The following is a 131,149-nucleotide window of genomic DNA, read 5'->3' on the forward strand; positions in this document are numbered from 1 at the left end:
GCTCCGCCCAGACTTGTGTCCACCAGGAACCTCAGAATGTTGCTCTGTTTGGAAGTAGGGTTTTGCAGATGTAGTCCAGTTAAGATGAGGTCATACCAGATTAGGTTAAATCCGATGGCTGGTGTCACAGAAGAGGGCAACCTGGACAGTCACCAGGCAGCACAGCCGTGGAGAAGGCCACGTGACGTCAGCCCGAGGCTGCAGGGCTGTATCTGCCAGAACTGCCAAGGATTCCAGGCTGGCAGCCCCCGAACGAGAGGCGAGAGCAGACCCTCCCTCAGACCCTTTGGGAGGAACCAAACCGCTGACCCCTGGATTTCAGACTTTCCGGCCTCTGGGACCAGGACAGGAGGACTACCTGTTGGTCTGGGCCCTCCGAGTCTGTGGTGGGTTGTCAGCCATGGGAAGCTAATATGTGCTTTGCCTCTGTTGTGGTCAGGGTCACGGACACAGATCATTTCCCAACCACTGGGTCTTGGCAAACTGGTGCCCCCCACACACAACCTATCCCATCCTGTCCAAGCGGAGGAGCCCTTGGGGTGGTGGCCTGGGTTCCTCCCAGGTGCTCAATTCCATCCACCCAGGAGAGGGCCGTCTCCAGCAGAGTCAGCCCTGGGACGTGCCTCAAGGAGGCTGACTCTCAGAGACACCCCAGCCTGTCTCCCTACCGCCCTCTCCTCCGCCCCTTCATCCCAACTCTCCTTGCCTGTCTCCTCCTCACTGAGGCCTTGCCTGCTCCCCACGCAACCCAGCCCTTGGTTTNGTCACGGACACAGATCATTTCCCAACCACTGGGTCTTGGCAAACCGGTGCCCCCCCACACACAACCTATCCCATCCTGTCCAAGCGGAGGAGCCCTTGGGGTGGTGGCCTGGGTTCCTCCCAGGTGCTCAATTCCATCCACCCAGGAGAGGGGCGTCTCCAGCAGAGTCAGCCCTGGGACGTGCCTCAAGGAGGCTGACTCTCAGAGACACCCCAGCCTGTCTCCCTACCGCCCTCTCCTCCGCCCCTTCATCCCAACTCTCCTTGCCTGTCTCCTCCTCACTGAGGCCTTGCCTGCTCCCCACGCAACCCAGCCCTTGGTTTTCTCAGTAGCTCACTTCACTATCAAGTCTGCTGCTCACGCTCATTCCTTGGTTTGTCGTCTGCTTCCTCCGTGAGGGCTGGGTATTTGTCGGCTCTCCTCACTGCCGTTCCCGGCAGGTGCGGGGCATCCACTCGGTGCCTAATGAATACTCCCAGTTGAATGAAACCCACCCAAACGTTTCACAGTGTAGTAAGCAAAGTACACCCCCTCCCGAGGGTATGTGTCCTGGTCCCAGAACCTGTGGATTAGGTGATGTGGCCAAGGGAGTTAAGGCTGCAGATGGAATTAGGGTTGCTCATCAGCTGACCTTAGGGAGCTGAGTCTGGATGACCTGCATGGCCCCAGAAAATCGCCAGAGCTTTCTCTGTGTGGGGGAGGGAGGCAGGGAGGGAGCCCAGAGAGGTGGTGCAGGGAATCTGCCCAAGGTCACTGGCTTTGAAGACAGGAAGGGGTCACAAGTTCAGGAACACAGGCGCCTCTTGGAGCTGGAAAATGCCAGGAATAGGAACAGATTCAACCCTGGGGCTTCCAGAAGGAACGCAGCCCTGCTGACCCCGGATCTGAGCCCAGTGAGCCACATTTCAGAGTCTGCCTCCAGATTTGCTTGGAAGGGCAATTGGAAAGAGTCCAGAAGGCTTTGGAAATGGCTGGCCCTTAATAGGCAGTTTCGTCTCCAGGGTCCCCTCCCCTTCCAGGATTCCAGACACACACAGTAATTTCCACCGAAATGCTTTCCATTCCAGCCTCCCAGTGAGGAAGCTCATGCAGCTCTGGGATCTCTGGCATCTGAGGGGAAATCCATCAGGAGAGCAGGGTGGGGGTGCGGGGGAGGGGCTCTTCAACCTCGTTCCTGCAGCTAGAGATGAGAGGTCAGCTCCAAGTCCTGGGAGCGAGGTTTACGGAGCACCAGCTGGGGCGCTGCCCATGTAGGACCTCACCCCTCAGCGGTTCTAGGAGGTAATTCTGCCACTATGGCCCCATTCTGCAGATGGGAAAACTAAGGCTCCAGAAGGGGGAGGGATGTGCCCAGAGCCTGGCATGAGCAAGGCCCTCAAATGCAGGCCGGTGGACCCCCAGCGTGCTGCATGCCTGGGGGTGAAGACAGTGGGCTCCACCAGAGCTGGAAGAGTGCCATGATCTGCTTCTGGGGACCTTCACCGAGGGCCACCTGGTCCCTGGCCTCTCTCCCAGGCCGGGAGGCCACAGAGAACCATGGGACAGGCCTGTACTTAATCAGTCCTGGCACCTTGGCAGCGGGGTATCAGGCAAATCTCATGCCTCACTGAGCCTCAGTTGCCTCACAAGTAAGATGGGCACAGTCCCTTCTCACAGCTCAAAGGGGAGGAACTCATCCGGGTTCACACAGGGTGAATGTTAAACTGAGATTCAAATCAGCTTGGCCAACTGTGAGGCTGTGCTCCTGGCCTCGGCTGCTGGCTGGTCCCTCCTGATCTTGCTGGTTTGATGGGGTGGGAATATAGGGGAAAGGAGAGACCAGAGCAGCCGTGAGCGGGGCCCAGCCCCCGGGGTGTGGACCTTGGTCCCTAGTCTCCAGGGCGGGCAGGGAAACTGGAGCAGACCAGCGCAGTCCTGTCCCAGTGGCTGGAGAGGCCCGCCAGAGCGGATGGGAAGGGCTGGCAGGAGGAGAGAGCAGAGGGTAAACCAAGAATGAGAGAACTGAGGCCAGGCAGAACCAGGGGCTTGTCCCAGCCCTCCCCACCCCCCCGCCGCCCCCCCCCCCACCTCGCCGAGGGAGCGAGAGAAACCCAAGCCCCCTGCTCTTGGCTTCCCGGGCTGGGCCACGAAGGAGTGTTCTCTTTTGGCCATTTGCTGTCCTCACTGGCCCAGCCCCGGTGGCCCAGGAGGAACGTTTATCTCCCCACAGCAGCTGTGGAGGCTGGAGCCAGAGCGTTGGCCCCGCCCACACTGGCCGGAGCCTAAGCCCTACCCCCTTATTTTACAGAGGGGGACAAAGCTGTACGGTCTCTTCCCTGGCTGCACTGGCGGATACCATTTGCATTAGTATCCTAAGTCTGCTGTTAAAAAGTGTGTCTTAAAACTGCACAAATGTATTCTCTCACAGTTCTAGAGGCCAGAAGTCCAAAATTAATTTCACCAGGCAGAAACTGAACGTCCTCGGGCTGGTTCTTTCTGGAGGCCACCTGCAGGCCTCTGCTTGTGACCGCGTCCTCACAATTCTAGCCTGTGCTTCTGGGGTCGAGTCTCCCTCTTCGAAAGATGCTTGCGGTGACATTTAGAGCCCACCTGGGTAGATTAGAAAACTCTCCGGCTCAAAACCATGAATCTAATCCTATCTACAAAGTCCCTTTACCACATCAGGTAATTTTCGCACTTCCCAGGGGTTAGGACCTGGATATATTCGGGGGCCTTTATTCAGCACATTACACCTCCTGTTCCCTGTTCGGCCACTTCTGCCCACAACGTCCTTCCCACTTGACTGGTTCAATACGCTAGGGGTCAGTCACCGAGGGAACACTGTGCGCCACGTGGAGTGCTACCCAACCGTCAGTAAGGAGAGGGAGGCCAGTGTCCCACCTGGGACTGAGCGGCCCCTGTGTCGCCTACCTTTTTATTTAAAATAAAGAAAACCTCATTTAGAGACAGAGGAGCCATGCCACCCTGTAGTGAAGGTCACAGACTAGAGCCAGGAGGTCCGGCTCACACCCTGCCTCTGCCGCTTACTAGTGGTGTGGCACCAGGGAGTTCACCTAACCTTTCTGGTGCCTCAGTCTTCTCATCTGCAAAGTGTTTGTCCCTACTTCATAGGGACGTCGTAAGACTTGCCACCAAATAGGCCCCATTTAACTGTTAGAAATATATAAAGATATCTTTAATATTTATAAATATATAAAGGTATTTGTATATTTATAAATATCTTTATATATTTACATATGAAATATAAACATATATGTGTACTACATATAAACTATGTAAAAAATAAAGTAGAAGGCTGTACCCCCCCCCAAATTTAAGTGGGTATCTCTGGGTGGTAGGACGGTATCATCTTTTTGCTTATCTGCTGGTTCTATTTATATACAATAAATGTTATTTGAATGATCAAGGTGAAAGTTAACACTAACAAACAAAAGTGAACCCAAATCGTTGAGCCCTAGGCTGTGGTTCCCCCGACTCCCAGGGAGGAGGGACCCGCTGTGCTCACCACTCTCGTCCTTCTCACTCCCCGGGTCTCTGGACTGTGAGCTCTGGGAACCTGGGCGGGAATGGAGCAGCGAGTGTGTTCTGAGAACAGACAGCAGACCCAGTGGCTGAGTAAACGTACCCCTCACATGTTGCCTGCTGGGTGCATTGTTGACTCTGATGGCACCAACCCCACGGAAGTTCACTGGCCTCCAAGGGCTTGTCCAAGGTCACCGTGAGCGGTGGCAGTGTTCCTATCTTGGGCCTTCTGCTACCATCAAGGCACAGGGAACCTAAGCATGACCAAGATGGGGCAGGGATTCCCAGCTTGAGGCCTTTTCCCCTGGAAAGTGTGGCTTTTCCTACCTGCCTTCCGTCATACCCATGCATGCTACACCCATTTTACAGATAGGCACATAGAGTCCCTGTAATATCTGTCCAGAGAAGACACAATCCTTCAGTTGGCCCAAAGGTGGCAGCACCAGACTGTGTTTTCATCTCCGACAGGGCTTTGCATCTTCTAGTGACCTCTGGTGGTCACAGGAACACAGCTCCACCAACGCCCCACCCAAAACCACTCCCCCACCCCCCACCCTGCCCAGCACCCACAAACCTCACAGCAGCACCACCATGAGGGGGCAGCAATTTTTTTCATTTCGAACAAGACAGAGTCCAGGGATGCTTGGGAACAACAGCAACCACAAGGAGGAGCCAAGGATGGGGTTCTCCCCTAACCCAGGGCGTCCATGCTTGCCTTGTCCAGAGTGGGGTTCCACCCCAATTCCGAATCACAGGGTTAGACAGGGCAGCCCCAAGAGTTCCAGCAGGGAAGTGGGGGGAGGTAGCCTCATTGCGTCCCTCAGGGGGCCGTTCCCCGGAAGATGTCCAGTATTAGAAACAGAGAATGCTGCGGGGATGGGGGTGGACAAGAGGTAGAATGATCCTGTCACCCCTGCCCAGCATCGCCGAGTGCTGGTCCCGTGGACCCAGTCCCAGGCAGCCAGAGTCTTCTACCCTGCCCAGCATCGCCGAGTGCTGGTCCCGTGGACCCAGTCCCAGGCAGCCAGAGTCTTCTACAGTCTTCCGGTTCCTTCTAGTGGGCTGCTCCGGTCACTGGGAGGCCTCCTCAATGGCCTTCTCCACCCGCAGGTACCAGGGCTGGATGCGGGTGTGACGCATCAGGTCGTCAAAGGCCTCCAGGCCCTCGGTCACACGCAGCACACCATACACTGCCTGGAGGGTGGGGGGACAGAGGGGGCAGGACAGAGGTGCATCCAGACCTGCCCCATCATGTGCCAGCTGTGTGCCCTGGGGCCTGTCACCTCCCCTGTCCCAGAGCTTCATGACCCACTGAAGGACTAACTTTAGATGTGGGGCTTTGAATGAAGCATGAGGGATACCCAAGTTTTACCTGCTGCATACCCACATCCCCTTTGGGGGCAACCTCCCCCTCCCCCTGCCCAGAGTTTCCTTTGGGAAAATGCCCTCCCTTGTTCCCATGCCCTGAGACCTCTCCCACCACCCAGAGACCTGGGCCTGCCAATCAGCCTGGCTGCAGGAACCCTTCCCCACGGACAGGGAAGCAGAACTTTTGCTGGGGGGAGGCTGGGGCACTGGACAAAGGCTGGCCTTGGGCCAAGGAACTGAGATGCAACAGGGCATGGTAAGACCACCTGGGCCCCTCGATCCAGCCAGGCCTGAAGCCAACCCATCCATTAAACTTGCCAGTTATGGGAACCATGACAGTTCCTCGCAGTTCGTTTCCCTTAAGCCCCACACCACAGATGGAACCAGCTGCCTCTGAGGGGGGGGAGCTAGGAGATGTAGGTATTGCCAACACCTGGGCTCTCCTTGCCTGGGCTTCCCCGACCCAGAGCCACATCCCTCAACCTGGGCACACCCCTGCTACCACCCCACTCACCAGATCAGCCAGGTTTGGCTTCTGGCCCCCCATGAAGGGCCGGTCTTTGCCCACGGCTGCCACCCACTTGTTGGCGGCCTCGTACAGATCCTTGCGCACGTCATCCTGGAGGTGATGTCTGGGCAGGGATAGGAAAGTCCGTCAGGAGCTCCTACCCAGGCCCAGGCGAGGTCAGCAGGGAGGTCAGCAGGAAGGCCAGCAGGAAGGCCAGCACACACGTGCACATGCATGCACACCATCACCTGCTCTTGAGCCGCTTGCTGATGAGGTACATGGCAGCTGCGCCCAGGTACTTGGCCACGGCGCCCTCCACAGCCCCGAACTTGCCCTCCCGGACAATGTAGTCAAAGGAGGCCAAGGCCTCGGCAGGCGTGCGGTACACGTTGGGGGAGATCAGGTGCACCAGCCAGTCATCCGCCCACTGCCGCCACTTCATCTCCTCCCTGCGGGCAAGCAGGGGACAGGGCGGGCCAGGTGGGCCTTGGAGGTGGGGAGCAGAGCAGACCCACTATCTAGACCCCCCAGGGTATGGATGGGAAGCAGAGGTCTAAGCAGCAGGTCCTTAGGAAGACTCAACCCCAGCCCTCGTGGTCTCCCACGCTGCTCCCCCACCTCGCAGCGTCTCACCCAGCCTGGTCCCCTCTGGGGAAGACCCCCCCAACCCTCTCCCGGGCAGCCGCAGCCCCACTCACGTCCTGGCCTCCTTCCCACCATACATTTGCTGGGCCTCCTTCTCGTCTAGCATTAGCCAGTACTTGTTGCAGAACTCAGTCACCTCCTTGCCCTGGTCATTCAAGGACTTCATGGGTGGATAGTAGGTGATGATGACTTCCAGGGGCTGCCTTTGGGACACATCCAGAGTCTTACCCCAGCTCCTTTCTCCTCCAGGAGACTGAGCCCTCGCCTCCTCAGGTGACTGACTACCCACCCCAGCCTGACCCAGCCCCGAGGAAGAGCCAGGACTGACCCACATATGTTTCCCACCCTCTTGGGGGTGAAACAGGAGGTCCCACAGCAGGAGGGATTTGGGGCAGACACCAGGAAACCTTCCCTGACAGAGGAGACATGCGGGAGAGCGGAGGGGTAGGCTGAGGGTAGGACAGCCACGGCCCATTCTGGAAATGTAAGCAGCAGCCCTGCCCTGCTCCCATGCAGGACACAGGTGAGGCCTCCCTGGAGACAGAAGGGATAAAAGGCGGCCTGCTGGGCCTCCGAGGGTCCCCTTACCCGGACACCAGGTAGGTCTTGAGGGCACTGATGATGACGGAGGAGTCGTTCAGTTGTTGCTGGAGGAGAACAGGTCGTTTGGATCGTGGGTGGGGATGGGAGGCTCTAAACAACACGGGGCCCAGGCATTCCGGGGAAACCGGCCTGGTGGAACCAGGGCACTGTCGGTCCCCACTGGGGGCTCACCCCTAAAACTCATGCCCACCGAGCTCTCCCACTTTCCAGGACACAGCCCCCACTCTCAGGGAAGCCCATCCTAAGCCCTCAGGGAGATCCAAGCATGGCTAATGGGGAGGTAGGTGTGGGGAGGACCCAGGGTCTGGGCCCTGCCTGTCCCCCCGCCTGGCCTCCGGGCCACTGAGGGGCAGGGTGGACTCCAGAAGCTGCATACCAGCAACCAAGCACTGGGCAGGCATTCCCCGCAACCTGGAGGGTATGGTCCTCTGCTGGCGGATGAAGACGCAAGCCCAGAGAGGCTAAGTCACAAAGCCAGTGAGAGGCAGAGCCATGCCTGGAACCTAAACCAACCTGACTTCAGAACCTACACTGTTGAGCTCAGCGGTGCTCTGTCTGCATCCCTCAGACCCAGCTGGTGTTTGGTGTTGGAGGGGATGGACAGCAGCCCACACTTACTGGGCAGCTACTGTACACCAGCTACTTTCCCCTCTAATTCTCAGCTGTGACCAAGAGCCCAAGTTCCTTCCAGGGCTGCAAAGCAGGGCCTGACTCAGGGTATTCCAGGACAGCCCCAGACATGGTAGGGGGCTCCCAGGGCTCACCAAGCTCTCTCCTTCCTGGGCCAGCAGGATGGGCACCTTCCTGTAGGAGGAGAACTTGATCTCGGCCCTACGCACAGGGTTCACCTCCACCACCTGGTAGGGCAGGGCGTGGAAGTCGAGGAAGGCGCGGACCTTGCTGCAGAAGGGACACGTTTTGTACTGGTACAGAGTCAGCTGCAGGCGGTCGGACAGGGAAAGCTGGGTGGGGAGCAGAGGGGGGCGCGGCTTCTGAGGCCTGGTCCCCAGGCCTGCCCCCAAGCAAAGTTGTTTCTTAGAGGAGTCTTCTAAGATGCCCCTGAAAACATCAGGAGGAATGGGGGGGGGATAACAGATGACAGGGAGAAAGGGGACACGGGGAGGTTGGGGGCAGGCTCGTGCAATGGACAGCCCGGCTCAGCCCCGATCCAGGGTGCTTTCTGGGCAGGACGTGTGGTCTGTGCAGAAGGAAGCTTCTGGTCTCTGTCCTACACTGGAAAGACACTTGTCCTCTTCTTCTCGTCCCAAGGAGACAGCAGACACCCACAGAAGTGCCCTCCCAAGATGCAGAATGATGTCTCAAATCAGAGCACACATCCCCACTCCCCCAACCCCAGGGACCTCTAGAAGAGGGGGCAGAGCGAGGCCACAGCCCACCAGCCCGTAGCCCAGCATTAGCCAGAGTGGGTTCTGCCCCAAACCTCCAAGTGAGAAGGGCTGTACTAGGGCCTTGGGCCTGGATCCTGGATCCTACACGTCCAGCAGGAAACGCCGGGGTGAGCTCCTGTCCCCTGCCCTCGATGTTCAGATGGGAAACTGAGGCTGGACCATGGAGGTAAGCAGGGAGATACGGAGACCTCTGCTCCCCTCCCACCCAGCCCTGTTACCCTGGGTCCAGGAAAAAGCACGTGAGGGTGGATGGTGGGGCCCAGCAGGGGGGACACTTCATGCCCCTCCCTTTCTCAGGACCTGGAGTCTAAGGGTCATCTGTCCCACAAAAATGCTAATAACAATACCAATAAATAAATACATAACCTTAGGATTTGGAATGGGGTAAAGTGAAAGAAGCTTTCTTTCCCTCTTTTGTGACCTCAAAAATCTTCCCCTTAAAAAGTCTTTAAGTAAGTTAGAAAAACGACCTGAACACAAAGACAATTCTAGTTAGTAGGCATCAGTAGCGGCCCATTTCACAGATGAAGACGCTAAGGACTCGGAGTCAAAACCAAGTCACTCGCCCAAGGTCATGAGAGGACAGCGGGAGAGATTCATGACCCAGCCACTTCCCAGAAGTCCGGAAGTTCGACGCTGGCCCCAGCGTTACCTACCCCTGCAAGGCTCAGTCCAGCCCCAGCTTACCTGCGCGGCCGGGTGCTCAGCTCGAAGATCCTGAGAGCGCAAGTGACAACGTGCGGTGTAGTACAGCCCCATGGCGCCCCCCAGGGCCAGAGCCGCTGCCCCCAGCAGCCGGCGGCTCCCATTGGGGGCGATAGCGGCAGGGCTCCGGCCTCCTGCCGCCCCCGCAGCTCCAGCCCGGCTCTGCAGCGGTAGTCCGGGAGCTGGGAGCCGGCACAACCTCCAGGTCAGAGCGCGCCCGCCGGGCCACAGAACCCGTGCAGCCTGGGCCATGTCCACACGGCCGGCGTCGCGGGCGGGAGCGCGAAACCAAGATCCGCTGGGTTTAGGCTTCCCTTAAAGGGCCGAGCCTCGGGCACTCAGCAGGTTGCCGGGGTGACAGTGACGCGGAGTGGGGAGGGATGGCTCTCCCGGGTTGGGGCGTGTTTGCCAGGCGTCTAGCTGTCATACATTCCGCAGAGGCGCAGAAACACATCCGGGGATGTCTGGGAGTCGCTAAATTCCTCAGCTCCTGTAGATGTAGATGTAACAGAACTTGGTGGTGACCCGGGCCAAAGGCCGGGAATACCCGGGCGCTAGCCTCGACTCAGCCACGTAGCTCCCGGTGTGGCCTCTGAGCCCCAATGTCGTCTGTAATAGTTAGTAACTTCTATTTCATTTACCCAACCCAAGGAGACTAAACCCTTCGGAGTGTCAAGGAGTCACGGCTACGGGTCCTTATGGGCTGTGGAAGCAGCCACATCTCATACCTGACCGACAGTGAGCGCCAGACACTCAGGCTTTTCTACCCTCCCGCACCACTGCACCATTTCTCCTATGACCTGAACCATAAAAACTTCCCTACGCGTTGGGGACCTAAAGAAATCATGTGTCTAAGATTTCGCCCATGCGCAGACGCCGCCTCTACCACCCGCGAGTTCCCAGAGGTAGGATGAAGCAGAATGGGGGTTCCAGTCTTCCCCGACCTTCTGCTGTACTGGTTAGCCCTGGCGGAGCGCCGGAGTCTCCACCACCTAGGCTTCTCCGTGGGCAGCCTCAGGGTGGCCCCGGCCCGCGGCCGGGAGGGGCGGAGCTCCTGGAGGAGGCGGAGATCTGAAGGGGCAGGAGGGGTGGAGTCTGATGGTGGGGCGGGCGCAGAGTTCTGCTCGCTGGCTGGCTGCCGCTGGTACCGGGTTTAGGACCGGGGTGGGGCTCGGGCTGCGGGGGTGGAGTCTTGATGCCAGGCGGCTCTCCGTCCTGAAGGTTCTGGACTTTGGGGCAGGGGTCCGGCCTGCCAGACGCCTTACGCCGCGTGGCTCCATTCTTTTGGTTTCGCCTTGCAGCCGCGGCCTACAGCTTTCCCGTGCGGCACTCTGTCCCCGCGGCGGTCGCCGCGTTCCCTCCTCGCGCGGTCCTTTCGGAGCCCAAACCCGCAATATCGGGCCTCTAAGGGGGCCTGGGCGTGCGGATAGATGCCGATGCAAAAGGCTAGGACGACAGCTTCGGGGAAGCAGGTGTAGGGACCTTTGCTTTCTCCTGGGAAAGGGAATCGGGGCCAGGTTAGGGGTTTGGAAGGGACCGCGGAGCCCTCCCATCCCCATTCCCCGCCCCTGGGTGGGTTGCAGCTGCAGGCGCCGACTCAGAGTTCAGGACTAGCTCCTGCGAGTTGGGTCCCTGGAAACGGCAGCACTTGAGAACTGTGGACAGCCGGCCCCGTTTTTTTCAGGTGGGGACCCTGGGGCTGCTTCATGGACACTCGTGCTTTTGGATTTGATCCAGTCGCTTTGCTCAGCCCCTTTTGGGGACGGAGGCTCCTGAGGGGGCGGGTCTGGAGGACCTTCCGCAGAAGGGGCAGCCTGGGTGGGCGCACCTGCCCGGCTAAGTCAGCATCCTCAGCCACTTCTTGTGGTGTGTTCTGGAGCTCTGGCGAATGTGACTTGCTGACAAAGCAGCCTTGTGGCGTGCACAGCGCCGTGGGGTTGAGGGTAAGCTAAGTGTCGAGGCGTGGAGTATGAAGAGAGAATCATCAGCGTCCTTTTCACCTTCTCCAGCCTGTTTCCCTCTCTGTAAAATAAAAATAATTATTGGTGTCTCCTGCACTGAGGCGGGTCAGGAGTATGTGAGAAAATTAATGGGGAGAACCTGGAGGTTAGTGAGGTCCTTGCCTTAGGGGCCCCTATTTTTTTGCCTACCTGGCAGCAGCTCCAGCTTTGCCAAATGATAGGAAGGAAACTCAGTGACTAGCCCCTCCACCACAATGCTTGGCAAAGTTCTCCTATTGACCCCCTGGCCAAGATTGGACAAGACGCTGGGGCAGGCAGGCCCATGACTCTTGGCTTGCCTGCTAGGGCTTACTGCCCTGCACTGTCCCTTCCTTGATAAGCATTCTAGCCTGGCCACCTGCCTGGGGCCAGCATTGAGCAAAGCCCTGCTTAATGCCCAGGGCACCTCAGGGCCGAGGGACCAGCAGTGGCTGAGCAGATCCGGGGATGGCTGTGCTCTTCCCCCTTGCTATGGGACATCAGGGGACAGGTGGCTCAGGCTCAGGGTTCTCACACCGAGGGGAGAAGGAGCCTCTGTCCAGGCATAGCCCAGATCCAGCCAGCCCATGAGCTCTGTCCCAGGCTATGACTTCTGTCACCTGCCCTCAGTATCTGGTGGCCAGTCTCCTCCTGGGTATACATGGCTTTCTATGGCTCAATGCCAACCCCCCCTCCCCGATCTCTCCTTGTTCTTCTTGTATCTTTTAAAAAACAAAGCTGAGTAAATTTAAAGGTCAAGTTGGTTTTGATCAGTGATTCATGAATTAGGTAGCATCCCATCTAGCAAGTACAAAATGGGAGACTTTTCCAGGCAGAAGGGTGCAGGGACACAAAAGAGTGTTACCTCATTACTGCCGACTGGGAAATTCCAGACTGACCCAGTTAAGGTTACATTCCTGGGGAAGGTTACAATCGAAATTAGGTTAGGTACTAGATCTCAATTGGGTGTGCTTAGCCCAAGTGACTCCATTTTGGACCTGTTGCCATTTTTAACTGACCGCTCTGAACATACTTCTGTTTTCCATCCTCTCTTCTGCAGCCTCTTAAGGCTCAGGTTCATCAGGATTTAGTCTTGACCCTTCTAGGCCACATGCACACGATATTGTCTATTGTACCTAGACAATAAAGCTTACATACTGTTTGGTTCTGTTTATATAAAACTAAAACATGCAAACATGGTGACAGAAAGCAGATTGGTGGTTTCCTGGGGTGGGGGAGGGGTATATGGTGGAGAGGAGGGAAGGGGCATGAGGAATCTTAGGGGTGATGAATATGTTCGATGTCTTGGCTGTGGTCGTGGTTTTGTGGGCATTTATGTATGTCAACACTTACCAAATTGCTCCAAAACCACAACAAAAGGGGTATGTCAAAAGGACCCAGGATTATAACCCAAAGTATAAAATAAATACCCTTGAGCCCATTCTAATACAAATAAGTGATTGAAATAACAAATTAGGAGAAGAGAAATCTCCCATGCAGAGGAATTCCCAATAATTTATGCAGATACTCTGCCCTCTAGGAGTGGGAGCTTTGCTCCACCTCCACTTTGAGCTGTGCAGAGTGACTTCCTCCCCAAGAGAACGGTGTGCAAAGGGGGGGAAAGGGTCACCTTGCAGTGGAGACACCTGACAACACACCTCAGCCTGGGGGTCAAAGTCAACATCAGCAGTGATCAGCCCCGTGGATAGCATGTGCCCCTGATAAGATGTGATGCAAATGGCTCTTTACCTCTGCGGTTTTCCTCCTAAAGCACGTGAGCCCAGGCTAATGGTGAGAAAAACACCCGACAAGTCCCAATAGCTGGACATTCTCTACAAAATGCGTGACCGGCGCTCCTCAAAACTGTCAAACCTATGCACAGGTTTGATTCCAGCAAAACTAAGTTAAGTCTGAGCAACTGTCTCAACCAAAAAGAGCCTACGGAAAGGTGATGACCAAGTGTAACACGAGGTCCTGGATAGGACCCTGACACAGGAAAAGGACACTGTGTACAAACCAAGGAAATCTGAATAAAGTATGGACTTTAGTTAGAATAATGTATCAGTAGTTGTTCATTAACTGTAATGTGTATCGTTACTCATAAAAGATGTTAATGATAAGGAAAATGAGGCAGGGTATATGGGAGCTCTGCAAATTGTTTTCACAATTTTTCTACAAATCTGAAACTTAAAAATCTATTTTTAAAACTCATCTAATTATGCACTTTGAATATGTGCATGTAAGGAACCGTTTCCTGTAGCTCAGCCTCCACGTGGAAAACCAGTGGGTAGTGAGGGGCACGCAGGACCACACCCACGGAGAGGTTTTCCTGTGAGGAATCAGGTCTGCATTGAGACTAGACTGCTATGAGACTTGCTTTTGCTAAAACTCCCTCACCCTGAATTGAGGCAGAAAATGCTTACTGCAACTTCATAAAATCTGAGCGAAATCTCCCAAGTATGGAGTGTGACCGGTTCAACCACTTTTTTCCTTGGTCTGCAACATCCTTCTCTTTGAAGAAATTAGCAGCATTCTTTCCTTTGTTGTCTGTAAAAGGTAGTCCCCTGCATCAAACCTGTGCATAGTAAATGAGGACTACCCTCCATGTAATGTACCTAGAGAAGCAATAAAAGCCTGCCCAGGCAGGGACCTCTGGCCTTCTCACCCTCTCTCACTTAGGGAGTGGCCATGCTGTCCCTTTTTCTCCGCAGGAGTTCTGTTGTTCATCTGTATTTGTTCACTAGCAGTCACAACATACACAGATCCTGCCGGCCAGGATCCACCTCATGTGCAGTCTGTGGTGTGTGGCTGGTGTTCCCTGTGGGAAGATTTGTTAATAACGTGTCCGTTTCTGTGGTGGTTCTAGGGCCGTTCTGACTTTCTCTGACTTCTTGAATCCATAAATTATAGTATGCTGGGAAATTTCCCACTTCATTACCTATAGCATTCTCTTATCCTTTAATGTCTATAGAATCTATCTAGTTACAGCCTTTTTAAAATGTCTACTTCTATTTACTCGTGTCTTATGTCTTTCTGTGTTGAGAAATGTTCCCAAATTTCTACCTGTGACTTTTCCAAAAGTCAGCTTTTGGCTTTGATATTCCTATTGTATCTTTCTCTTTTTTATTAATTTCTACTCTTTATTTACTCCTATTTTCTTTGGATTTATTCTGCGGGGTTTTTTTTCAAAAGTTTTACTTTGGACACTTTGCTCGTGACTTGGCAGCATTTCTCATTATAAAGCACACACCGTGCCGGGGTCCAGCCTTGGCAGGTCTCAGGGTCCCTGAAGGATGGACGGCGCAGGCGATGAATGAAGAGTCAGGCACCCAATTAGATGCTGGAGAACAGCCAGCCTCTGTGGGTCTGACCGAACTCTCAGAGTTTGACTTAGGCTTTATTTTTATAGAGATTGTTATGTAACATTAAAGGAACAGGTGCATGGCGTGATCAGTTAAGCAGGAAAAAACTAATACAGGTAACCAGGAAAAGTACAAGAATTTCCATAGTTTCAGTTATGTTAAACAAAGGTTGTTTTGACCAGGAGAGCCATTAATTAGATGATTAGAAATAGCTGTATGTACAGAGTTTAAATGTCTTATTGCTTATTAAAGCTCTTAGAATTTGGCATAGGGCAAAAGGATACCCTAGACCGAGCAGAGGTTCTAGGAAATTTATTATAAGGCCTTTGTGATGTCTAACTTAGCTATCTATCTTCCTGTCTAAAATGTTTCTTTATGCAATATGGACTCTGACTCATTGGTAATTGTTTCTACGTGCTTAGTTTGTAATAGCTAACCAGCTTCTCCTGTTTCTTTGCCTGTCTACTTCTAATTAATACATATTCCTGTCCAAGGTAGAGGAGAGGCTGTTACTCATCAACTTTTAGACATTCAGGGGCTACCCCATCAGGGGGGACTTGGTTCTATGGCCAAGAAATCATTTTGTACAACTTCATTGGCATTCTGTGGATCACTGGACCTGAAATACAGATGTCTAAAAATCCCACCATCTATTAATCGCAAAGACAGACATGCAGGGAGAGACAGGCAGGAAATCCAGCCACAGTTGCCTCTGCTGTGCAGATGCATCTCATCTGTCCCGACCGTGTCAAGGGATGGCTGCTGGGCGGCTCCCAACCACACTGGAGGCTGTGCATGTCCCTCGTTTATTGTGAGTCCACAGTAGTGAGTCGGCAGGGCATAGAGTCCGTTTCCTGCTAGATCTGGTGCTCTGGTGGAGGGGAGCCCCCCAGAATGTCCAGACTTCCGGTTAGCCAGGACTGCTTTTCAGATGGGTCCTCGCCAAGGTCCCCTCAGGCCACTGGAAGACAGGTCACCCAACCCTGCCTGCCCTTGCAGAATAGCAGCCCCTTCCAAGCAGCCTCCCTCTCTGTTCTCCAGCCAGGGCTGATCTAGCCCATCCCTCGCCCCTCTCTGCACTGACTCAGGTTGGCCTCTTCTCCTTTGAAGGTGGACATGCTCTCCCTTCGAAGCCTGACCTTGTCCTACTTACTGCCTGTCAAACCTTGCTCGTGATGCCCCTCCCCGAGAGGTATAGGCTCAACCACGACCCCACCGCATCTGAAAAAATCACTTGGTACCCAAGAGGAGCCCAGCTGGGACCCCTCACCTTCCTCAACCACTGAGAATAGTGAGGAGGGGTGAAAAGGCCACTGCCCAGTCAGTCTCCAGCACCTGGGGAGGACCCAGGCAGGAGCCTGAGTTCCTCTCAGACATTGTTCTCCTTTAACCCCACCCCCTGGGCTGAGCACTCTCCCAGTGTGTCCTGGGCTCTCAGGGTACACAGAAACAGCCTGTCTCAAGAGTCAGACCCCTGCCCCTCACACAAGCCACCTTGATGATGTACAATAGACACTTGGCCCTGGGTCCAGGGAGCACGGTGCATGGGAGTGACCTAGGAGCATCCACCCACCACCAGCTGGATACCTGGAGCCCACTGCAGACCCTGCTCAGCACAGTGGCCTGCAGTCCCGGTCCTGTGGTCCTCATGGGTCCTCTTACCCAGAGGGACAGGCAGGAGCACCCATCTAAGGGCTATGCTTGGGCCAGGCACCCGAGCACCAGAACCAGGAGACCTCATGTGACAGGGCTTATGGCCCGCTGCCCGGTGGGCCCCACCAGAGCGGGGGGATCCAGTGGGTGTATAACTGGCTGTGTGGGAGTGGCCACCTTCAAGAGTTTTTCCATAAGCGGGCCCCCTCCAGAGGGAAGGGGCAGGAGCCAAGAAATGCTCAAGTGAGCCCTGGTGAGCCTAGGCATGAGAGATGGGGCATGGGGGCTGGAAAGCTGCTTCTGGAAATGAGAGAATCAAGCCTAGGCCCTAGGGGCACAGGCCTTCCCCCTCCCAGGTGTTTGGTCCTACAGTGGCCAAGGAGGGCCCATCTGTAGACACCAAAAGTTCCTGCTACTGTGACTGGCCTCCTGGAGCATTTGCTTGAAAGCTTTTTGGCTCTGCCCCAGGCTCCAAGAAGCCTAATGCCCCCAACCTGGGGACCTCTTGCCCAGCCCTTCAAGCAAGTCAGGAGGTATTGCTGGTCCACCGACCATCAGCCGTTCATGGCTGGGCTGACCCCTGCCCACAAGCTTCTGGAAACCACATGCAGTGTCGACCATTCTGAGAGCCCTGGGGTCCAGGCCCAGTGGGAGGGGGATGGGTGAAGAACGGGGCAGACAGGGTCCTGTCAGGCCTGGATCCAGCACCAAGATGCGTGGGCCCTGCGTGGGTTTGGCCAGAAACTCAGAGATCACCTTGAGTGGAGATGGCTGTGTGTGCACCGGCCATGTGTACACGGCTCAGGGTGTGCACAGCCTCCACGGAGCAGGCACCGGCGGGGCGTAGGGGTGGGCAGCAGTTAGCAGGCCCCTGGAGGAGCGGGGTTCTAGCAGGTGCCCCTGAGCTGGGCCCCGCCCCTCCTGTACCTGGCCTGGCTTTGTCATGCTGCACGCCCCGTGCTCCCCGCCTCCCCAGCTCATACCAGGCAGCACTGGCCACTCTGCTCCCTGACTTTAAGAGTCTAGAATATTCCACCCAGCGACTCCTTGTTGATCCAAGGCACTGCCCCTCCCCTGGTTAAAGTTCTCTGGGACTCCACTGTTGTCAGTCTCTCCCACATCCAACAGTTACCCAAGGCTCCACGATACCTTTTAAGGTCAAAAAGAGAAGCAGGGGTGGAGCCCCTGGGCCTGCTTCTGTGGATGAGATGGGTAGGGGGCAGCCACAGGGTCCTGGAGGGCAGTGAACTTGGGTGGCAGCAACATCCCCAAAGCGTTGCTCATCTCCACTTCCTGCCCTTTCATCACCGGGACAGGCAGGCAGGGCAGGGCCTGAGAGGGCCTCTCTGCCTCGGGATGGCCAAGCTGCATCCTGCCTCCAGCTCAGAGCCCCGTCCAAAGCCCCTTGCCCCTTCCCTCAGCACTGCTGCCCGAGAACCCAGGATGGGGGTCCTGGCTTCTGAGCAGCAGGTGGGTAGAGCCAATGAGGTCCCTGTCAGTTTCCTGAAGCCAGCAAACCCTCAGTTCAGCCTCAGGTCAGGTGTCCAGACAGCCTCCACCCTCATGGTGACATCTGGGAGACACTGTCCAGTGCCTGGGACCCATCACTACCTCCCAGGGACAGCCAACCGCCAGGGAGGAAACTGCTCTCCAGGGCACAGCTGGGGTCAGCCACGGCAGGAACACGTATGGGGACGCAGGCCTGCCCGGGCCACTGGACTCCACAGACCCAGCCTGCGGCCGGAGATGGTGGATGGTTTCAGAGACCTCTCAAGAGCAAGGCCATGTCTTTGTGCTCCCTGTGACCCAAAGCACCTGGCGTCCAGAGCAATGGGGTGGAGAGCGGGCTTTCAGGCCGTAGCCCCATCACCCAGCACAGGTGCGCACCCTTCATTGCCCCCGCATCAGGATGCAGCTGGGACTGCAACCTCCACACTTCTCTGCTGAGCTCGGGGTCTCTGCCCACTGGGCCCACAGGAGGGGCCAAGTCCGCAGGGGTCAGCTTCGGTCCAGGTGCACTGCTGCCAACGAGGCATGGAGGGTGGGAGGGGCTGCTCTAGGCAGGAGCCCTTGCAGATCGGACTCTGAGGAGGGTTCTCCCCCTGGGTCAGGGTTGGCCTGGGGCCCCTGGGAGGGCCAGGAGCTGGCCTTTGAGACCTCAGGAAATACACTATGTTCCTTCTACTTTTAACCTGCCCCACCCATCTCTGTCCCTTCTGAGAACCAGGAAAGAGGACATGATCTGTTGCAGTGAAGCATTCTCGGCATTCATCGGGTGCCAGGGAAGGGAATCTCACCACAGTACCCCACCGTGGCCTTGGGCCAAGCAGGGGCTCCTGGAGGTCAGAGATGACGGACGGATCAGGACTACTGAACACAAAGAGGGACGCTCAGAGCGGAGGGAGGGGACATGGAGAGTGCTCGGGGAGCCCTTGTCCCTGCAGAGGTGTGGAGCCCTTTGCAGAAAGTCCCCCCTTGTCTCCCCCCCGCCTTCCCGCCTGTCCCTCTTGCACAACCCCGCCATGGAGAAAAGGGGCAGAAATCTTACCAAATGTTTCAGCAGGACTTGCTGGAAGTTACCTCACCCTTCCTGAATTTGCCAAAGGGCAAATTACTCCACCCTGGGGTGAGTTGGTGAGCGGGTGGACCATAAATAGGGCCCCCACCAGCCTCCTCACTCGCCTTCCCCTCCTCCACCACCTGCCAGGCTCAGCAGCTGCCCAGCTGCCTAGCTGCCTAAGCCCTGAAACCATGCCTCTAGGTCTCCTGTGGCTGGGCCTCACCCTGCTGGGTGCCCTGCAAACCCAGGCCCAGGGCCCCACTGAAAACCTGATCCCAGCCCCACCTCTGTCCAGAGTCCCGCTGCAGCCAAATTTCCAAGATGACCAGGTAAGGGGCCTGGTGGGACAGTTGAGGGGAGGCCCCCAGGAACAGTGGGAGCAGAGGGAGGAGGGGCAGAGTCTTCAGGAGCGTGGTAGGACAGGATGGGCCCGGGGTTCCGCTCAGTCTGTCCTTGGGTCCCCTGATAGAAGCCACACCCCATGCCCCCATCCCCACCCCAGCCTCACTGATCTGCCCAGCTTCACACTCCCTCCCATAATCTCCACAGTCCACACAAAGTGGGAACATGTTCAGTCCCTCTGCATGGTGAGGAAACTGAGGCACAGGGGGACCAGGTGGCCACTGCCAAGGGTCACTCCATCCTTGCCAGACTCCAGGCTCCCTCCTGGCCTGCGGGCCTCCAGCAGCTGCGGGCTTCATCAGTGCAGGCCCAGCCCAGGCCTGAGCGCCCAGTCAGGGGGCCTTCGGCCCTGGTAGAGGGACTCCTGGTTCTGGGCCGGGCTGCCCGGGGGTGCATGCGGGGACAGAGCAGCAGGGGACCTCTGGGGCCCACACTACCTATCACCAGCCCCCTGCAGTTCCAGGGGAAGTGGTATGTCGTGGGCCTGGCGGGGAACGCAGTTTCAAAAGAAGAACAAGGCCAGTTTAAGATGTACACCACCACCTATGAGCTGAAAGAAGACCACAGCTACAATGTCACCTCCACCTTGCTCAAGTGAGAGCCACCACCTCCTGAGGGAGCATGGGGGGCACGGGGGCTGACCCGGGGGCAGGTTCTGATGTCACGGCCAGGGGATGGCCGAAGCTGACAGTCATTCGTCCTACTCCTACTACTCAGTACTAGAGTCACAGATTCGCTCCTTCCCTTCTTCATTCATTACATCAGAAAGTCACTTCTGATGGACAGTCTCACTTCCATGTAAACAGTCGCAAGGATGGGCAGAGAGCCCTCAGGAAACAAGACAGAAGGAGCAGGGCTGACCTGCAGTGGGAGGAGGGTCACTGGGCCCAGCCTGGAACCCCACCCAGGACTTCACTGGGGGTTTTCGGGGAGATGCCTCTGGGTCAGGCCTTGAAGAAGCCAACCTGCCTTGGAAGGAGGTGCGGGGGGCTCAGGCAGCCACAAGCCACGGAGGCGGGGGTGGGGGGTAGGGGGGCGGTCACACTGCCAGGGCCTCAGACCCTGGCACCTAAAAAATCTGATGAGGAGCACAGGACCCCTCTGGCTGCAGTGGGGAGAGGAATGGTGGGTGCCAGGGCTCACCCAGCTCCTGTGGGTTTCTGGTTCTGGCACCTGACAGGGAGGGGCTGGAGCATTTGTGCAGCAGGGGCAGAACAGGGGAGGGTTTGGGAGCCAAGGACACAGTGAGAGGTCAGGGCTGGCCCAAGGGCCAGGGCAGTCCTTGGGAAACGGGGCAGACCAGAACCTTGGCAGGTCAATTCCCCAGAAGAGGGTGTAGAAAGGGAAACAGTGGGACACGAGCAGGGGACCAGTGCCCAGGGTGGGGAGGACAGTGTACAGGGAAGGCCACCAAGGGAAGACAGTCCGGAAGAGGGAAGGACGGTGGGTGCTGGAGAGTCAGGAGGCCCCGGGCGGCCCACACAGGAACAGCCAGGGCTAGGCTCAGACGAACTGGGGGGGCGGGCAGGGAGAGCCCCAGGCCTGCTGCGGAGGTGGAGGTGGGCTGAGCTGGACCCAGGGCACCAGAGTTCTGGCCCCTCCAGTGGCAGCCCTGGCCCTCAGGTCATCCAGCCCAGGGGGTCCAAGCCTACGTGTCTCCCCCACTCATTCACACATCTCTCCCCTCCAGGGGCCAGCGCTGTGACTACTTTATCAGACCTTTTGTCCCAAGTTCCCAGCCTGGCCAGTTCACCCTGGGAAACATTAAGAGTGAGTTCTGAGTGATGTGGGCCCTGGGGGTGGGGTCCCTGGCACAGGGTCCTCCCAGAGGGGAAACACACCTCCCTGTGCCCCACCCCAATGTTGTCCTGTGTGGGGCTGGGGGGAAATGAGCTGCTGTGTCCAACCAGCCAGCGCTGACCCCTCGCTCTCCACCCCATAGCCTACCCTGGACTGCAGAGCTACACCGTGAGAGTGGCCGCCACCAACTACAACCAGTTCGCCATGGTGTTCTTCAAGAAGGTCTCCTCAAACCGGGAGTACTTCAAGACCACCCTCTACGGTGGGTCTTCACCCACCCCCTCCCCCAGCGGGACCCAGCTCCTGGTCACTTTCAAGGGAGGGGAGCAGCCTACCCCCACGCAGCCCCCAAGACCTCCCCGAGTGCCACCACAGCCCTGAGCCCCGAGGCCAGGAAAGAGCCCTCTGAAGACCCTCCACGCACGCGGGCTCGGTCTGAGCACATTCTTCCACTCAGCAACATTAATGGTGTGTTCCCCGGCCACTCACTGGCCATCTCAACCACAGGGAGGACCAAGGAACTACCCGCTGAACTGAAGGAGAACTTCATCCGCTTCGCCAACTCCCTGGGCCTCACCAGTGACCACATCATCTTCCCTGTCCCGATTGGTAATGGCCAGCTGGGTAGAGGAGAAAGGGACATGGGGACTGTCCAGGTCTGATGTCATTCCACCAGGGAAAGGGGAGAGGAGGGACTCAGTCCCCAGCTCTAGTCACTAGGGCCCCTTGGGAGCCCCTTTGGGTTCAGGAGGACCACACCACACCCCAGGGGTCTGTGGAGCCCTAAGGGATCAGGGCCCCAAGCGCTCTTCCCCGATAGAGAGTTTGGGCCTAATCCAGATGAGCATTTCAGGCCCAAGGCCAAGTTTCCTCAGTCTCATTGCCTGGGGCCCCCTCCCCCTACACCCCAGATCCTGCTATACTAGGCCATTTCCTCCTCACACTCCCAGGCCCCCTTTGTCCTGGGCTGCCTCTCCCTACAGCCCAGGTTCTGCTGTTCTGGGCTTCTTCCTCTCTCACCCTGGGACTTGCTCACCATTGACTTGGGAGGTGCCTTTGTCTGCAGGCAATCTGGCAGGCTACTCAAAGAGCCGTCAGCCTCTCCAAAGCTGAGGGGTTGCCAGGGCTCATAAGGTTAATGGGCAGGAGACCTAAGTGCCCAATCATGTGGCTAGGCCTCATCTGCCTCCTCTGCAGAATAGGTGACAAGCCCCCCAACCCCACTGGGTCTTCTCAGGCTTTTCTCCAGATTCCCTTCCCCCCTCATCTGCCCCTCTGCTGCCCCAGCCCTGAAGGGAACCCCTAAATCTTCTGCTGCTTAGCTGGGCTGGGGCCTGGGGCAGCCCAAGGGCAGTGCAGGGGTCACACACACCCTGCCCATTTGTGACGGACTGTCTCTTCCGCAGACAAGTGCATCGATGACTAGTGAGCAAGTGGTGAGTATGGCTGGGGACGGAGCTGATGGGAGCCAAAGCGCAGTGGCCCGAGGCACCCCTACCCGATACTGCTGCTAACGTGACTACGCTGCGTCCCTCTCAGGTGCCTCCTGTCTCTCTCCTTCCCCATTGCCCTCGCATCAGCCTCTGCCCAAGATGCCACCCAGCTGCCCCCACCAGCCTGGACACCAGTGGGAGGGCCAGGAGACCCTTCTCACAGTTCAGCCCACCCAGCTGTCCCCTAAGCCACCCTGCTGATGGAATCACTCCCAGACTGCCAAATAAACCCATGCTCCCAGTCCCCCAGTCTGTGCTCCTTGACCCCTTGGCCATCTGGGAGGGGAAGGGGCAAAGGTGGGCTCTCAGTATCACTCCCAGACCTCCCTTGTGGTCCTCAGTGAGGACAGAGGCCACAGAACTTGAGTCTGTCCTTGACTGAACACTTCCTAGCTCCCAGTCCTGGGTCCACCACCAGGCCAGTGGGAGCCCCTGCATGCCCTGGCCTTTGAGGGGTACCCAGACCAATGGAAATACTCACAGGCCCGCACCTCATGCCTACACTCAGCCACCTGCAACGGGTCCTAGAGCCAAGGCTCAGCCTGGGCCAGGGAGCTGGAGGGGATACGGGAGGCTCAGCTGCTGTCACCCCCAACTCACTAGGATCCGTGTGGATGCTGAAAGATGGCCACCAGGCCAGGAGGGGTGCACAGTGGGTAAGGCAAGGGAGTGCCCAGGTGAGGCTGTGCCAGGCAGAGAGGGTCACCGGGGCAGGCCCCTGCCCCTTTGCCAGACTCCTGTGGTCCCAGTGCTCACCCTTCTGCCTCCACTGCTGGATGGCGCTGCCCATCCTAACCCCATTCAGAGCACTGTCCCGCACCCACACCTCTATGATGACCTCTTGGACCATTAGGAACAGGCTGGGGGAGGCAAAGAGGGGCACATGCTGCTGGGGATCCAGATTCCAGAAGGCTCTAGGGCACCGGGCCTGCACCACCCCTTCACTGGGCCTGTGTCTGGGGCTTGACAAGCTCCTGTCCACCACAGCTGCAGCTGTAGCCCCTCTGTGTCTGTATCACATATAGGAACCCCCTCCATCCTCTTCTTCCCTTGCAAGGTCAGAGGCCAGAGACCAGGGGACAAACATGCAGACTCGGGATGGGCAACAGACCCTCAGGGAGACATACAGAAACATGCCAAGGCTCGCAAAGATGCACACCACACAGACACTGGGTGGGTGCAAGCACACACGCAAGGAACCAGCACAGGGAGGCACGCGTCTGCCCATGTGAGCGCCCCGCTGCCCCAGGCACTCCCCAGCAAAGCCAAAGATCCATCAGCCAAAGATCCATCCATGATGGATCCATCAGATCCATCACTCAGAGCCAAAGATCCATCCCTCTTCAGAAAAGACTCAAGTGCTTTCTGTCATCTGCTCCATCTGTGGGCACAGGCATCTCCGAGGGGACTGTGAGGGCACAGTCGGCCCTGGTGGTGAGGAGTGGAGATTTGGCTGGAGGGCGGCTGATTGGAGGACTGGAGGAAGGATACCCACACCTTATAGTCAGGGGGTCTGCCAACCTGAGTGAGGGACCAGTCACAAAAATTCTTCAGGCACTGGTTCCGCTGAGACCTCACCTGCACTCAATCTGGTTCAGAGAGAAGGCGGTGGCACTGCCCATATGCGAGTCAGTGGTGGCCCTGATTACAGGTTCTGGACCCCCTTCCTCAGGTGAAACAGTGGGACAGCTTCTGGGACAGAGAAGATCCCTCCCGGCTGTCATAGTCAAGAAGCATAACTGGGCCTGACTGCTCTCCTGAGGTTGGCCTTAACAACCAGTGTGAGGCCAGCACCAGGCTGCCGCAGCCATGGGGCCTGCTGGTGGCAACAGCCATAGGAGTCACAGTAAAGAGCCCCTCTCCCTTGGGACATGCACCTCACTCTCAGATGGAGCCCTGCAGATCACCCTCTGGGCCCAGCTCAGGAGCGACTCTTGCCAGCTGGGTGACTTTGGGCAGGCCTTTTCCCAGCTACTAAAAGGGGTGAGGGATGAGGGCAGCTGGACCGACCTTATCCCGCAGCTTTCCTTAACTGACAGCCATCCGCAGCCCTCTGCGGCACAGAACGTGACTCTCAAGGAGGCTGTGATGAAAAACGGTCCGGAAGCCATATAGGGTCTTTAGAAACCATGAGTCTCAGATTTCGCTCACGCGGAGGTTCACGCTGGCCCACCCGCAGGTCTCCAGCGGCAGGATTGGGCAAAAAGGGAGCAGAATGGGGGTAGAGACTCGGAGGTGTCACAGGCTGCCCCTGCTCCTCTGCTCAGCTCTCTGGAGGGAGCTTCCGCAACCTAGGATCCTCGGCGGGTAGCCAGGGGACATCCCGGAGCCTCACGAGAGACCGCAGCCTGACCGTAAGGGTGGGACTCGGGGCATGGGGGCGGGGTCTGATAGCGAGCAAGGCCGGTTTTCTGTTTGTGGGCGGGGCGAGGCTGGGGCGGAGCTCCTGCCCAGAGGCTTGTGCCTTGGGGGCGGGGCCCCGGGGCCCTGCCCCGGGTTGCGTTAATCCGCGTGGTTCCACCCTTCCGGCCCTGCGTTCCATCCACCGCCTTCACTTTACGCCCCGCACCGGCTATTGGAGTGACGGTCGCCTCGTTTCCGCGTCTTGTGGCCCCTGAGGAGCCCGAGCCTGCAATGTCGGGCCCCAACGGGGACCTGGGCATGCCGGTGGAGGCGGACGCGGAAGGCGAGGATGACGGCTTCGGGGAAGCAGGTGACTCGGGGAAAGGGCAGAAGTGACCTTTGCTTTCTCAGGGGTACCTTTCTGGGAAGGGGGATCAGGGCCGGGACAAGGGTTTGGAAGGAAGGAGCCCTCCTACCCCTCGCCTCTGGTTGGGTTGCAGCTGCAGGTGCCATCTCGGAATTCAGGACGAGCACCTACGAGTGAGTCCCTGGAAACTGCAACATTTGAGAACTGGGCATCCGGCCCCGGTTTACAGATGGGGAGACTGAGGCCGCTTCAGGGACACTCGCCCTTTTGGGATTTGCTCCAGCCACTTCGTTGGGCCCTTGTAGACCCGTAGACTCCTGAGGAGGCGGGGCCGGTGGACCTTGGCTCAGCAGAAAGGGCTGCCCTGTGGGAGCGCGCGCGCGCCCTTGCTGAGTCAGCATCCTCAGCCACCTTCTCCGGTGGGGCCAGGAGCCCTGGCGAATGCGACGGGCTTGTAATGCAGCCTGTTGCGTGCCCAGCACTGCGGTGGGTGGGAAGTGAGGTGTGGAGAGAGAACTATCAACTCCCTTCTCACCCTCTGGAGCCCGCTTCCCTGTCTGTAAAATACTGATTAATGCCTTGTTCATTGAGATGTGTCAGGATTAAATGGGAAAATGAATGGAAAATATTTAGTAGGTCCCAAGATGGAAGGGTTTACTAAGTGGTTATCATTATTCCCTTTAGTGTAATAAAGATTGTTGTATTGACTTAGAGCGCAGGACTTAGTAAATATGGGATAAAGAGCTTTGCGTTTAGATTTGGTAACAGCTTTATTGAGCTATAATTCACATACTAGACAACTCATCCATTTAAACTGTACAATTCAATGGGTTTCAGAATATCCAAAGTGTGCACTAATCACAATAGTTTCAGAACACTTAACATCAATGAGGGGCTGCATTCAATAGAGGTAGAAGACCTCCCACAGGGGAAAGTGGTAAGCTGGTTGCTTTGCCCTGGACACTGCTGGTGAACAGTGGCCAGATGGGTGCAAAGCAGCACCAGGAAGGGCCTCCCCGGAGTCACATGAGTGGTCCCTGGCAGATTCACAGGACTTAGCGCAGTGGGAGGAGGGAGGCCAACGCTCAAAACTGGGAAGTGCCCTTGACACAGAAAATGCCTGGCCCCAGTGGTGTGGAGACACCGCTGCCCCATCCTCCTCCTGGCTGTGTCTCATGGCACGGGTTGTGAGGTGTTGACAACATGGACCACGTACTTGCTGCAGCCGGGCCCTACCTGAGCTCTTCATAACTCTGAATCCTCACAGTTACCCAGTTATTCCCTTTTCCATAAAGGTGCAGTAACTTCTTGGGATGGGACACAGCTGGGCCTGAAGCTCTAGGGCCCTGCCTCCCAAGTCTGAATCTTGGCTCTGCTGCCAACCAGCTGGCGGGCCCTGGGCAAGTCCCTTCCTTCCTGGGCCTCAGTTTCCCCAACTGTGGGAAACTGCCACGAAGTGTTAAGACTAAAACCCAGCAGACACCACCCAGGACCCTGGCCTCTGCAAGCTGTGACAGGTGTTGTTCCTCCAGAACGCACACACATGTGCATCCATGTCCCAGACTAGGGTCCTCCAGCCGTAGCCTATTCCAAACACTGCCAGCTACTTCCCCTTTGTCCCAAGCTGGCAGCAGAGTGTATCTGAGTCATGGACTGGCTCAGAACTCGCTCCTGCAGTGGGCACGGGCTCAGCCCTTGGGTCCTAAGGGACACTGTGTTGCTGAGAGAGGCAGGTCAGAAGTGGCTGTGGAGGAAGGAGTGATGGTTTCTGATGGAGACCAGGGAAGGCTTCTCAGAAGAGGTGTTTTGACTTGGTCTTCAAACAGCTGTTGTGGTTGAGGCATTTTGGGTGGCAGGGATAGTTGAGCAAAGGCAAAAAGGCTGAAAAGTTAGAGGCTTCATTCACTCATCAAGCACTTATTGTGTGACAGTGAGGGCCTCGGGGAAACAGTAGTGAACACGAGGCCACTCCACTGCCCACGGAGCTCTGTAGTCTGACAGGGAGGACAAACCAGCCCACAGGTAACTGCATCAGTCCATCTGGAGGTGCGGCCATGGAGGTGTGGGGAAGGGAACCAGGCATAGGGGCCTGATCCAGTCCGGGGTGTTGGGAAGGCTCCCCGGGTGCATCCTCACTGAGACTTGAGGAACAGGACTCTGCCAGGAGAAGAGGGAAAAAAGACAGGAGGACCGGGCATATTCCAGGCAGAGTCAACAGCATGTTCAAGGGCCCTGAGGTGGGCAGAGGCAGATTTGAGAGAGGAAAGGGAAAGGCGTGGGAGGCGGGGCCAGAGAGGAGAGTGGGGACTTAGAGTCCTCCGGGTGCTTGATCCTAAGGGCAAAGGCCATGGAAGAGCTAGAAAGATGGGCGGGCGGGGGACAGAGTCCTTAGTGGCCTGACTCAGGAATGTGGGCTCTGGCCTGTGGGCAGATGGAGGATGTGGAAAGGAGATTGGTAGGACTTCCCATGCAGGACCCTGGCTCACCTCCCCCTGACCACCCTAACCCTGGAGAATAGGAGGGGGAGCTGAGGTATTATTTCTCTACATCCTGTCCTCTTTTGATATCCATCCATTTTCCAGGTGGTGACACTGAGGCTCAGGAAGGAGTAGAGGCTGGGGGATGATGGTTGGGGGAGAGGGGTATCTGTGAGCCCCGGGGAGACCCGGGATCTTGTCTGTCTTTCCCCTTCCTTCCAGAATATGCTGCCATCAACTCCATGCTGGACCAGATCAACTCCTGTCTGGACCACCTGGAAGAGAAGAACGACCACCTCCACGCCCGCCTCCAGGAGCTGCTGGAGTCCAACCGGCAGACGCGTCTGGAGTTCCAGCAGCAGCTGGGGGAGGCCCCCAGCGATGCCAGCCCTTAGGCTCCAGGAGCCCCAAACCAAGCCCCAACCCTGCCTCCCTAGGCTGGGCTCTAGCCTGGGCACTCACCACCTGACTTAGATACCTTCTCAAGGGCTGGCACATAGGTCCCCTGGTGGCCCTGACTGCCTGAGCCACTTCTTCAGGGACCCCCCTTGGCGTGTCTGAGCCGACCCCCAACACCCAGCCTTCCCTCCTGGGCCAGGTGGGGGCCTGCCACCCCCTGCCTGCCTGCCTAACTCCTGGGCACTCTCCACTCTGCCCAGGCCTTGAATGTCCATATTAAACTGGTCTCCAACACCGCTGCGCCTTTGTGTCCTGGGTTAGGAACCCCAGCGGCCAACAGAGGTGAACGGAGCAAGCGGGGTGTTCCAGGTGTTGCTCATGTGCTGGCTGCTCACAGGCGTGGAGGTGGGGACAGGCCTTCTTTATTGCTGGACACACGAGAGGGTACAGGTAAGGTCGGGACTTCCTCCCCACCTGGTACGTTCCTGGCCAGCAGCGACTTCCCATGCCTGAGACAGAATCAGGCATGCTGCGTGACCCTGTGTGATGATGCGCTTGGCTTCTCTGGGGACCAGGGCCTTTCACTAAGACACCAAGACATGCTGTGCAACCTTGGGCACCATCCTCCTGTTCTTGGCCTCAGCCTCCCCAGTTGGTCTGACTGGCAATCTGTAAGGGTCTTCCCAAATGGGGAAACAGCAGAACTAAAGATCCAACTCAGCCGAGGCTCTGCCCACTGATGATTCGTCCTGGGTCACCTGACGGGAAGGGCAGTGTCCCGCTGGAGCCCCATGAACTCAGAAGCAGAGGAGCAGCCAGGCAAGGGGTGCAACCCTTTCTGCACTTGACCTTCCACAGGATCCAGCTGGAGAGGCTGGCACAGGGGTCCAGAGCTCAGGCCAGGATCAACTCCTGGCCATTCACCAGATGTATGACCTTCGGCAAGTCACTTGATCTGGCTAGGCCTCAGTTTCTTCATCTGGAATCTGGGGGTACCAAGACCTCCCTCCTAGAGTCGCTGTGAAGATTAAATGAGATCTCACTTGAAGGCACTTTCCTAGCCCTGACACATTATTAAGAGGGAAACTGAGGTCAGAGAAGTGAAGTGCCTTGTGATCCCAGAGTCCCTGGTTGGGGAACCCGTCTGGCTGTGCGGTTCGGCCCCACATGGTGCCTGGAGAGGCTGGGTTCGGGCTAAGGCTGGCTGGGGTGCTCCCCTCCCGCTGCCCAGACAGAAGTGCTGGGGGGCACTAGGCAGCCAAACTACCTTCTTTTTATTGGGTTCTGAGTAAAAATGCCATGTCAAAGTTTCCATGCAGACTCTAAACAGCATCCATCTGGACCCAGACCAGGTGGTTATGGGGAGCTCCTTCTATCAGGTTTTGAGCCGGGCTGAGCGCCGAAATGGTGGGGGCTGGGAAGAATGGGCCGTCACCTTGCTGGGGCCCTTGGCTGCATCCTGGAGGCTGGGCTGGGGGTGCAAGCGGCCGCTGGAGGTGAACAGAGCCGTCAGGGCGTTCCGGGCAGTGATCGCACACCGGCGGCTCATGGGCCTGGTGGCAGGGCTGGGGTTCTTGGCCTTCTTGTATTTCTGGACACAGAGGGTACAGGTGAGGCAGGGCTCCCTCCCTCTCTGATGCACCCTGGCCAGCAGCTGTTCCCCCAACCTGGCTAAGACAGCACTGGACACGCTGTGTGGCCCTATGTGCTGCGCTCTGCCTTCCTGGGCCAGAACTCTGCAGCTAACAGCCTGGCCCCTCAGCACTGCCCACACACCCACCCTCTCCCCAGAAAAAGAACAGAAAGAGCCCAGCCCCAAACTGATTTTCTTACTCCCTTCATGGGCAGGGCCTCTCTGCTGGGGCATGTGCCTGAGGACTGATGTCCAGCACAGGGGGGAGGTGGCCACCAGCTGTCACCCCCATTATTCTGGATGGAGGCAGAGGCCTGGGCAGGGTAGGGTGGGGCAGGAGGCCCAGCTCACCTGCAGGTTCTCGAAGTGGGCCAGGGACTTGCAGTGGGAGATCTTTGCCTCCGAGTTGCTGTGGTAGAACTTGTGGCAGATGCGGCAGACGTAGCCCACGACGGGCACCAGGAAGTCCACGCCTGTGGGACAGCAGGGCCTGTGCGCTTACATTCCCCCATGCCAGCCGGGTGCGCCACCCTCTTTAGGGCCCTTTTATTCCCCTACCATGAGGTAGCATCTCAGCCCTGTCAGAATGACTATCAGCAAATCTACAAACAACAAGGGCTGGTGAGGGCATAAGGAAAGAGGAACCCTTTTGCCCTGTTGGTGGGAACGAAGATTGGGCAGCCACTGTGGAAGGCAGTGGGGAGGCACCACAAACAATGAATAGGTCTGCCTTTTTTGTGAGTGGGTAGGCTGTCTGGCCAGGATGCTGTGGCTGGGATCTGGGGCGGGGGGGGTCACCTGAGTCTGGGACCAGAGCTGGGGTCTTACCATATGCAGTGTTGGGGCTGTAGGTCTCTGAGTTCTTCCACTCCTCTGCAGATACACCTTTGGACCTCACCTGCAGACGTGCAAGGGGGGGGGCCTCGGATCTGGCTTCCCCCAGAACCTCCCACCCCTGAATGTGGGTGGGGAGCCCTCTTGAACACAGACTTGACTTTGGGAAGGTGGTGGGTGGCATTCTTGGAGCCTTTGCACGTGCTGAACCTGCCTCCCAGAGCACCCTTCCCAATCTATACATCGTAGGCTCGGCTCATTCAGTCCCTTCCTCCAGGAAGCCCTCCTGCTCCCCTCAGTGGCTGTAATCCATGCCAGGTATGCCCGACACATCATACACATCATCTCCTTGAATCCTCATAGCCATCTGTGGTTCACAAATTTTCCATAAACAGAAAGTGAGGCCCAGGCACACTAACTCACTAGCCCGTGTTGTACAGCCAGTTCAGGAAGGAGCGAGGTGGACCCCAAGTCCTGCTTTCACTCTTAACCGTGGGGCCTCTGCCAGCTGCCTGAGTTCCTACCTGATGCTGCAGTGACCTCGGTCCTGGAGGATGGTGTCAGGTGATCTAGGACCCCTTGTCTCACCTGCTGGACATAAGCCCCTCCCTTCCAGATGAGGCCATCCGGCTCCAGCCACGCCAGCATCACCACACCTGGCAGTACCTTCCACCACACACCAGGCAAATACACGTGGCTTCTAGGAGTGACAGCCACTCCCGTTTGCCACCCTGGCTGTGACCTTCCCTCACAGCCTGAGCTGGGCCTGGCCCAGAACAGGGGCTCTGGAAACATCCATTAAACTAGAAACAATCCACGTCTCCCCAGCTCCTGGCTCACAGGAGGCAAAGCAGCAGAGGCGTTCCAAACACAACCTGGCATCCGAGTCTGAGGTTCTGCCAGGAAAGTGCTTGGTACGTGCCTGGAATAGAGTAGGTGCTCAGAAAACACTGCTCTAGCTGGCTCTCACCCTTCACAGCCTCTCACACGCCATTTCCCATGTGCCCCGCATGGTTCCCCACCTGTGCCTTTACTGAGGCTATTCCCTGGCCTAGGATGCCCTTTCCCTTCTTTGACGCAGGTCAGAATTTCAGCCCTGCTTATTTCAATGCCACCCTGCAGTCATGGTGACGTGTAGTTACATAGCCACGGAGGTTAGTTACTGTTGTTACTCATTCGGAGCATCAGTGCCTATAAACGCCAGCACAGTGCCTCCTGGCCCCTGGGAGGTGCAGCGAGGTTCCCCTGGGCTCGGGGTCCAGCCTCCACCCTGCCTCCCAATTCCCTCCTCTGCCCGAGCACCTGCTTGCAGAATTCCTCCTCAGCCTCGATCTCTTCTTCTTCTTCTTCTTCTTCTTCTTCTTCTTCTTCTTCATTATCCTCATCTTCCTCATCTTCATCATCCTCAAAGCAGCCCACAGCATCCACTGTGATGAAGTGATCCTCATCTTGGCCAGTTACCTCCTTCTCGAACATCTTCAGCTGCCCAGGGGAGCAGGCCGGGGCTCAGGTCAGCTCTGGGCAGCTGAGGAGCCACCGGTCTCCGCCCCACAGCCCTGGGAGTCCCAGTTCCTGCTCTGTGAGGGCTGGGGTACATCTCATCCTGCTGTGTGGCCCTGGCCACAACTCCGTACCGCTGGGCCTCGGTCCTCTGAGGGAGCTGCGGTTACCTCCTTGGCTTTGTCCTTGTGCCCCTGGGACTTGACGTGCTCCACAAACTTGCGAGGGGTCTTGAAGTAGCGGCTGCAAACGGTGCAGAAAGGTCGCAGGGATTGTTTGGCGATCTGGGGAAAGGAGGCAGGCCAGGTGGGCGGCGGGCAGTGTCCCCAGGTACAGCCAGCCGGTACCCCGGGGAGGCCTCGCCTGCCACCTGCAGGCCACCCCTTCTGTAATCAGCTGGCTGCTCTCCGCTCCTGTACCAGAGCACGGGCAAACACGTCCCCTCCCTGTGCCACTGGATCCAACATGGGATGGCAGGTGGCCACAGAGAGAAGACAGGGAGAGAAGACAAAAGCCGAGAGGAGCCCCAAGAGCCCCAGTGGCTCAACGGCAGGGCAGATGGTGCCTTGCCCACATTGAACAGACTGGGAGATGGAAGCCCAAAGAGGAAGCATGGCTGACTCACGGAGAAGCCGGGCTTGCAGACACCAAGGCTGATGCTGACTTTGTGCTCCTACCCTGTGCCTCGTACCTTGTGGTCCTGAGTCCTGCGATGCTGGATCAGGTCCCCCATGTAGTAGACCTGGCAGGTGTTGCACCAGCGCCTCAGAGGTGGGTCTCTGAGTGACGACAGACAAAACAAGCATAGCACGATGTGACACTGTGTTCTCAGAGAGACAACTCTCCCAGATGCTCCAAAAATGGAGTGCTATTCCAACAGGATCTTTTTAGGAAATTTAATAAAATGGAAGAATACTAACATAAGAATAACCAAGGAGCCCTGGCTGGTATGGCTCAGAGGATTGAGCACTGGCCTGAGAACCAAAGGGTCACTGGTTCGATTCCCAGGGCACATGCCTGGGTTGCAAGCCAGGTCCCCAGTAGGGGGCACACAAGAGGCAACCACACATTGATGTTTCTCTCCCTCTCTTTCTTCCTCCATTCCCCTCTGTCTAAAAATAAATAAAAATAGAATCTTAAAATTTTAAAAAAAGAATAACCAGGGAGACTTAGGGGAGAAATGAGAGTTAGAAGCATTTAGGACACCACAGGGTCACCAAGACAGTGACATAACCGAGAACATCTGGCCTTGAAAACTCCTCTTTACCCTCCAGTTTAAGTGCCTGTGCTTCCCAGAGCTGTTCTTGCCCCTCGGCCCATTCCTGGACCTGCCCCATCCAAGGAAGCTGGGGCCCCGTCTGAGGCTCCAGAGTGCCACAACCACGGCATTGCTCACGGTGACTTGTCAGGGCCAAATCCCTTCTCCACCTGCCCTGGGGGGCCCAGGACTCCACCCCCGAATCCCTGGGGCCTGGCCTCATCCTGAGTGTTGGATAAGGGAAGGGCGGGCAGCTGATCTGAAGCACCGCCAGGTCTGCTTGGCCTCAAGGGGCTGGGGCTGGACCCGGGGGCGGGGGTGCTGCCAACAGGAGACGATGCCAGGAACCCTGCCCACCTGAAGCTTGTTAAGAGCCTGGGCTACATCCACCCAGTGTCCTTGTGTCATGAGGTCGATTTTGATGGCATCGAGTTCATTCTGCAAATGCAACCTGGGACCCTGTTCTAACGGGGAACCGTGTCATGTGCAGGTTCTGCCTTATCACGCATTTCCACCCCTGGCCGCCGTATCAGTTGTTCTGCCACGAGGACGGGCCTTAGTCGATCTAACTAATCCACTAGTTTTGGATATTTTAGATCATTTCCAATTAAATTGTTCCCACATTACATTAACTTTGCAAGAAACATCTTTGTGAGTCACCTTTCACCTGTGCTGATGATTCATGCACCCAAGTGTGACTCGCAGGTCGGGCACAGGGGGAGGTTTCAAGCTCGAGAACGTACTGCAAACCCACATGGGGAAGCTCATCCCGAAGTGATTCCCGAGAACAGAGACACAGCTGCCTTCTTCGGAGAGGCTGCTCCCTGCCGCTCAGGGCCCCGGTGCCCTTCCCGCAGAGGGGACCTCAGGCTTCGACCCTGTGTGAAGGCTCAGGGCCTGCCCAGCCGGTGAAAGGGTATCTTTTGGCCTGCACAGGGTTTCTTTAGTTTCAGTTCTGAACTAGCTATTTTGAAGCTGGGAGACTTCACCTACAGATCTGGGTTTCTGGATTCTCCTGAAAAACCAGACCTGAAGCTGAGGGGCAGCAGCCCCATGTGACAGAGCCCAGGTCCCCCAGGGTGGCCTGAGCCAACGCCGACCTGCTTCCCTCAGGAATGACACCTCCTGGCCCCTACAGGCCTCTGCGACTTCCCACAGGGTCACAGAAGGTCCCCCAGCTTCTACCCTCCCACCCAAAGGGCGGTCTCCAACTCCAGGAGGGCTGACATTTCTGCCTCGCCAAGCACCCATGACCGCAAAGGGGAGACCCAGGGTAGCCTAACCACAAGCCCCAGCATGACCTGGCCCGCAAAATCATGCCCGTGGGAGGGTCCGCACACATGCCAGGGGAGTGGCCCCCCCGTGTCACCACCCACTGACTTCCCGCATGGGTGGGTGCACTGTTCCTGCCTGGATGGAACCTTAAGAAGCTGCCTGGGTCACGAATTCCTGCCTCACACCCCATGGCAGGCCATTTTACAGATGGGGAAAACTGAGGTCCAAGGTCACACAGCTACTGGTGTGAAGAGGCCTCAGGGCAGGGGGCGGGGCAAGGCCTGACACAAAGGTAGCCCTTGCAGAGGGTTGTGTGGGGCCCCTCTCAGCCTCGCCTGGCCTGCCAGACTGCCCACCCGCCCCCTGGCACCAGGCCTCCAAGACCCTGCACTCACTCGTCCTCTCTGTCCAGGACATCCCGGGGCATGGGCAGCAGGGACAGGAGGCAGGCCTGGCTGGTGTGCTGCATCTCTCTGAGCCGCTGCTGGTGCTGGGCCCCCGACATGTGGTCCTGGAACTCCTGCGACAAGAGGGAGTCAGGGATGGGCGTGAGGACTGGGCCCCGGCATGCGGTCGGTGCTGGGGCCAGGGAGGCCTCCTGCCTCGTACCAAGAGCACCAGGAATAATAATATGAGTATAATGCTGTCACTAATGCCATGCTCACTCTAGGCTGGGCCTGCGCCTCATGGCCTCAATGTCAAGTTGCCGAATCCTCAAAACCACCTGATGTGCTGGGTTCTAAATGTTTCTTCATCTCACCCATGAGGAAACTGAAGCACAAAGGATGAATCTGCCTTCTGAGGTCTACGCTGGTCAGGGCCGATTCAAACCGGCTCTGCCTGACTAGAAAACTCTGCCTTCGGGGCGAGTCAGAGAAAGTGTTCTGAGCAGATGCATGGCCACCAGCATCTGGCCGCCAGCAGGGCCAGGGCTCACGGGGCCCCACGGGGCCACGCAGGCTGCCGTGGACCTGGGTGTCCCACAGCCCCCACACCACGCAGCCAGCCCACTGCCCAGGGCCCAGGGGCAGCACCTGCTGGCCGCGGCAGCTGGCCCTGCAGATGTAGCAGAAGAACTGGGGGGCCTGCTCGGAGGGCGCGCTGGCAGCAGCGGGGGCGGCGGAGGTCGAGTCGCTGGAACGTGGCCCAGGTGCGATGGATACAGTGCTAAAGGCCCGGCTGTCACTGCTCTGCAGGATGGTGACCTTCAGGGAGCCCCCGGCACCCCACACCTGCACCGGGAACAGGAGCAGAGCTACCACCAGCTGGGTGCTCATGGTGAGCCAGCCCCAGAACCACACACCTATGAGCATTGTCTCCTCAGGCCCGACCGCCCACTTTACGGATGGGGAAACTGAGGCTCTGAGCTCTTACATGATTGCCCAAGCTCACACAGCTAGAAGGTATTACCGTCGGGATTCAAACCCAGGGCCACCTAAATCTAAAGCCCACCCGCCCACACAAGACAGATGGAGAAACTGAAACACAAAGAAGGGAGTGGGTGTGGCCACAATCCACTCTGGAGCAGAGCCGGGACCCGAACCCTCAGCACTGGCTGCCACTCTCTCTCCAAAGAGCAACGTCACCCATGTGAGGGCACCAGGGGCTCTATTTGGGATGAGCAGGCCGCAAGGGACTGTTGTCACCTAAGCGCCTCCAGATCTTCAGAGCAAAGGCACACGAAGGCAACACAGCAGCATGAGAGTTTGGCAGACCACCGTCAACCCCGCTCTGTGCTGCCCACAGCCCAGAGACAGGGCTGTGGTCACATGCCCCAGCAGGGGACACACGATGGGGCCCTGACTGGGGCTGGGACAGAAAGAGGCCCTCCAACCGTTGGGCACTGTGGTCCTCACACTGTCACATTAGCATCTCTACCCACCCTGAGCATCTCTCTCGCTCTTTTTTCACATTCTCCCACATCGAGGCCACTAGTCAGCTCCTCCTGGCTCTCCTCCATGCTGACCTGGGCGCCCACTGGCTCCAGGGAGGCCTCCTCCAGGCCTGGAATGACAGATGCACTGTTTCCCAGAGCCCGCCTCCCACCTGACCCAGAAAGACCTGGGCCAAAGGGCCACCTGCTGTGCTCACAGCAAGGCCTTGAAGCCTCTGGTGTGGTGTTCCCAAGCCCAGTTCTAGGGCCACCCCTTGATCCCAGGCAGTGCTCAGCCAGGGCTGGACAGTGCCAGGGGAGGAAAGAGGGGGTTGGGCAGAGCTGTCCTGTCACTGGGCCAGCTGGGAACTGGCACTCACTTACCTGCTCCAGTTTCTACTGTACTGGGCAGTCTTTCCAGCACAGGAGATTGACCCAGAACAAGTGCTTGCTCCGATGCTGGCACCTGTGGCTGTGGCTGGGCCTGAGCCTGAGCCTGCCCCTGGGTCTGGTTCGAGGGCAGCACTGGCAACTGCACTGGAGGTTGCTCCGGCGGCTCCTCCAGGGTTTGCACCTGTGCCTGTGTTCCTGCCTGGGCCTGGGGATACGTCTGCGTCTGTGCCTGCTTCTGCTTCTGCTTCTGCGGCTGCGGCTGTGGCTGTGGCTGCCGAGGGGGCTGTAATTGTGCCTGTGTCTGCACCTGCGGCTGCACCTGCTGCCGTGGCTCAGCTTCCTCCTGCAGCTTTGGCAGCACCTGCTGCAGCACTAAGCGCTCTGGAGAGGTCTGTGTCTGTGCCTGCTTCTGCAGCTTTGGCTGCACCTGGGCATCCACGGGGGGCACCTGCAGCTGCTGAGTCTGTAGCTGCACCTGGGCCTGCATCTGCAGAACCCGGGGCTGGAACCGTGGCAGTACTCGGGCCTCCAGCGGCTCGGGCAGCAGCTCCGGTGTCTGCGTCTGCTTTGGTGCCGTCATCCGGGCCTGTGGCTGGACCTTTGCCTGTAGCTGCCCTGAGGGTCCCTTCTCTGTGGGCTCCTCTGAGCTAGGAAGGACCAAAAGGCGATCAAACTCGTGTCTTCCAGGTGGCCCTAAGGGGATCCTGGGAAAGGCCAAAACCCAGATTCCGATCCTCATTCTACGGTGTTCCAGCTGGGTGTTTGGGCCCCAGTTTCCCCTAAATAAGCTGGCAGGATCCCTTGCTCTCCCCACCCCCCACAACTTGCTAATATAAATCCAAGACTACCCCCTCTCTGCCTACCCTGAGGTCCCAGGTGCACATCCGCACACCTTCACCCCTCCAACCTGCCCACCTCGTCTGTTTCCAGGTAGCTCAGTCACAGTGAAGACACCAGAGTCTGTCTGGCCCGGGGCCTCCCCAGGTGAGGTGCAGAATTAGGTTCAACCTTCCTCCAAGCCAGAGGCCAAGGCCCTTCTCTGGCTCCAGCGTCCCTGAATGGTCCTGGCCCCACCTACACCCAACCCCTGCCTTTGCAGAAATGAGAATAAAGCAGGGGTCCAGCATCAATTACCTCTTTGACCTTTTAGCTGGAGGCTCAGTCGCCTCACAGGACTCTGGCTCAGGTGCTGAAGTGTGTTTCTCCTTAGCAAAGTCATCTGGGCAGGGAGGAGAGGCGCAGCCTCGAATGAAAGGCAGATGAGGGGCTACCAGGGACACGTTAGACACAAACAATCTTGGGGAGATAGCGCCTGGGCTCACCCCCTCCCCAAGATCCCCACCTGCCAGATCTGCCTCCACTACCAACCCCTCACCCGCCTGCCCCACCCCACATCCCCTCCAAAGGACCCCTCCCTCACCTGGCGTGTCCGCTCGGGGCTCGGCAGCATCCTCAGACCCCTCTGTGGGGTCCGCCTTGTCTTCCACAGGTGTCGTCTGAGAAGAAGAATCCTGCTGCCTTTCAGAAACTGTTCCCACCCTCCACCACCCACCTTGTGAATATGCTCCTGCCCAAGAGCGGCTGGCACAGCCCTCAGGACACAAAGGGGCCTGGGAACCTCAGGTGGGCCTGGTCCCAGAGCTGCCAAGAGATGCTCTTAAATGCCCCGGGAATCAAGTCCAGGAGTTCCATCCGGTTGCCTGACAGGTAAGTAAACCCAGCTTTGGGGGACACAAGCCCCCTCCTGACCAGGGAGCTGTCTCCTGACATCTCTTCTCCACAAAGCAGCCAGAGGGACCCTTCTCAAATGCAAAACTGGTCATGTCTCATCTTGGCCAGGTGAGAACCGTCCTGTGACTTCCCCTAGGCCTGGAGTGCCTCTTTTCCACCCAAGCCTGATACCACCTACCCTCCCTCCTACACAAATGACCTCTGCCCCACACCTACCCTCCAGTCTCAGCTTCCCCTCCTCCCCCCTCTACATCCACACTGGTCTTCTCTCTGGTCCCCCAAAGCCCCAGGAGGCCTTCACCCAGAGCCTCAAAGGTACTTCTTGCAGGAAGCCTTCCTGCCGTCACAGTAGGTCCAGACCCCTAGCACAGGTCCCCAGAAGGCCTTTGGCTTCCCCACTGTGGTACTTAATGAATTGGTGTCCGCTAATGAACAGATGTCCGCTAAATAAATGCATGGCTCCAGCTGTTTCCAGCCCCACCCCCCAGGAAGCCCAGGAGTAGCCCACCTCCCCCCTGCTAGTTAGCCCAAGGAACCAGTAATGAGCTGCACCCTGCACCGCAGGAGGACTCCTTGCCCTTCAGAAACCAGCCAGCTCTCACCCTGCACGGCACGGGCACTGGCCTTCCAGTCAGGAGGCTCAGCTCCGGTCCGTCAGGACAGCTGCGCAGCCCAGAGCGAGCCCCACCTGCTCTGCGCCTCAGTGTTCCCATATGTGAAATGAGGAGGGTGGCCGGCTGGTGTGGCTCAGTGGAGTGAGCACCAGCCTGCAAACCGAAAGGTCACTAGTTCGATTCCCAGTCAGGGAACATGCCTGGGCTGGGGGCCAGGTCCCCAGACGCTTCTCTCCCTCTTTCTCCCTCCCTTCCCCTCCTAAAATAAAATCTTTAAAAATAAATAAATAAAATGAGGGGGGTTAGTCATAGACAAGACCATGTGAGGAGAGGCCCACTGGAAGGTCAGAGGCCATGACCTCTCTCTGGGGGAACATGCCCCGCCTCCCAGTGGGGGCTGCCCCAGAGCAGGCAGAAAGCAGGGCGCTGCCCCTCCCCCAGGGTGCTCTGAGGAGCGTGGTGTGTGTGAGGAGCTGCTGGGACATCCAGGGACGGGATGGTCTCAGGGAGGACGGTGTTCGCTTTGCAGTCTCTTTCGTCTCCGTGCTTGTGTCAGGGGGCCCTTCCCTCTGATGTTCCCACCAGCTGCCGAACCCCGGAGGGGCCGTGGTGGGGGCTCAGATCGTCAGAGAGCAACACTGCGGAGCTCAGGACTCATCCTTGTTTCCCCCCAGGGACCTTCCTTTTACCCTGGTTTCAACGTTTTAGCTAGCGATCTGTTTCCTTTTTATATAACTGAGAAGAGGCTGACTGAAAGCTAGCCCCGACAGGAGCCATCAGCCACGGGTGTGTGGCTTCTGAGCACTTGAAATGTGGCGAGCTGAGCCGCGATCTCAACATAAAATACACATCAGATTTTAAGGGCTTAGTACATACACAGAAAAAAAATTGTAAAATGCCCCATTCATTTTTTATATTGACTAAATACTGGCGTGACAATTTTTAATATATTGGGCTAAATAAAATACGTGAACAAAGTTAATTCCACCTGTTTCGCTTCACTTGGTGAATGCGATTACTAGAAAAATTAAATTGCATACGTGGCTGCACTTTACTTCCACTGGGCAGTCCGTTTTGTTGTTGTTGTTTCTAATTGTTACCAGAGGACATGCTTATGGATTTTAGAGAGAGTGCAGGGGCCCTGGCTGGTATGGCTCAGTGGATTAATGCTGGCCTGCAAACCAAAGGGCTGCTGGTTCGATTCCCAGTCTGGGCACATGCCTGGGTTGTGGGCGAGGTCCCCAGCTGGGGACATGTGAGAGGCAATCACACATTGATATTTCTCTCTCCTTCGCTTCCCCCAAAATAAATAAAATCTTTAACAAAAAAAAAAGAGAGAGAGAGAGAGGGCAAGGGAAGGAGAGAAAGGAAGAGAAACATCGATGGGCTGGTCCTTGTACAGGCCCCAACCAGGGATCGAGGACACAACCCAGGCATGTGTCCTGACTGGAAATTGAACTGCAACCTCTTGGTTTATGGGATGATGTTCCAACCAAATGAGCCACACCAGCCAGGGCTGGGCAGCACTGCTTTTAAGAACTGTCAGAGTACACCTAAAACTCATATAGTGTTATACTTCAATTACATCTCAAATTTTTCCAAAACAGAGATTTTAGGTAAATAATAACACTATAATAACACTGGTAGTGTTTGGACACAGCAAACATCGCATCAGGGGTTCGGGAATATCTGAAGTTTGGGAAACACTACACAGGTCCCATATACCTCCTGCTCTTTTCACAGATGAGGAAGCTGAGGCACAAAGAGGGGTGTGACCTGCCCCAAGGCCCAGTGCGAGCCAGAGTGGGGATCTGGGTTGATACCCAGGCCAGCCCTCTCCCATCCCCCCTGCCCCCCCCACTCCACCCCAGCCACCACTCACCTTGTGATCAGGGGTGGTGGAGGGGGGTGTCCGGGCCTGTTTGGGGGGGTTCCGCCCTGAAAGCATGATCTTGGAGGGGTTTATGGGGACCCTGACAGGAGGGGGGCCCAGCAGGGACTGCTGAGTGGCCTGAGGAAAGAACTGCTGTAGATTTGGGGTGGCCAGCTGTGGGGCTGTGAGGCTGGGGGCTGTCAGGTTCGGGGCTGCCAGGTTGTAGCTGCGAAGGTTACCTGTGGGCAAGAAGAGGGAAGGAGAGGGATTATAACTAGGGTTGGGTGATAGAGGCTAGGGTCAGGGGTCAGGGCCCCAACGCACCAGATAATTTCAAAAGGGACTCTTCCCACCCCAGGTCAGCCAATGGAAAGAGATGACAGCTGAGAGCAGTCCCACTTTGGAAATCAGTGGGGAGGGGCTTTAGGGCTGGTTCTCTGCTCTACTGGGTGAGACACGCCTTTTCTCTCCAGGTGCCTCCCTGGGCGGTGCCCCAGCTCCCCCGCAGGCATGCCCTGGGGTGCGCCTTCTGGTATGTGAAACATCCCTCAGAGGGAGAACCAGCAAGATGACTGGTCCCTGGAACAATAAGACCCTCTCCACCCCGTCCAGCTACCCTGGGGACCAGACACTTGGAAAGCACTTCCCAGGTGTGGCTGCCCAGCTGCCCCATTGCTCTCACTAATTCCCACTACCCAGCAGCCAGGGGAAACTCCTTAGGGCCAGGCGCCTCATCAGACTCGGGAACCCAGTGCTTGCAAAGTGTTTGAACCATAAAAGCCAGTTCAAACTCTCGCGCCAAGGCGGGGATGAGAAGCATAAGGGATCGGGGTAGGGGTCAGATGGGCTGTGAGAGCTGGCTCAAACCCAGACCCCACAGTACAAGCTCTGGACCTGAGCAGGTCAGTCCCCCCTTCTTAGGCTCACTTCCCCCATCTGGCACATGGGGTGACGCAGCGTTTCACTCGAAGCGCTTCATGGGGAGTCAGTGAGATATACAAATGTGCCTTGTATATAGTGAGCGTCCAATTAACATGAACTTATGACAAATACGTGTGGAGAGAGAACTCCAACCAGCTCTCACAATGAGATGAAAGATGGCACACTCCAAAAGAAAAGTGACAAAGGACATGGACAAGTCACAAAAAGAAATACAAAGGCTTAACAGATAATTACACCATGTTAAACGGCACTAACACTCCAAGAAAGTGAACTAAAACATGGAGGGTACAGCTTATTTCTGCCAACCGAATTAGTAAGTGATACGCATATATATGTATGTATATAAAAAAAGCACATAATACCCAATGTTGCTGTGGGCATGGTGAGACCGGTACTGTCATACGTAGCTGGTGACATTGCAAACTGGTCCAGTCCTTTGGGAAAGCAATTCAGCAATACTTACCAAGGGCCGCAAAACAGCCACCCCCCGACCCAGCCACCCTACCCTTGGGATTCATTCTAAGACGACAGTCTCAAACATGATAGTCACCCCGGCATTATTTAAAACAGAAAAAACCCCACAAAACTGAGAAGGTTTAGGTAAACAAGGGTACATTCCATCCAGCGGCACATTAAACAGCTGCTAAAGAACAATCCTTATAGAGACTGTCGAATTATATGATAAATGATCATGCCCTTTTATTCAGTGAAAAAGCAGTAAGATACAGCCTTTCACTCACATCAAGAACCACAATCAAACACAAATCCCTGAGCTGGTGGCCAGAAAAAAACGGGAGGCAATACATCGAAGCCTGGGCAGGTGTGTCTTTCCTTCAGGAGGTGAGTGAACCTATGTACAATTATTTTGGGTTTTCTCATCCTCTTTCTAAAATATTCTGTTCACCTGTCTTTGAAGAGTGTAACTTTTAAAATGGGGGAAAAAAAGGGGGCAGGAATACATATGTATAGACTGGGGGTCCCTGTGCGTGATTTTATCTCTCCACCCATCTCTCTGCCATTTCTTTCATTCTTGTTGATTTTTCATTGAATTTATTGAGGTGACATTGGTTAATAAAATCACATAGGTTTCAGGTACACAATTTTATCTGTCATTTCTAAGTCAGCTCACAGGGCCATTCACAGCCATGCAGCCCTGGAAGGGCAACAACTGTCACATCTGTCGTAAGATCTGGGCTCTGACTCTCCCTCTAATCAATACCTACTTGCTGTGTGACCTTGGGCACATGACCCCTCTCTGGGCCTCAGTTTCTTCATCTATAAAATGGGATCGTGAGTGTACCTTCCTTTAGGGTTGTCAGAATAGTCAAGGACTTGGGCTTATGAAGGCCTCAGCACAGTGCCCAGCCCAGCAAGTCACCCCTACCCTGTGGGAGGGGCTGGGTCTGCACATGTGCTGGCCCTGGGCCCTGCACCCTGCACCCTGGATCCCTGGATTGCTCCCACAGGGGCTGGGGTATCTTGAAAGGAAGAGCTGAGAGACTGTTCTCCACATGGGGAAACTGAGGCAAGGGCACAGGCCTGAAGCACAGGGCTAGAGACATCCCCTCAGAGATACAGGGGGCCAGGCAGCCCAGGCTTTGGTCTAGCTCAGATACTGCTGGTGCTGTTTGACCCAGGGCAAATGACTTTCCTTCTCTGGACCTCCGCCTCCTCATCTGCCCAATGGGATGGGGAGGAGGATGGTCAAAACAGATCTTTCCATCCAGCGCCTCATCTAACCTGAATGTCATTGAGGTGTGCTAAGTGCTTTGCACCGAGCCAGCACTGTGGCCAAGGACACACATCTGGGATTGGATAGACCTGCAGGCCACTGAGCAACTTAGAGACTGGCAACCTCCTGGAGCCTTAATGTCCTCCTCTGTAAACTAGGACGCTGACAGTGGCTCCCTCTCAAGGTTACTGCGTGGATCTGCTGAGATTCCATGTGCCTGGGCTGCTGGGAAGCTGCCACCAAGACGGAATGAGAAGGGCCGGTGGCCATACCTTGCAACTGCTGCAGAAGCAAAGCTCTCTGAAGCACACAGCCATTGAGGAGGGAGGCTGAGTTGGTGCCCTGGAGATTCAGAAGCTGCTGCTGTGGCTGCTGCTGGGGGAGCCCCCTGTGTGTTGAAAGCAGTTGTCAGAAGGTTACTGGGAGTGTCAGACCACTCTCTTTCTGGAGACCCCTCACTTCCATTTCTGCCCGCCTGGGGCATGCCCCTGGGAGTAAGGGCTGGGAAGGGGGCCTCCAAGGCATGGACCTGAGTGGCAGGGCTGGAACCAGCCAACCCAGCCCACGAATGTGGTGCAGGGAACTCACCTGCTGATGGCCAGGGGCAGTGAGGCCTGCGGCGGGGACTGCTGGAGCAGCTGCTGGAGCTGCAGAAGCTGCTGCTGCTGTTGCAGGTGCTGTTGGAGCTGCTGCTGCTGGAGCTGGTTGAACATCGTGGCTGGGAAGGAAGGGGAGTAAGGCTGGGCTCCCCACCACGGGACCTCCCACTCGCCGCCCGCCCACCCGTCCTCGGTTTCCCACCCCAACCGCCGGGGCCTCAAATACTGCTAGCTGAGCTTTACACTCCCCATCCTACCCAGAGCATGCCACATTTCTTCCCCACCCCATCATTACGCCCCCAAGTCTGACAGCAGCAAGAGGGGTCAACCACCCTCCACCAATTCCCCCCAAATCCTGCTGACCGGCCTGCCTTCTAAGGCCCAACCAACCCCGCCCTCTGCCTTTCCAACTCCCAGGGCTCCATCCCCTTCCAAGGGGAGCACCCGACCCCAGTACACCTCTCCCTGCAGCCTTTCTCTGCGCTCACAAATTCCAGCCCTCCCCACTCACAGCCCCCTTTGATATTCCCACCCTCTCCCCTGTGCCTATTTGGTGTCAATAACAGCAGTACCTCCACCCTAGTCGTCAGCCTTCCACTCTCGCCGTGAACAAACTAGAAGGTAGGTCCCCGCTCGGCCCCGCCCCCCCCCACCCACCGCACCCGGCCATTCAGCTAACCCTTCCTAAGCAGATACAGGAGTGTTGCACATCACCTCCAGTAACCCCACTGCCCGCGAAGCCCACAGCCTCCATTCTAGCGTCCCCTAAGCCTTCCGTCCCCGCAGGCGTCCTCGGCCCGCGCACCTCGCCTCTCAGCGCGGCTTCGGCCGCGGGAACTGCACAGCCTCCTTCCCGCACACCTTCCGCCGTAGCGTCGCCCCCAAGGGCCGAGAAGGCCGCGCGCGAGCCGGGCGGCTCCGGCTTCGCGCCTGGGCTCCGGGGATCCGGGGATCCGGGGCTTCCGAGGCTCTACCTGGGCATGTCCGCTGAGCAGGCCGGTCTGCAAGCCGGGCTGGCCAGCGCCCTCTGGAGGACCGGAGGTTCCGGTGCTGCAGACCGCGGCGAGATCCTCTACCGCACGCACGTCACGCTGCGGGGGGCGGCGCCCGCTCACCTGGTGCTGCGGCGCCTGCGGGCGCGACTCCGGGCTGGGAGGATGCCCTTAGCAGAGCAGACCCTCCGACCCCGGCCCTCTGCATCAGGAAGGGCCGGCTCTGAGCTCAAGATTCGTCTGTCGCCCGGAGGGATCTGTCATCTGGGAAGGACATCGCAGGTGACTTCGAGGAGAGCCGTCCCCAACCGACCTCCCCGCGGCCACCACTGTCCCGCGATACGGAGGGCCCGCGTGGGGCTGAGGTGGGAGGGGGCGTGCAGTCAGTCGACCGCTGGACATTCGGGAACCGAGACCCAGGGAGACGGAGACCCGCACAACCTGGCAAAAGAATATGCCCCAGAAAAAAGTGGGGGGGGGGGTCCATTTCAAAGTGTTTTGTTGCCGCCTTGACTCAGCAGCGGGTGAAGAGGCCTGAGTTTAATGATAAGAAACGACATTCATCCGGACTCTGAACCGGTCCTGCTTGGAAAGGACGTTTAATTATGACTCTGCCCTGCATCCCGACGCCCCTCTCCTCAGTCCCTACACGGAGGGACGGAGACAAACAGTCCACGGTTACCAAATAGCAATCCCTATTCCCTTTGCTGTGGCTCAAAGGCGTCTGTAACTGTTAACTTCTCTGGGCAATTCTCTCCCTTTACGTTAAGCGCCGACTGTGTGCGGGCGGGACGCACGGTGGCGCTAGGGACGCGCAGACCCGAGGCCGACCGGGCGGGTTCAGGCAGCCGAGATTCCTCGGTCGAGCCATCTGCAGTCATGTGACAGGTGCTGCCCTAAGGATCAGGACCCGCTCTTCTGCAACCCCTTGGGGTTGGGGGGAGGTTAGGGGCGGAGGCAGCACAGGTGCCTAACTCCGCCTGGGCTTAGAAGCGCGAAAGTGGCTCAGTGTGGCCGGAGCGCCGACAATCCAGGGTCAGGGGAAGGTCACGCTGTTGGGTGAAAGGGTAACCTCGATAATGGTGGTTTTGTAGGTTGGCCTGAGGAGTTGGGCCTTACCTCTGAAGGGCAGACAGAGTTAGGGAAGGGTGCAACAGTGTCACCTACTCCCCGGTTACAAAATTCATTCGGGTGAGAACCAAGACAGGCAGTGAGCAGGGAAAGGAGAGCCGGGTCAAGATCGCCCGGGCTTCCACCCAGGTCCAAGCTCGGATCTGGGTGCTAGCGCTGAAGTCTGGGTTTGAATCGGGGCTCCACTGCCTTCTGCCTAGGCGACCCTGGCCCGTTGGGGGAGTCCTCTCTGAGCCCGTTTCTTCATCTATAAAATGGATGTCCGCACACAGAGGGTGTGAGGGTGGTATTACATAACGTTGAACACTGGCACCTGTCATCGATGAACCTAGCAAATTAGAAAAAAAACTAAAAATAATGTTCCTGCTGGCTTCCCGCTTCCTGCTTCCTGCACAGCAATAGGCAATTCTCCCCCTTGACCTGGCGGTAATCACACTTGTAGGAATCCAGCTCAAGAAAATAATAGAAAGAGAAGTTATAAAAGCCAGCAGGTGATTTATAAAAACATTATAATAGCTGTCTGGAAAATAATCAATTTTGAGGGAACATCTAAATAAATCATGGCAGCTGCTTCCAAGGAATGGCACGTGGCCACAGATGCTGTGCTTCCAAAGGACACTGAGACGCTCGCAGTACAATGTGAAGGGAACTCAGCAGCTTGCAAAGCTGCATCTGCATCATGATCCCAGTTTCGGAAAGAGTAAATAGATGTGTGTAGTGGGCTCACGGGGGGGGGGGGCTCTTTATCTCCTCTTTCCCTAATGTGATCGGTTTGAATGACTTTCTCAGGGGGAGAGAGTGACCATTTTTTAAAACGTTGACCTCGGTTCCCTCCTTGAAGACCGGATAGGACAGTGGATAGGAACAATCTGAGGACACGGCTTGAGGCTAGACTTGTTACTTTTCATCCATCCCTGCCAGGCAAAGTCCCCCAAGGAACGTTTTGGGGGAAGAAGAGGTGCCCCACCTCTGCCTGTGCCGAACGAAGCCTGAGGCTGCAGCATCCGCTGGAGACCCCTGCCTTGCCTCTAACCTGAGACACATGTTTTTTTTTTTTTAAAGATTTTATTTATTTATCTTTAGAGGGGAAGGGAAGGAGAGAGGGAGAGAAAATCAATGTATGGTTGCCTCTCATGAGTCCCCTGCTGGGAACTGGCCTGCAACCCAGGCATGTGCCCTGACTGGGAATCGAACCACAATCGTGTGGTTCGCAGGCCCATACTCAATCCACTGAGCTACACCAGCCAGGGCTGAGACACATCTTTATCAGGAAAGAAACTCTGAAGCTCATGGGGATCTATGTCCACACCTCCTCTGCTTCAGGAATCTACCTGTGTCTTCCCATGACAGTGTCGAATAGTGTTACTATTGTAGTTTGGGGATATATTTTAATGCCTGATGACACAAGCTCCTGACATTATGCGTTATAAAAAATGTCTTGCCAACTCCCATTCTTGTAAATTTTTTCAGGTAAATTATAGAATGATTGTGTCAAATCTTCTCTCCCCTAACCCCCGCCAAAATCCCATCAGAGTTTCTTCTGGTGTTGCATGAAATGCATTTATTTTTATTTATTTTTATTTTTTATTTTTTATTTTTGAAATGCATTTAAATTGGAGACAAACTGACATCTTTGCCCCGAGTTTTTTAGTTTAAGGACGAGGTGAAGGAATGTCTCCATTCGCTCAAGCCCTGCGTTACTTTGGAGTTTCTCGGGTTTCTTGATCCAGCACCTAGACAGGATGGTGGCTGTCAGGATGGTGGCTGTTGTCACTATTTTCCCACTTTCTTTTTTTAAATATTTTACTTATTTATTTTCAGAGAGAGGGGAAGGGAAGGAGAGAAGGAGAGAAATATCAATGTGTGGTTGCCTCTCACATGTCCCCCACTGGGAACTGGCCTGCAACCTAGGTATGTGTCCTGACTGGGAATCGAACCTTGATCCTTTGCTTCACAGGCCATGCTCAGTCCACTGAGCTACACCAGCCAGGGCTATTTTCCCACTTTCTAACCAGCTATTAATTATGGTCTTTATCTTGTAACCAGCTACCTCCTTACCTGGCATTATATCTGCCCTCAGTAATGTCATGTGCCCCTGGATGGCAGAAAGCAGCTGCTGAGCTGTCTTGTCCCCATGTCCTTGAGACCCAGCTCGGAGCTCTTCCCACCACCACTGCCTGGAGTCACCTGGGGTCGCGCCTGGGGAAGGTCAATTAAATGAATGGAGGAAGGAGTGAATGCCCCTGAGGTGCAGTGTCCTCCCTCCACCCTCAGGCTGGCATTACCCTAGCAACTCTTCCCTCCCCGACATCTGTGCCCATCACTGCACCACCCCTTCAAGGCCGCCAGCCAGCACAGCACACCGACACAGGCAGCAGAGTGAGCCCACAGCCAGACACCTCACTCAGAAACCCTGGGAACAGGCTGTACTCGGTGACATCCGCAGGAAAGACAGGAGGCAGAGAAAACTATCAGACCATATGCTTACCATGTGGCCTCGCCAGTAGCTGTCGCCCACTGTGCCTTTACCTGTAACTAAACATGGGAAGGGGGACAGAGAACAGAGGTGGGGAGTGGCAAGGTGGGCGTTGCTGCTGCCCTTACCTTCCCGAGTGACCTGGGGGGGCCCCTCCCGACCTAGGACCTTAGCGTGGCCATCTCTGCTAACCACGGCTGACCTGTGGGTGGGCAGCAGGCTTTTCCTCCTTCCCTTCCCTTTACCAGGTCCAGCCACAGTGGCCGCCTTCTGTCCCCAGAGGAGCCCAGCTCTCCTTGCAATGCTCTCCCTCACCTCTCACTCCTCACCAGGCCACTTCCTACCCCATCTCCCCAGCTCATTTAAACGTCAGGAGGCCCTCACTGGCTGCTGGATATGTCCTCCAAGCCCTCTGTCCAAAGGGGCAGCCGGGCGACTTGGGACTCCGCGGGGCCTGGAATTCCCGTGAGCTCAGCCAGCCAGGGACCGTGCTGGCCCCCAGTCCAGGCCTCCAGACCCCGCTCTATGTCTTCCACAAATCCCAGTGTACGTACGATCCTTTGCTCTTCCCATCAAGAGGTGACAGCCTCTGCTACTTTCACGCAACTGCAATTTCTTCAGACGGCACAATGGTGCTAGCGATTATAACCACATCGTAGCTTTAGCCACTCACTGTTCCGGGCGCGAGTCTCCCGTTTTCCCCAGATCACTTCTACGTCACTGAGCCCTCCTGCACAGCCTACGGTTGTGAGTTCGGTGGTCTTATTAGCCCCTGTTTACACGTGGAGAAACTGTAAGGGGTCAGGACTGTGACTTGCCCAAGGTTATTGGTTTAGAAAGTGGCAGAGGTGGGATTTTTAAAAATTTCTTTATTTTAATTGTTGTTCAAGTACAGTTTTCTGCCTTTTACTCCAAGCCCAGCCCCCCCCCAAGTGCTCCCCACCTCCCTCCCATTTCCACCCCCCTTAGTTTTTGTCCGTGTGTCCTTTATACTTGTTCCTGTAAACCCTTCCCCTTTCCCCCTGAAAGAGGTGGGATTTGAACACCAGGCTGGCCAGCTCTGTGCTGTGCTCTTGACCCATGTGCACCTAACCATCAGCACACAAGGGCACCTGCCTTGCTCTGGGCCCGTGGGAAGCTCCTCACTGTAAGATAGGGCCGTGCAAGCACAGATGCCTGGACAACCAGGGACCAGCAGCCCCGGAGAAATCCTGGTGCTCAGCCGGCAGCCGCGCAGAGACGAGCACTGTGTGTGCCCCAACCTGGAGCTGCTGCTTCCTCAGCAGTGACCTTGCCCCAGACCGGGACAGGTGCCCCACCTCTTATTAACCTCTTCATTCCCCTGTGTCTTGCTTGAGGTCCGGCATGAAGTAGCTAGCCAACGATCAATAGCTGCTGAAGAATAAAGGAACGCATGAACCCAGGGGGCCCAGACCCTCATCAGGCTTACTGACTAAATATAATGGCTTGGCCCAGGAGCTGTGCAACAAGGCTGCTGTTTAATTCAATATAACCAGTGTACTGAAGCACCTAATGTACGCACAACAGAAACCCTATCAGAAGGGCTGTGTGTGTGTTTTAAAGATCTTATTTATTTATTTTTAGAGAGAGGGGAAGGGAAGGAGAAAGAGAGGGGGAGAAATATCAGTGTGTGGTTGCCTCTCATGCAACCCCCCACTGGGGACATGGCCCACAACCCAGACATGTGTCTTGACTGGAAACCAAACCAGCGACCCTTTGCTTTGCAGCCTGTGCTTAATCCACTGAGCTATACCAGTCAGGATGGGCTGGTGTTGTACATGCATTAAAAATATACAGGTTACAAGAGCTGGTGCCATGTAGGATAGAAACTTGGAAACGGGAGTCTTGCCCTCTCCGTTCATATCTTCACTCCATCACTTACTGGCTTTGTGACTGTAGACTCTTCCTCATTAACCTCTTTGTGCCTCAGTCTCCTCATCTATCAAAAGAAGCCAATTAAAAACTTCTCCCTCCTGAGGGCAGACTCTCTCAGCACAGTAACTTGGCAGGGGGAATGCCCATCGAATCTCCCACCGTTAATCTGCCCAGCACAGTTGGTGGTTAACGGTGCAGCGGCTCCTGAGAGAGTGCTCCCTCCTGGGTGCTAAAAGGGGGTCATCAACGCCATTTCTAAGACTCTCAGCTAATTCATTGGCCCTCGGGGCCCCTGCTCCTCGGGGCTTGGAGAGAACCATCTGCCATCCTTTGGCCCTCACCAAAATCCGAGGGAAACTGAGGCCAGGGTAGATTTCAGGTTCACTTCCTTTCTGACCCCAGACCTTTGCTTGTGCTGGAATCAACCCACTCTGAAGCCCACAGTGGCATTTCATTCATCCATTCTTCAAGTTCAACCTTGTCTGCTCACAGACGAGGGGACAAAGAATTGCACTGCCAGACTATGGGAAACTACGCAGCCACGAACAAGGAGCACGACCATCCGATCTGTTCTTACACTGAAAGATGCCCAAGACACACTGATACGAAAACGTTGCACAGAATGAGATGCACCAGAGCTTCTCTGACTTTGATGCAAACAGGAATCTTCCGGAGCGCACGGTTCTTACTAGATTCAAGTATAATCCTGCAGGCCATGGGAGGGGCCTGCGATTCTGTACTTCTGGCAAACTCCAGGTGATGCCCGGGCTGCTGGTCCGGCACTGGTGATACGGCAGACAGGAGATACCGTACGATTCCACTTCTGTGAAAACAACATGAAACCAAACAAACATCTGTGGAAAAGCCAGAGCGTAAACACTAAGCGGTAACTAGTGGTTTATCTCTGGGTGGGGGCCACCAGAAGCTTTCAAGTGTTGTGTAAAGTCTGACTTTTACAATAAGTTTCACCATCCTCATTAGGAAAAACAGCCCAGCCATGATGGCAGCCTGGAGGCAGATGTGTGCAAACTACACCCCTCCCCAAGTGAATGGCTCCACTCCAGGCCTCACCTCTGCTCTCCCTGGTTCCCAAAACGAAATCATGGGCTGGCTTGGAGCAGCTGCTCCCGACGTGCGTTGCGCATCGCCGATGCTCCAGCTGTCGGAGGGCTGTCGTCTTTGGCATCCTCAAAGCAGCGGTTCAATGAGAGTCTCCTAACCGCCAGGCCAGGCCGGCCCTTTATAGGCGATCATCATCCCCATTACCCAGGGTAGGTAACTGAGGCTTAGCGATGTGGAGGCACCTGGATCACACAGCTTGTCTAAGGCCCAGCCAGTCTCCTGGGATAGCGCCTGCCTATTCCCCTCTGCCTGCCTGGAAAAGTCCTCCGCCGCATGTCCCCATGTGTCACTCTCACTTCTTTCAGGTCTCTGCTCAAAGGTTTCCCTCACCCAGAGCCCTCCTCCGACCACCGCAATCGCACGAGAGATACCCGCCCCCCCCTGCTCCCAGCCTCGCCTGGCTTTCTTGCTTCCCAAGGCACTCATCACCCTGTGACACTGTCATGCTTATTAGCTTATCTGTGCTTTGTTTCTCTTTTCCCACTAGTCAGGAAGGCAGGCACAGGTGGGTAAGGACTTCCTGTCCATCTTGCTCACTGCTTTATGTCCGGGGTCCAGCATAGTGCCTGGCTCAATAAATATGTATTAAATGGGTGAATAAATGATAGTTTCTGATTCACAGGCCACTGCTCTCTGGCCATTGTCTCCCCCACACCCTGTTTATGCACAGAAAATGATCCACTGACCCCCAACAGCACAGGGGACGCAGGCCACCCTTTCCTAGCCTCCTTGTAGGGGGCCCAAATTGGGTTCCTCAAATGCAGAGGTGGGCAGCCAGGCCCGGGGCTCCATGGGCTGTCTGTGTGGAAGGGATCGCAGCAGGGCTCGGTTGTAGGAGTCCTGGACGGAATGCCGCTGTTTCAGCACCACGCCGCCGGGCTGAGGCTGAGACTACTGACTACTCGCTAGGACGGCAAGTCCCAACTCTTCCAAGAACGGCCTTCTACGTGCCCGAGCCTCTGCGCTCGCTGTTCATCCGGCCTGGCATGCTCTTCCCCCTGATCAGCCTATGACTGGTTTCTTCTCATCATCCCGGTCTCTTCTCAAAAGTCGCCTCCTCGGGACCGCCCCCCACCCTAACTCCTCCCAGGCTAACGTGGACTTTTTTTGCGCCCTCGCGAGTACCTCTTTTCACCCCCTCTGTTTATTTCCTTCGTGGTTCTTAGTATAAACTATTTTCCCTTTTACTATTTCATTTATCCGTTTGGTCATTCCCTGCCTGTATCCGCCACCCGGATGTAAGATCGGTGAGGATGGAGAGACCTCGTCTGTCTGTTGTATCTCCAGTGTCTAGGGCAGACCCTACTTCTGGGAGGTGCTCAGAAGACTGTGGCCTTGGAGAAGGCCCATCTACTCTCCAAGCCTCAGTTTCCCCATTTGCAAGATGGAGTGAAGCAGCCACAACCACTGTCCGAGACTCCACTGTCCGGTACTAGGGGTGAGATTCTCACCCATTCCCAGAAATTATATCCTTAACCCAGCATCCGCGCCCCGAAGACACTGCTCAAGCTCCCCGAAACCCGCAGAAGGAAAAGACTACAATCCCCATGGTGCCGCAGGTGGCGCCTGTGCACGGACGCAGCCCTGCAGCGCCGCGGGCGCCCTCTGGCGGCTTACCGCTGCAGCGCTTCGCTCCGATCCCGGAGGGGCGGGGGGCCAGCGGCGCAGGCAGTCGAAGCGCGCGGCTGCAGCGGCGGAGCCTGAGCCGGGAGCCGGAGCCGCGGCCGGATCGCAGCCCGCGGGGCCCGCCGCAGCTATGGGCAACCGCGGAATGGAAGATCTCATCCCGCTGGTCAACCGGCTTCAGGACGCCTTCTCCGCCATCGGCCAGAACGCTGACCTCGACCTGCCTCAGATAGCCGTGGTGGGCGGCCAGAGCGCGGGCAAGAGCTCGGTGCTGGAGAATTTCGTAGGCAGGTAGGAACAGCGCGCGCCGGAGCGCGGACTTCCCCACCTGAGTCCCCTGGGCTTCTGCCCCCGGCCCCGACGGCGCTGCGACCTCGCAGCCCCTAGCGCTGCATCCGCGGACCGCGGCCCCCTACCCCGCCTCCAGCCAGGGAAGGCGGCCCTCCGCCTTCATGAGAGCCCGTCAGGGGCGCAGGGTCCCCAGTTAGTCCGAAAACCGCGCCAGGCCACCGGCCACGGTATCACGCCCCCCTCCTCCACCCCATCCTTTAGGGAAGACAGCGCTCTGCCAGGAGACCCTTGCACGGGGTTGCCTACCTCCCACCCGCCACATGGGCACCGAGGGGCCTGCATTACTCAGCGCCTGCCTTGGACTCCGTGATCCCTTGGAGGGGCAGCACCCCCGGGGCAGTGCCCTACGGAGGACACCCCTAGGCTTTACGGAGGACAGCTCCCTCTCGCCATGGGAATTCTTGGACGGCGGCAGGGGACACCCCCCACAGCCCCAGGGAGAGGACAGAGCCCGTGGGCCTCGAAGACCAGGCGCAGCCTCGCTCCCTCACACACACACCTCTGCGGCTCCGCCGCCATCCGTGCGCAGCGCGGCGGTTAGGGGGAGGCGCAGGCTGCAGGATGAGGAAGAGAAGGGGGGGTGGGGGAAACGCTGCTTCTGAGCCCTTTTTGACGAGCCGGCCCCTTTGCTCCGCCGCCGCCCCTGGGTGGAGGGCGCCTGTCAATGTCGTTCTCCCCTTGGCCTGACAGAGGGATCGTAATGGAGGGAGAAGGCTGCGGAGGGCAAAGATGACTAAGACAGGGAGGCAGGATGGCGGGGAGGGGGGAGCCATTTGCAGAACCTAATCCCCCTCCTGCTTCTGATCCCACAAGGCGCGGGGAAGGCCAGGTGGCAGGGAGTGGGGAGCCAAGACAAAAAAAGTCCCGGGTTTGGGGGGCAGAAGGGTCGTGACCCCCATGCTCCCCCAAGAAAGGGGTGGCAGAGATGGCTTTGGGGGTGCTGAGGAGAGAGAGAGGATGACGTTCTCCCAGTGCTGGAGAGCTGGATGGGGGCTGGGCAGCCTGAGGGAGGGGCAGGTTGGTGTTGACCTCCCTCCCCACGCTGTCTTCTCCCTCCCTCACCTCTAGAAGCCCTAGCTTCCTTCCAATGACCTTCGGGGCTAAGGAAGAGACTGGCTTGTGGGAGAGGGAGCCAGAGGCCCTCCCTCTGAGGGGCAGCAGTTCTGGTCATCCTGGGGCCAAGCCTGGTTTGGCTGTGAAGCCTCAGGCCAGTCACTTGCCCTCTCTGGGCCTCAGTTTCCCATCTCTAAAATGGACAGTTGGACTGGATGGTTGTTTCTGCCCCTTTAATGAGCTGGGAAGCCCAGTGCCAACTGCGGGAGGGTGGGCAGGAGAGTAGGGTCCCAACTGGAGCAGTGTGTCCGTGGGATGTTGGAAAGCCACTGTGGGGGTGGCCAGTCCATCTGGTCAGCAGAGGGGAGGCCGTCTGTCTCTTGGGGATCGGCTTCCAGAGAGCCCTCCTCCTTCTCACGTGACCCCCAAAGCTGCAGAGACACAGGCACGAGACACACAGATGGGCCCCTTCCCCGTGGCCCAGCAGGCAGAGGGAGGGAGTGAGGGAACCCTGGAGATGACAAAGCCCTGAGGCCTTAGTTCCTTAAATCGCACTTAGGGACACCCAACACTGTCCAGCGCACAGACCACATCCCTGCCTCTCACACGTAGAATGCCTGCCTTTCCCATGTGCCCACGACAGCCCCATGAGGCAGGTACCATGATGCCCACCCTGCAGCCGAAGGAACAGAGACGCTGAGGTTAGGCGCCTTGCCCAAGGTCACACAGCCGGGAAAGCCTACAGGGCCCAGGTTCCTCCTGTTGACCCGCACAGTCTCTGGCAGCCAAGCCCAGCGCTGGGCACGGGGGTGGATGTGCAGGTGTGCGGGGTGGGACAACGCTGACAGCTGCCGTCCTACCTTCCTGAGACAGGGGGTGGGGGGCTTCGATGAGTCCATGGGTNTTCCCATGTGCCCACGACAGCCCCATGAGGCAGGTACCATGATGCCCACCCTGCAGCCGAAGAAACAGAGACACTGAGGTTAGGCGCCTTGCCCAAGGTCACACAGCCGGGAAAGCCTACAGGGCCCAGGTTCCTCCTGTTGACCTGCACAGCCTCTGGCAGCCAAGCCCAGCGCTGGGCACGGGGGTGGATGTGCAGGTGTGCGGGGTGGGACAACACTGACAGCTGCCGTCCTACCTTCCTGAGACAGGGGGTGGGGGGCTTCGATGAGTCCATGGGTATAAAAGCCCTTTTGTGAACACAGGGAGGGAGGAGCTGGTCATCAGTTAGGTTTGGGGACCGTGTGTCTGGGAAGACCCGGCCGCTGCCCTCGAGGAGTTCACTGTCTAGCAGAGGGAGGTGCCAGCATTGGCAGCACAGCAGGCCGGTGGGCCACAGCTTTCTGCTCGTGGAGTGGTGGGCCCTGTCGCTGCCCTCCGCTCCCCAGTGCCCTCTGATGCTGGCCCTGCAGGAAGAAGTGCCAGTGTTCAGGTGCAGGCCCAGGTTCGGTGGAGCCCTAGCTGACCCTGCCTCCTCCCTCGGGGCTCCCTCACCTCTCCATCTAGGGCTGCGTCCCCAGGCCCATCTGCATGGTAACAACAGCTCTGCCTGCTGAGGCTTCCCAGGGGTCAACCCCCACAGGGAGGAGGGAGTGGAGAGCGCATCAGAGGAAGCAGAAGCTCCCGGGCACCTGGGAGGACCCTGTCGTTGGCTCTGTAACGGGGCTGGCCCAGCAGCTGCCCGGGACCCTGCTAGGACTTGTCTGGGTCCACGTTGTTTCTCCACCCCCTTCGTACAGAAGGGAACACTGAGGCTGACTTGTCAGTCACTCAGCTGACATTCACAGAGTGTCCAGAATGTGTCTGTCGTGGAAAAGACAAAGGCTCTGCATTCCAGAGAGGAAACTGAAATCGTGAACTCGGGAGCACATACGCGAGCAACGCGGGAGAATGTGGTCGATGCTCGGGAGGGGAGAAGGGCTGCTGTCCTCGGGGAGGTCGGCGAAGGGGACAGCGTCTGAGATGAGAACCAAGGGATGAGAGGCCACGTGACTAACCCAGGAGAAACATTCTGTGCCGTGGGGATGGCAAATGCAAAGGCCCCGGGCCAGTAACACATTTGATGTGTCTGAAGAACAGAGAGGAGCCACTGTGGCTGGTGTCTGGTGAGCAGAGAGAACATGGCGTCAGGGAGGCAGGCGGGGCCTGGTCTCCGAGGCCCTCACGCCGTGGTGAGGAGTTGGGCTTGAAAGAGAAGGAGCAGGAGACAAAGGAGGAGGCCGCTGCAGTGGGCAGCGGGGCCGGGCCCTGGACCAGAGTTTAGCAGTAGAGAGAATGGTGGGCTTTGGGATCTATTTTGAGGAAAGTCTCATGAGACTTGCCTGTGGGTGGGATGTGGAGGGCGAGGAAAAAGGGATGGAGGACGACTTCAGCGCTGTTGACCCTGGCTGGGTGTGGGCGCCACTCTGGGAGTATGGGGTGGGGGGCAGGTTTGGGGGGACGGGGTAAGGTTGGGGGTTTGGCTTTGAGCTGTGGAGTCTGAGGCGTGGGGTGGGCAGTGTGAGGATGCACATGGAGGGCTCAGGGGGATGGCGGGCTGGGAATGTAAATTTGGAAGCCGTTCTTGTGGAGTAGATGAGATCATCCTGGGGAAGTGTGCAGACGGAGAAATGTGCGTGGGCCCCCGACACCCCAGCATTTCACAAACAGATGCCTGGGGCCCCGGGCTCCACTTTGTCTGACCCCAGTTGCCTATCCACTCCCCACCGTGCCCATCCAGAGCCAAGAGTGGGGTGTCCTGGGACCAGCTTCCGGGCGCCAGCACCCTGGCTGCTCTCACTCTGGTCCCCAGGCAGGTGGGAGTATGGCGGGAGGCTGAGAGCTCTGGCTCCAGAATCAGGCCGGGACTTGTAGCTCGGCTCTGCCACTTTGGGCCCGCTCAGCTATTTCCTCACCCGTAAAATGGGGATAGCAAGAGCACGTCCCTCAGGGGGTTGTGGGGAGTGTTCAGATAATGCCCACAAAGAGCTCCGGAGGGGGCCTGGCATCAAGGAGGTGCCTGTACTGTCCCTGCCTGGGTAGAGGTGCTGGCTGGGAGGGGTGGCCAGAGTGGGGATCTTCTCCACCCAGGGTATGGCAGCCTGGGAGGCAAGGTTTGGGGTTTCCTAGCATCTTTGCTTAACCTGCTCAGGCTCCCTGCCTCCTACCAATCCCTCTGCCCCTTCCTCCACGTTTTCATCCCAGCACAGACTGGCACTGGTCTCTGGCCTCTGAGAGCCCCTCTGGGTTGGCCCCAGCCCTTCCCATGGCGGGCAGCTTGTACCCACTACTAAGCTCTGTCTCTCCCCCTGAACATTTTGAAATGCTTTAGTGGTCCCATTTCTCAGATTTGGACACTGAGGCCAAAGAGAATTGGGGGAAAACTGAAACGTTGTGGGTAGGCAGTCACTGACCAGAGCGTCAGCGGGCAGTGACATCTCCTTGGCACTTATAGCAGGACAGGCCCTGAGGCCATGGCTCTGCACAAGCCAGACCCACCCCTGCTCTGGGGGGGGCTCACAGCCAAGCAGGACAGGCAGACACTAATTCACACCAAGGGTTCTGCTGAGTGTTTGAAGAAGGGCGGGAGGAGCCTGGTATTGAAGGGAGAGGATCCTCAGGGGTCCAGAGAAGGCATCTGAGCATAGGCGTCCGGCCCTGAGCAAAGGAGGACTTGGTTAGGCAACGAGGCTGCCACACTCTGGGCACAGGTTGCACCTGAGCAAAGGCCCAAGGAGTGGAGACCCAAGTGGGACCAGGAAAATCGGGGAGGTGCTAGTGGCCCTGCGGGACACCCTGCGTGCTCAGAGCATGCCCCTGCTGTATACTGAGCCAAGCCTTGTGTGCCCAGCCCGGACCAGGGGACATCTTCCCCAAACCCCCGCCCCCTCCAGCAGAGCTGGATGTGAAAGGTGAAGACTCTGGCGGAAGACAGATCAGCTTCTGCATCTGATCCTGGCGCCAGGAGAACTCCCAGGCCTTGGCTGGGGTCAGAGGGTCAGAGCCCCAGGGGATGGGATGCAGGTGAGCCGAGAGGGAGGGACAGAGCGGGAGCCAAGAGCACAGGAAGCCAGCCACAGGCAGTGCCCTCGGGTGTGGGAGGCGCACCCGCCACTTGTCTGAATATTCCAGTTATAAATTAAGCTGAGGAATTGTTAAGCAAAATACATTCTGCAGTCTTGACAAACACACCTTCATAACAACCTGGCAGGCTGGCTTGAAAGTTTTTAAAAAGATTATATTTCTTTACTTCTAGAGACGGGGAGGGAGGAAGAAAGAGAGGGACAGAAACATCCATGTGTGGTTGCCTCTCGAGCGCCCACAACTGGGGACCTGGCCCGCAACCCAGGCACTTACCCTGGTTGGGAATCGAACTGACAACCCTTTGGTTCCCAGTCTGGCACTCCATCCACTGAGCCACACCAGCTAGAGCAGAATGTTTAACAAATCAGTTATTTAAGTAGGTTCTTCGTAAGAAATTTCGAGCAGCCGTGTGTGAGGCCAGAGCCCACCGGTGAGAGCGAGCACAGAGCCCAGGGAGCCCTGGGGCCGAGGGGCCACTTTGACTTTTCGCGGAGTTTGCGAGGCCCGGGCGTTCCGAAAGCCCCTGTGCTGCTCTGCAGTCTTGCGTTTCCGTCCCAGAGCCCACTCTCCCTGTGTCTGCGCATGCGCGGCTCCTGCCGCAGCATCAGGGAGATATTTGGGGACTTTCACACCGCTGATACCAATTTTGGTGGAGGTGGCAGTGATAAGCTTCTGGTGTGCTCTATGCAGAGGAACTCGGTTAAGGGACAGAGGTGCCGTCACAAGTGGCAGGCCACTGCTCAGCTGCTTCGGGAAGACCACCCTCTGGCCCCAGGGAGGACGATGAGAATGGCCCGCCGACTGAAGTGTTTCCGGCCACGGCGCATCGTCTTTCCACGTGTATCTCCTGTAGAATAACATCTAGGTGTTTGCGAAGGTTACCCACTCGGGTGGTTACCACCCGTCTTGTCGCCACCGGTTGGCTCCGTGACAGTGGCAAGACCTTCCTCCTCCTTTTTCTTCCTAATCCTGGATGTAGCTGCTGGAGACGGCCCCTTGTGCGTGGCCTTTCGGGAATACACAGCGGGCCGGGAATGTCTGCCAGTTCCTGGGGCGAGGTCAGGGTTCCGCCCGAAGTGGAGCCTCCCCTTCTCAGGCGTCTTGGCCTGGAGGTGACCCTTCTTAACCTCGCCACCGGCATCAGCCTTCTCGGCTTCAGGTTTCCTCTCCTTAGTACCCGGCTTCTCGGTTTTTTCATCTGCCATCTTGCAGGATGGGAAAAGTTGGCTTGGAAGCCAGAAATTCAGGCTCCTTGGAGTTCCGCGACAGGCTAGGGAGGCTGCCCTCGTCTCTTCCCACTCCACCCCAGCCCTCACATCCCAGCTTCACCCAGGACCTCAGAAAGGACCCCCTCTTGGCCCCGGGCCTGCCTCCCAGCAGTGAGGACAGCCCACAGGAGGCCTGGGAGGGACCCAGCAGCTCCCGCCGGGCACTTGCCTTGGCCCCTGGGGACCTCTTGCTCCATGGACTGATCCCATTTCACTGACGGGGAAACTGAGGTTTGCAGCAGAGTCCAATTTAGTGGTGGAGCTGAGAGTCCTGCACATCAAGCTGCCGGTGATAAGAAATAAGAAATACCCGGACGTAGCTCCGGATTGAGGGGCAGGACGAGTCCGGGATGCGCTGTCCAGCAGGTAGAGCTGCCACCCAAGTGTAAAGGGGAGCCCAGCGCGTGCTGGCAGGTGAGGGGCACCTGACTCTGTCTCGCTGACCTTCAGTTTCTTCCCCTTTAAGATGGGGAGACTGGCACACCGGCCTCACACAGGCCTGCAAACATCCGTGTTAAACAGCTTCATCGAGGTATAATTTACCTGCCAGAAAACTCACCCGTGTTAGTGCACAGCTCAGGGATTGGGAGTGCGCTTACGGACTTGTGCAACCGTCGTCGTCACGATCTAATTTTAGGGCACTTCTGTCACCCCAAAAGAAACCTCTCGATGAAGTGGATTTGACAGCCCGGCGGCCTTTCTGGCCAGCAGTCTGCATAAGATTTAAAAAACTTCTTATGAAAGTTTATTCTTAAAGGTACAGCGGTCTCCAAGACAACGCCTCATTCCAGTTCATTCTAGCTGTGGGGGCGGGAGGTGACAGGACAGGGAACCCAGGTGTTCAAACAGGAATGGAACTGAGAGTCACCGTTACTGCCCCCGGCACAAGGGACAGCTCACTTTTTGCCAGATTTCTTCCCTCCGTGGCCAGAAGGCCCTTCCCTGCGGTCTCCACTTTTAGCTCCTTGAGTCTCTTCTCCTCCGCTGTTTGCCTCTGCTGGATGCCTTATCCCGTCCCTCTCCTTGGCCTGCTTCTTGGGCTGCTTCAGGGGCTTCTTGTCACTACCTTCCCCAAACCCTGCCACTGGAAGCCCAAAGATTTTTAAAAGTAAGGGGCAAAAGAGAAGTTGATTTCCATTTTGAAAATATAAAGTCATCAACACTCGGAAGGAAGGAAGGAAGGAGGGAAGGGAAGCAAAGAAGACAGGTCGGAAGGATGGAAAGATACAGTAGAAACAAAAGTCATTTCTTTAATAGACAAAATAGCGGTTGTGGAGAGAGCCCCAGACTTGGCGTCCAGAGCCCTGGGCACCACTCCTCCCTTTCTGTGCCTCAGTTTCCACATCTGGACGACGCAGGTGATGGTGGGGAAACTGGAGAAGCTCCTCCTCAAATTGTTCTCCAGACCATCAGGGGTGCGGTACGTGCTGGATTCGTGCTGGGTGCTGGCGATGTGGTGGCAAGCAGGACCAGCCCAGTCCCTGCGCAGGACAGCAGAACCTCAGGGACAGCCAAAGCCAGGACTGCCCTGAAATGCTCAAACCTCCACTGGAAACCCATGGGCTGTGTGACGTGGGCGCGCCCGGGGCCTCCCGGGTGGCGGGAACAGAGAGGGGCTTGTTGCCTGGAGGAGCCTCACCTCCTCCCAACTGTATTTCTTGGCCCACCTACATGCTCGCCTCCGCCCTGGCTCCCTGTGTTAGAGGGCTCCTCAGAGCCCGCAGGGCCCCTTGCCTCCCACTGCCAGGGGCAAGATTTGGCTGGAGATACCCTGGCCCACCACCCACTCTTCTGGCCAGCTCCTGGGAGACCCACCTCCTAGCTCCCTCCCTGCTGTCCCGTTTGGTGACATGGTTGTGGGAGCCTGCCCTGTATTCTCAGCTTGCTCAACAAGTTCCAGGGATCAGAATTTATAATCCTAACAGCTACCGTTTACCAGGCATTATCTTATACAAGCCCCCAGCAGCCCATTTCACTGATGTGGAAACTGAGGTTCAGAGAGGTATAGTCATTTAAGCCACATAGCTCCTAAGTGGCAGCTGTGACATTCAATGCCAGGCCAGGCTGACATCAGAGCCTGGGAAATAGGAGACATAAGGACAAGCACTGCTGGGTGCACAACGGACCAGGCATGAAGCTCTCTGACATAGTTTGCATTCAGCCAGACCTGGGACCAGGGTCCCTGAGCTCTGGGCTCGGATCTCAGGCACCAGACTAGGGGTACCTTTGGTATACTTTCCCCGAACCCCTCTGCGGATGACAGTGACAATTCAGACAGGGAGCGTGTGGTGTTAGGAGGCCCTGAGAGGTGTTTATTTCCTCCTCTCTGTGCATCAGGCTTAAAGGTGCCACTGCATATGGCGAGGCATGGCCCCCCTGGGAAACCACCATCTGCCCAGAACGAGTGGGGAGAGCTGGCATGCCACCATCCCTCCCGCCCACGCGGCCACCAGGGCTGGTGGGCCCAACACCCTTTTCTCTGGGCACCTGTTCCATCCTCCTTCAGGCTAACCAGAAGTTGGGTGGGCGGTGCAGGGGTGGCACTGGCTGGAGGCTGGATCAGACCCGAGTCCCCAGTGGGGACGTGACAGGGGACACTTCGAGCGCTAGTGGACAGTGTGGCTGAGTGAAAGGCCAGAGCCGAGGAGCTGCTAGGCTGGGCTATGCTGCCTCCTTTGAGTGTTGCCTGAGCACCTACTATGTGCTGAGCCTGTGCCCCGTGCAGGAATCTGTCCAGGAGAGAGGCACTCTGGACCAGCAGGTGCTCCTCTCCAACTGTCCGGGGGTGGGGCAGGGAAACAGGCCTCAGGGCCCATCTCAGCCACCTCACCCAGCACCTCGGCCTCACTGCCCCCTGCCCCTCTCTGGGAGTCTGTCCTGTCCCCTGGACAGTGACAGGGGAATGAGACGTTCTCTGAAAGCTTCTTCTCCTCAGTGTCCCTTGTTTCCACCCACCGATTCGCAGTCAGCATCCTGAGCTCCGACTGGGTGCCTGGAGAAGGCAAGGCAGAGGGCTCTTCAGGGTCCTGGACCCCTTGCGATGACCCTCCTGGGGAGGAGGCTGGGAACAGGAGGCTGTCTTGGCAGGCCCCTCAAGCCACGGAGCACCTCCTGGGCACCCAGTGCCTCCTAAGCACTTTCCGCAGCCACGCGAGGTAGTATGTGACACGCAGTTTAGATGACGCTGGTTCCCAGTTGAGGACCTGAGACCCGGAGAGTGAAGCAACTTGCAGGGGGCACCAAGCTGGGGAATGGCCAAGGTGGAATTTGAACCCGGAGCTTCTGCCCGGCACTGGTTCCTAACCACTAAGCCAGTGATCCTTGAACTTGAAAGGGAACATGAAAGTCATATGGGGATTGTGTGTAAAACCCAGATTCCCTCCTCCCCTCCCCTGCACCTGACCGCACAAAATTTGAACCCTGCATGTTAGAGGAATGCACGTTTTAACAAGCTGCCCAGGGAATTCGGGTTCCCTTAGAGAACCTGGGCCATGGCAGAGATGGGGCTCCTCCCCACCCAGGCAACCCCGTCCCCACCCTGGCCCTGCTGGTCTGTGAAGGGGCCTGGCTCCCACACATGGCCCTGCCCTCTAATCTCCTGCTTCCTATAAGCTGCTTGTCCTTTAAGTAGCCCTGGAGAACCAGTGACCTGGGGCAGGCTGGCCCAGACCCCTGAGCATCCCCCTCAGCCTGGTCCTGGGCTCCATACACCCTCTGTGTGGCTTTTCTCAGACCTCTCCCCACTGCCAGGTCTGAGTGGCCCGTATGTGCGCGGGGAGGGCTCTCAGGGAAGAGCTCCAGGGAAAGTCCGTGTCTCTGTGTGGGGGGTTCTCTGTGGGGAGTCCCATCCTTCCCAGCCCCTCCTAAAGTTCCCATGGCAACCACTGTTGCCATGGAATAGCTGGGGCAGAGCTAATGGGGAAGAGGGTGGACCCCAGGCCCCCACACTTGCCCTAAGCTCCGTAAAAATAGATGTCCTGTCTCCACAATGCTGGGAGACCCCAAATACTGGGGAGTCGCCCTCCAAAGGAGTCAGTAAGGGATGGGGGAGACAGACAGAGGAAGCGCCCCCATACCCTGGCTAATCACCTTCTCTGTGCTGCCTGGCGTGTCTCCTCTCCAGCACATGTCACACTGCATTGCATTATCTGTTTATTTGTCTCTCTCCCACCGCACCGTGAGCTCCTCCGAGTGGGAACTGTCTGACTCATCATCTCCCATCGCCAGGGCCCGGCACAGGGCCTGGCGCAGAGCAGCTGCTCCCAAATACGTCCTAGACAGAACTGAACTGAATTACGTAAAAAGCCACGTCTGCCTTCTCGAGTCTAGTGAGCAGTGGGGTTTGACGGGGAAGTTCCCGGGCCCTGGGGTCCCACAGACACAGACACTGACACTAGCCCTGCCATCCCTAAGTGGGGGACCTTGGATATGTCACTCCACCTCTCTGAGCCTCAGCTGCCTTATCAGCGAAATGATGATTTCCATGCAGAGCACTGTTTTGAGGACTCGGGAGCTCGGTCAACATTTATTAAGGAGCTCTTGTGTGTTAAGCCTTGTGCCGGGCACTGGGGGACAGTGGGGGACAGCAGCGTGCAAGTCCTGCCCTCTGAGGCTCACAGTCTTGCAAAAGCGAGAAGTACGTGCCCAGCATCTGGAATGATGAATAAATGCAGGATTTCTCATCCTGCTCCTTCCCCACTGAAGTAGCTGACTCCTCCCCAGTAGCCTCTGAACTCCCCGGAGGAGGGGCAGGGTGAGGACAGGAGATAGAGGAGGCGTCCCCAACGCCCCCAAGAGACCTTGACCCCAGGAACCCAGGACTCTCTGTCCCCAACCCTGGCATGCAGGAAGCTGTGCGTGTCCAGGTCAGACTCTGAGCTGGGGGGGCAGGAGACTGGGATTCTTGCTCTGGCTCTGTCCCAGCCCTATGTGGCCTTGAGTGTGGCTTTCCCCTTCCTGGGCCCCTATGTGCCCCTCCGTGGATGAGGTGGCAGAGCAGCTAGCTCTTCACAGACCCTCAGGCCCCAGCCTGCTCCCCGCTTTCCCGGGTCCTGAGGATCCCATGACCATGGGTTCCAACAGCTTGATCCGGAGAGGCCTCCGCCCTCGTGCTTGTGCCAGCCTGGGCGGGGCCCTGGGGTGGAGGGGGTGGGGAAGAGAAGAGCTGACAGGACGGAGTAAATTTGCACCCCCGAGAGTTAGCCCAAAGGACTGCTGAGGTCGGCATCCGTGCAGGCACGTGTCTGCAGTACAGACATCAGGTCTGGGGGCAGGGGGTGACTTGGGGACCCCTCGGTCCAGTTCTTATAGGGAACCGGGTTTACATGGGGCTGGAGGCCAGGGCGCTGTCACTCCAGAGTCGAACAGAGCTGGGCCCAGGGTCTGCTCTGTCAGACACCGGCTGTGCAGCCTGAACATCTGAGCATCTCTGAGCCTCAGTTTCCTCACCTGTAAATGAGGAGAATAACAGCACCTGCCTCATGGGGCTCTTGTGTGGAATCCATGAGATATTGCCCAGGAAAAGCCTGGCATGCAGTAGGCACTTAGGAAGCACGAGTTCTTTTCCTTGCCTCCTTCTTCCCCCACCCCCCTCATGCCCAACCCCAGCCAGACGGCTCTGAGAAGGGGAAGTGATATACTGCCCTTGCCCACAACGGAAGGGAGGAAAGGAGGTGCGGCTCCGTTTCCTTGGGATCCACTCTGTGGCCTCGGGACTCTTGTGCATGCGGGGCACCCTGGGCCTCAGTTTCTTCTGGGTTGAATGGCAGTGACTGGGTTAGGGCAGGGACTTCCTGTTGGCTCAGAACCAACATAAGGCAGAACTGAGACAGGCCTGGGGACTTGGTCTTGTCTCCTGCCAGCTCAGGTGCATAAGTTCTGTGACCCGGGGAACTCAGAGGAGTTCTTTTCAACCTTTCGCAGCTGCGATCTGCCCTTAGTGCCCTGAAGCCCTTGGGCTGAGGTGTGGTGGGGACCTTGGGGGAGGTTTGGAACTCCTGGAGGCAGGACAGGTGCCGCTGGGCCTGAGGGAGCCTCCTCAGTCCTTGACCCTCCTCTTACCTCCAATTCACTGCAGGGACTTCCTGCCCCGAGGATCTGGCATTGTCACCAGACGCCCCCTGGTCCTGCAGCTGGTCAATGCTACCACAGGTGCGTGCCCTCCCCAGCCAGGCTGGCCTCTGCAGCCCCCTACCCCATCCTCAAGGAGAGGTCCGGCATAGCGTGCACCTCTAGGGGCTGAACCAGATGCTGTGTGACTTTGCAGGGGCGGGGGGGGGGGGGGTTGGTGCGGGNCGAGGGGGGGTTCCCGTCTTTGGGCCTCATTCCCCATCTGGACAGTGAGGATAAAAATGCATAACGGAGAGGTGGGGTGGGAGGAAAAGCAGTGTTTGGGCTGGGGTTCTATTCCCAGTGGCAGATGGGACCCAGGTGGGTTCCAAGCTATGATGCTCACTCCCCCTCCTCCTCTCCAACACCTTCACCCCACGCTGTTGGAGCAGAATATGCCGAGTTCCTGCACTGCAAGGGGAAGAAATTCACCGACTTCGAAGAGGTGCGTCTGGAGATCGAGGCTGAGACCGACCGGGTCACAGGCACCAACAAAGGCATCTCACCGGTGCCCATCAACCTCCGAGTCTACTCGCCTCACGGTGAGAAAACCTGGCGGCCTTCTGGGCCTCTGGGCTCCCTTGCTTAGCCCCGCCCCATAGGACAATTTTCTTGGCCACAACCCTTTTTAGCCCCGCCCTCCAGTCGAGTCTGCCACTACAGCGACCTCCTCAGAGCATCCTACCCCAAGCCCCACCCTGTCATGACTCCACCCACCCCTGGCCACGCCTTCAACGGGTCTCACTTCAGCTCTGGGCCTTTCCTAACCCCGCCCACCTGTGGCCCTGCTCCCTAGGGGATCTTCTGTAAACCTTGCTTCTGAATCCGCCCACCTACTGCCCAGCCACTCACCTCGAGCCCTCTATCCGCCCTGTCCAGTGCTGAACCTGACCCTGGTGGACTTGCCCGGAATGACCAAGGTCCCGGTGGGAGACCAACCTCCCGACATCGAGTTTCAGATCCGGGACATGCTTATGCAGTTCGTCACCAAGGAGAACTGCCTCATCCTGGCCGTGTCTCCGGCTAATTCCGACCTGGCCAACTCCGATGCCCTCAAGATCGCCAAGGAGGTGGACCCCCAGGGTAAGTTCCCACCCAAAGCCAGCAACAGGCCCCAGGGATCTTTTATTCACAGTGTGAGAGAGAGCCACTGAAGGGTGGGATCCAATTCATGCCTTTAAAAATCATTTTGGCCCTGACCGGGATGGCTCCGTGGGTTGAGTGTCATCCCGCAAAGCTAGAGGTCGCAGGTTGGATTCCAGCCGGGGCACGATCATATGCCCGGGTTGTGGGCCCGGTCCCCTGTTGGGGCATGTTCGAGAAGAAACCCATCCGATGTTTCTTTCTCTCACACCTCAAAGATTCTCTCTCTCTCTCCCCTCCTTTCCCTCTCTCTAAAAATAAATAAATAATATTTTTCAGGGAAAAAGTGTTAAAAATCTTTTTGGCCACTCTGTGGAGAACGAACGAGGCAGGCGGGCAGCGGGTGAGGGAGTGGGAAACAGGGTGGCAGGATGGCAGCAGGAGTGCCCGGGGCTACCCCCTCATTGCCGCCCTCCAGGTCAGCGCACCATCGGCGTCATCACCAAGCTGGACCTGATGGACGAAGGCACAGATGCCCGCGATGTGCTGGAGAACAAGCTGCTCCCCCTGCGCAGAGGTAGTCAGGCCCCTCCTGCCATGCGCTGCGCTGCCCTTCCCCTTTACCCCTGCCCCCTACAAGGGGTCGACCCTGACCTTGGCCCCATCCACAGGCTACATCGGGGTGGTGAACCGGAGCCAGAAGGACATCGATGGCAAAAAGGACATCACGGCTGCCTTGGCCGCCGAACGCAAGTTCTTCCTGTCCCACCCATCCTACCGACACTTGGCTGACCGAATGGGCACCCCCTACCTGCAGAAGGTCCTCAACCAGGTAGGGCTCGGGCCCAAATGAGGCCTGGGAAAACCAGCACGAGAACAGAATCACTGAAGCGGGGTTTGTGAGGGTGACCAGCAGCGACTGGCATCATGAACCATTCCCTGTCTGGGGACTGGAGGAGGGGAGCCCTAGAACCCCCGGGGTGAAGAGAAGACCAGGGTCTTGCATGGAGGGCAGAGCTGGCAGGGGCTTGGGTGTGAAGGCCAGGACTGGCCTCTTTCAGCTGAAGACCTGGGTTCCTCCTGAAGTGGAGAGGCTGATCTGGAGGGGGGCTGGTAATCCCAGCAGCCTCCCTAGGGTGTTTCTCCATCCAGACTGGGGCTTCAGAAATTGAGGCATGTGTCGTGATGATGGAAGGAAGGCAATAGGGAACGCAGTGTGGCATGGAACAGGGTTTGGGAGTCTCAAGGCCACAGACCTGGGTTCTAATCCCAACTTTGTCACTCACCCGCTGAGCTGGTGTCCGGCTCTCTGAGCCTCCATCTCTGCATCTGTGAAACGGCAGTAATGGTGGTAAGACCTGGGTTCATCGGTCGTGCAGGTTCAGGAAGATTCTGTGCGGGAGGGAGGACCTAGCTGGAGTGAGCTCAGGGCTTGAGAAGGGGGCAGCCTGCCACTCACCCCCGCCCCGGATGCATTTCGTGTGGCCCTTGTGGTGTCTAGAAATATTAGTCAAAAGTCGGGTAGTTTTAAATAAAAATCTAGATTCCTAGCCTTTTTGAAAATTGAATTATTCGCTCATTAATTCAATTAATACACCTGTCTGAGGACCTACTGTGTGCCAGGGCCTGTTCTGGGGGGCAGGGCAGCAGTGGGCAGGGCTGTGGCCATCTCTTTAACTCTCCCCCTCACCATGTCCACAGCTTCCCTGGCATCCTGGTGCCTGCCTGGCCCTGTGGGCATTGGGGTTTGGGACTGTGACCTTGCCCTTAACCCTTGTCTGGCCCCACCCCCAGCAACTGACGAACCACATCCGGGACACGCTGCCGGGGCTGCGGAACAAGCTGCAGAGCCAGCTGCTGTCCATTGAGAAGGAGGTGGAGGAGTACAAGAACTTCCGTCCTGACGACCCAGCACGCAAGACCAAGGCCCTGCTGCAGTGAGGGTCCCCCTAACTTTCGACTCCCCATCCTGAGCTGCACCTCCCCCCAGCCACTCGGCACAGGGCTCTCCCAGGTCCCCTCCACTGGGCTGCCGCAGCCCCTCAGGCCATACCCCTCTCCCCCCAGGATGGTCCAGCAGTTTGCCGTGGACTTTGAGAAGCGCATTGAGGGCTCTGGGGACCAGATCGACACCTATGAACTGTCGGGGGGAGCCCGCATCAACCGCATCTTCCATGAGCGCTTCCCCTTTGAGCTGGTCAAGGTAGGACAGGCTCCGGGGGGTAGGAGGGCTCCAGACTACCCACCCGCGCCCCCAGGACTCTCCGTGCATACCTTGGCCCCTGCGCCCAGCCCTGGGAGTGGGGTGGGCCCCATCGTGACCTCTCTGAGAGTGGGGACAGTCCCTGACCGGCTGGCCACCTCTCACTGTCCTACACAGATGGAGTTTGACGAGAAGGAGCTCCGAAGGGAGATCAGCTATGCCATTAAGAATATCCATGGCATCAGGCACGTATTGGGACCCGGGAGGGGGCCCGAGCGCAGAAGGCCGGGGTCTAGTGCAGAGGCACAGGGAGTGGAGAAGCAAGCCTCCCTCGGGGAAAGACCAAGAGCCCTGCCCCCCAGCCTCCTCAACCCCGACTTTCTGGCTCCCAGTTCGCACAGGCTCCTGCCGGGGAAGGTGGATGGGAGGCCCGAGCCACCCCACTCCCTGCAGCCTGCTGCCCTCCTCTGCTGTCCTGGGATCAGGGCCCTGAGGCTGGGGAAGCTGGGCGGAGCCCAGGACACAGGTGGCCAGGCAGCGCCCGGGGGGCCTGGGCTCCCTGCCCATCTCTAGGGTGAGACAGCTCCCCCAGTTCTATCCAGGTGGCTGCATAAAGCTGTCCCAGCCACTGGGTAGGGCCTGGGGCAGAGCATCCAGGTATCAGTCTGTGTCCTTTTATGATAGGATGGGGCCCCTCGACCCTCCGGACCCCCTAGGCCCTCCACAGTCCCAAGGTCCCTGAGTGGGCCCGTTCCTCCACACTCCTCACCCCCTAGCCAGCCCCAAGGCCTGTGGAGCAGGAAGGCGGACTGAGAACTAGACTGTTCCTTGAAAGCTTAGACCCGCTTCAGGGACCCAGATCTACACCCTGTGTTCTTTCAGCAAGAAAACTTAAAGCACCTCCCCTATGCTAGGCAGTGAACCAGGCCAGAATGCCCCTGCTTTCATGCAGGTTCAATTCCAAGGTTTGGCATGGAATTTATAGACTGATAACTTCGTTGGCCAAGGCACGGGGAGAAAAAAAAAAAAACAACTCTGCTGGTCTTAAAATAAAATGCTTTGTTCCTGGAAAGGCTCTTAAAGAGATCCCAGTTCAGCAGTTTTCAAACCATTTCTGGCCATAGAACCTTTAGTATGAACAGGGTCTTAAGAGGAAGTGAGACGTGAAAGCAGATATAAGCAGACCTTGAGCATTGATTGAAAGTCCTTCCTTATCCTCAGAGTCCCTGCCCATTTCACAGATGGGGACCCTGAAGCCCACAGAGGGGTAGTGGGACGACCCAGGGGGGCGAGCTCAGGGGCGTGGGGTGGGCCCTGGCCCGGCTCTCCTGGAAGGCGCTGGCCTGTGACACTGCCCTTCTCCCGCTCCGGGCGTTCAGAACGGGGCTCTTTACCCCAGACATGGCCTTTGAGACCATTGTGAAAAAGCAGGTGAAGAAGATCCGAGAACCGTGTCTCAAGTGTGTGGACATGGTTATCTCGGAGCTAATCAGCACGGTTAGACAGTGCACCAAGAAGGTAACCCGGCGGTCCGCCGGCCTGCACCTCCGCCCGCCTCCTGCACTGCTGACAGGCGCCCCTTCCCCATGCCCCCCACTGTCTCCCCAGTAGCATGTACAGACCTCAGCGGGGTGGGACAGGCAGGCCACCGCAGACCAGGACAGGGGGACTCTCTGAGGGGGCCTCACCCACCCGCCTGGCCCCCAGGCCCAGGACACCAAGGGACTAGACGCTGGTAAGACAGGGATGATGGTGGCCATTTACCCGGAGAGCCCACCAAGAGCTCCCCCGACTCAGGGAGAGTAGGGCTTGCGGTGGCCCTGAGCCCCCTCTCTGCCCTCAGAGGTGGGCCATTTGGGGGGCTTCGGGGAGAGGTCTTGGGGAAGCCTTGGCCCTGGAGGCAGGTGCAGGACAGGACATTCTTGGGTGCTGCTCTAGGGGCCAGGACAGCCAGAGAGGTGCAGAGGACCCAGGTCTAGCAGGCACCCTGTCCCCTCACTGTCCTTCATCCTCCCCGTTCTCATGCCACCCTCACCGAGGACCCCCACTCGGGGCCCTCCCCTTCCCTTCCATCCGCATCTCCTCCCAGAGACGGAGCCCTCTTCCGCCTGCTATGCCTTCTGAGCCTCGCAGAACCACGCAAGGAGGGCAGGGCGGGGAGGATGCGCCCACTGCACAGCAGGAAAACTGAGGCTCAGGAGATCCAGGGGCTTGTCCAAGGTCATGTTAGCTAGGAGGTGGCAGAGCTGTTACTGGAAGCCAAGGCTTTGGACTCCGAGTCCGGGGCTCCTTGGATTCCGCCCCCTAGCCCCCCTTCTCTCCCTACCCCCACTGCTGCCCTGGCCCCTCTCTATCACCACCTCCACTCTTCTGTCTTTCCTCTTCTCTCTCTTCTGTCTTTCCAAGTCGAATTCCTCCAGACCTCTTTGGAGGGAAGGCAAAGGACGCCCCTTGAGGAGAAAGCGAAGGCAGGAGAAGAGCAGGGTGCTGGAGAGCGGAGGTCAGGCAGCGACCCTGCAGCTGCAAGGGGCACCATGTACACCTTGATCTGTGTGCGTGGAGCCGCCTGCAGCTGCTCAGTGCACCCCGGGCAGCTGGATGCAGCCACCCTGGGGGCAGTAGGGAACTGCACTGGCTCTGGAGTCTGGGTGAACTGAGCGCAAGAGGTGTTGGGAAACCTAGAATTGAGCAGAATGGTTGGGTGGTGCTCTGGCCTGGGGCATCCCCTTAGGAGGACCCATGGCTGTGACAAAGATGGCATTGGAAGAAAGAGAGAGAGGGCAGGCTCAGTGTAGCTGAGGAGTGAGGGGCCGAGCCCTGGTGAGATTTGAGCTCAGTAAGGGGCCTTGTACACAGCAGGGCATTTGGTCCTTCGGCAGCGCCCTCCGCCATACCCACAGAACCGGGGGGTGCTTGGCAGCACCCGGGAGGTGCCAGCCCCGGGTGGTGGCAGGGAGGGCCGGGCCCCATGCTCATATTGTCTTCTGTTCTCTCTCTCTTTCTCTGTGTCGATGTCTCTCTCTCTTCCCCCATGCCTGTGCCATCCTCCACCCTGGCCCTGGCCCTGCTTGGCTTTCACTCCCCTCCTTGTCCCCACCCACCCGCCCACCTGCGGCTACTCCTCCTCTTGTCCCCTCCTCTTCCCTGGGTGCAGGACGGGCCTCTTCACACCTGACCTCGCTTTTGAAGCCACAGTGAAAAAGCAGGTGCAGAAGCTCAAAGAGCCCAGTATCAAGTGTGTGGATATGGTAGTCAGTGAGCTCACGTCTACCATCAGAAAGTGTAGTGAAAAGGTATGGCAGCCGCCTGGGTGGGGCTGGGCCTGTCCATCCCTCCCGCGTGGCCATGGCCTCCCGGGGGCAGAGCTGTCTGCTGAGCAGGCCTGGCAGCCTCTTGGCCACCCATGTGGATGTCCATGCTGGCCAGATGATTCCCGGCCCTGAACTTCCATGCCAATGTACAACCCCAGGTCTACTTACACTCACAGTCCCCTCTGGCCTCCATCTCTGCCAGAAGGCTTTGCTCCAACCCAAGCATCCTCAGTGCCATGGCCCCTCCCACCGGTAACAGTACCAGTGACAACAGTGATGTTGAGGGGCAAGCTGCTCCTACATGCCAGGCCCTAGGCTAAGTGCTTGCCCTTGTAATCTGACTTAACAACCCTAAGAAGCGGTGGTATTATCCCCGTTTTACAGATGGCAAAACTGAGTCTCAGGGAAGGCAAGCAGAGTGGATTTTAGATTAAGGAGGCTAAGGGAAGACATCTGGGATCAGGGTCCCCCGGGGGCAGGGGAGCTGTCCCAGTCCTGCAGAACCAATTTGCCTAAAAGCCTGTTGGACTGCTCATTTGACGTTAATCCATGCACACTGGGCAGGGTCAGCCTCTTCGAGTCATCTGACCTTTTAGATGCCTTTTTGCCACTCGTCTGCTTTTGGGCATTTTGAAGATTTTTAGCCAGATTGTCTGAAGCAGCTCTTCCCAGGGGAGTGCGGGGGCATCAGTTGCCTGAGAGATCCTTTCCAGAATTCAAAGGCTCCCCCTCAACCCCCGTCCCAGCAGGAGGAACCAGGGTCTCTGGGGAAGAGCCCAGCCTCACATGTGCGTGAAAAGACCCCTCCACTGGAGAGGTGCGGGCACACCTGCCTTGACTTCCAAAGTACCAATGTCCGTGGCTCAGATACAGCCAGTCACATGCACCCTTTTCACAATGCTGTCTCCCTTTTGCCCGCAATGGGGACAGACTGAGCAAATTAGCATCCACCCGGTGCCCATTGCACCTGGCATAAAAGCCGGGCTGGACTCCCCCATTCCCCAGTGTTGTGACCCCTGAGTCACGATCCCACTGCACCGTGGATCCGAGGCAAGACTGCCTTGGGAAAAGTTTTCACCAATTGAGATTTCTCTAAATCTTTTTTTTTATACATAGATTTGTTTGTTTTGTTATGGGATCACACTATGAATGTATTACCATCCTGCTTTTTAAAAAAAATTTTTAAAGATTTTATTTAGTTATTTTTAGAGAGGGGAAGGGAGAAAGAGAGGGAGAGAAACAATGTGTGGCTGCCTCTCACTAGCCCCCACTGGGGACCTGGCCCACAACCCAGGCACGTGCCCTGACTGGGAATCGACCCAGCGACCTTTGGTTCATAGGCCAGCGCTCAGTCCACTGATCCACACCAGCCAGGGCTCATCCTGCTTTTTCTCTTAAAAACATGAATTTCAGTTTTTCTTTTTTTGTTAATTACAGCTGGCACTCAGTATTATTTTACATTCATTTCAGATGTACATCATAGTGGTTAGACATTTATATAATTTAATGTAAATCGTAAAATTTTGGAAACAGCCCATGTGTCCATCCAGAAGAGACTGATTATATAAAGCATTACACAGACAATTCAAGGTGATACAGTCGTACCTTGGAGATGTCATGGGTTTGATTCCAGACCTCTGCTGTGAAAGGAATCACAATAAAGCAAGTCACACAATTTTGGGGGGGAAGGGTTTCCAGTACATGTAAGTTATATTTACCCTGTACTGCAGTCTGTTAAGTGTACAACAGCATTTTGTCTAAAAAAGTAACGTACATACCTTCACTTTAAAATACTTTATTGCTAACACACGCTGGCCATCCTCTGAGACTTCAGTGAGTCACAGTCTCTTTGTTGGTGGAAGGTCTTACCTTCCGTTTGTAAAACATGCAACATCGGCAAAGGGAAATAAAACAAAGCATGCCCACAGCTGCTTGAAGGTCAAGGCATGTTCATCTCCTTTCGTATCCCCCTCCACAACAGACTGTGGGGGGGGCAGGTTTCAGAAAAGAGTGTGTCCTGCTTAGGAGGGAAATGTATATGAATGATAAAGTCCCAAAGACATATTCACCAAAATGCTAGCTATTACTTTAAGAGAGAGCAAGAACACAGGAATTTTTCCATTTTATTGCACAAGTTTTAATCACTTTCAAATTTTTTATGGTGAGTGTATGATTTTTGTGAACAGAAAAAAAATGATCAACAGGAAATTTTAAAAGGAAATCTTCAAAATTATTTTTTAAAAGAGTTCCACCTTTTGGTTTATTTCGTGCATACAAATTATTTTTTCTTTATGTGGCAAAATCCACCTATCTTTGTCCTTTTTTTCTTTCCCCCTCCCCGAATGTTCTAAGTGTCCAATGCCTGCCAGAGGAAAATAGTCAACTGTAATTATTCCTGGGCCTGCTGGGGTCAGTTTTCCCCACTGGACAGAACCCGGAGTTCAGTGTCAGGCACGTGGCATGCTGCTCAGCCCGTGCAACCACCCTGCGAGGGAAGGCCCCACGACTGCCACCCTTTCCACGGGGACAAGCAGAGGCTCAGAGAGGTCCAGCCACTGCCCTAAGGAGCGTCGGCAGGGCAGGCGCTGGCTTTGATCCAGAGCCTTGTGACTCCAGGGCCTGTGCCTGACCATTTACTGGTGGGCTCCAGCTCACCGCCCATCTCAGCCAAGGTCTGCAGAGTTCCATTTTAGAAACTGGCTAAAAGTTCTGGGAATGCTCAGAGGCCGTCAGAATGGAAAAAGATGCTCAGAAGGAACGGAGAGCTTCTCAAAGGGGCTGAGGCTGCCCTGCGTGTGTGACACGTGGAAAACTTGACGAATGTGACAACCAGGCGGCTAGTGGGAGAACTGGTCATGCTCTTTGGCAAACTGCTCCCTCCTCCTCCCTCCCTGCCTACCCCTCCCTTCCCCTGCAGCCCCACCCTGCAAGGGAACACTCAGGACCACCTCAGAGGACGCCTTCTGGTGGTGGGGACTCAGTCCCAAATCTCCGCTCCAACTTGGAGACCTACTTCCAGAAGGGATGGGAACCACTCGAGCCTCGAGGGGCAGCAGGTTCCAATGGGCCTCCCCGTGGGTTTGTGTTTAAGCCCCTGGTCTCAGGCTGCCCCTCCCCCAGATCCCCTTGGCCTTGGCCACATCAGGCACTGGACAGGTGGGGTGGAGGGATGCAACATCTGTCACGTCTGCCTCCCTGGGCTGGCACCCAGGGCGCTGCTTCCGCTCCCATCTTCCTTCCTCTCCCAGTGTCCCCACCCTGTCTCCTTGGCCTCCATCTTGCCCTCAGAATCAGTACCTGTGACCTAGTCATGCTAACCTGCGGCTCTCTTCCCACCTAGGGGGACCCACCTGAGTGGCCTGGCCCAGGGACAAACAGCGGTTCTAGCTTTGCCCCATTTGGGTCACACATGGCCACTGAGGGGGAATGCGGGCCAGCAGGACTGGACGTCCCTGTGGGTGGCCTTCCACCCTCAACAGCTTGGCGAGTCTCCCTCCCTGAGGAGTTGCTGGCTCATGAGTCAGAGGGCACAGGAGCCTTCTTGGCAAGGAAGGCAAAGACATCCACCCTCCATACATCCCACATCCCTCCGGCACACCCTCTCCAAACACTGGTGGTGCACCTGGCCCTGCCCCCGCCTTCAGGGCAATTAGAATACAGTTCAATGAGGGAAGGTGACAGGGAGGCCCCCAGTCCAGCTCTTGGGTGGTCAGGGCAGGCTTTTGGATGGAGGTGGCATCCAACAGTGACTTGAAGGTGGAGGTGTCACCCTGGGCTTTGTCCACAGTCCAGCTGAGCTGAGGGCAGAGTCCACAGAGAGAGCGGGAAGGCTTGGAGCAAGTTTCCCTTCAGCCTCAGTTGATAAAAACTGGGAGGCAGTGGGTGCTGCTGAGCTCCTGACCCCAGAGGAGCCCAGTAGAGACAGGTCGGCTGGCCAGCTCGGAGCCAGACAGACGTGGTTGGAGTTGACGGTGCCAGTCCCCAGCCTGTACAGAGGGGCAGACCAGGCAGGTTCTACCGAGAGGGCCAGGGGCCCAACCAGGCCCCGCGGGGTACTGCTCATGCTGCTGGCACCCCGCTCTGCATGCCCCCCACCCCGCGCCCTCGCATGCCCACGTCTGTGGCTCCCGCATGTCCTCTGTGTGACTGCTGGCTTCCCCTGCCTCAAAGCTCTGACAAGGAGCATTGCCTGTCCCCAGCCTGATTCAGGAGGCCAATTGGCACCTTGGGCCCTGCCCTCCCCAGATTCTTCCTGGATAGGAATGTCCTGCCTGACTCCCCACCTGACTGTCCCTCCAAGCCCTTGGGTGAGGGGGAGCCCTGAGGGTCAGGGAGAGCTTTGGGAGCTAACAGGCCACCAAGCCAAGGCCTCGGTGCAATGTCTGTTTTCAAGATGGCTGCCACCAAGATGGCGCCAAGGAGCAAGCGGATTCCCATGGCATTTCTGCCCATGGGACCACCCTCCCACCCCTGGTTGCCTAGATAGGACAGTGAAGAAGGCCTGAAACCAGGAGACCCTTGAATTGCCATTCGGGACCCATTCTTGGAGGAAAGGGGTGGCCATGGCTGGGTGCCATCAGCTTCCTGGGACCCCAGATCTCTCTGCCCCCCCCCACCCCTCAGGCATCCTGTGGGTGCCTCCCCCCTACACGCCTGAACCCCTGGGCTCTGGTGGGGTTGGGGTGCTTCCAACCCGTGCCCCCTGTGTACGTGGCTCTCTCCCCTCCCACCTTCCCCCAGCTCCAACAGTACCCCCGGCTGCGAGAGGAGATGGAACGGATTGTGACCACCCACATCCGGGAGCGCGAGGGCCGCACCAAGGAGCAGGTGAGCCCGCGCCCCCATTCCCAATCCTTTCATCCGTCCCTGGGCTCTCTTCTTCCCATTTTGTCTCTTCTGTGTCAGCCCCCCCACCGCCCCGTACTTTCTGTCCTTGTACCAAGTCTCTGCTTCTCTCTCTCTTTCACTGTGGGAAAATTCACACACGCGCATACATGCATGCGCACACACACACACCATAGACTTCACTGTGCAGTTCCGTGCTATTAAATCACGCACACAGCTGTGCAGTCCCCACCACCATCCATTTCCAGAACTTTTCATCTTCCCAGAATGAACTTCTGTCCCCGTTAAATACTAACTCCCCACTCCCCTGTCCCCTGACCCCTGGGGCCCACCATCCTACTTCCTGTTTCTGTGCCTGTGACAACTCTAGGGACCTCATAGAAGTGATAGTGTGCAACACTTGTCCTTTTGTGTCTGGCCGATGTCACGTGGTGTAATGTCCTCCAGTTCCCCCACATTGTGGATATGCCAGCATTTCCTTCTGAAGGCTGAATGGCACTCCGGTGTGTGCCTGTACCACATTTTCTTCGTCCGTTTGGGCTGTTTCCACCTTTTGGCTGTTGCAAATAATTCTCCTATGAACACAGGTATACAAGTATCACCTTCAAGCCCTTGCTTTCAGTTCTTGTGGCTCTATACCTAGAAATGTAATTGCTGGATCATACGGTCATTCTATGTAATTCTGCGCATGTTAAGTTTTTTAAATTGATTTTAGAGAGGAAGAGAGAGAGAAACATTGATGTGAGAGTGACACATCAGTCGGTTGCCTCTCGCACACACCCCAGCCAGTGACTGAACTTGAAACCCAGGCATGTGCCCTGACCCGGAATCAAACCCGTGACCTTACAGTCTACGGGGCGATGCTCCAACCAGCTGAGCCATGCTGGCCAGGGCTGTATGGTCATTGTTTGAATAGCCACCACACTGATTTCCAAGGACAGCTGCACCATTTTCCATCCCCACCATCTGCCCCTGAACTTCCCAGCAGTCTATCGTCTGGTCACCTCTTTTGGGGGCTTTCTCTCTCTGTTTGCTGTTTCTCTAAGTCCCCTATACCTGTCATAGCCACACCTCTTCCTTTTATGTAGTCATTCATCAAAAATTCCCTCCATCACAAACATGTTGCTGGCCACTGCATCTGTGCCGGGGGTTGGGGGGCAGAAGTGAGCGGGCCCTCCTCACAGCCCGCACAGGGCTTGCCGACGAGACTCCTTTCCTTGCCCATCTCTCCTCTGTTCAAGCCCACCCCTGGCTACCACTTCCCAATTTCTGTCCTTACGCACCCCCTGCCACAACTGCGCTGCCCCCATCACTCCCGTTTTTGTTTTTGGTGTTGTTTGTGAATTCCCACGGATCGCACCCTGACCCATGGGGCTCAGTGGGTTGGGTGTGGTCCCACGATGCAAAAGGTCGCCAGTTCGAGTCTCTCTCTCTTTCTCCTTCCCTCCCCTGAAAATAAATAAGTAAAATCTTGAAAAATTCTTATTGATCCCTTTTTAATTACAAAAGTGATAAGTACTCAATAAAATATTCAGTCAGTGTAGACGTGATTAAAGTACAAGTAAGTGTCCCTCCGTCGCTGCCGCCCGCCCCCAGCTTTGCCTTCCAGACATTTTGTCCTTCACACACAGATTCCAGACTCCATCTTAGTCTTAGAGAGCCCCATTCCTGCCACGTGTGTGTCCTGCCTTTCTTCTCTGAAGATAATCATCAGCGCTCACATCCATCGGCTGATCACCTGTTACCCCTCAGACATGTCACCTGCCCCTGTCGTGTGTCTTCCCCACAGTGGTCAGGCAGAAACGACTCCTCTGGGGACCCTCAGGCTCCGTGAGGACAGGCCCCAGGCTCGCAGGAAGCGGGGGGCCCTGGGTCCGAAGCCCGCAGGCCGCACCTGGGGTGTCACTCTCAGGACTCTCAACCACTTGCAAAGAGGGTCTGCCCGTGCCGGGACCTAGAGACTGTCCTCATTCCTCGAGCAGCTTTATGGTTTAGGGACACCATCATCTCGTTCCCCTTTCGGTGGCCATTGGCTCACTCCCCGTTTTGCTCCAGGACCAACCACACCACTCTGAGCTCCCTGGTACATACGCCTTTGCTCACTTGATGCGGTTGTGCGATATGGTTCTAGAAGTGAGAGTGTGTGTTTTAATGTTGTTAAACATTACCCAGTTACCCTCCAAGAATTTGATATTAACTTGCATGTCACAACAGTATATGATATTAGCAGTATATGAGAGAATTCACCCTCTTACAGTTACGCCCACTGGTCATTGTCAATATTTAGTAGTAAGTTGGTAGATTTAAAAGGGTCTCATGGTTTTAGCTTACATTTCTTTATTAATGAGGATGAGGTATGTATCCTACTGGCCATATGCATTTCTTCTATGAACCCATTCATGTTCTTTGACTATTTTGATTCGTGTTTCTTGGGTAGGAACTCTTTATTTATTACAGACACTTGTGTGTATGCATATATTCATTTAGTATAGACTGTGGATTAATTTTGTTATGGATCCTATATGTGCTGGAAGTATTTCATACATTTTGAAACTCGGGTATGTTTTCCACCTGCCTCCTGACCTCTGTGTCCTTGAAGGTCATGCTCCTCATCGATATTGAGCTGGCGTACATGAACACCAACCACGAGGACTTCATCGGCTTTGCCAAGTGAGTGCCCCCTGGGCAGAGAAGGTGACACCACGTGTGTGTGTGCGTGGGTGTGCGTGCGTGCGTGTGAGAGAGAGAGAAGGGGTGGGGGAAGGACCCAGGTCAGGGTTGACCCTCTGGGTTTGGTGCCCACGGAGCAGTGGCAATGGAGCTGGGCCTCTTGAAAGGAGAAGTTCTGAGACCATCCTCTCTCTCCCCTCTAGTGCTCAGCAGAGGAGCAGCCAGATGAACAAGAAGAAGACTTCAGGCAACCAGGTGAGTGAGCCCCCGTGCCCCGGCCCGAGGGATGAAGGGTGCCAGATGGACGCCAAGCTCTGAGAGCCTCCTCCCCCGAGGGGAAGGGTCCCACGGGGGCCAGGGAGCCTGCCAGCTGCCAGCCACAAGCCTCCCACTCTGCCTCAGTAATCCTCTCTCCTCTCTCCCAATGCTTCTCGTGATTGCTATGGTTACCTCTTTACAGGATGAGATTCTGGTGAGTACCAGGACCGGGGCTCTTGGCTTGTGTAGTGAGGGGGAGGAAGGGGCTCACTGTAGTGGGGATGGGCAAGAGGGTGCCCTCTGGCTTGAGCTGCTTGCACACACCAGCCCCGGTTGTGTGCATGGACTCTCAGGCCAGAGGCAAGGCCTGTCCGCAGGCAGAGTCCCATCAACCTGTCTGTCAGCACGCAGGAGCTAGCACTGCCTCAGCCAGAGGCAGACCATGCGGGCTGGGGTGGGCAAAAATGCCTGGCAGGGGCCTGGCACTGAGTAGGTGCTCCTTAAACATCTGTTAGATGGATGGGTGTCTGGATGGATAGATGGATGGGAAAGGAGTATGTTTTTAAGCTTGCCTGGCACCCAGTAGGTGCTCGGTAGAATAAAGTAATCCATGAATGGAGTAACTCAGGGCGGTTTGGCTCAGTAAGCACTCACTGGCGCCTACACCGTGCTGGCCGCTGGACAGGAGTCAGACCCTGGCCCTGTATCTTGGAGACCTAGGCCTACAGGCATGGCCCAGAGTGGGAGTCGGGGGAGTGGGAGGGGCTCTGGAGGGGTTTTGGATGAGCGGGAAGGAGGGCAGGGCGGGGGGTGGCCGAGGGAGGACAAAGGCTGCAGATCAATGGGGGCCAGCAGCAGGGTGGCAGGCCTGCTGGTCAGGTGCTGAGATGCAGAGTGCCAGGGTGTGGGGTTCGGACCCGTTTCCAAAGATGGTGGCAAGAACTGAAGGAATCTTCACTGGACTGGGACAGGGTGGGAGAGGCACTGCAGGGCACCAGGCTGCCGTGTCCCTGTTAATGGCTCAGCTACTGGTCCACCATGTGACTTTGGTTCCTGGGGAAGCCAGAGAGGGTTAAGAAGGACTTCGAAGCCCTGGCTGGTATAGCTCAGTGGATTGAGCTTGGGCCTGCAAAGCAGATGATCGCGGTTCGGTTCCCAGTCAGGGCACATGCTTGGGTTGCAGGCCAGTTTCCGGCAGGGGCCAGTTCCCTGCAGGGGATGCACGAGAAGCAACCAAACATTGATGTTTCCTTCCTCTCTCCTTCCCTTCCCCTCTAAAGATAAATAAATAAAATATAAAGAAAAAAGAAGAAGGACTTCGAGGGTCTCAGAAGCAGGCCTGGCCCCAGGCTCCTTGGGTCTTCTTCGGGAAGACCAGGGAGGCCAGGACCAAGGGGGCGGGGAAGACATAGCTCCCACCGCCAGGTCTGGGCTGTGGCTCCACCCTTGGAGCACAGTCGGAGGGCCCTGGTCTATGGCAATGGCTCAGGACAGTCCTGGGGACAGCTTCTTCCTGCTGGGAAAAGGCACCTTTTCCTGCTGCTCTGAGGTTTCCCCCTGCCCCGATTCCCTGCCACCCTACCTGTGTCCAGGGCCTGGCACCAAAGATCCTTCAAACCCCCTATTGCAGCCTTGCGTATTCATGCCACACGTGTTTACTGGTCACCTTCTGCCTGTTGAGCGCTCTGCGAGGTGCTGGGATGTGACAGGAGAGGGAGTCCACAATTTAGCACGGGAGGCTGACGTGAACAGATACATACACACACACATTAATTCAAAATACCAGTCGTCACAGAAGACTCAAGAGAGTGATAAAAGATTATAATGGAGGTCCTGACTTCTACTGGGGGGCAGGCAGGGGCCACCTGAGAATGTGACTTCTGAGCCAAGGCCCAGAGGATGAGTAGGAATTTGCCGGGCAAACAGGAGGGGAAGTGTTTCTAGGCAGAGACGACAGCAGCATGTGCAAAGTCCCTGAGGTCAGAGACAAGACTTAGAATAAATCAGATCTGAAGCTGAAAAGGTGCTCAGAGTGGTCTTGCCCAGTTAGCAAACTAAGCTCTCCTCGCATACTTTTAGTGGTGGGGAGCTCACCCCCTACCAAGGTCACCAGTCTCCTACTCAGACGGCTCTGACTGTCAGAAGGCTCTTTGTCTTGAGCAGATTTCTGCCTTCCTCTGTCTTCCAACCTGTTCACTTGTGGTTCAAACCAGGGCAGGTCTGGCCCCCACCCTCCCTGATCAGCCAAGCCTCCCAAGAGCAGGGAGAAGAGCGGGCTTTTCGGTGCCTCTCTTTGCCTACCCCGTCCTCCACGGGGAAGCCTAGTCTCTGCCCACTGACCGCCTGCCCCTGCCCTCCAGGTCATCCGGAAGGGCTGGCTGACCATCAACAACATTGGCATTATGAAGGGAGGCTCCAAGGAGTATTGGTTTGTGCTGACCGCCGAGAATCTGTCCTGGTACAAGGACGACGAGGTGAGTGGAGGAACACCGGTCATCGAGGAGTTTGGCTGGTGGCCAGTGTTAGCTCAGGCCCTACCGCTGGCTTGATGTGGACTGGACCACCCAGCAGGGTTTAAAAAAATAAAAACTGTCAAAGGTCCTTGGGTGGAGGTGGGCTGCTAGGATCAGGGCAGGCAGTCCTGGGGGCTCCTGCAGGCTGGGCAGAGAACCTGTCCCGGCCAGACTGGGGAGCTCGGGGCTGCGCACCGTGGAGAGGGTGGGCGAGGGTGCCTGGCGCCCCCAGGCCGCTAGCCCTGCGGCCTTCCTGTTTTCCTGCTCCAGGGCGTGCCGCCTTTTCTGTGGCCCCCACAGGCCCGTGACACACGGAGTCCAGCTGCCAGACACTCTGTTAACCCCTGCACTCCAGTCCCCGGGTTCCCCCGTCCAAGGGAGATGTTTGGAGAGCCTCCAGGCTGAGGGGCCAAAAGTGATGGGGTCCCACAGAGGCACCACTCAAAACCCCTCCCTGCCCAGTGGGGCACATAGACCCCCGCCCTGCCCCCTCCTTCCCTCCCTGGCTGCTGGTCTCCTTTAAGAATGAGTCTATTTGGCTTCTACATCTGGATTCCAGAGGTGACCAGAGAGAGCGGGGAGGGGGGGGGGGGGGGGGGCTTGTGATAATGAACTCCAGCTGGCCACGGTATGGGGGAAGGGACCCTCTTCTTCCTGAGGGTGCTCCTGGGGGAGAGGGTGCTCTCACCTCGAGACAGGGAAGTGAGGCTCAAGGTGGGGCCTGGTGACTTTGGTTCCCCAGCCCCCCACCTTGATCTCTGCCCCTCCAAGTCGCCCTGGGCAGGCCCCCACTCCACCTTGGGCGGGGCCCCCTGTCATCACTGGCGGGGGCGCCCGGCCATCTGGACCTCATTACCTCAACCCTGGCCTCTCCCTAAGCACAGGGGCCCCTGCAAGGGATGGAGTGTGAGGTGGCGTGGCAGGCGGGTGAGGGGCGTCACTTCCTGCTCTGTCACTCAGGCAGGCTGGCTCCCTAGACGCCCCCCATGGACTGGGGGGTGCCCACCGCCTGCTGCCACCGCCCCATAGCGTACAGTGTGACCTGGGGCTGGCTGACTGCACCGTGGGTGGGGGCAGGGTGCCCGGGAGGGGCTCCTCACCTCATGCCTGGGGGGTCGTTTTTGAGCCTTGTGTGTACACTGGAGTTCAGCTGTGTGGAAGCTGGCCCCGAGCATATGTGGGGAGTGGGCGTGGGTGTGGGAGCCAGCGCTGGGCGGCGGGGACGTGTGAGGCCTTGCGGCTGTTGTGTGGGGGCGTTTGCAGGGGAGAGTTCGGGATGTAAGCGTCTAGGTGAGTTCCGTGCGTGTAGGAGGCTCTCGTGTGCACTCGGGGGCAGGATCTGTGTGCCTGAAGTGTGACCAGACATGTGTGCCGTGCTCAGTGTGTCAGGGTGTGTGTGGGGGGGAGTGGGCAAGCAGGCTGAGGAAGGAAGGTGTGCGTGTGCAATATTTGAGAATATATGTGTATTTAATGTGTATGTATTTAGGGTGTAAGGGGGGTGTGGGAGTGTACTCACTCGTGTGTGCACTTGCGATGTGTGTGTGTATTTGGGGCATGGATGTGTGATTTGAAGTGCGGGTTTGGGGACATGTGTGCCTGAGTTGTGCGGTAAGCGTGTCGAGGTGAGGCAGTGTGTGTGTGTGTGTGTGTGTGTGTTGCATGTGATGGAATTTTGCACTAGGACATCTGGGGACATGGAGGTGGCCCCAGCCGAGGGGGAGGGTAATCTGTCCCCAGGCTTCCCCCAGCCACCAGCCCTCTGGTCTCTGGGATTGGGGTGACCCTCTGGGCAGACAGCCACCCACATCCCCGGTCCTCATTAACTGACCCCATTTTCTTCACCTCCTCTCACCCCCCATCGGCACCCCCACCCCCGTGTCCCAGTAGGGCAGCACCCCAGCCCTCTGCACCTCCTCCCCGCCCACCCCGTGCCCCCGTGCCCCCTGCCCCAGCTCCAGGCTCCAGTCTGGGGTGGCAGATGTCGGTCCAGCTCTCCAGCGGCGCCGAGGGTCTAACCCAGCCAGCCTAACCAATGTGCAGACTACTGTACAATTTGGGAGTCCTGAACAGATAGTCTAAACACTGGGTAGACGGAGTGGACGTGTCCTCCGGTCCGTCTGGACGGCAGTGTCCGTTGTCTGGTGGGAGTTTCGGCCCCGTCCCCTGGAGATCCAAGGCTCCCGTCCCCAGCCCAGCCAGCCCCAGGTCCCCTCTCTGCTCCCGGCTCCCCTTCTGCCTCCTTTGACGTGGCAGGGGTGAGCAGGAGCTGTGCGGGGAGGGAGGGGCCTGGGGAGGGGGCCGGCCAGCAGGAAGGGAGGGGTGGGGGGAGGAGGCCACTCCTGCTTAGTGTCCAACCCCAGCACACAGGGCGGTGGCAGCAGGGCCTCCCTCGAACGCTTCCAGATGTTCCCTGGCCTCATGTGCAACTTCCTCCTCTCCTCCCCCCACCGCCCTCTGCGGCTCCCGGCCACCCGGCCGCTCGCCTGGCATAAAGAGGGCTTTATGTGGCTGGACAGGCCAGGCGGGTGCAGAGGGCAGAGGGAGGTGGGCAGGATGATGCCAGAATAGGGACCAGGGTTCTCCTAAACCCAGGCCCCCACCTGAGATATGAGTGAGGCTCCTGCTCAAGTTCTGGGTCCCTAAGACCCACACAGAGCACCCCTGCCCCCTCCCCAGCGTGGTCCCTGTGGCACTGGGTGGGCACGTGAGTCACACTCAACAGAGACCTCTCTCCTGCTCCCAGAGCCCCATCCTGGGGTCCAGCCTCCCAAAACCTCTGAGCCCCTCCCCTTGACACGGCAGCCTACAGATGTGTGGGCCCGCACCAGGCTTGCACACATGTGCACACAGGCCTGGCACCCACACGCCCACCCCCAGTCCCACATCCCAGACCGCCCAGCCCGTTACACAAAACTGCGTGCACGTGAACATGCAAACCCACAGTCCACGTGCCCCAGGTACATTCATGCCAACACAGAGACGTTTACAGATGCCAGGCACGCCTACCAAAGTGTGCACACATCCTCATGGGCACACAAACGTGCTCACGTGGACACCCAGCTGTGCTGGGTACCTTCTCAGACACACAAGTTCACACTCACACATCTGTGCAACGAAGACTCATGGGCATGCACACATAATGGTGACAGGATATGTGTTTGGGCTTGTATGTGTTTGCACACACACAACCACACACATCTGCACACGGACTCACCATCTCCAGGCCTGCGCTATGTGCTGATTGCTAACACATGGGCGTCTGGGGGCAGTGGGCTGAGCCAGCCCTTTGAAGCGAGGGGCTGGTGGCCCCCCTTCCTGTCTCTAGTCAGGAAATGAAGTCAGAGGCTTATCCAAAGCAGGCCCAGCAGCCAGGCCAGGGGCGACGAGAGAGGCTGCAGGAGGGGCGGGGAGGGGGTTGGAGGGGTTCCTGGGCTGGGGCTGGGCCGCCTTGGCTCCAGGCCTTTCTTGGGGCAGGATGTGGGAGCCACCCACAGCCTTGCCACCCTTGGCCCTAGGGCTCCGGCAGGTATGCAGAGGAGCCTGTGCAGGCCGGGAGAGCGGGTGCCGGGAGCCCAGGGCCACCGTGAGGCCCCACAGCCCCAGGCCCCCCAGTCCAGAGGCTCCGAGGGAGGGAGGCATAGCAGAACCCAGCGCCAACCTCTCCCATGCCCCGCCCCCAGGAGAAAGAGAAGAAGTACATGCTGTCCGTGGACAACCTGAAGCTGCGGGACGTGGAGAAGGGCTTCATGTCGAGCAAGCACATCTTCGCCCTGTTTAACACGGAGCAGAGGTGCCTGCCCGCCCCTCGCACCGGGGCTGTGGGGCCCCAGACCTCCCCCACTGAGGAGAAGTGGGGTACACAGATTCAGAAAGGAGAGGGCCCTGCCCAGGCCCCACAGCCAGTCATCCATTTGGCAAATATTTATGGAACCCCTACTGTGCGCTCAGCATCAAGTCAAGACCTTCCCTCCCTCTTCTCCTTCCTTCCTGCCTCCTCCCCACCCCACCCCCATCTTTTCAGTCACTTGATCAGTGCCTGCTCTGCGCAAGACACTCTGCCAGGCACTGGGGACAAAAAAGAGCCCCAGTCAGGCCCAGTCCCCTTCTCATGTTGGTCAGTGTCCAGGGGGCCAGTGACAGTACCAGGCTTCTCACCCCCAGCACAGGGCTGATTCTAGTGGGCTTTCTCCTACTCAGAGATGAGGGTTCAGGATAGCTGCCATTGGGGGAGTCCCCAGAGTGCCAGGGAGGGAGCCCGTCCCACACCAGGGGCTGCCCTGTCCCGGATGCCCTCGTACAAGGGCTCAATCCCTTTCTAACTGAGCATTTTCCTGCTCGTTTCACTGAATCCTTTCGAGGACTCTAGGAGGCAGGAATTATTATTGTTAACCTATCTTTCAGATGAGGAAACTGAGGCTTGAAGAGAGGAAGGGACTTGCCCAGGGTCACCCAGCTGGGAAACGAGAAAGCCAGTACTGGACCCCAGGCGTGATGACCCCAGTCCCTGCATGCCCCACACCACTAAGGTCAACGGGCTTCGCCCCGTCTCCCCTCACCACCTGCCCCATCTTGCAGGAATGTCTACAAGGATTATCGGCAGCTGGAACTGGCCTGCGAGACACAGGAGGAGGTGGATAGCTGGAAGGCCTCTTTCCTGAGGGCTGGAGTGTACCCTGAGCGTGTTGGGGTGAGTAGCAGGCCAGGGAGGGGAGGGGCCAGCTGCTTATAATAGGGGTCTGGGGTGCCATCCTCAGTGACACCAAATAATGCCACATTTCAGAGCCCTCACTGAGCAAAACAGTAACAGACCCCCTCCCCATCCCTGTGCTGGGGCAGGATCAGTGTTGAGCCTTCCTCCCACCCTCCAATAGCAGGTTCATGTCCACTTCTCTGCCACAGATGGCATCTCCTACATCCCTGTCATAGGATGGTGGTTGTTGGGGACTGCCTCCTCCTTTTATTCCTCTTCCACTGTGGCGGTGTTTGGAGTTGCCTGAGTTGGGGTACAGTGCCCCGGGTTCACTCAATTCCCCTTTTTTCTTCTGTGTATCTGCTTTTGCTCTGCCTGCTGGTGCTGGCTGCGGTGGCAATGCTGGTGTGGTGACCTCTATGACCTTGGTATGGGCCTCCCAGGACAAGGAGAAGGTGAGTGTGCCCCTCCCTTGACCTCTCCCATGCATCTTCAGCCTGGCACCACCTCTGGCCAGATCCTTAGAATCGAGAGGGGACCTTAGAGATGTCCTTTCCTACTTTATTGACTGGGAAACAGGCAGATTCTAGGCCCTAGAATCAGAGACAAGATACAATTAAACCCCAGGGTCTGGGGTCCCGAGAGGCCCTGGGATGGGCAAAGCCCGGAGACCCAGAGCGTATGGAGGGGCTGGTGTGCCTGTGTCCCGCTGGTGGCCAGTTGCTTCTCTCCGTGCCTCAGTGTTCCAGGCACCCTTGGAGGGGAGGGGCTGGTGCCTGGAACCTGGCTTCCAGGGCCCAGCCGCCCTGACACCCTCTGTCCCCAATGGCAGGCCAGCGAGACTGAGGAGAACGGCTCGGACAGCTTCATGCACTCCATGGACCCACAGCTGGAGCGGCAGGTGGAGACCATCCGGAACCTGGTGGACTCGTACATGGCCATCGTCAACAAGACTGTGCGCGACCTTATGCCTAAGACCATCATGCATCTGATGATTAACAACGTGGGTGCCCCCTGCGGGCGGGGTGGGCGACTGCTCTTGTGGGACCACAGAGGTGGGCAGCCAGGTTGGCCGGGGGAAGCGTGCGTCAGGCCAGTGGGACCAGGTCGAGAGGGGGAGGCCTGGGTCCACACCAAACCATCTAACAGAGAGTCATATAATATGATTTCATAGATTATTTTGTAGATTCACAAACTCAGATTGTTTCAGACATGCTGGAAAGTTTTACCAAAGGGGCTAGGAATCTGTCTTACCAGAACACCCAGGTCACGTTTTGACATGCACATTCCACAGAACCACTAACACGGTTTGAATTCTGGCTTTGCCTCAGATTCCCTGTGTGACTTTAAGCCAAGCAAACTACCCTCTCTGAGCCTGTTTCCTCAAATGTAAATATGGATAATAATAGAGTTGAGGAATAAATTAATATACAGTGCATAGCAACACACTGCCAGGCACATAGAAGGTTCTCGACATATATTTCAATCCTGAATACATAAGATAGGCCTATGGCATTAAAAAAAAAACCACCTCGGCATCTCTCCATGAATGTCCAGAGCCTAGGCCAGGTGACCCACCCCTTCCCTACACACCGAGACTCACATCTCCCCCAATCCAGGCACATAGTCACAACCCGTTACTCAAAGGCTCAGAAAATTTTAAACTTTCTTATTTTGGTCCATCAGAGCATTGGAAACGGTTTAACTAACACATTTTACAGATGAGGAAACTGAGGCTGAAAAAAAGCTGAGGAAGGGAGTGTCCTAGATGTGCGGTAGTCCCTGAGCTACTTTCAGAGCTGTGACCTTGAACAGGTCAATTTTCCTCTCTGGACCATCAGAGAAAAGGGCATGGGGCAGGGGAGATGTCGGAGTTTAGGCAAACCCCTCCCTGCCTCGAAGCTTCCAGTCCAGTTCGGTCCCAGCGGGACCCTGCGGGTGGAGCAGGCAGACAGGCGTCAGGTCCCAGCCCTCTCCTCTCTTCACCTGCTGGCACGCAGACCAAGGAATTTATCTTCTCGGAGCTGCTGGCCAACCTGTACTCGTGCGGGGACCAGAACACACTGATGGAAGAGTCGGCCGAGCAAGCGCAGCGGCGGGACGAGATGCTGCGCATGTACCACGCCCTGAAGGAGGCTCTCAGCATCATCGGCGACATCAACACGACCACTGTCAGCACGCCCATGCCCCCTCCCGTGGACGACTCCTGGCTGCAGGTGCAGAGTGTACCGGCTGGACGCAGGTACCAGGGCCGGCCCCCACGGCCCCAAAGCCCCCCAGTCCGGGGCCCGTGGGAGGATAGCCGGGACCGGGCAGTGGCGCGCCCGCGTCACCGGTGCAGCTCCCACTTGGAGCGAGGGGCGGATCTTAGAGAGGGCGGGGCTTGTTGCTGGGCGGGGCTTGCCATAGAGCGCTGGCTGCGAGCTTGGTGGAGCCACCTGGGGCGTGGCCCAAACTCCCGCGATTACCTGGGGCGGGGCTTTGCGCTCATGGGTGTGGCCTGCGCTTGGATGGGCGGGGGCTTTGGAGTGGGGCGGAGCCGCTCATCTTTTTCCTCGCCTTGTCCTTTGCTCCCTGTTGCCCTCAGGTCACCCACGTCCAGCCCAACGCCGCAGCGCCGAGCCCCCGCCGTGCCCCCAGCCCGGCCCGGGTCCCGGGGCCCTGCTCCTGGGCCTCCGCCTGCTGGGTCCGCCCTGGGGGCGGCGCCCCCAGTGCCCTCCAGGCCGGGGGCTTCCCCTGACCCCTTCGGCCCTCCCCCACAGGTGCCCTCGCGCCCCAACCGTGCCCCGCCTGGGGTCCCCAGGTGAGTAGATGCTGAAAGCGACGGAAGAGACCGCTGGGCGGGCGGGGCCGGGAGGGAGATGGGGCCGGACTCTGCAGCATCGGCCTTCCCAGAACCGGCCCTCTTCACCCAAGGCACTCGCGGCTGCCAGAACTATGGGAGGTGTGGCGGAGGGCTGGCGGAGCCTGCTCCCCAGGGAGCGCTGAGTCCCGGAGGTTGTCGTTTCTGGGGAGGGCGTCGTGGGGCTCATTCTCCCTGTCCCTCTCTTTCAAGCACTTACTTGCATGGCGCTTCCCTCCTTTTTCACTCTTCCCACACATTGCATTCCTCCTTTCCCTCCTCTGTGTGTCCTCTTCTCTCACCCAGTCCCTAGGGAGCCTTAGGTCAGAGGATCTGTATCCAGATTCTCATCGGATGTGTAGATTTTGCTCACTTACGCTTGGGGCTACCCTGATGCCCTCACTTCCCAGGCCTGACTCTTTTGAGCTGTCCCAGGAGAGTGTCCCACCTCTGACCCACAGGACAGAGGCCAGGCGGTGACTGTGACCAGCAAGGTGTGTGATGTGTGTGTGGGCGTGCACACAGGTGTGAGAGTGTAAGAATGGCACCCAGGCAAAGGGTAGGACATGGAGCAGCTGTGCAAGGGTCTGGGAGCCATGGGGCAGTCTGGTGGCTTTCTTCCTTTCCCCACCTCTGGCCCTACCTGTCCTGGGCCAGCATGGTGGGTGTGGGGCAGGAGGGATTGAAGGCTGCCCCTTCCACAGAGCTTTCCAGGGAAAAGGATTCTATTTCATCCCTTGGCTTTGCCTTCTTGATTCATAGCCCTCTTTTAAGGAAGCTCACTCTTTCACCTAACAGCCTGCCCTGTGCCTACTGGACATATTCTCTGAGGAAGGACACATCAGACCAGTAGCATCTATTCATGTTTCCAGGTGGCTGCAGGGCAGGGCCATGGGTCTAGACTCCACGGCCCAAAATGAAGCAGAGATGGGGCTTGCCGTATGGCGGTCTGCCGGCCAAAGCAGATGGGGTAAGGCAGGCAGCACAGTGCTGATCGAGAGCCCTGGACCGGGGCTCAGAGCATCGGGTTCACCCTGCCCTGTGGGCAAGTCACTTTCCCTCCCGGGGCCTCAGCTTCCTGTCTACAGAATGGTGACTGACATGTGCCTGCCCCCCAGGGTTGGGGGGTCAAGGGAGACAGTGGCTAGAGCAGTGCCGCGTTCATTGCACATGTGGCTCTAGGGGCCCTTGGCTAACTTCCAACCTGAGTTCGGATTCTTAAGGGTCTTCGACATGCCCTGGTCTGTGCTGAGATCTGAAATGTGGGAATGGTGAGCTTTGGCGCCTGCTCTAACTCTAGTTTTGCTAACACACCGGAAACACTTGGCAAATCATGGCCCTGCCTTGGGGAAGAGAGCAGGCTGGGCGCAGCTGCATTTCAGTGAGTCTGGGTGCTGACTGAGATGAGGCTCAGGTGGCGAGGTGCTGGGAGGCATTGGGGTAGGGAGTGGCAGTGTGGACGAAGGTTTGGTGTGGGAGGCATTAAGGAGAGCCGCTGGCTAGAGCAGAGTGCAGGTAGAATGAGGAAGAATAAGCAGAGGTTGCCCTAGGTACAGTGGCACAGACTGGGGAACCCTCAAAGTCCACAGAAAAGTTGGACTTACTGGGACTGAACGACAGGGGCAGTAGAGAGCCAGGGAAGGCTCTTGGGCAGAGAAATGACAACTGGATCCTAAGAAAGCCAAACCTGTTTCTTACGGAGATTTGCAGGTGGCCCTCTGAGCACGCCAGGCATAAGTGTGCAGGGAGCTGGTGCAAATGCCTCCTGTATGCGGGCAAGCTTCTGTGTTGTGACTCAGGCCACGCGTGTGCTTCAGTGTGCCTAGTGGCTGCATGTCCCAGGTCCGTGCTGCACGTGCCAGCCAGCGGGGTGCTGGGCAGTGGGAGGTGGGAGAGGTGTATGCGTGTTGTTTGTGGGCATGTGTGTCAGCGTGAGCATGCGGGGCCATGGGCCTTCACAGCATGTGTGTGCACGCCCAGACGTGTGCGTGTGTGTGTGTGTCCCCATCCCCCACTCCCAGGCCTGCCCTGTCTGTGCGTGTGAACTGCCATGTTGATTTCGTGCTGTCTTTCAGAATCACTATCAGTGACCCCTGAGGAGCGTCATCCACGGTAGGTACTTGCCTCTCCGCCTGCCGCATGAAAGGTGTGTCTGTCTCCTGCTGCACCAGCTCCACACTGGGGGGCGCACCTAGGACCTCAGGGCCTCAGGGCCAGGCTCTCCTCCCACTCCTTTCTATAGCTCCAGACTTATTCTTTCCTCTTTCTGTCCTTGCTGCCAGTTGGCTCTGTCACCTCCCTTCTCAGCAAGCCTCGGGACTCAGTGCCACTGCTCAGGATCTCCATGGCTGAGCCTGGGGAGCTCTTGGGACAGGCTCCGCACCCAAGCTGGTAGACATGAGTGCTCTGCAGAGCTGTCATAGGGCAGAGGGTCCGGGGTTTATGAAGTAGGGCCAGGGAGCTTGGAGGGGGTTGTATGGCACTGGACTCAGGCAGCCAGAGGACTTGGAACTTGACCCTGGGGGTGCCATACTCATTCCTCAATCTGAGCCGTGCTGCTTGCAGCCTTGGAGCTCTAGGAACCGAATGTACCGTAGTGCAGAGGAGGTTGGAGTCCCACCGCTACTGAGCAGTGATGTGGGGCAAAATCTCTCGTTGTTTGATGATTTCGGAAAGCCTGAGGGTCCCAGCCACACCATCAGCCCAGAACACACCTCACAGGTGAAGCAGGGTTCCACAGGCCCTTCCCCGATCTCCTTGGCATCGTCACACCTGCTAGTGCACCACAGAAGGCAGCTCACTAGGCCCCAGATGAGGCACCACAGCCAGCCTCTGGGCTCATAGACCTGGGCCTGTTGCTCCTGGAGGTGGCCCACACATTCCAGCCAAGGGGATGACAGTGTCTGCTGACCTGGGCAAGTCAGCTTCTCAGAGTTGCATCCCAGCTGGGCTGCAGAACTGGCCCAGCGAACCCACTCGCCGCTCTACCCCTGCCGCTGACTCTCGTTCCTCTGCTTTTCCCCAGCAGGAAGGGCCCTGCCTCACCTACGCGACCTGCGGTCCCCCGACCAGCTGAGGCTCCCCTCTTAGACTTATAAGCCTGTGGCCACTGGCATCGAGCTGCCTGTCCTCCCTGCCTCCCCGGGTCCCTTCAGAGGACTCCTGGGCCTTCTGACCACACAGAGGAGCCTCCAGTGCTTCCTCCTGCCGTCCTTTTAGCTCCGCCCTCCTGGTCCCAACAGTGTTCTTTCTCCTGTCTTTTCCATCAGGCCTGCTGGCCCTTGCTTGGGGCTCACAGCCCCGTACTCTCCGAGGCTAGCAACGGCCTGGGCCATAGAAAGGGGAAGCCAGAGGGGGCTTATCATGTGTCTGGAGCTGTGGGTGCACTGCCTGGTGGTGTGTGAGAGACCAGCGTGTGTGGCAGGGGGAGGGCCGCCGGGGCCTCCAGCCCAGACTCCACCCCAGACCTCCCTGGCGCTTCGGCCCCTGCCCACCTCCAGCTCCTCCCTCCTGCCTTTGCCTTCTTGTCTCTCTCCTCTTCCAGAACCCTTGCCCACACCTTCACCGGCACCTTCTCCCCCTGCCCTCCCATCATGCCCCTGCTGGGCTCAGCTGCCCTTGCCTTACCAGTTCTCTCCCTCCTCTCTCCTGTTCTCTCTCTGCTTCCTCTCCAACTGCCAGCCGATCGGGTCAGGCAAGTCCGTCCCGTCCTGAGAGCCCCAGGCCCCCCTTCGACCTCTAACCAGATCCCTTCTATTCCTCGGAGACCTCCCTTTCCAAGCCTGCCTGGACGGCTGTTCTGTGACTTGACAGTGGCTCCCAAAGCCTCCCCTCCATCTGTGACTTAGTCTATTATAGTGGTGAGCTGACACACCCAGCGTGACGTTGGTGAAACTTGTGCCCCTCTGTGGTATTTCTCCTGCCCTGTTCTATAAATATCTATAAATACTTATATATATATACATATATATATACACACACACATACACACGAATATATATGGCTGCCACAGCCTCACCCCTTGTGCTGGGAACTACCGTGCTTGTCCTTGAGGAGTCTCGTGGCCCAACTGCAAGGAAACGCTGTCACCCTACCATCCTCCTCCAAAGCGTGCCACCTCCAGTGAGCTTCCCTGTCATGCCAGCCTGTGGACAGCCACCCTCTCTGCCCCTGCCTATCCTTCCCCCTTGTGTGCGGGGACTGTACTGGCAGCTGCGTGGTTCTCTGAATGCTACCAGTCCTGCTGTCTCTCAGCTGAGAATAAAACCCATTTCTGGACGATGGGGAACTATGTGCTCTGCTGGCTTGTGTTCTCTGTGCCACTCAGGGGGAGATGAAGGTTCAAGTGCTGGGGTGCACGGGTGGGTGAAGGGCCTCGCCTTTGCTAGGCCCTGTAAGGAATGGTGAAATGAGGCCCCATCCTTTCCAAGGCCTCCTGGGAGAGCACCTGGAGATTCACAGTTCACCCTGACTGCTGCTCTGACCACTAGGGGGCAGGAGCATGGTTTCTGGCTGGAGGGTGGATGTGGGGTGTGAGCAGGCCCTGCGAACAGAACAAACAGGCCACCAGAGGGCAGGGTTGTGGAATGGAAACCACCTGGCCTGGAAGCCAGCTCTCTTGGGTGATGGCACCCTGCTTTCCCACCCAGGATTAAATCAGGCTTCTGAGTCTGTCAACGACTAGGGCAGGACTGACCCTTAAAGCCCCACGGCCAACCCTTGGGGTTCCCCAGGCTTTACCAAGCAGCCAACAGGAGACAGACCCAGATCTCTAACAGGCTACAGACGCGCTCAGACACACTGGGGCTGCACACAATGCAGAGGCCTGCCCTCTGCTGGCAGGACCCACTTCTTGCTCAGTGCCCACAGCACAGGGCCCAGGGCCCAGGACCCAGTGACCGGGGAGAGGAGCACACGGACCACACAGTATGGCTAAATCCATTTATTCTGAAATAAAACAAATAGAGTGGAATCAACCCCGTCCCCACCTCCTTACTCTGTCCTATGTAATCAATAAATAAGTTTATTCTGGTATTATAATAATAATAGGAACGACAGGGACGGGGTGGCGGGGGGACTGCGTGGAGGCAGAGCCCCCACCCCGCCCCCCACAGTAGTGTCGCGCTATCAGATCACCATGACCTTCACCCCAGTGTCGCTGTCGGCCCGGTAGAAGAAGGGGATACAGGGGTTCTTGCTCAAGCCCGGGTGCTCCTGGCAGCTCCGCATCTCGCACAGCAGCTGCATGATTTGCTGCGCGGTGGAGTTCTCAAGAGCAGCCGGGCCCAGCTCCACGTTGTCGGCCAGGCTCACCTCCAGAAGATCTTTGGAGAGAGGGAGGCAGGGATCTGAGTGACGTGCGAGCTCTGCCCGCCCGCTGGCCCACCTGCCCTCCCCGCGGGCTCTACTTACCGCCCTGGCTGTGAGCAGCTCCGGGTGCCTGAGGGGCCGGGTGCGCTGTAGTGGGCTCTCCAGCAGGGTTCTGGGCAGCCCCCAGGAACTTGCCATACAATTCATTACGCTCGCCCACCAGGCGCACCACCAGCTCCTGCAACTCCAGGAGCTTCGCCTGGAGAGAGAGGCGCTCAGCAGCCATACCCCGACCCTGGGCCCAGCCCGCAGATGGTCAGGACCCTACCTTCATGTCCTCCTTGTCCTTAGCCAGCCGGCTAATGTACTCCTCCTTTTCCCGGTGGCGCTCCTTCAGGACCGCCCTCTGGTTCTGGTAAAGGGTGATGTAGTCTCCTGCAAGGAGCAGGGAGGGCAGAGCTCAGCTGCTGGGGCTCGCCGGCCACCACCCGCGCCCGCTCCCCGCCGGCCCCCCTCACCGATAGTGTCCGTCTCTCCAGACAGCTGGATGCAGCGGTGCTCCAGCTCCTCGACGCGCTCCTTCAGGTCCACGTTCTCCTGCATGACCGCTGTAAAGCGGCTCTGCGGCCAAAAAGCAGAGTCAGCAGCCACCCACCCTGCCCGTCCCCACCCTTCCTGGCCCGTGCTGGGGGACGCTCGCTCACCTGCAGCTTGTCCATGGCCACCTGGAGGGCCTGGTGGTTCTCCACAGGCACACTGTCCCCCCTGGTGGCCAGGGCTGGGGTCCCCTCCTCCAGCTCGTGCTGGGATGGGGCTGCTAGGTGAGCCAGGTGCTGGCAGCGTAGCTTCTGCTTCTTCAGCTCCCTGCGCAGCTGCGCCTGTTCCTCCTCAGCACTGGCTAAGGCTGTGCGGAAAAATGCCACCTGCGAGGGAGAGGTGCGGGTGTGCTTTTGTGGGGGAACGTTCAGGACACGTGGGAGGCACGGAGGCAGGGAGGAGCTCCCCCCATGGGGCCTCTGGGCACGCATCTGTGGCTCAAGGACGGTGTGGTGTCTGACCATCGGCCCTGAGGGCAGACTGGGACAAAGAGAATTAGAGGGTAGAAACCAAGAGGTAAGCAGGGTGCCCAGGAAGGACCTCAGAGGGAGGCAGTACAGTGGATGAGGAGGGGCGGGGAGTCAGCTCACCACGGCCTCTCGGCTGTCGAGGTCGTCTGGCACACTCAGCTCTGGCCTGGGAGCCTCCTCATCCTTCTCTTCCCCGTCCAGTTCATCTCCTGCTGGGGGCAGTGGAAGGGTCCTCAGACAACCCGACGAGGGAGGTGGAGCAGCCCAGGAAGAGAGCTCGGGGCCCAGCTCTGCCTCGCCTCACTGTGCAACCCAGTCCCCAGAAGCAAAAGATTTGCTGTCCTAAAGCTCAGCAAATGCCAGCTCTTCTAGCTCAGTGCTCCGCTGCTAAAGTCCCCCTCCTCCTCGGGCTCTGTTCTCTCCCTCTGGGTGTTTCCAATTACCTTCCCCAGGCAGAGCCATGAGGCTCAGCTGGGCCTGTAGCTGCTGGTTCTGTTGGTTGACAGCTTCCAGGAGCCCCTAAGGGGCCAGGAAAGAGCGTGAGAGGGGACACATGTTGCAGGCCTTCCCAGGCAGGGCTTAGGGGCCCAGCATTCCAACTCACCTGGGTCTCCTGCAACTCCTGGCGGGCCATGTTGGCCTCCTCCTTGGTCTGAGCTTCCTCTTGCTGCTGCTGCTCCAGGAGCTGGGAGTGCAGCACGACCTGCTTCTGCAGTACATCTTTGTCAAAGAGCAGCTGCTGACAGGCGGCCGCGTACTGCTGCAGGTGGTTCAGGTACTGATCTCGCTGCTGCTGCAGGCTCTGAGCCTCTTGGCTCTTCAGCTCCACCTGCAGGAAGACCCTGGGAGTGAGGGCAAATGGCGGCTTGCTTCCATATTGAGCCCATAGCCTGAGGTTGGGCAAAGACCCCTGTGCCTAATGCAGGCACTGAGCTCTGGTCGGGTAGCTCAGTTGGGCAGAGCATTATCCCAATACACCAAGGTTGCGAGTTTGATCCCTGGTCAGGGCACAGATAAGTGGAACAACAAATCCATGTTTCTCTCTTTCAAATGCATAAACTTTAAAAAAATTTTAAGCTTATTTAAAAAAACATAAAGCATGCACTGAGGGGCTCAGCCACCTGCCCACGCCCCTGGCTTCCTCCATCCAGGCCCTTGGCAACTGCCCTTCCTGGCCCAGAGACACACGCCGCCTTCTCCCCACCTTGTACCTTGTAAAAACCTGCTTTCTATGTCAACTTCAGGCCACAGACGCATGAAAAAACAGAGTGCCAACCAACACCTGCTAAGTGCACACTAAATGCCTAACACTACATGTGTGATTCTCATTTAACCCTCAATACCTCTACAGGAAAATGATGCTCTCCCTTTTACGCTAAGGAAGCTGAGGCTTAGAGATGCAACGTCAATAGTGACTAGCAGGGCTGAGGCTAGGAGACAGGGCTGACCACCCCCTATACACCATCCACACCTCTTCCACTCCAGTCGAGTTCAGTGCCTCAACTGGTGATGATGACCTACAGCGCAGGGCTACCCACCTCTAAAGGTCAGAGGGCAGCCCTGGCCAGTGTGGCTCAGCGGGTTGAGTCCCGGCCTGTGAACTGAAAGGTCGCCAGTTGATTCTCCGTCAGGGCACAGGCCTGGGTTGCGGGCCAGGTGCCCAGTGGGAGACATGAGAGGCAACCACACATTGCTATTTCTCTTCCTCTCTCTCTCCCTCCCCCTCTCTCTAAAAGTAAGTAAATAAAACCTTTAAAAAATAGAATAAAATAAAGGTCAGGGGCGGTGGCAACAGCAGTCACAGGCTCTGAAGGATGCTGAGGTCACCTGTCTCTAAGCTGGAGCTGTCTCTGTCCCCACCCTGCAGCCACCTTAGCCTTGCCCAAATTCCTCCCTCCCCAGAGGGCGGTGCCTGGCTGAGCCCTTCTCAGTGGGGGCAGGGTTACCGTCTCCTTCAGCTCCCCCAGCTTCTCCTGTAGCTGGCCCAACTTCTTGGCCAGCTCCTTCTTGACATACTGCTCCGTCTGAAGTGTGTTGGTGAGCTCCGCATTCTCGTTGGTCTGGGCGGAGAGAAGCAATCAGTGGCCCCCCAAGGCAGCTGGAGACACCAGATAGCAGCTCAGGGAAGGGTAGAGGCAGGTAGAAAAATGTGCCCCCCACATTCACCAGGGTGGGCTCTCTGGGTCACTGGATGCCTTCATAGGCTCCATTTCACGTAAACGCCATACCTCCCCATTTAAAGGCAGAAAAACAAGGCCCAGAGATCTGAAGGGTCTTGCCCTGCCCCAAAGGCCTTGGCAAGGGAGCCGGGTGGGCAGGGCTGCGCACCAGCCTGACGAAGCCGTCCTGCAGCTCAGCCAGTTGCTCCTTGAGCTCACGGTTCTGGGACAGTGCCCGGCTGATGGTGGTGCGGTCGCTCTGCATGTCCTCCAGGATCTGCCTGCGCATCTCCGCCTGCTCCCCCCAGCGCTCGGCCTCCTGCTCTAGCTCCAGCAGTCGCTGCCCCTGCTCCTGATTCAAGTGGCTCAGACTCTCATTGTCCTGAATTTGGGCCCGCAGCTGCTCTGTCAGGGTCTCCAGTTCCTGCTGTAGCTGCTCCGCTTTGGCCTGTAGCCGCTGTTCCGCCTCCGAGGGCCCCGCTGGGGGCTCCTGGGGTGGGGGGACAGCTGAGAAAGGACACACACAATAAGGGCCTCTTGCCTCTGCAGTCTCTAAAAAATGCTCTTCTTGGTCCATAGCTCCGAACTTGGCCTCCTAGCGCCAAATCTTGGCATCCTGGCTAATAATTCCTCATACTCATATGATGTTCAATCTTGCAAGATGCTTCCAAATATAGAGTTCTTTACATTTTTTATGCTTAAGACATCTCTGGGTCACTGACAGTGTGCAGTCCACCCCTTTATTGCAGAGGGGGACACTGAGGCTCAGGGAGACTGCAAGGCTTGCCAACTCCTGGTACAGACCTCTTTCCCTTTGCCACAATGCCCGTCCGTCCACCTGCCCCCTGGGGGGGTATTCTAGCCACCCTCACCAGCTCCCCAACACGGGCCCTGCTCCCAGATCACCCCAGCTCACCTAGCTGGCTCCTCAGTTCCACCAAACTGGTCTCCAGCTCCTGCACCTGACTCAGGCCGTGTTCCTTCTCCTCCCTCAGCTTGCACATCTGGCCGAAGCATGGACAGAGTGGCGGGGATAGAGGAACGGCCAAGCGACCGTCCCCCTTTCTACCCCCACCTATACAACACACACATCCACCTCTGGCTGCACACAGCAAGTGATGTGATTCCCATTTACAGATGGACAGAAAGACTGAGTGGCCTCTAAGGTGGGGGGCCCGAAGGTCACATCTCACCTGCTCTGACATCTGCTGCATCTTCTGTTGCCAAATGGCACTCTCTTCTTTCAGATTCTCTGCATACTGGTCTCTCTCCACCTGCAACTGCTTCAGCAAACCCTTCAGCTGCAGAGCGGGTGCAGAGTGAGCAGGGGCTGGCACTGGGCCTCACCCACTCCTGGTCACCCGGGGCCACCCTCCTCTCCCACACCAACCTCTGCAAGGCCTCACCTGCTCCACACGTGTCTCCAGCTGGGCCCGCTCCTCCAGGGCCTGCTGTAGCTGCTCCCTGCTATCAGGGGTTTCAGACTGACTAGAAAACTGGATGGTTAAAAGTGCGATTAGCCCTGGGGAAGCCACACAATCCTCCCCAAATGGAGGAGCATTGAGGTCTGAACTGGGGCCAACATACAGCTCTGGGTCAACAAAGAACTCTGTCCCGATGAGTTGGTACCATGTCCGCAGCATTTATATTTACTAAGTACTGACTGTGAACTATTCCAACAATGCGTGTTCACAGTCCTCCCAACATTTCCACTAGCCCGCCAATCCTACCCATGTGGGGTACATACTTCCAGACCCTTTCTACACACACGCAAACATGTTTCATTCAGACATGTTACAGTCATGCCGTCTTGGGGTTCAGTCACATAGCGTCCTGCAACTTATTTTCACTTTGCTGCACACAAGGGCTATTTGATTTCTGTAATGGTTGCAGAGCAGCCTGATACGGCCATGAACACAGCACACGTCCACCACACCGGCTCATGGCCTTCTAGGTGGCCGTGATAAGACAACACACTGGTGCTGGTCCTCAAATGGAGTGGTTGGGTCAGAAGTACAAGCAGCCATCTGGCCTTCAGAGCACCCTTCAGCTCTAGCTTCTTAGACTGATTATACGGCCTATCTCGGGAACTGGCGCGGAGTGCCCCGGGGGGGGAGGGGAGGGGCCTAGCGGCAATCTCAGATCCATTCACTGCCCAGGCCAGAGCAAATGTGGAACCTCACATTTCACTCTGGGGTCCTGATCACAGAGCAGCCCTGACCAGCGGGTCACGTCCAGGACAGCACAATCAGGAGGGTGACTGCAGGGGACACACTGGCAGGAGCTGGGGCTGTCTGCTCAGAAAGACCTTAGGAAGGACAGGGGCCTCACACACCCCCTTTCAAAGTAAGTAAAGATCTGTCCTGGGACAGAGTGAGGCTGTTCCATGTTCTTCTAGAAAGGAGGAAGACCCCGCGGAAGGAAGCTAGGTCCACAAGGGCAGAGAGCTGCTCAGTGTGGAGAAAAACTGAAGCGGAGGAGTTCTCTGGCCCAGGCACCCTGACCCCCTGGTGGCTCGGCCCCCCAGGGGAAGAAAATAAAATTCATGCGCCAGCCTGATAAATGTCATCTATAGAACAGTGGTTCTCACCCAGGATGCTGTTAAAAAGCCTTCTCCCTGAGATTCTCATTCCAAAGTCGCAGATTTTTACCCAAAACTAGAGGACCCTATGGCACCACCAGAATGCAGATCCTAACTTGCCAGCTCTGGGCTGGGGGTCGCCCACGGTGGCCCTGGAGAAGCTGGCCCGGGGCCCCCGCCCCTCACCTGCTGCAGCAGGAGCTCTGACATCTCCAGCTTCCTCTGCAGCTCTTCCAGGCTCAGCTGCACGGCCTCCTTATCCGTCACCAGGACCCGAAGCTTCTCCTGCAGCTCCGAGTTCTCCTGCTTCAGGTCTTCATTGGTTTTGCTGTGACCAGAGGCGGTGGAGAAAGGCATGAGTAAAGAACAGAAAGGATCACTTTGGTGGTCAACTCACCACCCTCACCATAAAACCACAGGCTGCTGGCATTGGAAGGAACCCAGTAGTCACAAGTGACAGGCCACAGACAGGACATGGGCCGCACAAAGCCAAGCACCAGTCGGCACAGCAGGGACTAGAGCCTGCTCCGCCCGTGTCCAAACCTGGACAACCTCCTCCTCATGCTGCCCGCATCCCTCCCACCCCCCAGCACAGGCCCCCAGCCCTCGCCCACCCCCATCCTACTTGCTCTTGTATAACTCCAGCTTGAGGGTGTCGCGATTTTTGACTAGTTCTTTATTGTGCTGCAAATACAGAAAGGCGAGGTCAGGACCGGGCAGGCAGCCGGTGAGCTGGCAGACCAACAGCAGTAACAGCGAAAGCAACACTCTGTCACCCAGAGTCACATTCTACATTTTCCCAAAGCACTTCCAAACCTGCGTTCTCACTCACTTTTAATAAGAACTCAACTGGTAGGGGTAGAAGAGGCAGGTCGAGAGATGGAATCCACAGCTGGCTGCCAGAGGCCCAGGACAGCAGATGCTTTGCTATCATTACTACTATTATCATCATCACTTTTAAAAAAACTTTTTTATCCACCCTGGTTGGTATGGCTCAGTGGACTGAGTGCTGACCTGAGAACCAAAGGGTCACCAGTTCGATTCCTGGTCAGGGCACATGCCTGGGTTTCAGGCCAAGTTCCCAGTGGGGGGCACGCGAGAGACAATTGTACATTGATGTTTCTCTCCCTCTCTGTCCTCTCCCTTCCCCTCCGTCTAAAAATAAAATAAGTAAATAGAGGACTTCCGCCAAGATGGAGGCATAGGTGGAAACACTGTGCCTTCTCCCACAAGCAAGTTTGAATACAACAAAGGTTTAGTAAACAAAGACACAGCCAAAGAACAGAAAATTGAACTATATGGAAGTCGGACAACAATGAGCCGTTCAACCGGGCCGGTAGGAGGGGCAGAGCCAGCAGCGGAGCAGGGTCGGGCAGGAGGGATCAGGCAGGAGGGATCCCCCCACCCAGGCACACAGGCGGTGCGGGCCAGCCGGGGTGCAGGGCAAACTGACCGCAGTTGCACATTCACGCAGTGAGACAGACCGCACAGGCCCCAGTGAGCGAACCCAGTGGCGGAGGGCTCACTGCGGTCCCACATTCGAGCACGGGGAGACAAGCGCGTGGGCCCCAGCGGCGGTGGCAGCTGCGGCGGCAGCAGACGAGACCACCATTGCCCCTCTCTGACCCCGCCCCCATGTACAGCGTCACAACCCAGGGACTGAGTTGCCCTGCTCTGGTGAACACCTAGGGCTCCGATCCTGATACATAACAGGCACGAACAGTTCAAAAGATGGCTCAAGAAGAACTCAAAGCCCCAGAGCCAATAACTCTAAGCGACCAAGAAATAGCCAGCCTCTCAGATGCACAGTTCAAAATACTGATCAGGATGCTCACATAACTGGTAGATTATAGTCACAAATTAGAGGAACATATAAAGGCTAAACTAATTGAAATGAAGGGAGATGCACAGGAAACCAATAGTGATGGAAAGGAAACGGACTCAAATCAATGGAATGGACCAGAAGGAAGAACGAAACATCCAACCAGAAAAGAATGAAGAAATGAGAATTCCAAAACACAAGGAGAGGCTTAGGAACCTCCAGGACATCTTTAAACGTTCCAACATCCGAATTATAGGGGTACCAGAAGGGGAAGAGAAACAGCCACAAATGGAAAACTTATTTGAACAAATAATAAAGGAGAACTTCCCCAGACTGGCAAAGGAAATAGACTTCCAGGAAATCCAGGAAGCTCAGAGAGTGCCAAAGAAGTTGGACCCAAGAAGGAACACACCAAGGCACATCATAATTACATTAGCCAAGACCAAAATGAAGGAGAGAATCCTAGAAGCAGCAAGGGATAAGGGGACAGTCACCTACAAAGGAGTACCCATCAGACTGTCAGCGGATTTCTCAAAAGAGACCTTACAGGCAAGAAGGGGCTGGAAAGAAGTATTCCAAGTCATGAAATCCAAAGACCTACAGCCAAGATTGCTTTATCCAGCAAAACTTTCATTTAGAATGGAAGGACAGATAAAGTGCTTCTCAGATAAGGTCAAGTTCAAGGAGTTTATCATCACCAAGCCCTTATTATATGAAATGCTAAAGGGACTTACATAAGAAAAAGAAGATGAAAAATATGAACAGGGAAAGGACAGCAAACTCACAGTTATTAACAACCACACCTAAAACAAAAGCAAACCAAGAGGACAGCTAGATCAGGAGCGGAACCATAGAAATGGATATCACATGGAGAGTTAGCAACAGGGGAGTGGGAGGAGGAGAAGGCGGGAGAAGATACGGAAAATAAGTAGTATAGATAGTAGGTAAAAAATAGATAGGGGGGGAGGGCAAGAATAGTAGGGGAAATATAGAATCTAAAGAACTTTGAGACACGTGGTTATAAACTAAGGGCGGGGAATGGTGGGGTGTGCGGGTGGAGGGGAATGAAGGGGGGGAATAGAACAACTGTAATGGTATAATCAATAAAATATATATACTTAAAAAAATAAGTAAATAAATTTTTAGCCTCAACTGAGGACATTTTTTCACCGGTTTTTAGAGAGAGAGAGGAAGGGAGAGAAAAACAGTGCTGCCATAGAGAAGCATCAACTGGCTGCCCCCCCTTCACGCCCAGACCGGGGGCTGCATGGCCTCAACGGGGGGTCCCACCGCAACCTTGGATGTGCCCTGGCCAAGTATCAAACTCGCAACCTTTCGGTCAGTGACGGCGCTCCAACCACGTGAGCCACACCGGCCGGGGCACCGTCACTTGTGAACCTTTGCTGTGCACTCTACCAGGCAGCACGCTCACCCTCTGAGCCCTTCGATCACCACAGGGAGCGGTTACTATCGTCGTGTCCATCCCACAGGTGAGCAGCACGGCGCCTGGGAGGGTAGGCCGCCTGCCTAAACACGCTCAGAGCGGTGACTGAGCACTCAGGTCTCCCTGACTCTTTAACCATCTTTTCTTCCTGAGCTGGGAGCACAACATGAGGGGAGGAACTAAACTTCCACTGTAATTTTTCATTCACTTTTTGAATGGATGATACACTGGCATGGCCCCAAACTCAGAAGGCACAGGAGTGACATGTCTCCCACATACCCTGTCCCTCAACCCTGGGTTTTTATGAATCCTTTATGAGACACAGCCACGCTCACTCTCTCTGTGTCTCTCACGCCTCCTCCTTCTACACACAGGATACCATGTTAAAAATACTGTTCTGTACCTTGGCTCCCCAGTCCCCAGGACTTGGCCGAGGCCAAGGCCTTGGCCTTGGCCGTAGGCTCTGGGCCTACGTCCAGTGCTGGCCCTGGACAGCACACCCCAATGCCCATAGCCCCCGACTCGTTCCCACGCTGCTTCTCACAACCACACAACTTTCAATCAGTGAGAAATGGCCCGTGCTGCCCTCTGAGCAGCAGACACGCCATCCTGAAGAAGGGGCCTTGCGGCTCACGCGCCCCTGGGGGCAGCCACACTCACCCTGTCCGCCTGCTTCTGCTGCGTGGAGACGGCACACAGCGTCCGCTCCAGATCGCCGACGCGCTGCTGTGAAGACTGCAGGAGACCAGCGAGATCCTCCGCCTCCCCTGGAATGACAGAAGCGAGGACCAACGCAGGGATGCCACCGAAGGCCCGCCACGTGCCCAGCTCGAGGGTGGCAGGGCGTCTAGTTCCCACCTGTCTTTTGCCGGGCTGCTTGCTGAGTGTGGGCCAGGGCCGTCTGTAATTCTGTTTTCTCAGACACTAGAATCCCTATGGTCTGGATATGAACCTTTGGGAGAAAGGCCAGACAAGGGCTGAGAACAAGGGAAAGAAACATCTAGGGGACGCGAGGGAATATTCTGTGGTCCACTCACCTGTAACTGCTCTCTCAGAGCTCCCTGCTCCTTTGCAAGCTTCTGCTTATACTCCTGCTTCTCCTGCAGGGAGAGAGAAGGAAAATCTCTTATTGGGAGGAGGAAGAAATAGAACAGCAAAAGACAGGCCCCACAATGCCACCGATGGCCCAGGAGAGGCCCATCAACAAGACCAGGCTGGCGGTGGGGGTGGAGGCCAGAGGGGCCAGTTGGGGGAAGGGAGGGTCAGGGATGGGGAGGGGCCTTTATTTTTCCAGGCTGAGAGCAGGCAAGCCAAGATTGGGCCTTCCGGTCTGAGTCCTCCCCGAACCCTCAGCAACGTATGGGCAGACAAAGAAATCACATTACTTTTTCTAGTTGATCCGCAATTTCCTGGTTCTGTCGTTTCTGTGGAATCAAAGGCAGGTGCTGGGGTTACCCCTCCACTTATGCTCCCCAGACTGCGGAGGAGGGATGGACGGGGACCAGAAACAGGTGTTTTGGGTTTTTTTAATGGCAACATACCAATCATTTATTTATGTATTTATTTAATTTTTTGCCATTACCATCTCACCATTTATTCCCCCTCCACTCCCGCCCCCGAGGAATGGGTTTTAAAGGGACAGGGTCAAAGCTCCCAAGCAGACAGACTTCGGGTGTAGGGTGGTTTTGCTCCCAGCTACAGAAATGCGTGTCTCATTCCAAATTCCCAGGAGGGTACAATGACGTAAGCCTTGAGAAATGGGGTTTGAGAGAGACGGCCTTTCTGCGGGTTCATGATTTGGAAGCGTTCATTCATTCAATGGGTATTTACTGAGCACACACCACAGGGCAGCAGACACACAGGAGTGAAAAGGACCTTTAAATCTTTGATTTTTTTTAGCTAAAAGGGACCTTGGACACTCTCTAACTCTACCTCCTCAGGAAACTGAAATCCAGAGAGGTTTCTTGCTCAAGGTCAAAGACACAGCAAATGAGAGGCAGTGTCAGGGCCAGAGCATAGCAGTCAAGCTAGAGGTCCCCCCAGGGCTTGGAGGCAACAGCACCCCAGGGCCAGCGTGGAGAGGACTCAACAAGCAGGGAGCCTGGGGCACAGAGGGCAGGCGAAGAGGGCAGCCACGGAAAGAGCCACGCTGCATGCTTAGCACTCCGGGGTCCCTCCAGCTGAGGTCTAGGACCCCCAGTGCCCCCCGTTCTCCCTTGGCCCCAGGGGCCCCAGATGAGCAGCGTGGAATCAGGAGACCCCACCCCCCGGACTCTTACCAATTCCTCTATCTCGCTACCGAGCTGTTTGTTTGTTAGATTGCTGGAATCCAGGGCTAGAGAGAGCTCTTGGTACCGGCTCTGAGGCACATGCAGAGAGGAGGGTTTGGAGGAGGGACGGGGGAGAGGTAGAGAGAGCAAACATTAGGGCTGGGGGGTATCCGAGCTGTCTCAGCTGGCAGCAGGGCACCCAGCCCCCTCTGCTGGGGTCGGGGGGCTGGCCTGCAGGGTCCCTGGCCACAGTCCGGGGCCACTCACCTCCAGAGCCTTTATGTGAGCAGAAGATGCCAATCCCTCCCCATTGACAAAGGATGCAGACTAGGAGAGATGAGAGAGCCCACATGGAGATGCCCTCCGCTCCCCTCCAGGCCGAAGCCCGCCAACCTCCTATCTCCCCCCGTCAACCAGTGAAATTTTCTTTTCGGCCTAAGCTGGCTCCCTCCTCCTTTCCTGCCAAACTCTCCTGGTTCCGACCTCCCCCATGCCTGCCACCCCCCCCCACCCCCCGCAGCTCCCATCCTGTGCCCTCTGCAGCAGGATGAGATGATGCATCCAACCTCATGGCCCAACTCCTTCATTTGCACAGCTTCAAAAGGAGACTCGGAGAAGGGATGACTAGCTAAGCATTAGCCAGCTGGGTCAGCCGCTCCCAGCACCTTCCCTTCCTCTTGGGAACCTGTCTCAGTTTCTATCATGTTTTTCCTCCCACCTTCCCACCCGCTCTGGGCTCCAGTCCCTGCGGTACCTCACAGACGAGACCGTTGAGCTGCTGGGAGAGCTGACGCAGGCTCTCAGTGGATGAGAACCTGCAGACGAACACAGCAGTTAGGGCTGCAGGAGGCTCAGTAGGAAGGGGTTGTGGGCAGCGCGGCCCGATCCCCTCAGCCTCGGGACTGCTGCACCCTCAGGAGACACTCACGTGCTTTCAGGCAGAACAAAAGGGCCACTTTCAGGATCATAGCTCTGTTTGGGAAGAAACACATGAGGTGAAAACAGCCTGGGGGTGAGGAAAGCCCAGGTCAGTCTGACAACACTGCATCCCCCCGAAACTTAAGGAGCAACCTGGTTCTGGCCTCCCCCACCCTAGTCCTCAGGAAGGGCCGAGTCACCCGAAGGAATCGTGGAGAGTCCACAGTGGGCCCGGTCCTCTGCAAAGGAAGAGGGGCGAACACTGAGCGGGGCAGCGGGCGAAAGGGACACAAACCTGAGCTGATGAAGCAGCACTGGGGGAAAGGACACCGTCGGGCGACATGGTGTCATCAGAAGGCAGTGCTGCAGGGGTGGCATGGTCTTTGGGCACCTGTCACAGAAAAAAGCGGGGGTTAGGGGGGCCTGTGGGAAGGGCTCCTCCCTACCATGGACGCAGGGGTGAGGAGCAGGTGGGACAGGTGTTGCTGCAGTCAGAGTGACAGCCACACATGCTGGGAGCCATTCTGGGGCGTGGCTACGGCTCGCCCAGGGCTCGGCCACGCTGCAGCCTCCAGCCAGAGCTCAAAGCAGGCCTGCAAGACCTCCTTCGTGGACACGGGGCCCTGTTCTCCCTGGGGCTCAGCAAAAGACAGCAGCAGGGTCTGACCTGCGGCAGCCACAGCAGGTGGAAGGAAGGGGGGCCAAGTCAGTGGGCTGGGGGTGGGGGTGGGGGGCTCTGTTCGTCCAGGAAGCCTGCCTGTGCCTCAGAGAGACCCCCACCACGGGCCACCTGCTGGGCCAAGGGTGTGGTGAGGAAGAAGCAGGCGTGGTCAACATGGCTCTTGGCCTCTTTCCTCTCACTCTCCTCTCTTCCGTCCTCCCTCCAAACACTGACTGCATCTGCCCGCTCAGGTTGTTTCTGGGAAAGAAGTTGCCCAACCGGAAGCCTCTCCCAGTTCCTGGAGGTAAAAAAATAACCCCACCCCAAACTCCTAGCTCCAAAACAACTACTACCCAAGAACCAGAGGGAAGACACCCACCCTCTAACTGTGGGCTTCCCAGAGGACACTCTCGAACTGAGGGTCAGGGGCCAGGGGAAGCCGCTCTCTCTTCCCCAGGGGGGCCTGCTTGCTGAAGCAGAGCCCCACCTAGCCTCTCCCCAGGCTCAGGCCTGACACTTAATCCAAGCCTCTGGCTCTAGAGAACTAATGTCCCACAGGCCAGACGGTCAAAGAGACAGGGAAGACAGGGACAAGCTGAGCTCAACCAGGGAAAGTGCCAGGGAGCTATGGCCTGTCCAGCGAAGCTGGGGCCTGGAGACAGGGGCTGCCTGCTCTCTGGAACCCTCAGCTCTGGTCTCAGAAAACCCCAATCTGCCGCCCGCCTCGGAACAAGTGCTGAAGAGCCTGGGAGAGCTGCAGCTGGGTCACGTTATTTGCATTACTGCCCACAATATGACTTTTGGCCCCAGAACCTGGTGCTGCCTTACTAACCTGCACAACTGACTCTAATAGGTAAGAGCAGGGGTTCCGACCTGTCTGGTCAAGAAACTTTGGGGGGAGGTGGGCACCCTCCCAGCCATGGCGCCAGCAAGCTCTAGGTCTCTCCTGGCATGTTGGATTCTCAATGATCCCTAGCATTAGGTGCAAAAAAAACTCAGAAGGGGAAAAAAGTATTTTTCTGAGAACTTCAATATATCTAACAAGACTTTTGTGAGCAAACAAATTATTTCATTTTAAGTCTTGTAGCTAAGTATGGAGCTTTTAAAAAACATTGTCCACTCCCCTCAAATGCCCCATTCCATTAAAATTTTTTTTTATTTCTCCATTATTCCCCATTTCTGGAGATGCTCTATTTCCGCCAAGGACATGGCAATCACAGGCCTATGTTACTGGAGTAGAAAACTTAAGTGGGAAACAGACATCTATAAAAAGAGGACTTAAAAACAACAAGCAGGAGCGTGGGCCTGAGGATCATGGTTTGATTCCCAGTCAGGGCACATGCCTGGGTTGCAGGCCAGGTCCCAGCAGGCCAACTCCTAGCAGGGGATGCACGAAAGGCAACCATACACTGATGTTTCTCTCCCTCTCTCCTTCCCCTCCAGAAGATAAATAAATAAATAAAATCTTAAAAAAAAAAAAAAAAAAACAAGCAGGGACTACGGGAACCTGGGACTTCATTTGCACAAGGACAGAGGGACACAGGCACAGATCATTCATGTCAATACTCAGGGGCATGGTCCCTGCAGGTCTGTGCTGCCACTTACACTGGCAAGGTGAGTCACAGCTGGAGGAACCTGACCGACTGGCTGCGAGCAGTCCTGACGGCCGAAATACTCTCTGATGCCAGCCAGCAGTGCCCTGTCCCAGCCCCTCTCCCCAGGACCATCGCCAACAGGATTGGGGCCCATCTCAGCCCCATTCCTCTGGCCTGGCAGAGTCCCCCAAGGAAGTCAATTAAGGAGGAAATGCCAACATCACATCCTCCGGATGTCACCTCCTGGCCCGCTGTACGCCAGGCTCCCCGCCTTTCCAGAATGTACTCTTAATCCTGGCCGCTACCTGCACTGTGCCCTCGGCCTGGAACTCCCACTTTCCCCTGTCCCCAACTGGATGGCTATCACCCACCTTGGATCTTCGAACTGGTCTCAAATGCCACCCCCTCCAGCCTCAAGTCCATTTAAAACCAACTGCTTCCTCAGCTGAGCATGTGGAATGTTGCCACATTCTATCTTGCCTCTTCCGGCGGAGCCTGCCTTCCTCGGGGGACATTCTATCTGGTTCCCCTATTTTCTCTGGGGCCCAACCAAGTGCCTCTGATATCAGGGGCCCACTGAATATGGCTAAGTGTCTAGATTTGATTTTTATTCCCTCTTGACCCTAGGTAGCTGACTCCCAAACCAAAATTAATTAATCAACTTCAAAAAATCACAAACTACTCTGAGGTTTATTAGTCTTTGGAAGACTAATGCCCACAGGGCAAGACCCAAAAGGTTTGTTTTAATTAATCTCTCCTAGTCTGAGAGCACCACTGGACATTCAAACTTGCGGGTCGAAAAGCCCAAACCCAACACACCTGCTCCGGAAGCTGCTCTGGTTAAAGGTTAATTTACCTTTAACCTTCAAGGTGCATCTCACCTTCTCCAAGATGATAAAAGATGTAGGAGGAGAAAAATAAAGCCAATCAACCAAGCAGGTGAAAAAGCAGACATGAACAGGACGAGGGTTAATGACAGCAACGTAAAATAAGCCAGAGGCCAAGTACCCCCCAAACCGGAGAAGCCCCGGGACATGCACAGCTGGGAGAGAACAAGCCAGAGAGGGGTCTTGGCACTGCCTCACCTTCCAATTGTCCAATGGGGAGAGCGCTACCCCATTGGAATGGTTAAGGTCGGACACCAGCACCTTCAGAATGTCCTGAATCTACGGGAAGCGAAAGGGAAAAACAAGGGCAGGGGGAGAAAGAGAAAAGTGGCTTAGAGAGAGGCAAGAGGGTCAAAGAAGAAAGAAGGGATGGGTTCAGGGAAATTCAATGCTAGAGGAGAGAGAAGGGGACCGACACCACGGCCGGGGCCATCTTCCCCAGCAGCCACTCGCTGCCCTGCCACAGGCAGCAATGAGCGCAGATGAACAGAAGGAGCAGTCCCCTGGGCGGTACAGCTCTGCACACGCCCCTCAGACCTTCTCCTCAGGCCCAGGATGCACCTGGCAAGGCTCGAGACCCCCCTCCATTTTAACAACCAGACTTCTGAGTAAAGGTCTATTTGAACAAAAGGGGTTACAGCTAAAAATAAGTTTGAAAGACACTGATGTGATCCAAGAATATCATCTTACAGATGAGAAAACTGAGGCCCTCTGGGAGGAAGTGATTTTCCTGAGGTTGCCCAGAGATGGACTCAAAACCCCCAATCCAGTGCTTGGGGCTCTCCTCACCCCGCTCCCGGGGGCTCTGTGGGTGCTTCCTCCAGGGACAGCCTGCTGGCAAGCAGGCTGGGGAGGGGGGCGCCTGCTTCCCCCGGAGGCTGGGGATGAGGAAAAGTCCCCCGAGCAGTAAATGCAATAGCAACTGCCCTTTACTGGATGTTTACTCCACACCACACCCTGTATTTAGGGATTAATATAAAAACAATGTCCCTTAAACTTCCTAAATGCAAGACAATATTATCCCAATTTTACTGATGTGAAATCAGAGACCCGCATGGCTTAAACAATTTGCCCCAAACCATAGCCCTAGCAGAGGGAGAGGCAGAGTAACCAGTACTTGACATCTCTTCCACAATCTTAACCACTACCCTCTCCTGCCCCGAGCACCCCCATCCCCAGAAGCCTGGCTGGCCAAGACTCACGTCCTCAGGCGAGTGACGGCCATCAGAAGTGGCTGTCTCATGGCTACTGCCATTTTTAATCTTCTTTTTCTTCTTAGCTGCTGCAGGAACACTAATGCCTCGCTGCTGCTGGAATTCTCTCAACTGCAAAGGGGAAAGCAGTGAGACTCACGACCACTATAACCCCTATATTCACACCCTGCTTACACAGTTCACAAAACACTCACGTTCGCCATCTTATTAAACGCCGCAACAACCCTACAAGGTGTTGTAATTCTTAAAGACTGCAGAAGTGAACTGATAACACAGCTTTTTTAAAAAGGCAATAATGCAACTGAAACTCAGTCTTCCTTCTCTGAGTTCAGGGGGTTATGCCATAAATCAGCAGCTGCCAGAGGTGGTAAACACTGAAGTGATTAGACTGAAGGTCCGTCCTTATACTTCCGTTAGAGATGCATGCACACCACCACTGCACAAACCTTTTACATTGGTGTAGCCTCACGGGCAGTGAGCTGGGGTGGTAAGGGAAAAAAGACAACCCAAGTACCATTTCAGAGACAAGTCTATTTTACTCTTACAAATCTATGTAAATGCCATCCTTAAGTACATTAACATAAAAGGCATTGTCTCTTCCGAGTGAAACTGATGCTTCAGTCCTATACCTATCCTGTGGCCCTCAGGGCAACCCATGCTGAAGTGATGATTTGGGGATGGTTGCCAGCTGTGAAGTGCAGTTTCCGGGGATCTGCTCCTCGGAGGATACGTGGATGTCACTGCAAAGAGCACTGACTGCGGACCAACCGGGTCCCGGAGTCACAGAGATTTAGAACATGAGTTGGAGGATCCAGATGACAAATTTCAAAGTGTCTCTGGAGAATAACAAGCTGGGAGAACACCGAACGAAACAAAACACATTCTCCCCACCAACACCCACAGGCATGGTCACTGTTTCGAGATCACTAGTGAAATGTGGGCTTTTCATGCTATCGATGTCTACGGTTGAGGTAGAGTCTAGAATAAGGAAGCCTGAAACCTCTGCGACTTAAGTCCCATAGTCCCGAGTCCCCTTTAAGCTATTTGTGCCGTGACCAGAGAACCAGAAAGCGGATGAAAACATTAGGAGACTGGGTCATAAGATCGAACACTGGGTAATGACAGTTTCGAGGGGGATTGTGACATAACTACATTCCACTCCTCCCAACCGACGCCCGAGTCGCCGCTCCGCGGGAGGGTTAGGGAACGCAGGGCCCGGACCCAGGTCCTTGGAGAGGGAGCCCAGCGTGCCCAGAGAGCCAGGAGGTCAGGTTCTGGGAGGCAGAAGGCGAGGGCCAAGCCTGAAGCCGGGAACCGTGGGGCCCAAAGTCACCCGGGAGCAACGAGCGAGGGCGGGGGCTGGGAAGCCGGCGGGGTTGGGGGGGCGGGGCTGGTGAGAAGACTTTGGGGAGGGGGGCGCCGAGGGGCTCGCCCCGTGTGCCTCAAAGGCAGCACAGACTCTGGCCACTGTCCGGCCGTCGAGGGGCCTTGGGCTAAGTCAGGGAGCCGCGACTCGACACGTTTTACCTTTTTCCTGGCCTCGGCCAATTTTTTCTGTCGGAGTTCTTCCGACATCTCGGGAAGGGGAGGGGTGCAGGGGGCCACATCACCGCGATCCCGGAAACCACCTCGGAATTGCTTCCGGCAGCCACCACGCATCTTTGCGGCTAAGCCAGAAAAGGAGGGTCCAGGGCGATTATAGGCAGCAGTGCTGGGGGCGTCGTCTTAATCCTTTAACCCCATTGGTCTTTAAGAAAGATGAAAGGGGGAAGGGCGTGGCCATGCTGACGCGAGCCAGGAGGAACAGGCGGAGTCACTCACATTAAAAGCTGTCTCCGCCCCCTGGGGGCGGAGCCCGACCTCGCCGGGTGCGCGCGCAGCTCGCAGTGAGCCTGACTGTTCCTGGTCTCCTTCACAGGATCCTGATTATTTTGGTGGATCTGAGAGGCTGCTCTTCTGCCCCCACCCTGGATTCTCCTGCACTGCGGACCCCCCCGATACGGGGGCCCCGGACCCCAGGGCTCAGGAGGTGGGCCAGGAGCGAACAGCAAGAGGAAAGCGCATCCCTTCACATTCCCTTTCCTGCCTCCCCATAGCTCTGCCCCAGACTTTCGCGTCCTAGAGTTTCCTTCTAGAGACCTTGATCCATTCCTCCCCCGCTCCATCCTATCAGTATCTCTCTTTCCTCAAGGATCTCTACCCTGGTCCCAGGAGCCTATCTGCCCCTTCCCGACTGGATCCAGTCCCTGGCGCACCCACTTCCCAAGTCCTCCCACACCCCAGAGTACCCGCTTCTTCGGGAGCGGACTCGAGCTCCACTCAGCCATTTTTCCCATGGATTCCTCTCCAGGACTCAACCAGGACTTTCCAAAAGTTGCCGCGGGGCCTTCCGTTCCCCTGTGAGTATGCCTGTGCGCCCCCCACTCTTGCCCTCCACCCCGTAAGTCACTACTGCTCCCAACCCGCCTCCCCGTCCCCACCGCAGCTGACCCCGCCCCCCCATAACGTCTTCCCCCAGCCAACCCCTTTCTTATTCTGCTGAAACACTCCAGGTCATTTCTCAGCCCTTCCCTTCTTTTCCTCATGCCCGAGGAGAAGCAGTGGCCTGCCCTTGTCGGTGGCACCCGATGCGGGCTGTCTCTCCTTCTTGTCGGCGCCACTGTCCCCTCCCCCACCCATCCCACCCACGCAGAGACCGTTTTGGTTCCCTCAAACACATGTGCTGTCTCCTGTCTTAGGGCATGAGGCTGTATCCCCTAATCAGGAATCCCCACCAGGAATACTTTCAGCTTTTGGATGAGCTGATGCCTACACGTCCTTTTTTTTTTTTTTTTTTAAGATTTTGTTTTTATTTACTTTTAGAGAGAGAGGAAGGAAAGGAGAAAGAGAGGGAGAGAAACATCAATGTGTGGTTGCCTCTCACACTCCCCATACTGGGGACCTGGCCTCAGGTCATGTGCCCTCAGGCATGTGCCCTGACTGAGAATCGAACTGGTGACCCTTTGGTTCCCAGGCCCTTGCTTAATCCACTGAGCCACAGCAGCCAGGGCAATGTCCTTTAGAATTGAACTTCCTCAGAGAAGCTGCATCCCCACTTCTGACTTGAACACTTCCACTTCAAAGCACTTCTCAGACTGGTAATTTGTTGGTTACTGATTTGTCAATCACTCATTCATTCAACCAGTGTTGTTCAGTGCCTACTATGTGCCAGGCACTGTAGTAGACACAGTGTCATCGGTAGTCAGTATAATGAAGTCCCTGCCCTCTCGGAGTTTACACTCCAGTGTGTAAGGCCAACAATGACGATAATATTGTCAGTGGAAGGTTTGACATGTCCCGTGGTGGTAGATGTCATAAAACATCAGGACAAAGTGACAGTGAGTGGTTGAGGAGTGGCCATTTAAATGGGATGGTCAGAGAAGGCCTTTCTGAGGAAGGGTGACCTGGAGCAGAGCATTAAGTGAAGGCCCCCGGAGAAAAGCCACGATTGTTGGGTGTTTTCTATTTGAGACGAGGCTGCCTGTTCCATGAAGGCAAAGGGCCAGGCTTGCCGCCTTCTCCGTTGCTGAACCCTGGGAGCCTATGGCCACTGCTCACTTGTTGGTGACTGACTGGTTAGGTGCCCCATGCAAACCTCCATCACGTGTGGGGATTTGATCCAACACACATGTCCTGAAGGTTAGCAGTGACCCAGGCACCGGCCTTTGCAGCTTCTGGAAGCAGAAAGGGCAAGGGTGAACTGTAGCCCCAGGAAAAGACTGTTGCCAATGAGACTATAAACCCAGCGACATCACTGACTTCAAAAGGATCCATGTAGACCAGGGGCAGATTCTCTGGGGTCAGACTGGGGGCCAGGAGAGGCCCTTTAGTTTGGATTGGCTTTGGGTGGGAGTGAAAAACCCCCCAATAACAGTGGCCTAAACAGCCACCCAGGCCTCAGTCTGGTTCCACCACTTCTTCCATGCGGCTTCTACCTCATGATCCAAGGGTGTTACCTCCACATTCTAGCTGGCAGGAAGGAGGGAGGCCAGAGGAAGGCCTGCCGTCTCCCTGGAAGGACAGTTCCCAGACGTAGCAGACAGTTTCTTAGTAAGTTCCACTTGCTAGCACTTAGTTATAGGGCAACAGTGAATTCCAAGGGAAGCTGAGAAATGTGCCGTATCTGTGGTGTATAATGCGCGCCCAAGTTTTTGGCTCAAACTTTCAGGAAAAAAATCTTTTGTCGTAATTAAATTAAATTTAATTAATTAATTAATTAATTATATTTAGATACTTGTTTTTGAATCATAAAGGAGTTTTAGCATTTACTTTCAAACATATGGTCCAAGAAATTTTATGTAACAAATTACACCAAGAACAGGTACAAGACATTTCAGGCACTACCCATGTATAATGCACATCCTTATTTTCCCCTCAGAAATTTGGGCAAAAAAGTATGCATTATACACAGTAAAATACGGGTAGTTTTATTTGGGGTTGGGTGGCATCTATTTGTACCACCAAGCAGAAGCAGGGAGTGGCTTTTAGGGGACAACTTGCAGGTTCTGAATTGTGAATAACTGGTCAGTCGGTCTAGCTAATGACTTTTCATGCCACTCAGCGGCCATCTTCCAAGTCTGGCCAGGCCGATGGGGCCAGCGAGGATTCTCCGCACCTTGACATTCAGAAGCTGAAGGAAAAGAGGGACCTGCTGGACCAGGAGATCTCCCAGTTAATATCTGAGTAAGTCTTGTTGGCCTCCTCAGCGTACTTAAGACGACTAGTGCCCGGCCACTGCAACCCAGCCATCCTAGCGCAGCATAAAACCAGGACCGCACTGTTGGCGCCGGGCTGTCCCAGCAGCCTCCCTCTGGGAGGGTGTGCTCAGGCTTGGGAGCCCCGGGAAGCAGGAACCGGAAGGCTATCAGGAATGGAGGTTACTGCTCCCCGGGGGCCCGCGTCCTCTGCCTCTGCTTCCTCCTGCACCCAGATTCCGCCCCTCTCCGAGGAGAGGGTTTCCAGTGCCTGGGGCACGTGGTTCGTCTAAAAAGAAACTCCTGCGTTTTCCCGGACCCTGTGCTCCAGCCACGCCGCATAAATGGAGCAGCTTTAAAAAATTATTTATTTACTTTTACAGAAAGGGGAAGGGAAGGAGAAAGAGGAGAGGAACATCAATGGGAGAGACACATATTAATCAGTTTGCCTCTCACACAACCCCAACCAGGGACCTAGCCCACAACCCAGCCATGTGCCCCAACTGGGAATTGAACCAGGACCCCTCAGTTCATAGGCTGGTGCTCAGTTCACTGAGCCACACCAGTCAGGACAGACTGAGCAACTTTTATTTTATTTTATTTAAAGATTTATTTATTTGTTTTTAGAGAGAGGGGAAAGGAGAGAGAAAGAGAGGGAGAGAAGCATCAGTGTGTCTTTACCTCTCACACACCTGTAGCTGGGGAACTGGCTTGCAAACCGAGCATGTGCCCTGACTGGGAATCAAACCAGAGACCTTTTGGTCCACGGGCCAACACTCAGTCCACTGAGCCACACCAGCCAGGGCAAGACTGAGCAACTTTTAAATGTGCATTTCATACTTGAGGGGATCTGATTGGCCACTCAGGTGCCCATCTGTGAGTCCCTCAGCTGTGGCCAGGGTCACATAGTGCTGGTGTGGTTGGGACCCCTCCCTAAGGGTACGGGGGCATTTGCCAGGGGCTGACCCCCTGCTACTATAAGCATTAGTGGACAGGGTCTCTCTTGGCATGTCTAGTCCCCAGTGCTGAGCACCTAGTAGGCCCTTAGTGCTGCCTTACTACTCTCCAAACCTTGGCGCCTCATCAGCTTTCTCTCTCTCTCTCCATCCCTCCCCCTAGAGGCTACAGCGTGGATGAACTGGAGGACCACATCTCCCAGCTCCACGAGTACAATGACATCAAGGATGTAGGCCAGATGCTGCTGGGCAAACTAGGTGAGCAGCAGGACTCCAGAGGAGCAAGCAGGGCATAGAAGGGGTCCCCATCTCCTGGGGTGGTTGGATTTTGCCCCTGAGCCTTCTAACTAGCCAACCCTCCTGCCCTTCTCAGCTGTCCCGCTCCCTGAATGCCCCTACCCTCCCTGTCACCTAGCGAAGCAGCTGTACAGCTCTTACCTGAGTCAAGGGTTTTAGGGTTTTTTCCCCCTTGTGGGTGGACCCTGCTTTGAGGCGGCAGGCAGGTTTGACCATGGGGTCGCCCACCAGCTGGACCCAAAACGAGGGTTCCCTGTCTTCTGGGGCCTCTTCAGACTGATCGAGACACCATCCTTGCCTCCAGGGGCTGATTTACTACAGAGGCAGAAAGTACAAGGGTGACTCTGTGTGGCTTAAAGGGGTATTTTGTTCCTCTTCGAACCCACTCTCACCCTACAGAGGCCTGAGCCCAGCACAGACCGTTATATGTCTGGGCTGGCTCAGACCGCCCACCTGGCAGGTAAGGAATTGTGTTGATGGCCTCGGCTGCATCACCTGGCTCAGATCGGTGGGCATGGACAGTCAGTGGCCAGTGGCCACTGGAGACGGTGTTCGGAACCGGGACTGTCTGTCTACTTGCTGGATGGGCTTCATCACTTGCTGCAGAACTGTCTGTGGGTGTCCAGCATCCACGGCAGGGAGGGCTTCTCTGTGGTTCCATGAGGCACCGGTCCCAAAGGGGGAAAGAGGAAAACAGGAGGAGGGAGATAGAAATGGATGAAGAGAGGGAGCTGAGCAGGGCCCAGGAAGGAAAGAGTATGAGGTGCCTGAGGCCTGGCGGTCTGGGTGTGACCCCAGGGTGAGGAGCTCGGGCAGGCGGCCTACTCGCTTTCACTCGTCCAGTGAATATTTACTGAGCACCTAGCCTGTGCTTTGTTACGAGGCGTGGGGACACTTTGGAGAACCAGACCCTCGAAGGGCTGTGTTACGTGTGACTTCTGTCTCCGTGCTGGGGTGAGGGAGGGGAATGGTCACTGCAGAACAGACAGATGAGTTATAAAACATGTCAGCTGCTGTGAAGGAATTGAACGGCAGAAAGGAGGAGATGGAGGCTAGAACAGGGTTGCTGCTGGGGGTGAGAGGAGAGGTGCGGGGAGACCTCTGAAGAGAGCCCTTCCCGTGGGAGGAAGTGGGAGCCTGTGAGGAAATAGGAGGAACAGCATCGCCAAACGGCCAGGGCAGGGCACCTGGGCCAGGTGAGGGAGTCCGGGCTTTCAGCAGGTGCGGGACACCACATAAATGTACACGTCCGTCTTCAGCAGGCGATGCCAGCAAGGGGAGCTGCATTGGACTCCTCTGCAAAGCGGGGTGAGGGTTCAGTGAGTTGAGTTGGGGGGCCAGGCTGGAGTCGCAGGGGGGTTATCTTGGCAACTAGGGAAGCAGGAAGAAGGTGCAGGAGGGATCCTGGGCAGCCAGGGATGTGGCCATTGTCCCACTCCTGCCACTGGCCAGTCCTCCTTCCTTTCAGCCGTGATCCGAGGTGTCACCACCAAAGAGTTGTACCCAGAATTTGGCCTGGACATGAGTGACTGAGCAGAGGCTCAGAGCCCCTCATCCGTGGCCTGTTGGGCGGCCAGGCATGGACGGGAGAAGCTGTGAGAGCCCACGCACTGTGCCTGGAGGCTTTCTGGCCACACAGACAGGAGCCCTTTTGTGGAGAGCCTGCGCTGAGTCGGGGAGGAAGGGGAAAGAAGACATGCGCCCAGCTCCAGACTCCCAAGATGCCCCAGCGACACCCATGTATGTGTGTATGTGTCCTATTTGTGAGTAAACATGTGAACGATCTTTTTAATTTATATTTTTTAGATTTTATTTCTTTACTTTTAGAGGGAGGAGGAGGGAGGGAGAAAAGGAGAGAAACATTGATATGTGAGAGATACATCGATTGGTTGCCTCCTTCATGCCCCCAGCCAGGGACCTAGCCCACAATCCAGGTGTGTACCCTCACTGGGAATTGAACCGGCAATGTTTTGGTTCGCAGGCCAGCACTCAATCCGCTGAGCCACACCAGCCAAGGCTGAAGGATCTCCATGTGAATCTGTGTGCTGGTTCCCTCTCCTCTGGCAGCCCCCACCTCTCCCAGGACAGCGCCTGCCGTTGTTACAACGGTCTTACGTGGGCCAGGTGCTGTGCTACGCGCTTCACATCCATTATCTCTAGTGCTGAATTCCATCCTGTGGGGATTTAGTTTTGCTCTCCCCATTTTTCAGATGAGGAAATTGAGGTTCAGAGAGGCAAAGTGACTTACCCAAGGTCACACAGCCAGTAAGTAGCAGAGCAGGGCTTTGAGCCCACATCTAACTCGGAAGCTGATGGTTTGCGGTACTGCCTTTCTGGGTTGGGGGACAAGCAGGTAAGAGCTGCAAGTGAAAGAGCAACTTTGGGGGAATTCTTCCCTTCTCAATCCATCTACAGAGAGTGGGTTCCGGTCCCCAGTGGGAACCTCTGCCAAGCGAGGGTGAGCTGTAGCTTCATTGGGTGTTGCTTATCACCGGCAACCATCACTGGCGGGGGTGAAACTGGGAGGTTGAAACCGACCCGTGCAATCCAGAGTGGCTGGGTTCCCACCATTTAGTCCGCTATACCCCTCCCCGCAGCTCCCCTCCCGGGCAGCTGGAATAGTCCCTCCACCACAGCACACTTGCTCAGTGTTCTGACTATTCCAGCTGCCCCTCTGGCCCTGTCCTGCTGATCATTCTCATAAGGTTTGAGGTGTAACAGGCCTTGGGGACAGGCTGTGGTAAGGTGAAAGAAGTAGTTTCCGAAAACCAGTTGTACAAGTCCGGCCTGAGTATGAGCTCCAGCTCTGCCCGCCGACAAGCCATGTGGCCATGGGCGTCTGACTTGGCCTCTCTAAGTGGAAATACTAGTAGCACTATATGTATCAGTTAACATTAGCTGCCTCAACAAACAGCCCCGAATTCTCATGGCTGACCCCAATAAAGATTTCTTTGTCTCACGAAGTCGCATGAGGGTCTGGTAGCCCTCTCATTTCAGAGCTTCAACGCTGGAGAAGAAGACACACCCACTCTGAACTGACCCCAAATCCGCAGGCATCACTTTTGCTCACAGATAAATGTCTGGGACCAGTCACGTGGCCCAAACTGACTGGGGGAGGCAGGGAAATGAGAGTGAGCCTGTGGGTTTTTGATGGGCACTGCTTGCTGTCTCAGCCAAGGGTAGCTACCTTCAGAGGGTGCCTCAAGGGCTTGGTGAGCAACTGTACAGGACCCAGCACCTAGGAACGATGGGTGGGCCCAGCTGCCTTTCGGGCCTAGCAGCAGCCCTTCCTTCTCAGAGCTCTGGCCCTGCTCCAGACTACAGTCGCTGGCTGCATTGGTCTGCTCTCCAGGTTCACCAGGAGAGCCTGCATGCATTCTCACTGGGGGGCTTTTCCAGCCATTTCTCTTTCTTTTTCTTTTTAAATTTATTTTTGGAGATAGAGGAATGTGGGGAGAAAGAAAGGAACATCGATTGGTTGCCTCTCACACGTCCCCAACCAGGGACCTGGCCCACAGCCCAGGCATGAGCCCTGACCGGGAATCGAACCAGCGAGCCTTCACTTTACAGGACGACACCCAACCAACTAAGCCATGCCGATCAGTGCTAGCCATTTCTTAAACTTCCACATCATAATGTCACCAGGTTTTCACAACTGCCTTATGAGATAGGTTCTACTGTCCCCATTTTGCAGGTAAGGAGACAGGTTCAGAGAGTGGAAGCAACTTGTCAAAGTCACACAGTGGCAGAGCTGGGACAACAGCCCGGCCCCTCTGGCTCCTGACCTCAGGCTCCTACCCTGGACCCCACGCCATGAGGCCTTGCACTGGCCTCTTGCCAGACTGAGTACCCTCTGAGGACAAGACTGTCAATCCCTCTCTAGCGATGCCCTTCCCACCAGCACCTCACACGTCCTCAGTACTTGCCCAGTTGAAAGCGACACCGGTCCTGCCCCATTATGAGGTGTTAGGTGAGAGTTACTAGAGATGGAGCCAGTCCTGGAATGGGCTCCTGAGATTCTCCACTGCTTAGGCCCCACACACTTGTCACTTGCTCTGACCCACTCCCCTCTCAGCTTTCCAGGTGACATCATTTTACAATGGAAGAAGAAGAGGGGAGGTAACAGTCCAGCCTGGAAGGCAGGGAACCCCGGGAGATATGACTCCCTCCCTTAGGTTTCCCCCACCTCACCCCACTTTCTCCACGTGGACAGTTGGCTTGGCTTGCCTCTGCTCACACAAAAAGCCAGCGCCAGGAGCTGGGGAGCCACAGGCCCGTGTCTCTGCTCACCTGCCAGCAGGAAATCAGGGAACTACGAAGCGGTGACAATGCAGTTTGATAAAAGACTGTCATGGGGTCATAGGAGCACATTTGAGTGGCACCTAAGCAACTTGGGACATTGGGGAAACCTCCCGGGAGACGAGACGTTGATGTCTGTGTAGTGGAAGGGGTCAGCCAGACAAGCATGTGGGAGAGTCCTGCAGGAGGGCACGTGGCATTTGTGAAGGCCCCAACGCTGAGGGACTCAGTCCAGCTGGAGACTGGTTAGGCAGGGAGCACCCCTCAACTGCAGTCGCGCCCCCAACTGTGCTTTTTGGACCAATCTTCTTGAGGGAGGAAGATGGGTGCTGTTTTTATTTCCTATAATTCACGTGTGTGATGATAGAGCTCATGATTTTTAAAAACCCAATAAAGATGTTAAATCCTATAAAGACATGAAAGGCAGATATGTAGGGGAAACATAAGGAAGGGAATGCACCAAAGCGAGAGTCGTGCCTATTTAAGGCGGTGGGACTGTTCTTTCCCCATCTCTACGGGGCACTCGGTGCCCTTACACCACTGGCGGTGCCCAGCGGTGGGGCCCGCCTCCGCCCACGCCTCCGGAACAGCCCCTCTCAACTCGTGGAGTCCCAGACCAGCTGGCTAGTCCTGACCTTGCTGTCGCTGATGCTTTCTTCTGTTTTCTTTATACCCCCCCCTCCTTTTTGGAATCTAATACCAAAATTTATAGCAGAGTATCTTTCCCTCAACTCTAGTGCTAGTTATTCTGCATAAGTCCAACCTCATCCTCAACCCTGGTTCCGCGTATTACTAAAAACCAAGCGTGCTTATCTCTTGTCCCCCCAACCCTCTACCTCTTTACAAGTTATGAGACCTCCTGGGGCTGTGTGCTTTGGGGGGCACCCTGAGTTGCCACGAATGGCACTTGGGTACATTCCAGATTCTCAAGTTGAGAACAAATACACTGCAGGGGCCCCAAGACTTCTGCACCTGGGGCCAATAAATAGGACGTTTGGAAGGAGAGCATCATCTGGGTCCACTTCCTTCTTTTTAGTCTTATTTTTAGAGGGGAAGGGAGGGAGAAAGAGAGGGAGAGAAACATCCATGTGTGGTTGCCTCTCACATGCCCCATCCTGGGGACTTGGCCTGCAACCCAGGCTTGTACCCTGACTGGGAATCAAACCAGCAACATTTGTTTTGCAGGCTCACACTCAATCCACTGAGCTACACCAGCCAGGGCTGAGTCCATTACAAGGACTCCTTTTCCACATGTCATGGCGCAGGTGACCTCAAGGGGGCAGTGTCTGCTCAGAGATGAGCCTAACCACCAGGAAGCTGTCCTGGGAGGGTCTTAACCGGAAAAGTCCAGGCCTGCCAAGCCACTAGCCACAGACTAGATTCTCCCAGCACCCGGTGGAGGAGAGAGGGCTTTCTCTGGAAACTGCCCCGCACCCACCCACGTCGGTAAGAAGCCAACTGATCGTGACATGTGTTAGTGACGTTTCTCCGGGCCTGACAGATGGTGCTGCCCAGGGTAGCCCTGGCATTACAAGCGTGCAGTTTGTTTGACCACATCCAGTGTAAACGTGACTTGACGATATTTATTGCCTAGCACATAGAGAAGTTCAAAGGCGATACAGGCTGCATACTCAACCCTGGGAACCGGGAGGGGCCATTTCTGGGCGGTCACCAAGGTAGAAGTCACCTGACAGCACCCCACTTGTGCTTTGTTCAGAAAAAGGGGACACCTCAGAGAAGGAACAGAAAGGAAGTCCAGGCAAGGGGCCCATTTACAAGCAGATTTCCCCAGAGAAGGGTTTGATGGTCATAATAGCCAACAGTTACAAAACATCGGTGTGATGTGTGACTAGGTGAGGCATTTTCATCCGTCCCCAGTTCAGTGTCTCCAAACTGAAGTCTGGAGAGGTGGAGTGACCTGCTCAAGGTCACCAGTCCAAATTCCCGAGCCTGGCTGCTGGTGCGTTGTCCTGCCTCCCCAGCAGAGGCTCATTCTCTCTTTAGTCTCTTACCCATGGTCATGCATTAATAAAAGGAATCAGAACTTGAACCCAGAACTCCCTGAGCCCTTAAGCCCAAGGTCTTAAACCACAAATCTCTGCTGTGCTTATTATAAGTTGTATCTGCCCAAGGCCCTGACCTATAGCCAGGCCAATGGCCAGAAATGAACAGCCTCGGCTTTGGCCTTGGGCTTGGCTGTGGCTCCTGTCTCCTAATGTCTTCCAGTAGGAAGTTTTGCTCTCTTCTCACTGAGTGTCTCATTCCCAACATCAGGAACCCTGAACAAGAGCAGATGTCCTGACCTTTAGCTCCCTTGGTTTCTTGTATTCATCCCAGGACCCCAAAGGATCTCAGCTGCAATCATAATCCTTGCAGCTAACATGCTGAGCGCATGCTCTGTGCCAGGCCCCGAGCCTCGGGCTCAGTGTGACTATGGCATGTATTCCTAAAGGCAGCGCTGAGAGGTGTATGGTTATCCCCATTTTCCAAATGAAGGACAGGAAACTCAGAGGGGATAAGTCACTTTCCCAAAGAAACACAGCTTAAGTGGCAGACTCAGAGATTGAAGGTTTCCAAGGTCATGCTCTTTATTTGTTTAATAAAGATTTTATTTACTTATTTTCAGAGAGAAAGGGGAAGGGAGGGAGAAAAAGGAGAGAAACATCAATAGGTTGCCTCGCGCACACCCCGCAGGGAACCTGGGCTGCAACCCAGGCACACGCCCTGACTGGGGATCGAACCGGTGAGTGAGCTTTTAGTTCACAGGATGACGCTCAACCCACTGAGCCACACCAGCCAGGGCTGACATGCTCTTTAAAGACCTGGAAATGGTTTCTAAATCTTTCGGTAGGGCTTATAAAAGTAGAGATTCGGGTCCCTAACCCCTGTGGAGGGATCCTGATTTTGCAGGCCTGGTGTAGGCCTATTTTTTTTAACGAGCAACCCAGATGTTCTTGGGACCCAGCCTCTCTGGTCTGTATTCATTCATAATGGACAAAATTGCTTTTAAACACCAGTGATAACGTCCAATCAAATCCTTCCTCCAAATCAGTCATCTTTAAACCCATTTCCAGAGCAACTGGCCCCTCAAAGCCAGCCTGAGATGCAACCCAGATGGGTTTCCGTGGGCGCCTCCCCAGAGCCTCTCCCAGGCTCGGGCATTTGTCAGCTCCCCTCCCGGGATGACGATTACCTGCTGTCCCATCCTCCACCCCAGCACCCACAGACCTGCCCAGCTGGTTTGCCAAGGAGGAGCTCATCCTGTTTGCCATCTTAGGGCTCTTCTAAGTCCTGTCTTATCAGGGGCTCAGGGAGCTCCTGTAGGGGTTGGGGTGGAGACCACATGGTTGGGGGGGCGGTGTCACTTTGAGCACGGGCTTTTTTGCTGATCCCAAGTCGGCTGAACGGCCCCGGGACACCACCCCGCCAATTACACCTGAGCCGCCCACCTGATGCTTGTCTCTTAATCACCCCCCACCACTGGCAGCAGCACCCAGAACCCAGTCTCACCCAGACAGGAACTTCTTTGTGTGACGAATGTGGGTCCCTCCTGTTATCCAGCCCATCTCCAGATGGGTCTCATACCTCCTGCCGAGGTGCTCAAAGGACAGACTGGCAGGATGTGGCAGGGGAAGTCAAGATGTTGATCATCAGTGGTGGGTATGGTGTTTCCTTGTTTTTTTATCCTGCAGCCCCACAGGGAAAGCTCAGTAGACTGTGTCAGGTACAGACAGGCAGGAGGCTGGGCTGGGGGCTGCACCTCACCAGGCCTCAGTTTCTACATCTGTAAAGTGGGTACACGAATACCCTCTGCGGCCACTTCACAAGTGATAGTGGATATACAGGCTGGTTTGATGATGGTAAAGATAGAGGCAACTGTCAGCTCATTATTATGATGACACACTTGTGTGTTCTAAGTATATTCCTGGTTCCCGAGGAATGCAAGGTCCTTTTGGCTTAAAGTGGGACCTTAGTCTTGGCTGGTGTGGCTCAGTGGGTTGAGTGCTGGCCTGTGGACGGAAAGGTCACCGCTTCGATTCCCAGTCAGGGCACACGCCTGGGTTGGGAGCTAGGTCCCTGCACCTGAGAGGCAATTGATGGATGAATATCACACGTCAATGTTTCTCTCCCTTTCTTTCTCCTTCCCTTCCCCTCTCTCTAAACACAAATATATAAAGTCTTTTTAGATATATAAATAAACAGAAAGTAGGACCGTAATGAGCCAACATTCTGGGCACAGCGGGATCTGGGAAGGGATGGGGAGAGGAGGGCTGGGAAGGAGTAAGAGAGAGGGCGCGTAGGAGAAGGGGGCGAGGGGAGTGGGCTGGGAGTGTGTGAAGAGAAGACCCAGCTTGAAAGCTGGACGTCGGGGCTCTGATATCCATTCATGTGTCGGTCATTCACTCACTCGTCCAACAAGTACTTCTGCAGGCACTGCTCTAACCCCTGAGGCTGCGGGAGTGAGGAGAAAAGACAACCATTCCTGTCCTTGTGGAGCTCACATTCTAAGGCAGGGGAGACGAGCAGTAAATCAAATAAACATAAACCGTTCTTCAGATCTGGGGAGCCAAATAAGTCAGGGAAAAGGAATGGGACCTGAAGCTTGTAAAATGTGGCTGTTCCCTCTGCCCCGGTACATAGTGAGTGAATTCAAATTCAGGTCCTGGGCCCAGGAAGGGGCCCGCTCTGGGCAGTTTAATGGCACAGGAAGCTGTCAGAGACGGACACCCACTGGAGGGGAGGGAGGGAGCCTGTGGATACCTCAGGGGACGAGCAGGAGGGACCGGAGTGTTTGAGGAACAGTGTAGTTAGAAGCCAGTGTGCGAGCAGCAGCGATCAAGGAGGAAAGCAGGGGAAAGACAAGCACTGGGCCCTGACTGGTGTGGCTCAGTAGATTGAGTGCTGGTCTGCAAACCGAAGGGTCCCAGGTTTGATTCCCAGTCAGGGCACATGCCTGGTCCCCAGGTTGTGGGCCAGGTCCCTAGCTGGGGGCATGAGAGAGGCAACCAACTGATTTATCTCTCACACATCGATGTTTTTCTTCCTCTCTTTTTCTCTCCCTTCCCCTCTCTCTAAAAATAAATAAAATCTTTTTTTAAAAAAAACACAGGAAATGGGGTATATCTGGGAGTCTTTCAAGCCATTGTAAGGACTTTGGCTTCTATTCTAGGTGAGAAGGAAAAGGGCTTTGAGCAGAGAAGTAGCAAGACCTGCCTTGCATTTTTACCAAACTCCTCTGTCCACTGGGTGGAGGAGGCTCGAGGGTGGACCTAGGTGAACACTGAGAAGTGGTCAGATTCTGGAAACAACAGGATTTGAAGAGAAAGCCAGTAGAATTTGTTGATGGAAAGAGGCCTGTCACAGGTACGCATAGTTAACCACATTCTTGGTGATCACAGACAAAGAATTGAACCCAACACACAGAGTTTACAGCAGAAAGAGAGAGAGCAGATTTATTTTTTTTAAGATTTTATTTATTTATCTTTAGAGGGGAAGGGAAGGAGAGAGGGAGAGAAATATCAATGTATGGTTGCCTCTCCTGTGTCCCCTGCTGGGAACCGGCCGGCAACCGAGGCATGTGCCCTGACTGGGAATCGAACAGAGATACTCTGGTTCACAGGCCCGCGAGAGCAGATTTATTAAGCAATGGTACACTCCACAGAATGTGGGAACAGGTCAGTTCTGAGCAGAGAGCGACCTCTGGGGCTGGAGGGATTCAATTCTTACAGGGAGGATCCCTCCTGGCTGGCTTTGGCAGGCTTTTATTGTGCACGTACAAGTAGTTGTATTGCTTTAAAGCTACTGTGAATGTGGTCTCCCATGATTTTCCTCAATTGGCCACTGGAGAAGGGGGCAAGGGATGTTACACAATGTTAATTTATTATAATGTTATTATAATGAAGCAAGGGTCATGCAGCATCTTCTGTGCAGGCGAGTTAATGAGTCACCATGATTCATTGCTTTTCCGGAAAGTGGGAACAACCGGTCTTACGACAGGGTCTCCGTCCTTTATTCTAGCCCTGGGGCACCTCCGGAGTTTCGTCCTCCTGATTACCTCCTGTCTCAGGCCTGCTAGGGTTTTGGCCTGAGCGCCTGGAAGGGTAGAGCTGTGGTTTACACTGGGGTGAAGAAGTCTGTGGGGGAAGCAGGGTGGAGGGGAAAATAAGGGCTTAGGCCTGGGTTCTGTTAGGTTTGAGATGCCTCGTCAACAAGGAAGTGGGAATGTTAAGCGACAGGTATTTGGAGATGGAATTCATGGGCTAGGTCAGAGTATAAACCTGAGCACTGGCAATGTCGTGCATCAGCCATACCGACAGCCTTGTGGTTTTCTTTTCTTTTTTAAATCGATTTGAGAGAGAGAAACATGGATTTGTCACCCCACGTATTTCTGCATTCACTGGTGACCTTACTGGACAGAGGGCCTGCCTGAGGCCAGCTGGTAGTGTGTGGGTTTGATTTCACAACATGAGTCCAGGTGACTTTGAGGATGTGTTTATTATAGCTGAGGGTGGTGAAACAAAGCCAGACTGGGCACAGAAGAAGCAACAGGAGGGCTGAGGCTGGGCTGCCTTAGCTCCCTGGCAAGTCAGAGAAAAGGGGGCCCTGGGGACAGGTTCAGGGGGGTTAGCCTGGGACGATCTGCTGCTGCCCACCCCTCCCGTGGTTGCAAGTCTCTTAGGGACCCTTAGAGTTTGGGACACACATGCCTTTCAGGGAGGGAGAGCAGGGAGGGGAAGGCACTGGGCTGTGCCCCCCAGAGGGACAGGCGTGCTTGGTGTGCTTAGTTCTTCGTCTGGACGGTTTATCTCTGTCTGGCAGGCGGGAGTTTTAGGGGAGGTCTCTAGGGAGGGCTGCAGCAGAGTATTCATCAGTTCTCCAAGTATGCTTTTTCAGGGTCATGGCCTCTGCAGGGTCAGGGCAGGGGTCACTGTCACCCACCTGGGTTTATTGGCTTTTCTGGGCTGGGAGCTGAAATACAGGCCTGGATGTTGTCTACAGGGAGGCGTTTTATCTGGCTGTAAACAGATCGGCCAGTTTGTCCAGCTGACTCAGTTTCCCCGTTCCGCCTGCCAAGGACTTTTCCCAGCTCTCCTGCCTCGGTTGCCCCGTGTCGGTGCCTGGCCAGGAAGGGAGCCCGCAACCCTGGTATACCCGGGTGAGGTTCTAACCAGCTGAACTACCTGGCCAGGGCAGAGCCCTGCTCTCGTGGAGGCAAACAGACACACCAACTGCTGTGCACAGAGAGGGGCCGCACACTAATCCTGACACGCTCGGGGAGCCCTGCGTGGCGGCCTCCCAGACTCAGACACGAGTGACCACACAGGACGGTCTGAAGTGACAGCTTTTGAACCAAGATCAGTTTATGACGGATAGTCACGTCCTAGCCAGAATCTTCCCTGACAATAGTCAGTCTTGACCTTAACTGAGCCTATTGTCATTTTGCTTCTATGATAACACACCTTTGGAACGTCAAGGTCACTTTCCTTTTGCCAAACCCCGTGGGCAAAACCACGCGCCAGAGCTGAGACCACAGAGCCCCTCACTGCCATTGCCATCATGTTAGGTGTCGACTGGTAAGGAAAAGAAGTGCGTGTCTGTCGTTTTACCTTCTTATCGAGTCCCAAGGGTCGCTCCCTCCTTTGCTTTCTCCCACCCCTCTAATCTAGACCACCATACACTTCTTTTCATAATTTAATTTTATTTATCTTTTTCAATATTTTATTTATTTTTACAGAAAAGGGGAGGGAAGGAGAAAGAGAAGGAGAGAAACATCAACGTGACCTGGCCCACAACACAGGCATACACCCTAACTGGGAC

At 56.3% G+C, this 131,149-nt stretch overlaps 8 protein-coding genes across 35 annotated transcripts; 4 read left to right on the forward strand and 4 right to left on the reverse strand.

Annotated features, from left to right (window-relative positions):
- Positions 1-5,261: 5,261 nt before the first annotated feature.
- On the reverse strand, positions 5,262-10,404 carry PTGES2 (prostaglandin E synthase 2). Its single transcript, XM_037036805.1, has 7 exons — positions 9,506-10,404; positions 8,174-8,371; positions 7,395-7,453; positions 6,860-7,009; positions 6,410-6,610; positions 6,168-6,285; positions 5,262-5,479 (listed from the first exon to the last, which is right to left on the reverse strand). The coding sequence occupies exons 1-7, from the start codon at positions 9,773-9,775 to the stop codon at positions 5,357-5,359; spliced, it is 1,119 nt and encodes a 372-aa protein (XP_036892700.1). The 5' UTR covers positions 9,776-10,404; the 3' UTR covers positions 5,262-5,356.
- An 8,771-nt stretch (positions 10,405-19,175) lies between these two features.
- LCN2 (lipocalin 2) lies at positions 19,176-23,016 on the forward strand. 2 transcript variants are annotated; one of them, XM_037036807.1, is made up of 7 exons: positions 19,176-19,406; positions 19,937-20,073; positions 21,170-21,249; positions 21,422-21,541; positions 21,787-21,888; positions 22,686-22,715; positions 22,819-23,016. In XM_037036807.1, exons 1-6 carry the CDS (start codon positions 19,269-19,271, stop codon positions 22,703-22,705), a joined length of 597 nt encoding a protein of 198 aa, XP_036892702.1. In that variant the 5' UTR covers positions 19,176-19,268; the 3' UTR covers positions 22,706-22,715; positions 22,819-23,016. The 2 variants fall into 2 exon arrangements, with proteins under 2 accessions (XP_036892702.1, XP_036892703.1); XM_037036808.1 differs by having other exon boundaries at positions 22,860-23,016.
- A 2,225-nt stretch (positions 23,017-25,241) lies between these two features.
- BBLN (bublin coiled coil protein) lies at positions 25,242-28,654 on the forward strand. The gene is made up of 2 exons (XM_037036810.1): positions 25,242-25,485; positions 28,182-28,654. Exons 1-2 carry the CDS (start codon positions 25,407-25,409, stop codon positions 28,352-28,354), a joined length of 252 nt encoding a protein of 83 aa, XP_036892705.1. The 5' UTR covers positions 25,242-25,406; the 3' UTR covers positions 28,355-28,654.
- A 119-nt stretch (positions 28,655-28,773) lies between these two features.
- On the reverse strand, positions 28,774-45,584 carry CIZ1 (CDKN1A interacting zinc finger protein 1). 7 transcript variants are annotated; one of them, XM_037036796.1, is made up of 18 exons: positions 45,421-45,502; positions 44,605-44,734; positions 44,289-44,404; positions 42,647-42,718; positions 41,352-41,581; positions 38,545-38,635; positions 38,259-38,391; positions 37,116-37,771; positions 36,741-36,862; positions 35,893-36,090; positions 35,254-35,378; positions 33,017-33,104; positions 32,496-32,609; positions 32,128-32,307; positions 30,820-30,889; positions 30,343-30,464; positions 29,794-29,949; positions 28,774-29,376 (listed from the first exon to the last, which is right to left on the reverse strand). In XM_037036796.1, exons 2-18 carry the CDS (start codon positions 44,727-44,729, stop codon positions 29,368-29,370), a joined length of 2,607 nt encoding a protein of 868 aa, XP_036892691.1. In that variant the 5' UTR covers positions 44,730-44,734; positions 45,421-45,502; the 3' UTR covers positions 28,774-29,367. The 7 variants fall into 7 exon arrangements, with proteins under 7 accessions (XP_036892691.1, XP_036892688.1, XP_036892692.1 ...); XM_037036793.1 differs by having other exon boundaries at positions 28,774-29,949; positions 45,477-45,584; XM_037036797.1 differs by having other exon boundaries at positions 28,774-29,949; positions 38,259-38,343; positions 38,545-38,620.
- On the reverse strand, positions 45,286-46,488 carry LOC118980320 (collagen alpha-1(I) chain-like). Its single transcript, XM_037036890.1, is given in 4 exon segments — positions 45,286-45,540; positions 45,542-45,764; positions 45,921-46,048; positions 46,372-46,488. Coding segments are annotated over 4 exon segments (723 nt in total).
- Positions 46,489-53,904: 7,416 nt separating this feature from the next.
- On the forward strand, positions 53,905-95,411 carry DNM1 (dynamin 1). 17 transcript variants are annotated; one of them, XM_037036735.1, is made up of 23 exons: positions 53,905-54,149; positions 66,672-66,745; positions 67,096-67,245; positions 67,583-67,786; positions 68,265-68,363; positions 68,458-68,618; positions 69,581-69,723; positions 69,854-69,989; positions 70,167-70,234; positions 71,369-71,507; positions 78,041-78,127; positions 80,745-80,815; positions 81,019-81,070; positions 81,276-81,287; positions 83,434-83,547; positions 87,267-87,376; positions 88,162-88,273; positions 88,720-88,731; positions 89,109-89,279; positions 90,277-90,518; positions 90,864-91,079; positions 93,194-93,230; positions 94,147-95,411. In XM_037036735.1, exons 1-22 carry the CDS (start codon positions 53,989-53,991, stop codon positions 93,213-93,215), a joined length of 2,556 nt encoding a protein of 851 aa, XP_036892630.1. In that variant the 5' UTR covers positions 53,905-53,988; the 3' UTR covers positions 93,216-93,230; positions 94,147-95,411. The 17 variants fall into 17 exon arrangements, 13 of the variants coding, with proteins under 13 accessions (XP_036892630.1, XP_036892629.1, XP_036892632.1 ...); XM_037036734.1 differs by lacking the exon at positions 71,369-71,507 and adding an exon at positions 73,144-73,282; XM_037036737.1 differs by lacking the exon at positions 71,369-71,507 and adding an exon at positions 73,144-73,282 and having other exon boundaries at positions 94,800-94,862.
- A 632-nt stretch (positions 95,412-96,043) lies between these two features.
- On the reverse strand, positions 96,044-114,702 carry GOLGA2 (golgin A2). Of its 5 annotated transcripts, none has more exons than XM_037036722.1 (27): positions 114,574-114,701; positions 113,035-113,157; positions 112,031-112,111; positions 108,985-109,080; positions 108,700-108,743; positions 108,526-108,586; positions 108,039-108,098; positions 107,781-107,861; positions 106,887-106,925; positions 106,539-106,601; positions 106,360-106,453; positions 106,162-106,268; positions 102,861-102,919; positions 102,422-102,563; positions 101,061-101,150; positions 100,848-100,955; positions 100,571-100,658; positions 99,824-100,161; positions 99,442-99,555; positions 98,100-98,324; positions 97,939-98,014; positions 97,616-97,704; positions 97,133-97,351; positions 96,947-97,049; positions 96,757-96,863; positions 96,531-96,687; positions 96,044-96,442 (listed from the first exon to the last, which is right to left on the reverse strand). In XM_037036722.1, the coding sequence occupies exons 1-27, from the start codon at positions 114,619-114,621 to the stop codon at positions 96,246-96,248; spliced, it is 3,009 nt and encodes a 1,002-aa protein (XP_036892617.1). In that variant the 5' UTR covers positions 114,622-114,701; the 3' UTR covers positions 96,044-96,245. The 5 variants fall into 5 exon arrangements, with proteins under 5 accessions (XP_036892617.1, XP_036892616.1, XP_036892620.1 ...); XM_037036721.1 differs by having other exon boundaries at positions 97,616-97,707; XM_037036725.1 differs by lacking the exon at positions 107,781-107,861 and having other exon boundaries at positions 114,574-114,702.
- Positions 114,703-114,827: 125 nt separating this feature from the next.
- On the forward strand, positions 114,828-120,828 carry SWI5 (SWI5 homologous recombination repair protein). Its single transcript, XM_037036891.1, has 6 exons — positions 114,828-114,839; positions 114,876-115,075; positions 115,397-115,445; positions 117,647-117,768; positions 118,899-118,993; positions 120,501-120,828. The coding sequence occupies exons 1-6, from the start codon at positions 114,828-114,830 to the stop codon at positions 120,563-120,565; spliced, it is 543 nt and encodes a 180-aa protein (XP_036892786.1). The 3' UTR covers positions 120,566-120,828.
- The last annotated feature ends 10,321 nt before the right edge of the window (positions 120,829-131,149 follow it).

Source organism: Sturnira hondurensis, unplaced genomic scaffold (genome assembly GCF_014824575.4).
Source record: "Sturnira hondurensis isolate 20B ecotype Veracruz unplaced genomic scaffold, ASM1482457v3 Scaffold0022908, whole genome shotgun sequence".
In the NCBI taxonomy this organism is placed as follows: domain Eukaryota; kingdom Metazoa; phylum Chordata; class Mammalia; order Chiroptera; family Phyllostomidae; genus Sturnira; species Sturnira hondurensis.

Coding starts and splice junctions, on each gene's coding strand:
- PTGES2 (XM_037036805.1), bottom strand. CDS start 9,775: ATGGCCCAGGCTGCACGGGTTCTGTGGCCCGGCGGGCGCGCTCTGACC. Junction 7,454..8,173: donor CCCAGGAAGGAGAGAGCTTG/GTGAGCCCTGGG, acceptor GTTCTCCTCCAG/CAACAACTGAACGACTCCTC. Junction 7,010..7,394: donor AAGACCTACCTGGTGTCCGG/GTAAGGGGACCC, acceptor TGTGTCCCAAAG/GCAGCCCCTGGAAGTCATCA.
- LCN2 (XM_037036807.1), top strand. CDS start 19,269: ATGCCTCTAGGTCTCCTGTGGCTGGGCCTCACCCTGCTGGGTGCCCTG. Junction 19,407..19,936: donor CAAATTTCCAAGATGACCAG/GTAAGGGGCCTG, acceptor AGCCCCCTGCAG/TTCCAGGGGAAGTGGTATGT. Junction 21,542..21,786: donor CTTCAAGACCACCCTCTACG/GTGGGTCTTCAC, acceptor TCTCAACCACAG/GGAGGACCAAGGAACTACCC.
- BBLN (XM_037036810.1), top strand. CDS start 25,407: ATGTCGGGCCCCAACGGGGACCTGGGCATGCCGGTGGAGGCGGACGCG. Junction 25,486..28,181: donor TGACGGCTTCGGGGAAGCAG/GTGACTCGGGGA, acceptor CCTTCCTTCCAG/AATATGCTGCCATCAACTCC.
- CIZ1 (XM_037036793.1), bottom strand. CDS start 44,729: ATGTTCAACCAGCTCCAGCAGCAGCAGCTCCAACAGCACCTGCAACAG. Junction 41,582..42,646: donor CATGCCCACAGCAACATTGG/GTATTATGTGCT, acceptor TCTTGCCCACAG/GTAACCTTCGCAGCTACAAC. Junction 37,772..38,258: donor CCAGCTAAAAGGTCAAAGAG/GTAATTGATGCT, acceptor GGTCCTTCCTAG/CTCAGAGGAGCCCACAGAGA.
- DNM1 (XM_037036727.1), top strand. CDS start 53,989: ATGGGCAACCGCGGAATGGAAGATCTCATCCCGCTGGTCAACCGGCTT. Junction 71,508..78,040: donor TTAGACAGTGCACCAAGAAG/GTAACCCGGCGG, acceptor ACCTTCCCCCAG/CTCCAACAGTACCCCCGGCT. Junction 78,128..80,744: donor AGGGCCGCACCAAGGAGCAG/GTGAGCCCGCGC, acceptor GTGTCCTTGAAG/GTCATGCTCCTCATCGATAT.
- GOLGA2 (XM_037036721.1), bottom strand. CDS start 114,621: ATGTCGGAAGAACTCCGACAGAAAAAATTGGCCGAGGCCAGGAAAAAG. Junction 108,587..108,699: donor TTTGTTCTGCCTGAAAGCAC/GTGAGTGTCTCC, acceptor GTTCGTCTGCAG/GTTCTCATCCACTGAGAGCC. Junction 96,864..96,946: donor TGGAGAGACGGACACTATCG/GTGAGGGGGGCC, acceptor TGCTCCTTGCAG/GAGACTACATCACCCTTTAC.
- SWI5 (XM_037036891.1), top strand. Junction 117,769..118,898: donor ATCTCCCAGTTAATATCTGA/GTAAGTCTTGTT, acceptor CCCTCCCCCTAG/AGGCTACAGCGTGGATGAAC. Junction 118,994..120,500: donor GATGCTGCTGGGCAAACTAG/GTGAGCAGCAGG, acceptor CCTTCCTTTCAG/CCGTGATCCGAGGTGTCACC.